General features: G+C 46.4%; 1 protein-coding gene across 1 annotated transcript; it reads left to right on the top strand.

Annotated features, from left to right (window-relative positions):
* The first annotated feature begins 30,756 nt into the window (after window positions 1-30,756).
* On the top strand, window positions 30,757-122,083 carry PDCL3 (phosducin like 3). Its single transcript, XM_086934720.1, has 6 exons — window positions 30,757-31,062; window positions 47,190-47,313; window positions 49,597-49,687; window positions 61,374-61,517; window positions 79,960-80,168; window positions 120,007-122,083. Exons 1-6 carry the CDS (start codon window positions 31,057-31,059, stop codon window positions 120,150-120,152), a joined length of 720 nt encoding a protein of 239 aa, XP_086790846.1. The 5' UTR covers window positions 30,757-31,056; the 3' UTR covers window positions 120,153-122,083.
* The last annotated feature ends 22,096 nt before the right edge of the window (window positions 122,084-144,179 follow it).

Below are 144,179 nucleotides of genomic sequence, written 5' to 3'. Positions count from 1 at the left end.
GTGCGCTACTGAGGTACTGCATCTTGGTGTTATTAAGGAGGGTATCCACAGAATGGGGAACCATCAGTTTCAAGGTGGAGTTCATGACGATCCCCGCACTCTGACGGACCATGAGTGCGGCCGCAACTGTTGCCCGTAGGCATCCTGGGAGAGCCCTCGCAACAGGATCTCTAAGATAGCTGAAAAATAGGCACATGGCTGATGGTGACCTCCAAATATCTGGGTCAAGAAAGCGCATGCACAGCCGTCTGTCTCATGTACAAAAAGAAAAAATTGTTTGTTATAATCAAGAGTACCTAGGACTGGAGCAGTACACAGAGCTCTTTTTAAATACTGGAAGGCCTGCGTATGCTTTCTAGTCCATGGAAAGGAACTGTCTGATATGTTTTTAGTGGTGAGGGCAAGAAGAGGTTTGACCATGGCCGAAAAATTGGAAATCCACTGTCTGCATTATAGGTTAGACCTATGGAGGCTCGAACCTGCTTTTGTGTCCGTGGGGCCGCCATAGCATTGATAGCGGCTACACGATCAGGGGTGAGCTGCCTTTCCTCCTTCGAGAGGAGAAGACCTAAATAGGTCACCTTCTCTTGATGAAACTGAAGCTTTTTTAAAGAGACCTTGTGGTTATGGAGGGCAAGGTGGCGTAACAAACAGAGAGTAGCCTCTTTACATGTCGGGGTGGAATTTGCAGTAATGATGAGGTCATCAACACACTGCAGCAGTGTGGAATTATCAGGGAGTTCCAAGGAATCTAGTTGACTTTTGAGAGCTTGACTTATAGATACTGGGGCTCTCGGTGAAGCCTTGAGGGTCGCGGCAAAATCTAAAGCTCCGCCCACCAAGGGAGAAACCAAAAAATGTCTGCTGTCAGGATGTATAGGAATACTGAAAAAGGCATTCTTCAGGTCTATGACAAAAAAGTGTGTGACGTCAGAAGGGACCATCGTCAAGAGGGCTGTAATGTCGGGGACAACAGGGTATTGGGAGATCGTTATTTTGTTAAGGGCTCTCAGTTCAATCATGAATCTGTATATTTTAGGGGAGAGAGCATCTCCATTGGTCTTTTTAAGAACCGGAATAATGGGACTGTTACAGATATTACCACGTGTCTCCTCCACTACGCCCTTGTCCATCAATTCAGATATTATTGTTAAAAGGGCCGCTACTCCTTCCGCGGGTAGTCAATACTATCAAAGGCGGGGAAGGATGGTGCCGGGCTGAGTACGTACCACATGAGGGGGTATATTGAGACAGCTGACATCGGTGTCTGATGATGCCAGAGGGAGGAAGGTAAAGACTGCAACTCTGGTGGGAGGGAACCGGACAGATACATATAGGAGGCTGTGGTGGGGGAAATTGTTAGGGATACACCTTGGAGACTACATAATAGGGTCGCATACAGAGCATTCAGTAAATCCAGGCCTAATACGTTTTCACTGCAACCTGTAGTGAGGTCCGAGTGAGCGTCAACATGTGTGGGGCCAATATCGAGAAGGAGGGGTTCAGAGACAGGGCTGGTCACGGGTGTTCTTGCAAAACCCACGGAGACATTCATGTTACCAGAAAGGGGTGCCTCCGGGACTGACAGACGTGCAATAGAAGACCTGGTGGCCTCAGTATCCAGAAAAATCTTTTGATTGTTCCCCACGAATGACATTTGAACATACAGGCCCCTTTGATCCACTGAAATTTGCACTCTAGTAATACACCTTCCCTGGCTGTCCTATGCTTGATAGAACCCTGTCTCATCAACTTCATAATACTCATCATTGTAATAAGTGTGTGTTGCTTGGTATCCATCAAACCTATTGGCCGCGCATTGCCGGACAGAGGCATCATCCCTGGATCTATGCTCTTTGTTGTGCGGACGGGGCGGGCTATGGTCCCTGGTTGGTAAGTGGGTATAAACGGTTCTCCTTATATAGAAAAAGGAGACACAGGAGCCTTCGTCTGCAGGAGGAACCAAGTTTTATTATAGCCCGGGCTATGGAACAGAGTCCCAAGCTCATCGGAGACAAGACAGAGGAGGCTGCTGCTTCACTCCGCAGCTTACAGGCCTTATATACACATTTCCCACCTTAAGAAACCAGTTCGGGTGGGGGCCTGCGCCCCCGAGTCAGAATGCAGTTACACCATTCTTTGTTCAGGCAGGACGGTGCTGCAACAGAGAGTATAAAAGATTACGGACAGGTCTTGCAAAACAGGATATGTTTGTGAGAGAACAGAGAGATCTTGAACAACAGGATATGTGAAAGAAACAAGTTCTGGGACAGTGGTGGGACCAAGTCTTGCAAAACAGGGTGGGTGTGTGCAGGAGTTCAGTCCAAGGGTGGTGAGACCAATTCTTTGTTCCCTTTTTCGAAATTGGCTCAACCAAAAGGAGCAGGAAGGGCAGGGTGGTTGTGACAGTTAGAGTTTCATCAGACATCAGCAGAAACGACCAGGAGGGTCGTGCAGAGGTGTTTGACACGAAATGGCAATGCAAAAATAATGGAGTCGTGACACGAAATAAATGCCGGCCAGAAGGACACTTTTCTTCATACTCATGTGATTAGGAAAAATGCCATCTTTCACACGGATTCTCGGTGATAGTTGGGGTGCTTTGGGTGCTGCAGCACCCCCAGAAATATTCATGCTGGAGTTCATAAGGTGAATGAGCAATTATGATGCCTTTACATTTTCTGTTTATCTTGTCACATGTGCTGCACATTTAAAGACAAAGGTCAAATGTCTGGCTCTGTCTTAAGACAAATTACTGCCTTTTTGGAAATTGGTGTGTACTTTTTTTCTCTGACTGCTTAATGGGAGAGTTTTGTAAAAGTGATCTAGGTGGGGTACAGGAAACAAATGGAAAGGTGTATGGTGTAAATTTTTTCTAACACACAACATTTAAATATCAATAAATGAACTATACACATATTTATAAATACAGCAGCACTTAGGAAAGCACAAATGAAGGATTTTTTTGTAATTATGAAGTGTGTTGGAAACAACGATTTTAGTAAGATCAAAACAAATCAAGACACTTTACTTGGTGATGCGCAAATGATAAATATTCACAGAAACTCGATTTCCACATATTATTATTGTTTTTACACTATACAGATTTACCGGTAAAACTGCATGTCTATGCAGATTTAGCAGCCATTTCAACAGAAAATGTACTATCTGTAAATCATAGTGCACTACCTAACCAGTGCTCCACAATGCACCAACCAGAGCCATACCACACCTTACCACTCTCCTGCTGAATGGGCATGGCAGATTTGCTACGCTTGTTTTTTCGGATAATGCTTGAATTTTTCACAATCCCTATGACTTCAGTGATATAACATTAATGGCAGCATCCCCCACTCTGAAAATTGTTTTACCAGTACGGTTCACATGGTGTTAGAAAGCCAATTACTGAGCTTGTCTGTCCCACTGCCCTGTGGTATATACCTCAGTGGCTTGAAGCAAAATATGAATGACAGCTGACCAGACCAAACTCAAATGCACTATGTATGTTTAGACATGTGTATTGCTTTGATGACATGAGTGTTGCATTTGGAGGACAGGCTCTTCACACAAGAGTTATTTAGGTATAAGTTCTTTATTTCTTGTTAGGGCCTGAGTTGGTAGCCCCAGATTGATGAGTCATGTTAGTGGTATATCCTCCCTCCAACTGTATTTAACTACCAGGCTTCACAAAGCACCCCAATATTCCATGAATCATCACATTCTTACAGCATCTCAACATCCACACACAACATTCTACAGCATGCCCACGCAGTCAACGCATATGCAAGCAACCTAAGATGCTACATTATCTATTTTCCTTACATGATGGACATGTCAGACATGTCACATCACTTTATCATACTCTTCACTAACACACCAGATACATGTGAAACCAAATGAAACAATTATTTGGGAACAATAAGACTTACACCTCTTCTCCCTATTTCACAAGCAGGGGGGTGGGGGGAGATAAAAAAAAGAAAACTTACCTCCTCACATCTCTCCGCATCGTCCCTCCACTCCAGCCGGAACAGGAAGCAGCCAGGCTCCCCTTACCAATCACAACGCTGCAATGCAGCGTTGTGATTGGTCTGAGCGCAGTGGTTCGGCACTCAGATGGGGAAAGGGGGCCTGGCTATCTTCTCCATGCAGGCTGTAATGCAGGAGGGCACTGTTGTTACTATCACAACATGCCACAGCAATACATAACTATCACTCCTCCCACCCCCTAGAACAAAGTAATTTGTAAAAATAAAAGCAACATTTGAGCTCTCCCAACATGGTAGCCACTCCCATTGTTGGCAAGAAACTAAGAAATATTCCCGCACATACTAGATATAGTCAAGTCGAGTCCAGTTTAAATTTGTATAGCGCACTGCTCATCCAGAGGGTCTCAAGGCGCTTGAGGGGGGCGGGAGAACTTTACTTATCAAATATCCAAGTTTTTAGTTGTTTTCTGAAGGAGAGGTGGTTCTGTGTAAGGCGGAGGTGGGTGGGGAGAGAATTCCAGGTCTTGGCCGCTAAGTAGGAGAAGGATCTTCCCCCCATGGTGGATCTTTGGATGCGTGGGATTGCGGCGAGGGCTTGATTGGACGATCGTACTTGGCGGGTGGGGGTGTAAAAGGACAGGCGCGTGTTGAGGTATTCGGGTCCTAGGTCGTAGAGGGCTTTGTGTGCGTGGGTGAGGAGACGGAACGTTATTCTCTTGTTGATGGGGAGCCTGTGGAGGTCTTTCAGGTGACCGGAAATGTGAGCTTGGCGGGGAATGTCTAGAATGAGTCTGGCTGAGGCGTTTTGGATGCGTTGGAGTTTTTCTGTAGTTTGGCTGTGGTTCCGGCGTAAAGGGTGTTTCCGTAGTCCAGTCGGCTTGTGACCAGTGCATGGGTGACCGTCTTTCTTGTTTCGGTGGGGATCCAACGGAAGATTTTTTTGAGCATAAGTAGGATGTTGAAGCATGATGATGAGACGGCGTTGACTTATCTGGTCATAGAGAGGGAGGAGTCCAGGATGAAGCCCAGGTTACGTGCATGGTCCGTTGGTATGGGTGCAGTTCCCAGGGCCGGTGGCCACCATGAGTCGTCCCAGGCGGAGGGGGATGATCCTAAGATGAGGACTTCCGTTTTGTCTGAGTTCAGTTTTAAACGGCTGTTCTTCATCCACTCGGCTACTTCTTTCATCCCTTCGTGTAGGTTGGTTTTGGCTGTGTTTGGGTCTTTGGTGAGGGAGAGGATCATCTGGGTGTCATCTGCGTAGGAGATAATGTTGAGGTTGTGTTGGCGCGCGATGGATGCGAGGGGACTCATGTATACGTTGAAGAGGGTGGGACTGAGTGAAGATCCTTGTGGTACGCCGCAAATGACTTCGGTGGCCTCTGATCTAAAAGGGGGGAGGCGGACTCTCTGGGTTCTTCCGGCGAGGAACGAGATGATCCAGTCCAATGCTTTTCCTTGTATTCCGATGTTGCTGAGGCGTTGTATAAGGGTGCTATGACAGACTGTGTCGAAGGCTGCGGAGAGGTCAAGTAGGATGAGGGCAGCTGTTTCTCCGTTGTCCAGTAGAGTACGAATGTCGTCTGTTGCTGCGATGAGGGCGGTCTCGGTGCTGTGTTTGGCTCGGAAGCCGGACTGTGAAGGGTCGAGGGATTTGTTGGATTAGAGGAAGGCGGCGAGTTGACTGTTGACGGCTTTCTCAATGACTTTGTCAGGGAAAGGGAGGAGCGAAATGGGGCGGTAGTTCTTGAGTTCAGTGGGGTCTGCTGTGGGTTTCTTCAGGAGGGCGCTGACTTCGGCATGTTTCCAGCTTTCCGGGAAGGTAGCGGAGTTGAGGGAGCAGTTGATGACGTCTCGGAGATGGGGTGCAATGATGGAGTCTGCTTTGCTGAAAATGTGGTGGGGACATGGGTCGGTTGGTGATCCTGAGTGGATGGTGTTCATCAGGCGGATGGTGTCTTAAATGGTGATTGGGTTCCAGGCGCGGAGGTTGTTGGAGGGGGGTTTTAGTTCGGAGGTGGGTGGGGTGGACTGGTCTCCAAAGCTGTTATGTATGTCAGCGATTTTGTTGTGGAAGAATGAGGCTAGAGAGTCACAGAGGTCTTGGGAGGGAGTGATGTCGTTGGTGCCGGCGGTGGGGTTGGTAAACTCTTTGACGATGTTGAAAAGTTCCTTGCTGTTGTGGGCGTTGTTCTCCAGTCGATCCTTGAATGCTGATTTCTTGGTGGATCGGGTCAGTTGGTGGTGTTTGCGGGTGGCGTTCTTGAAGGTGGCCAAGTTGTCAGTGGTTGGGTTTTTTCGCCAGGCTTTCTCGAGGGTGCGACAGATCTTCTTGGATTTCTTAAGGTCATCATTGAACCAGGGGGCTTTTTTGCTGCCTTGCTTGATTTGATGGTTTTTCAAGGGTGCTAATTCGTCAGCGCTGTGGGTGATCCATTGTGTGAGGTTGGTGGCTGCTTGGTTTGGGTCCGAAGATTTTGCAGGAGGGTTTTGGTGAAGCGATGTGAAGAGCTGGTCGGTGGTAATTTTGTTCCAGTTTCTCCGGGGAATTGGTTGTGGGTGGTTGTGGGTCGTAGTCATTTTGTAGTTGAAGTGAACGCAGCTGTGGTCCGTCCAATGGAGAGCTGCGGTGTGATTGAAGGAGATGTGCTTGCTGGAGGTGAAGATTGGGTCGAGCGTGGGCCCGGAATTGTGGGTGGGGGTGTCAACAAATTGTTTGAGTCCAAGATTGGCAAGGTTGTCCAGAAGGGTGGTGGTGTTGCTGTTGTTGTTCTTTTCCAGGTGGAAGTTGAGGTCTCCCAGTAGAATGTAGTCCTCGGAGGGGAGGGCGTGAGGGCTGATGAAGTCAGTGATGTCTTCGCTGAATTGTGTGCGGGGTCCGGGTGGTCTATAGATGAGGGTGCCTCTGAGTGTGGTCTTAGGGTCGGTGTGAATCTGGAAGTGAAGGTGTTCGGCGGTTGTGAGGTTGTCATCGGAACTGGTCGTGATGCGGATGGTGTTCTTATGGGCGATGCCTCCTCCTGTTTGGTTGATGCGGTCCTTTCGGATGATCTTGTAGCCGTCCGGGATTGCTATGGCGATGTCGGCGTTGATGAGGCGTTCATCCAGGTTTCAGTAAGAAAGACGACGTCCGGCGATGTGGTGTCGAATAGGTTCTAAAGTCCAATGGCGTGTCTGTGGACCGAGCGGGTGTTGAGCAGGATGCACTTCAGGTGGTTAGTGTCGGAGCTCTGTTTGGAGTCTGTGGATTTAGTGTGGGTCCTGATGCAGTCGAACTTGCAGGAGTGGCAGGTGAAGGGTCCATGGGTGTGACCTGGCGCGGCTTGGTTGCAGTTTGGGAGTCGGCCGGGGATAAGTGCTGAGAGGGTTGCGGCGTTGTACGTTATGCGGGTGGAGTGGATTTTGCGGGGGCCAGGGGGTATGGCGCTGGGCGCGGTCCAGGCGCGGACGGGCGTAGACGGGCTTACCTTTGGCGCACCTTCGACGTGCATGGGGCGCGTCCGCTGCGTGTGAACGCTGCCCGCAGATGCATCTGTCATAAGTGGATAGTGGAGGGGGGCGGAGCGAGGGAGGAGCAGCTGGGAGACGGGAGCGGGGTGGAGAGCTGGGCTAGGAGGCACAACAACAAACAACAAAATGGCAGCAGGCCAAAAGCCAAACAGGAAGAGATTGGGGCACAAGCTTAATAATGGCAATGAAATGGGCAGTGGCACCGGCACAATCAGGCACAAATAAATTAAGCAGGCAAAGGCAGCAATGCACAATAGAATATTAATTAATGCGCAGTTTAACAGTATAGCGCTACGATATAAATAGAATCAGGAATCAGGCACAAATTATTGCAGGAGGAATGCGAGCAATGCGCTATTGATTTCAAAGGCAAAGAGCTGTCTTGCACAATAGCGCTACGATACCAAATTCTGAGCAGGGAGCAGCGTGAGGAGCGGCCGCTTCTCTGTAAAGATAAACTTATGCATTTTGATCTTTATCATCAATATATGTCTAAAAAACCATAATATAAAAAAGCGTGGAACATTCTGGAAAATAAATTCCTTCACCATTCAAGGGAACATTATGAAGCTCTGCTGCTTATTACTCTCTTTAAAATGGCTGCTGTACATGCAAACACTCAAGAAATTACAAGGCTAGTGAAATTGATGTAGTCTTCTTTTCTTCTCCACCACATCATGATAACAGGATACTGATCCTTAGTCCCCTTTTCCTTCAATTGCATTTCTGGAGGTTCTACTACAGTGTCAGTTCCTTGGATGCAAAGGAACACTATTCTCCTGTGCTAGACAAACAACTGAGACATGCAGAGTCCAGTTATGTCATTCTTCAGAGGAGCCGCGTGCTGGCTTATTTGGTGATCTCGTGACATACCATCGACTCTGAAGCCATGTGCTCAGGTCAAGCACACCTCTTGTCACAACCTATTGCTAGCATTCACTGTTCTAAAAAGTAAACTGTCTCTCCAAGAAAAAATACCAGTCTTTATTAGCACGTCAAAGGGTACACTGACAGAAATCGATACATCTGAACCCAACACTGCCACACCTCTCTTGATAAACACAATTTGAGAAAAGCAGAACTTGTAACTGAAGTGCTGACTCCACTGAATACCATCAATGGTCTTCCTCTCGCTTCAGGCTGACGGGATGAAGCACTTCCTTCACTCTAGTTCTTTCTTAGCTGCCCTTTTCACCTCAATATCCTCCAACATTTCTTTCCACTACCTTATATTCTGGACACATTCTTGTGTTCAGCTGACTTCTGGGCCTTGCCCACCCTCCGCATTAAGCTCTTTCTACTTGGAAGTCTGTACTGACAGCATTTTGCAGGTGGATTTGAGGGTGCGCTGCCTCTGGCTACTCCTCCATGGTCACAGGGCCTCTCTCAATCTGTAGACAGACTTCTTTCCTCCTCTGTCAGATACAGGTCCCAACTTCTCCTACAGTCCTGCGGCAGCTTCACACAGATTTTTCAAACAACTCACAGCTGTTAGACCTGACATCCTTTGTCTGATCTTACCACAAACCTTATGCCTTCACCTTCCTGTTTTCTGAAGTATTTTTGTTGAGATTAGGAATTTGTGCACTTTACCACTGCTAAACAATGCTGAAGTATTTGTGCTCACTCCCTAAAACATGGTAAAAGTGGCCTGCACCTGATTGGCACATTTAATTTACTTATAAGAGGGACTCTGGCTTTTTATAAGGTCCAGCACACATAGTATTTGGTACTACATGTACTAAGGGCCTGTAAATTGAATGCTAATAGTGGGCCTGCAGCACTCATTGTTCCAACCACTAACGTAGCTCTTTAAAATATGTTGCAGGCCTGCCATTGTTACCTGTAGTAAAGTTGTAATCTGCCAATTCGACCTGACATAATACACCGTTTGACAAGCCTAAACCTTCCTCTTTATTACATATAAGACAACCTTAAAAAATGCCTTAAAAGTCTGTAGGGCACGGTGCATTGTATTTAAAACGTAAGCCATGTGGGTTTAAGTTTTACATATCCTGGTAGTGAAAAGCTCCTGAATTCATTTTTTTCACTATTGCAAGGCCTATCTCTCCTATTGGATAACATTGGGTTACATTATTCAATTTAATGAGTGATAATTAGACTTTTGATTTAGAGCAGGTAGAAGCGTTATGTTTAAAATCAAAAGAATTGTACTTTATAATCATCTTCATCTGTAAAGTCGGATTTTAAATCACAATTCTGAAAATGCCACTTTTAGAAAGTTAGTATTTTCTTTTTCTAACCACTTGTGCCTTCTGCCAAGTCTCCTGGGCCACATGACTGTTAATGTCTCTGCTGTTGGGCTTTGTGTACTTCTACTAGACAGTAAAACAAAAGGGGACTAGGTTTTGGCAAGACAGGCACATTTGTCAGGACGACTGGGGCTGAGCTGTTCCCTCTCTTACTTACATATCAAAGGGCTTGCCTTCAGCACACACAAAGGAACATGACATTAGTCTTTAGTCACCTCTGGCTTGGCAGGGGAAGGGAAGACCTTTCCAGAACCAGATGTGTTGGTAGAATAGGAAATCCTCCATTTCAAACACTGGCACCAGGTATAAATATTGGACCTCCAGGACAATTATTCCCTACACTCCTGTACTTGTGGAAGACTTCAAAAGGACTGCCTGGACCCCCGGAGGATTGCCCTGCTGCCACCAGAAGAATACCCTGAAACTTGAAGACCTGACGTGGTGCTTAAAGGAGAAGTAGGCCATCTCCTTGAACCCAGGACCACCAGAAGTACACAACTCAATCCAATAACACTAACCAATCCACCCATGATCAACACAACCCAAATCCACACCATTCTTAACTATATCTCATTGAGACACACACTCCGTGCGCTAATTAATCATAACATACCTCCATTTTGTGATTAACAAACCTATACTCAGCCTACCATAATTTCTTCGAACAACACCCTCCTCTCCTTTCTACCGCAATAACACAACCACAAAACACTTAAACTCCACTGCACCACACATATTACCTCTTGCAGCAATCAAGTCTTAGACAAACACTGTTAACTCTACTTCACGCCCTCTTACACATAACATACACTCTACTCACAAACACATCACCAGCCCCTTTACCTTACAACTTTCACTCACAAACAATACTATACAAACAAATCCATCTCATAAAACAAATACATCAGCACCTCATTTTACTATTCTTCAAAATCAAAACATAACACACACACCAGGACAACAAAACCTCTCATGCGCAGCACCTCATAATACTTTCCATCACGAAATACAAACATACACTTACCTTTTAGACTACACAAATGAACAAACTCCAATACCAATCTTTCTCTCTTCCTCTACTCCTAACAGATATACAGCAACACAGCAACACTCTTTTAACCACCTCTCATCCATTGGACAATTTAGAACCTTACTACATGACCCACATGCTGCACCACCACCCCTAACTCAAACACCTTCTGCCCTAAACAGACGCATACAAAATAAGCAACATGCCACACCTCACAACTTCGCTTCTCCATGTCTACTACATAACAAAGTTACACTACAAAAACTACATAGCGCACAAACTCACCCTCATTCACCGTCCCCACCACCTACACTTGCAGACCCATCAAAATGCCATCTTAGCCTGCTGGATGAGTAGCACGAAACAGAGCAACTACACGATTGCTATCCTCATACAGCTAATAACAACACGAAGGAAACACCTGCTGCAAGCCCACAAAATACTTCTCACTCTTTTACAAAATAAAGTCACACTATCACCAAAGCACTTTCTCTAAACTGTCTACTAATAAATGCTCAATCACTCTCTAAACACAAACATCACATCTACGACCTTCTCACTGACACAAAACCTGACATACTATTCATACCTGAGTCATGGCTGGGTGAAGATATGCTTCCAGTCCTGCATGAAGTTGTTCCTTTAGGCTATCAAACTATCACCCAAAATTGTATAGGCAAAACGGGAGATGGCTTAGCTGTTGTGTTCAGAAAATCATTACTTATCACTAAAGCTGACAACGTCTCCATAAAAGATTGTGAGGCCCTTTTCACCAGATACAATCCCACACCATCTTCCTCCTATAACTTCCTGCTCCTTTATAGCCCTCCACCTAGCAATGCAACATTCCCAGACACACTTCTAGACATGTATCAAACCTGATAACACTACACTCCAACCTATGCATTCAAGGTGACCTCAACATTTGGCTTGACAAACCCAATATGCCCGATCCAAAAACAATAATTGCTTGCGTAGATGCACTGAACATGCATCAGATCATCCACAAACCCGCACACATCACTGGGCACATCCTAGATGTCATTTTTGCTAATACAGAACTAGTTACCTTTCAAATGATTACTCCCATCACATGGTAAGACCCCCATTTGCTTGCTTTCCAACATAAAATAACACAATGCAACGCACCTACAACCACCTTACGTGCATCCACCTATCGACAAACTCAATTTGGAACACTTAGAAACACAACTAACATCCAGTATAGATCGAGACACAATAAATGATGTTCAGAAACTATATGAGTGGCTAAAGGAAGCTTTTGATATCCTAATACCACTAAAAATGACACAACGGAACAAAAGAAAACAGGCAACTTGGAGAAATGCACAGATAAAACAACAAATAAGAATGCTGCAACGTGCCTGGCTCAAAACAACCACCAATCAAGACAAACTTTGACTACAGAAACTTCACAGATTATACAAGTCAGCTTTCAAAAAATCTACTATTCAGACAGAAATCAAAATAATAAATTTGCAAATAAAGAATCTATAAAATTCTCAATGCATTTCGTAAACCAAATTGCCTAGAAGGAGCTCATCCTATTACTCAAGTTTTTACTGGCAAAGTGTCAAATCATTACACAGTTAAAGCAGACCGGATTTATTATTTAAAATACAAAGCACCAGCACCAACCCTTTTCCAAAACAACAATTCAAGAATACCCTAACCCAGCCTCTTTGTTTCTTCCAACACATTTCACATGATTAATTTATGGACCTGGTCAAACAAACAGGTGTGCCGGCAGCCCTTCGACCGGTGTCCACCGCAAACCTTGAAGACATTTCTTTTAATAACCTCTAATGCCACACCAGTAAGAATCATCAACAATTCCTTAACTACCTGAAAATTTCCAGAAGAACTCAAAAAGTCATACATATGCCCATTACTGAAGAAAACAAACTTGGACCAGCTGAACACTGACAACTACAGACCCATTACAAATTAACATTTCCTGGGCAAACTGATAGAAAGAGCAGCATTCACTCAGATGTCACAATTCATTGAAGATAAAGTCATACTTTTTAGACTTCCAAACGGGATTCTGCCTAGGAAGAGGCACAGAATCTGCCCTTGTTGCATCTGGGATGACTTGAAGAGCACAGATGACCGGAACAGGGTTGCTGCACTACTTCTCTTGGACCTCACAGCTGCCTTTGACACAGTTGACCATGACACTCTGATACAAAGACTCTACGGAGCAGGCATAGAGGGGACTGCTCTAGACTAGATCACATCCTACCTTTGGAACAGAGTTAATATCATCCATACCACCCTTTTCTGGTCCAAACCATACTTCACGAAAGCAGGGGTCCCTCAAGGCTCTATCATCTGGCCCATGCTTTTCAACATCTACATGAAGCCACTACCGGCACTGATCACTCAATTTCACTTCACGCGCCATGACTATGCAGATGACATGTAAATACTCCTTCAACTGGAATGCGCTGAAGACATTGGAAAGTCACCAATGTTCGGTTGTCTCAGAGGCATGGATCAATGGATGACGTGGAGCCATCTAAAATTGAATGCTTCCAAAACAGAAATATTCATGTGTGGCAATTGGAAAAATTATGAACCCCCTTGCCGCCTGGCCTGATGATCTGGGAACACTACCTAAAGTATTAAAGTAAGAAATCCCGGAATGACCATGGACTTCAAGCTATCAACGAATGCCCAAGTGGACAAACTAGCAAGATCAAGCTTTCTTACTATAAAACTCTGCAACAAGTCTTCCCCAATCTAGGATTTCCACACAAGGTCTAAGCTACCATCTCTCTTGTTCTGTCCAAACTTGATTATGCCACGGATTCAGTACTCGGCTGCCAGGCTACCCTTACATAAAAAGCCACATGACCACATCTATCCTGCCTTGAAAGCCCTGCAGTGGTTACCAGGTGCCAGAAGATCCAAGTTCAAGCTGCTTTGTATCACCCACAAAGCGATACATGGAACAGGACCTCTCTTCATCAGGAATAAAATCACCAAACACATTTAACAAAGGAACCTCTGCTCTAGAGTGGCACCTCACCTCAGAATCCCAACGTACCAGACAACAACTATTGGTGGCACATCCTTCTCTGTTCAAGCAACTAAACCATGGATCTCTTTACCCCCAACAGAAGATCCATGGATAACCACCTTATCTTCAGAAAACTACTCAAGATTGGCCTCTTCCCCACATCACCACCAAACGCAAATAGATATAAACAGCATATCCCTCTGTATATAAACATTTATTTGTACTATAGATATGAACCTATATATGTGTATTGATGTGTATAAACGTGTATAGTAATTATGTTTTTTTAAATATAGATATTCATTAGTTCTGCTTAACAAATGTACATATTACTGATAGTTAAATTATTCTGTTTTTAACATGTATATAAGTGACTGAATAAATAAGTACATATTTTATCATAACTATTTATATACAATTGCTTCACTGTTTAATTACTAAAAATAAAAAATAAATACATGCATTTAAAATACAACAACACTGGAAAGCTGTGGTTTATTAAATCCATATTTAACCTACATGTACCATCTTCCTTGTGCATATATATACCTTCCATGTACTTATGTATCTATATATTTATTACTTCTCTTCTAATTCAGCATATCCAATGTACTACCCTATTTCTCATCCTATACTGCTCTCAATATATCCTCTACCTTAACTCTCTGACTCATCTCTAACTTCATTCTACAACTCTTTCCAATGCACTACCCTATTTCTCACCCTATACCTCTATCAATATATCCTCTACCTCAATTCTCTTATTCACCCCATACCACTACTATGATCCCCAAAATAACCCGTTCAAGACTCATCCCTCCTCTACCCCTCCTTGCATCAGCTCATACCTATTTTACTATTCAGATCTCCCAAACAATCCTTTCTAAACCCTTGCCTCTATTTCTTCCTGCTCCACCTCACTTTTACTCATCTCAAATACCCTCCTACTGCTATTAACTAAAAAAAAGATTCTAGACTCTTCCTTCTTCTATCCCTTGTTCCCTCTTCTATCCCCCTCTATCTCTCCACTATTCCTTTTCTTTTTTTTAAAACTCTTTTTATTTGCAAAAATCAAGCTCAACTGAAAGCAAACATCAGGGTCACATCCAAGGCATGCACAGAATGTACAGACATCGTAGAGAATCATCCGGGTTACAGCGTCGTCAAAGTCACAGACAAAATTCAGGATAAATATAATTTACCACGGTTACAAATCGATCAGCTCTTCATCACGTGCAATACAGGGCGGTTCACAAATATTCCCTCTATATTCGTCCCATTTAGACCATGTTGCCACCCATTTCCTCGGGCACCCCCGAGCCACATACACTGTTTTCTCCTGGAGCATGCTCCAGTCCATGTCCTTTTTCCAGAAGCCAAGAGTAGGTGGTGCCTCCGCTGCCCAGAGTTGCGCAATATTCCGTTTAGCGATCGCCAAATCTAGTGTGACCCACAGTTTCCCTTTAGGTGAAAGGTCTGTGCGCTCCCATATATTGAGGAGACACATCTTCGCCTCAGATCGCAGCTCCATTCCCCACACCTCACTCATACAGTGCAACACCCGGGATCAATAGGCTTGTATCTCCCGGCATTCCCATATTATGTGCAGGAAGGTGCCAAGCTCCCCACACCCTCTGCGACAGAGCCCATCCTCGCTTCGGCCCATCAGTACCAACCTCGTACCAGACATATAAACTCGGTGCAGGGTTTTCAGTTGGATAAGGCGTAATTTGGCTGCTATTGCTATCTCTCTGGGGGATGCCAGTGCTGCACACCACTCCTCGTCATCAATTCCAAGTCCATTCGCCTCCCACTTCCCCTCAGGGCCCTCAGCAGATCTGATGTGTGGTTTATGAGTTTCTTATACATTAAGGAAATGGCTTTCTCTGGGAGGTGGCCATCTAGTAGCCTGTCCTCCAGGGGTGAGGACTCTGGGGGTTTGGTCCCTGGGGGGATATTAGTCTGGAGTGTGTGTCTGACTTGCAAGTAGCGAAAGTATTCTGTCTTGGCCAGGTCATATGTCTGCTGTAGCGTATCAAATGTTACTACCCCATTCGGGCCCCATAGATCTTTAACTTGCAAGATCCCAATCAGGTCCCAGTTCCGAAACCCTTTGGTTCGTCGAAGCGAGCCGAGTCGCTCTGAGGCCCAGAGCGGTGTTGCTAGAGTAAGTTTCCCTGCCCACCCCAGTTTCTTCTGCGCGATGTGCCAGAGTTGGACCGAGTGCTTGGTGGGACCCGTGAGATGATATCTACCCGGCCGTGAATAAAGAGCAACTTCGTAGTTGCCCCCCGGCAGGAGCCACCGATCCATCTCGTATCCCAGGTCATTTCCTGCACAGTACGTGCCCTGGTTGATGGCCGAAAGGTGTGCCGCCCAATAATATTTCCTAATATCGGGAAGTGCTGTACCCCCATCAAACCAGCCCAGTGTCCGTTTTTGCAGCGATATACGGGGCAGGCCATTCCAGAGGATGTCTCGCTGAGTTGTCTCAATAGCAGCAAAGTATCTCTGGAGCACCAAGTCTGGGTAATTTTGGAGGGCATATAGGAATCTTGGCAGTGCCATCATTAAGAACAGCGCTGCCCGCCCCATCAGGGACAAATAGAGGGTTTTCCATGTGGCCGAGTCCCTCTGGAGCCGCTGTAGGGGCAGCAGAAGGTTCCTCTCGTATCTGAGGGTCCGGTCCTGAGTGATAAAAACCCCCAAGTATGTGAAGCCCTCTTCAACTATTTGAATCGGGCGTCCTCCGAGAAGTGGGGGAGGGTCACCCTGAAGGACATACAGAAGGGATTTACCCCAGTTAATACTGTAACCGAAATATGTGCCAAATTCAGTAAAATTATCCAATGCCCGCACAATGGATTCCCCCGGTTTAGTAAGATAAAGGAGGATGTCATCCGTGTAGAGCAAAATTCTATCCTCCCTCCCCACTGCCCATCGTATTCCTGCCAGGGAGGAAGTTTGCCGAATCCAGGCCACGAGCGGCTCCAGGGAAAGGGCAAACAGCAAGGGCGAGAGGGGGCAACCCTGTCGAGTCCCCCGTTCCAACTCAAAGACATCCGAGACCTTATTGTTGACTACTACTTGCGCCCGCGGCTTCGTGTATAAAAGAAATACCCAGCTCACAAATTCCGGACCAAATCCTAGCGTTCGAAAAGCAGCACACATGTACTGCCACTCCATGGTATAGAATGCCATAGCCGCGTCCAACGACACTACTACCACGTCCTCACGCAGCCGATGGCAGCTATCCAGCACTCCATGCAGGCGGCGCAGGTTAAGTGCCGTGTTGCGGTGTGGCATGAAGCCCGATTGATCTGGGTGCACTAATGCATGCAGTATGGGTTTAAGTCTATTAGCCAGTACTTCTGCTAGGATTTTAGGCTCCGCGTTCAGCAACGAGATCGGCCTGTAAGAGGTGCAGACGTCTTTGGGTTTTCCTTCTTTTGGAATAGCCACGATTGTGGCCGTTCGTTGGTCTACCGGCAATACTACCTGTGCCCTGATGTCTTCAAAAATCCGCTGAAGGGGTGTTCCCAGGCTACCAGGTTTGAGCTTGTACAGTTCCACTGGCAGGCAGTTAGGTCCGAGGGCTTTCCCCGAGCATAGATCATGGATGGCTTGTGTCAACTCCTCTGTCTCTATCGGTGCCTCAAGAGTCTCCCGCTGTTCAGCTGTTAAGGTGGGGAGAGTAATGCTGCTCAGGAAAGCCATCGATTCTGTCAGGATCCTGCCTCGCCGCGCCTGCCCAATTGATAAGGAACTACATTTCCCATGAGCATCGGTTCCAGGAAGTATATGGGCGATGGGGACAGGAAGGAAGTTGCACGTAATTTTGAGTCTTTGCTTTGACTCTATCGGGATTGGAGAGGTTCCTGCATGCTGCGGCGCTTAGCTGTGGAATCCGGCTGGAACCAAGGACTCGACATCACTCGCTTTTGTGAGGTATTTGGGGCGGGCGTTACAGCCGCTGGGAGCCGCTCTGCTCGCGCGCTGTGATTCCGTTGTTGCAATTATCCCCATTTGTGTTGCCAGAGGATACGCGTCGGCTGACGCGTGCTGGTGCCGAAGGGGAAACTGATTTATCGGTTTTCCGCGGAACTGAGTGGCGGCCGCTGCCAGTTGCCGTGACACTCTTTGGTTCTTGGAAATTGCCGTTTATTTGGGGTCGATACTGAAGTGGACAAGGTAGTGTTCTGTTTAAGAACACCGAGGGTGTTTTCTGGTCACGTTTTTGCTGGGGTAGTGTGGTGGTCACAACTACCTACCGCCAGTGCTTTTGGATACTAGGTGATTGTTGCTTGCAGCGGAATGTAGTGGTGGTCGCAACCACACGTTACCGTTCAGCAACGTGGACGTGTTAAGGGTGAACATTATTCTTTTGTTTCTCCGTCTGTTGTTTCATTATTCCTCCTTGCCCATTTTCAGTTATATGACAATAACATTATTTGAGTGATTATAGAGCTTCCTCTCTTCAACTCTTTATGTTTTACGAACTACTGGGGAAGAGATCTCTACTGCATTGAATTAGTAGAGAACTACAAGTCTTTGGGGTCATATGAACAGTCCTATTCCTCATGATATGGTGTGTATGAGTATTGGAGGTAAAGAGATGGAATGGAGGTGTAGAGATTAGCGATTGGTGTAATAACAACTGTGTTCTGTTGCAGGAAGCTGGACTATATCTGTCTTATGATGGTTGGAGGAACGTGTACAGCCTCATAAGGTATTCGGGTTCAAGAGAGAATTTATAAGAGTAGACTTCAACATAGACTTGTACTATAATTCCTATGTTTTGTCATTTCAGATCCCTTGTCCCTGCTGACCCTTTCCCTTCCCCGGTCTCTTTTCATTATTTATCCCTCGCCTGATGGTTCGAACCCCCTGTGTTTTACATCCAGGGTGTTGGTAACATCGGGAAGTGGACCCCTTTGTTCATCGATCGTATCCTGCGGAGCGGGCCCTGACAGATTCCTCCTCCGATCGCTCTGACTTCTTAGTATAGACCCTGCGGTAGTGAGCTGCAAACTCTCTAACTATCTCACGCGGTTCGGTTGCAACGGTCCCTGCCTCTGTTTTTAATTCGGCAACCACCTTCGACGCTTGTTGTTTTTTGTCTAGCCATGCTATAAGTTTGCCCGCTTTGTCCCCTTGGTCATATAATCTGCCCTCCCTATTTCGCGCCACGGTTTTGGCCGCATCTGTGGCTAGGGCCTTATACTCCGCCGTTTTAAGTTTGAGACGGTGTATCGCATTTGGGTCTGCGCTCTGCTGTGCTGCTTCTTCAAGCGCTAAGAGTTCCGTCTCTACTGCTACAGTCTGGGCTTCTCGCTCCTTTCTGTTACCTGTTATGACCGACAGGGCCTCACCCCTCAGCACCGTCTTGAAAGCCTCCCACAGTACCGATGGCGATTCCACTGAGCCTTCATTTTCTTTGAAATAGTTGTCAATTACCTTGGACAGTGTCTTTTTTGTGTAATCTCCTTTAATGTACCAAGCATTGATTGGTGCCACACAACCAACCCTGTGGCCCCTACAGTCACGTGTGCCTACAGTGGAGAGTGGTCCGAGATACCTAGTGCCAAATGGTTGACCTCTTGGATTGTTACATCTTGATACAATGGTGCTAACAGGTAGTCCAGTCGGGAGAAAGTGTGGTGAGGGCCAGAGAAGAAGGAATATTGTCCCTGAGTTGGGTGTTTGAGGCACCAAAGATCGACTAGCCCACATGCGTCCATAAGGTTGGGGAGCCACCGTTGTCCTATACTAATGTCCCTGGCTGAGTGTCTGAACAGCTCCCCTGAGACCACCGCGTTAAAGTCGCCCCCAACCAAACACGCTGTTTGCGGTTTGCCTGCTCCTAGGACTATATTCCCTGAGATCATTCTTTCATCTCCTATCCATACACCCCCGGACTCTTCCGCCAAATCCTCTCCTCCCATCCCGGGACTAGGACCCAACCCTTCTTTATCTGTGATGTACCTTAACACCCGGTCTCTGGTCGGCCACCAATCTGACATCTTTTATCTTCTAGGATCGGAACAGCCTGATATCCTATTCCTGACCGAGACCTGGCTCACAGATGATTCCACTCCTGATATCCTGGTGGCTATTCCCCCCGGATATTACATTCTACAAGCTAACCGCCCCTCTGGTAAAGTGGGCGGTGGGGTTGCAGCCATCATTAGGCACCCAATCCGGTTTTCCATGGTGCCTACTACTAGTATTTCCATGGTCGACTGTCTGGCACTCAGGTTGGAGCAACCCGGCTCCTCTCTAGTATGTGTCCTAGTCTACCGTCCTCCCCAATCCATGCCAAATTTCTCCGTCCAGTTCGGCGAGCTTATCTCGCAGCTGACCATTAATAACACCAATGTTTTGGTCCTGGGCGACTTTAATTATTGGCCATCCGACCCTCACGAAACCTCTGATTCCCTCGCCTTTTCTGAGCTTATGCTGGGTTTTAATTGCACCCAGCATATACACACACCCACGCACACCAAAGGTCATATCCTGGATCAGGTATGGACCTCTTCTCTAGATATCTCCATCCCCCTTGTTCTTCCCTGTCTTTGGTCGGATCATTCACTCATCACCTTTTCCCTTGCTAAGCCTGCTCCGGTTAGTGTTGCCCGAGATTCCAACTTTCTGGCACGCAATTGGAACAAGGCTGACATCAACAAATTCACCTCCCTCCTGAGTTCATCTGCTCCCTCTATTATGGAACCCTTTATCTCTATTGACTCTCAGTCCGACAATCTTGTCCACTGGCTGGTCTCCGCCGCTGACTTGGTGGCACCTTTAAAACCTGTTAAAACGCGGCGAAATCATGACGCACATAGGTGGTTCACCGAGGAACTTAGGGCACTGAAACTTAGTCTTCGTCAGGCCGAAAGACGCTGGCGTCGAGACTATTCTTCACAGACTAAAGCGGTCTTCTCCTCTCAGCTGAGAGAATACAAGTCTGCCATAGCCAGGGCTAAATCTTGTTATTTCTCCAATAAGATCTTGAATTCCATCAACAAGTCCAAAGACATCTTTTCTATTGTTGAGGAATTATCGAATCCGGCGAGAGTCACCATCGCTCCTCTCCCCTCCCAGCTATTGTGTGATTCTCTGAATCAATTCTTTGTGGACAAAATTGTCAAAATTAAAACCAGCATTTCTGTCCACGTCTCTTCAGTTTCCCCTCCTCCCATTCCTTTCCTTTCCCATCGCACCGACACCCTCACCCAGCTCCCACTCATTTCTGAAGACAAATTCCTTTCCCTTCTGTTTAAAGTCTCCTCCGGATCTCCTAGCGATTGTTGCCCCCCGTCGGCCCTACGAGAAGCCTTCACTTCATGCCCGGACCCCCCTTTAGCTCTTCTAAATAACTCCTTGACTACGGGGGTGGTCCCAGGATCTTTTAAACGGGCAGAAGTGGTCGCTATCTTGAAAAAACCCACGGCTGACCAGTCCAACATGAGCAACTATCGCCCAATTTCTCTCCTCCCCTTCCTCAGTAAGGTTTTGGAGTCTCACGTTACCCAAACCCTTACCTCTTTTGTGGAAGACTCCTGTGTTTTGGACCCCCAGCAGGCTGGATTTAGACCAGCTCATTCCACAGAAGCAGTCATCCTCTCTGTGATGGACGAACTTCGCAGGGGCGCCGACACTAACATCTGTCAGGCCCTGGTCCTTTTGGATCTGTCAGCCGCCTTTGACACGGTCGACCATGACATCCTGGTCGACCGTGTCAGAGAGGCTGGCATCCAGGGCATTGCCCTGGACTGGGTGCGCTCTTTCCTGACCCACCGCCACCAGGCCGTCAGGCTGTCTCAGTTCTCCGCCTCTCAAGTCGAGCTGACCTGTGGTGTCCCTCAGGGCTCTTCCCTTTCCCCTCTTCTTTTTAATTTATATTTGGCCCCGTTAATCCGTTCCCTTCACCGTTTCAATGTCTCCGCATTTAACTATGCGGATGACATTCAATTGGTCTTCACCATTGACTCCGGGTCCGAATCCATCTCTACCTTTCAAAATACCCTTTGTTTCATCAGTGATTGGATGGGCGCAAACCACCTGAAACTCAACCCCGACAAGACCGAGCTGGTGCTTGTCGGGGGACCCTCCAATCCTTGGCATCCCTCCTTCTGGCCGGCCAGCCTGGGTACCCCGCCTTGTCCTGTCAATTCAGCAAAAAGTCTGGGTGTTGTCATCAGCAACGATCTATCGATGACACCCCAGATTAGTGCCGTAGTCTCCTCTAGTCATTTTCAGCTCAGGAAGATACGCAAGATCTCTCGCCTACTTACCACCGATGCCCTCACTTTGGCCTTACTTGCGTTAGTCATGTCTAGGCTTGACTACGCAAACGTATTATATGTAGGCATCCCTGTTTACCAACTTAGGAGACTCCAGCTGATTCAAAATCAGGCCGCCCGTCTGATTTATCATCAGCCGAGAGATCAACATGTCCAACCGCTTTTAAAGGATCTCCACTGGCTCCCGGTCTCTGCTCGTTGCAAATTCAAGCTGGGTTGTATCATCTTCAAATCCCTCTCTGGTCAGGGCCCCGTTTTAATTTCTTCTCTGCTTCATCCCTATGTCCCCCCCCGCACCCTCCGGTCCTCCCATATGGCCCTTTTATCTGTTCCCAGATTCAAGCGGAAGAAACACGGTGGCCTTAGGTTCTCCTTCCTAGCCCCGTCCTTTTGGAATTCTTTACCTCTCCCGCTCAGGCTATCCTCCCCCTATTCCAGTTTCAGATCCTCCCTCAAAACTCACCTCTTCACTGAAGCCTACAACTAAATTCTTATTTATTGTTATGTTAGCTCTGTCTCTCTCTGCTCTCTCCAAACAGCGCCAAGGAACCTAATGGTGTTAGTGCGCTCAACAAATTAATTTAACATAACATAACATAACATAACAACCAGGAGATGTCCCTCCGGCAGGGACAGGAGCAGTTTCCCCAAATCTTGATATGACTGCGTTTGGAGGCCCGGCGGAATATAGACTGCCACCAGAGTAAGCCGGCGGCCCTCCCATTTCCCTGAGATTGTGACAAAGCGGCCTAGGGGATCTATCTCTGTGTGATCAATAGTAATCGGGAAATTGCGTCGTAACAGGATACCCACTCCCCTTGATCCGGATGTGAAGCCTGCATGTGCCGCTAGGGCGTACCCCCACCTAATAAGAACGCAGCATGTATATCCCTTCAAATGCGTCTCCTGTAGGAGAACAACGTCAGGGGCATGTCGCTTCAAAAACTGTAACACTATGCTACGCTTCAGTTTGTCCCCCAGCCCGTTGATATTCCAGCTGATCAACTTCAAACTTTTATCCCACGGCATGGTAGTTCAGATCTGTGTGCTTCCCACCTTCCCCGTAAGTCTCTCGTTCATGTCTCATCCTCTCTGACATACCTCGGTGTGACCCCCCCAACAGCCTCTCCCCACCACTGGTCCCCCAACTGTGCCCCCAACCTCCTCCAGACTTCCACCCCTCACCCCCGTCCCACAGTTGAACTCCCAACTTCTTCCACCCCCAAAAAGGTTCTGCTGCCCCCCACCACCCCTCCTCTCTGCTTCCCTGCTCCGTAGGTTTCGAACTACCCATATCCCCCATTAGCAGAGCGCTTTTTGCCCAATCTCAACCCTGGAGTGAGGAGACCTCCCCCTCCCGCTAAAACTTGAAAACGGAAGAGTGCGCCGGCCCCAGCTCCAGCCGCCCTCTCATGCACACCCCCGCTGTTCCCAAGAGTACACTCCTGAAGAATCGTCACACACTCAGTACATTTCATGTCCCACCATTGGTACTGTTACCCAGTGGCCCCCAAGGGCCGACTCTATCTCTCAGTTCGAAAAGGCTGTGGGTTCCCTCCCTGCGCAGCCTCATACAGTAAGGTACATGCATTACTATATTTGTGAGAGTTCTCCCCCCATAGCCACCCGCTAATTAGGAGCAGCCCAATGCCCCAGTAGTGCAGCAATTTATACTTTACAGTTCGTCAGGGCCACGTCCGCATCTTCTTCCACTAGCGACCTTCCGAATCTCTGAGGGACCCCATTTAGGGTTGGCTGACCTCGACCGCCAGGAGCGCTGGCTCTGGGCATCGATCTCTGACCTCCCGGCTGTAGATCCCGGTGAGGCTGCCCGATTGTCTCTCCAGGTTTCGCCCTCTACCCGCAGCTACGCCTGCAACAACTCCCTCTCCAGCCAGTCCTGCACCGCTGACAGGGTTGTGAAAAACAGGGACTTGCCCCCGCGATGACTTTCAGTTTGGCCAGGACGAACATCATATACTTAAGTCCCCTGTCTCGAAGTGCTGCCTTCACGCCCGCAAAGGAGAGCCTTTCCCGCTGGACTGGAAGCGTGAAGTCCGGAAAGAAGCGGAGCGTGGTGTTCTCATATGGCAAGTCTCCCATCAGTCTAGCCGCTTGGAGGATAGCATCCCTATCCCTAAAGTTCAGGATGTTTGCAATTATCGTCCTAGGCGACGCTCCCGGCTTGGGTTTCGGGACCGGTGCACGGTGAAGATGTTAGAGAGTCGTTTAGGCTTCAGGTGGGTAAGGATGAGGTCCTCCAGGAAAAGTTCCACTCTGGACCCCTCCGTTCCTTCCGGAACCCCCACCACGCAGATGTTGCTTCTGCGGGCCCTACCTTCCTGGTCCTCGATCCTAAGGGCCATTTGCCGGTGCTGATGAACCAGGTCGCTCACCCATTTTTGCAGAGATCTGAAGCTCTCGTATGGCAGACTCATTTGCTTTGGCCTTGTCTGTGGTCTTGCTGAGGTCGGTTCTAAGAAGGTTCACTTCTATGGAGAGTTTGCCCATTTTTGTCTCTAGGGTGGTGGTTTGTATTGCCGCCATGATGGAGGTCAAAGACGGCTCTTTTTGGCCTGCTGGGCCTTCGGTCGCACTCCCTGATTTGCCTTGTCCCAGAGGGACTGCATATTTGTCCAACTTGTTGGTCTGTGTGGTTGAGTTTCCATTAGGTCTCATGGTGGCGATCTGTTCGGCCCGAGAAGTGTGTCACAGGCCCCACACCGTCCCGCACCAGATATGAGTGACCAACGCGGTCAGGCCCTTCCTCAGAGACAGTAACTCCCTTCCAGCCGGCAGGGATATGTTGCGGTGGTGGCCTCCTTCTTTACAGTGTCTGAAATAAGAGACGCGCTCCGCCTCCGCTGTGCATTTGGATCTCTCGCGGCCACCTTTAGGGATCCCCTGTCCCTGACGTTGCTCCGGTCAGCTCCAACTGCCCGCTGTCGCCTTTATTCACCTCCGATGCACTCCTTCGCAACCTGGGGTCTCTTGCCCACCACACCCGGGTCGTCCAGCCTGCGTGCGGTCCCGCCGTTCGCTGTCTCCCCGCTGTGCGTTACAGCGGTATCCCAAGGTGCAGGTGTATGGCATACGTTGTGGTGTGCCACCTCTACTTACTCGTCCATCTCTGGGGGGGGGGGTGCCCCTTCCCCAGTATCGTAGTTCCGGACACAGCCCCTGGGTGTCAACAATGGCTGCCCCCCGCTCGGCGCCTCGCACTGCAGTCGTCAGGCCGACCAGTCTCGCCCGGCCTGTCAGTGCCCCACGCCAGGAGTGTGAGGTCAGTTGGAGTTCCTCACTAAGTGTTGCTGTACCTCCCATGGCAGGGCACACTTCCCCACGATAATGGGGTTGTCCCCAGGGGGCCTCCACGTCGCTGTGTCCTCCTCCGCTTCCAGTGGCCCAAAAGCCTTACTCCGGACCATCGGCCTCACCCGGCCAGGCAAGGCGATGATGATTCTGTTCGGTGCAGCTGCACCTCCCCACGGGGCAGTGCTGTGCCCCCGAGGCCCAGGATTGTACTGCGGCTCTGAAGTTCTCAATGGGCTACTCGCCTCCGCGCTCCTCCTTGCTACCACTCTTCTTCCGGATCCCTTCAGGCCGCAGGTCGTGTTTGCATTTTGTAGGCCTCAGATCTTCGCAGCCTGGGTCCCTCTATGTAGGCCTCTCCTTCCGGACGAGTGGTGTTTCTGCACCTGGGGCCAGGATCATGCCCCCAATGTTTGACCGGAGGGCTCAGGGGACTTGCACCTCCCTGGGTCCTCCTCCGTAGTCGTTTCCCCTCCAGCGTCGCTTTGGGGAAAATCTCTTTGTACACCTCTTGATCGCGAGAGGGCCGCAAGCCGGGGCCTCGCGTGATCTTGAGATGCGGGTGCGGGGCTCCGATCCGGCTGCAGAGTGCCCGGTCCTTGCGACTTTGGTACGATTCTGCGGGCCGCCGGCAAGTCTCGCCTCCGGAATTGGCTCCGCTGAGTGCAGTCCGCCTTGTCAGGTGTGAGATCGCTCCAGGGTGCGCTCTGGTGCGGATTTGGGTCGGATATTAAAGGGGACAAACCTAGCTCCGGCGGAGCTCCCCTCTTCAGCGGCCATCTTCGCTAGCGCCTTCCCCCCCCCCACTATTTCCTTTTCAATCCAAAAAACAGAATAACATGTCCACCACTCAAATGAATTTCATATTTCCCTATACTAACTCCTCTACACCTTCCCTTTACTCACCCCAAACCCCCTCCTATGACTATAAAATCACCCCCCCCAAAAAAATCTACACCCTTCCCTCTTCCTTCTCAATCCAAGTAACTGACTAACATATCCACCACTCAAATTACTTTCATATTTCACTATACTAATTTGAGTGAAGAAAGGGAAGCTTACGTTAAAATGGAATGAAGAGTAAGGAATGGTAACGGAAAGGAGGGTATCAACACACTCGGGCAAAGAGATTGGCGCAGAGGAGAAACTGTTTGAGATAAATATACAGCTGTGGATATTTTTGCATGACTGATAAATGAATGAAGAATAATGTGCATTTTACACCATGTTTTACCTAAATGCGCGACTGTGCGGATTAACTAAATGAATTATGCAAGTTCTTGTTTGAAACAGTAATGGATAATTGTTGGTTTTTATTATTGTTTATACTCACCCCTGACGAAGGGCAAGTCAACGCCCGAAATGCATTGGGATTTTGACAAATAAAGCACTGTTTGTGATGAACCCTGCAACAGTCGTATCTTACATGAGGTCCGGATGGGCACTGTTTGAATATTAGAAATTTGTAAAAAAGGCATAAGGTTCTGTGTGTGGATTTGTGATTAAAGAAAGAAGAACATGAAGTTTAAAGTGGAAAATATGGCTTACATGGATTACATGAATGAAAATGGAAAGTACAAATGATCGCCTAATGTTGGCATACTGCAGTGCGTTTGGAGGGGGCAAGATGTTGTCCCTAACTTTGAAGTTCACTATACTAATTCACCACTAATCTTCATGGGTTCTGGAGTAGCGTGCTACTCGCTGAAAATGAGTTTCAACGCCTCGTCAGGGGTAGTAACCGCTATATAAATGCAATTAAAATACAATACAATGAGGCTGGGCAAACAATTCTATCTCCAGGCCAGACCTAAAATTAATTACATAGTCAAGTCAGTTTTTTGTTTTTGGCTGACTGACTTGAACGCCATAGTCCGAGACAGTTTTGCTACTTATCTTTATTTGACAATTTGTTACGGGCCAGAGACTGTAAAATTAATACATATATACATGCAGACAATAATCTTATTGTCATGGATTCTGCTCCTCCTCATGGATCTGCCATTTCTGTAGCTTATGCTCATTTACGGCACTATTGCCATTTACAAGTTTGCGTAGGAAAGCAACAGTAGTGCAACTGTTTCATCCGGCACAGGAGTACAAGTCTGGCACATTATTTTTAGGTCGAACCTGACCATATTTTTCTTTTGCTTGTGTCTTTGTCCTTCATAAATGCCAGCTTCTGCTTCCTAAATAGGCAAATTAGCCCCTACTTAGCACAGCCTTGTCTTGATTTGTAACCTCCCATGGCTACTGGCCCCTTTCCTTGGTTGTTACATGGTATATGTACTATTTTCTTTATTGAGTTTCTCCTATTTTAGGCACGACGACATGCTTTGCTTACATTCAGCAGGCCATGCCAGTTTTCTCTTTCAAAGCAGCCGGGACAACAGCGGCCGTTTGTTTGCAATGCCATAGGTCTCGCATTTAAATGAGAGACCTATGGCATTGCAAATATTTTCTTCTCTAGGCCCTCCATTCTCCAAGCCCCTCAACTCTTTCCCACTCCTCCCCAATTAGTCCTGACACGACCCACCCCTTCTGCCCTCCATTCTTTCCCTCCGTGGGTTATGGTGGCCATAGAGGTCTGATCACACGCCCCTCCCAGGACATTTGTACGTGCCCTCTCCGTCTAAGCTGCTCGTAGCGTGTCACTTCTAAATACAACTCAAGATCCTGTAGAGATGGGAGAGTGCCCAAAGCACATCAAATGCCAAAGTGTGACACATAAACAACTCATTATTGTTGTTTTTAGAACATGAGAAACATGCAGAACTGTTGTTTTGTGTTTCTTATGGGCAGACGGAGGATTGATGTGTATCTGTATGAGTGTGAAGGGGAGGGTACATGTTGCAAGCAAAGCTTACGGACATTCCAATATTAATAGCCACTGGTTTCATAAAATGTGTCACTTGCATAGTGCTCAGATGCCGCCGGTGAGACTTCGCAGCGTGTATCGCCATGTCCTGAGGCATTGCGAGCTATGCAGTTAGCTTATTGGTGTAGGGCATTGCCGCCATGTCAATGGATTTGTAGCTCTCCGTACTCATATGTTTGGCTGGCATGATGGATCGAAATGACCAAAAACGGGTGCGGTCCATAAAAAAACAAGTTGTGTACATTCACACACCATGGTGGGAAACTTCTAAACACACTAGTAGTGCCCGGGGTTGCGCACTTTCAGAGAAATGTATGCAAGGGGTGTATTTCAGAGCACTGTGATACAGTAACATTGCGAGTTTAATAATTTGATGTGAATGAGGGTGGCTTTCAGCCTCAATGGGAGCAGGAAGCGCTATGACACTAACTTTATGTTATGTTATGTTAAAAATACTTTTAAAGCGCGCTTACACCAAACGGTTTCATGGCGCGTCACCAGATGTCAAGGATTTGCAGGAGGTGGGCCTGTTTTCAATGTATCTCCCAGTACCACAAGTTTGAGTTGCTAAACAAGGGGGGCTAGCCACAGATGGAGGCGAAGCTTCGTCACCCCCTGCATGGTTAGTTGATAGAGCTCATCAACTGCCAAAGTACGTCACACTAAGACAGTCCCAAAGCTGCATTTCGTGTTCCAGTTTTTACCAAAAAAAGATTAATCTTCGGGCCTTAGAGCCCAGTGTCATTCGTTTTCGACATTAGTGAGCTTTCCCTTTTAAGTCATTCTGTTTCCTATGAACGATTCAAAACTGTTTTGTAAACAATAGGCCAGGATAACTGGGCCAGTCCGTTACATACCTAGTTAAAGCAGGGTGGAGCGCTGCAGTAGAAGATATAGCAATATGTTTGATAATCTACCAGTGCAGGCCTCTAACCCCAGAGTATAATTAGGATGTTTTGAATAATGTTGTGGAACACATGCACTTGTCAACCATTTCCTTTAAATGTAGTTCCATCATTTTATGGTCGAGCTCCGATCGACCCGTTATATCTCTTCTCTGGGATTTGGCAAACCCACCTTGACTAACGGTGAGAAACTGAAGGAATTGCCCAGGGCTTTAAGTGGGATGAAAAGACTGGGGGATCTCTTAAAAGGGTGTGGCCAATGTAATTATGGATGTGGCTTAAAAACACGTAAGTTAAAAATCTGTGCTTAGCATAGTGTGCGTCCTGACTTGTATTTTGCTGTTTCTATCATTGCATCCAGGTATATGATACAAGTAGCATCATACCTACAACAACTCAGAACTATTGGCTCTGTTAATGGTTGTTAGTTGCATAAGATAAATAAGCAGCAACAAGGGCTTGTATATAGTATTTAAAAAGCTTCCACTTAAAGCCCTAGTGACACCACGACAATGTTGGTTCTCCTGAGTTTCAAAAAGAGAAGGGAAAACCAGAGAGAAAATTGACTCTCTTTAAAGGATTTCCCTTCCCCTACAACGCTCACCTGGCATGATGTCATGCCGTAACTTCTCCATTAGTGAGAAACTAACAGTGCTAGCAGGCGCACCTTGATTTGCCTGCTGTCACTGCAGTCAGGAAAAAACAGACCGCCTGTGCCAGGGCACAAAACAGAGCCCGAGAGAGATCGGTTTCGAGGCCCCCTTTAAAAAACTGCTGGCGCTCAGCACCGGCCCACTTAATGCCCTGGGATTGCCCATCCTGTACAAGTTCGTAAAAACATACAGTGTGACTAGTGTGGGCAGTGATGACAGTCCTCAAGTGCAACCGGAAAACCTGAACACCTTGTGGCTTCCTCGCTTAATTTGTGTTATCAGGCAAATTATTTAATTCATAAATGTTGTCTTCCTTAGCGCTTATGAAAGTATTTCCAGATATAGGAGCTCAAACTACCAGCCATACAAAAATAACACTTTAAATTAAGTACTTTTCAATGCAGTGCTATAATGTGCCTATTGGAATCAAAGCTTACACGTTAAAGAACAGTAGATTTTGTAGCACCTAGAAAAATGTGCTGCATGGCTAATCACGTATAAGGTCCCAAAGGCGAGGCCAATTGGCTATGCCAATGCTTGTTTTGAGTTAGGTTGGAAATGCATTCTTTAGATCTCTGTGGCTGGCGCTACACCCCAAAGACCCGTATCGCGCACAAGTAAAAGTGACTGATTGAAACGCCAGACAAATAGACGTTGCTCAAAGGTACAGTATCCGATATTTAAGGTGTACATGCATTCATTTCTACGAACTTCAAGTGGTTGGGAAGCAGCTGCCCGTGAAACTACTTTAAAGATGGCCCCCATTGTATTGCGCGTTGTAGTGTTTTGGCCCCCAAGACACATGGACGTTCTCGCTCCTTATAGGGAAGCAGGCCGAGGCAGCAGGAAGCACTCGGTGTCTCCTCTACATAACTCGCCCGGAAACACGAGAAGGCGAAAGAAACGTTCCTGCTCGCACCTCCTTTTCCTTCAAAGTCTTGAATATACGGTGGGGTTTGATTGGGGTCCGGTTCATCTTTTCTAGTTTATTGGCTTGCATCCCAGGTGGATTCAGGTCGACGTGCATCGCAGTCTGTGAGTTTCTGACTGTACTCGGAAACAGAGCGCGCCTCTCAGTGTCGGTTGCTGCCCGGACCCTGAGCAGCGTGACTCCAACTGGGGCGGGGCAGCCGGTGACACATACTTCAGGCAGCATGCAGGTAAGAGTGTGAAAATACAATCTCAGGGAACAAATATGAATTATGTACGAGGCAAAGTGATGTAGACTAACATATGAGGTGTGCTGGCACTTAAAATCCTGTCTGACTCGCGGTCTTCTCCCAGCTTTGCCACTCGTTCATTAAAATTGTGTGATCGTGGGCATCCTCTGTTCAAAATACCTATTGACCCCTTTTATATAGCAATACAATAAGTACTGGTAGAGGTACTGCCACGGCCAAGCGTGTGGTCCTTCGCAGTGCTGAGTAAAATCTTTATCTTTAGAAAATCAAGTTCTTCCTACGCGTGTGCACAGTGCATTATTCTGGAAGTTGGCTGGCTAAGATTATCTTTTCTAGATCGTTTTATATTCTAAGGTACTTCTACTATCTTTTTAAGTTAAACTTGGAGTTAAACTGAACTCTGATGCGAGAAGTTGAATTCCTTGTTTGGTGATTGGTTGAATATCCCTGAACGGTACAGGGTTTTCATTGGTATGGAGGTCGATAGAAATCCAGTTTCCTCATAAATCATTATTAATGTGGAGCAATGCACTCCTTGAAGATGGTTCAGCAGTGTCTTGCTCTTCAATTCCCTGGGTTGTGTGGTTTTGAGTGGTATCAATTTGAGATGGCAAACATGTCATCCATTGATCCACGGCTCTGAGACAACAGAAAATTGGTGAGTTTCCATAGTCCTTGCAGCATTTCAGTTGAAGGAGTATTTGTGTGTCATCTGCAAAGTTATAGCATGTGAAGTGAAATTTATTGACCGGTGCCGGTGATGACTTCATGTGGATGTTGAAAAGCACGTATGAGATGATAGAGCCATGAGGGACCCTTACTTTTGGGAAGTACAGTTTGGAAGAGAAAGGGGGGGGGGGCTATGACATTAGTTCAGTTGTGAAGGTAAGATGTGATCCAGTCAAACAGTCCCCACTATGCCGACTTCATAGAGTCTTTGTATCAGAGTGACATGGCCAACTGTGTCAAAGGCAGCTAAGAGGTCCAAGAGAAGTAGTGCAGCAACCCTGTTCCGGTCAACTGCATTGTTAAGACCATCCTAGATGATTATTTTCTCCTAAATGACTTTTCTGTTCTCAAATGCTGGGATGTATGGGAATGTGACTCTTATTTGTATTTATATATGGAAGACCGAGCTGTGAAAAATATGATTACTTGGGTGCCCATCCTTTTCAGGAGTTTTGCTGCAGTTTCAAGATATTTTTAGAGTTTCTCTTAGTTCAGAAGTGTGCACTTTCTGATATTGGTCTATTTCTGTGCACTTCATTGCATTCGAGAGACAGTGTTACTCTTAAGTTTCAAACATTTGGTCAATAAATAGAAGTGAAGACCTTTTGTTCAGAATGCGAACACCGCAGGGGCAGAGGAAACTTTGAAGCTAGTGCCCTGAAAATAAATCAACTTAAAATTATGAAGAGGAAATGTTGTTTTTTGCCACCCGTCCAACCATAAAGAAGTGCCCGTTTTCCCATCCACCGAACTGTGCCTGCACAAAAATGAAATGCATGGTTTTCCCTATCCGTGTGGATACCACGTGCCCAGGGTCATTTGAACCCTCTCAGTTTAGCTCAGAGGGAGATCAAAAATCCAAAAAGGCTTCAAGAGCATCAGTAGACCATTTTTGTGAATTCTGAATTACCTGTATGCAATAATGCCTTAGAAATAATGCTGCAGCACCTTTTCCTAATTTTTTTTTCTCCACAGGTTTTATTATGAAATGTCAAGCGTGGAAAATCAAATGAGTTACATGCCAGACATTTTCAGATGCATTCACATGATTCTTACTCTCGAAAGAATATAGTTCTTGACGTAACAGGAGTAAATATCCATCTATTTCCTTGATAAGAATGGATCTTGAAATTTATGAATACCTACAAATTTTCCAGGACACCCCCGCCCTATATCTCTACGAAGGTGGTTCGTTACCCCATCTTCACTTCCATTGGTTTTTAGAATGGTACAGATCAACTTTCATGGGTTCCTGGGAGATGCGGTTTCATAAACAGCAGCAACATTTAATATTTTAAGTAGATAGCCATGTCATTTATGACATGGCAACATGTTCTGAGGAATGTTTTTTTAAGTATTGAAAACAAAAACATAGATAGGACCCAATTATCAAGTCACGCTATCCTCACCTGAAACCTATGCAATTTACTGTAATTTTCTCCTGTGCCTTTGATTTCTAGGTGTGTTGGGAAGGGCAACAGTGCCTGAAGCTAAATTCATACACCTGAAAATATTTAAAACAGGATAGAAAGTGTATTCTGTTTTATTTGCTGTTCAGTTCCAATATCTGGCTATCCTAGGGACCATTTGAACCCACACCAGAATTCTACAGAGTCCCTGTTCAAGGATAGGGCACTAAATGACCTGAGAATCTTTCCTAATGGGAGATGCTTTGCCCACACCTGTCTTTTCCGCATGACTGTGGGTGGCTTGCAAACAGCTGCCAGCTAAATTGCAAGGCCTTGCACCTGTTGTTTAACACCGGCCTCCACTCTTGAATGCATTTTTTTAAAATCACCATACGTAGAAAAAAGTACTCTATTTTGAAGACACTCTATCTTTCTTTTTTTTGTTGTTTTTTTTGTTTACAGTTACAAGAGCTAAGGTGGAACGGGTTAAAGTTATTTGGTCAGGATCATACAGTTGGGTCAAGTGGGTGAAGAAGGAATTGAAACCTGGGTACACGATTTACACAGCCTGCTGTTCAGTATATAGTGCAAGTGTAATATTTTCCATGGTGTTTGTCTAGAGATTAAACACATTTTGTGACGCGCTCCACCCCACAAAAAAATGTATTTGTGACTTTTATAAGGTATGGTCTCTTTTCCTGATAATCTGTGCTTGAACTGGAAAAAAACTTACTTTGGGAACCCAAGAATTGGGATTCAAAGATGTGGCAGAGGACTGGGGGTGAGAGGCACGAGGGGGCGGAGCTTGAAAAGCCGAGTCTGGCAGTGCATTTATTTTAAATACAATCAGCTGCAAAGGAATTGGCAACAAGGACAAATGTGACAGTAAATCTTTTCTGGCTTACTTCATTGTCATAAAAGTTTTAATTTTAAAACACCTTACATGGTTAAAACACCTGCTGCAGAGATCTTCTAGTGCCCCGCAATGTTGAGGCGATTATAGCAGGAGTAAGAGAACTCTAGTGGTTACTGCAGTTCTGGGATGGTGTTGTGTTTTGTCCAGTCATGGTTTTGACTCCTAAAGTAGAGGGTTTATGTGCCTGCTGCAAAACACATTGTGTAACATGTGGATCACAGATTAGTATATTATGTAGATAGGTAAGTGGGCTACAGCGTCTGATAATGAGATCATTGTGTTACGTCCCGTTCCTAAGTTGAGATCCTCACAAAGTATTACAGTGATCTATCAGCATCAAGAAACTGCATGCACATTATAAGCCAAAGGCTTGGTTTCTTTTTTTCTCAATCTGTTGTTGCTGTATTATTTCAAAGAAGCGTTCTTTGGGAAGTAGTACAGACAACCCCAAACACTGATGTGTTTTCTATCCCTATTTTGTCTTTCTCCCGGCCATTCACTCTTAATATATAATATCTACAAGTATGGACGATATGTGATTTCTACACTTTAGAACACTCATTGTCTTATGTAACACTAGCCTACCCGTCGCACGTTGCTGCGATCTCAGAAGAAAGGAAATCTAAGGAAACTTGTTATGATAACATTTAATTTACATTGTGTCATTTTTATTGAAACTTATTCTTTTTAATATGGAAAACATTTTAAAGTGTTGTTTTAATTCTGTTTATTTATTCGAGTGCTTGTGGATACACGTTATTTTTTGTTTTTCCGTCTGGTGCGTACACAAATAAATCAGAAGATTTTCCGACGCGTGAGCTGGCCACATACAGTTGTCCATGTGAGAAGCGCGGATTCTCCAAATCTAGTCCACACACTTGCAGCAATTGTCCTTGTGCTTTGTTGATGGTCATTGCAAAAGCGAGTCACACCGGAAACTGTAAACGTTCAGTATTGGAAAGATTATGAGGGCCGGGGGGGCGATATTCAACACTTTTTTTTTTTTGCCAGAAACCTTCGCAGGCGTGTACTAAACAACTTCCCAAAGTTTCTTGCCGATTGGATGAATGGTGTAGTAATGCATAAAGGACAAACAGACAGACATACTTTCGTTTTTATATATATATAGATAGATTTCAAGTGCATAGATTAACACACTTGTATGATTTATTGTGTTTGATGTAAAGCGTTCTGATACCCTACACTGGGATGAGTAGAACTATAAAAGAATTACATAAAAAAAATAGTAGGTTGTATTTAAATCATTATTTGTGTAATTGTAATTACTCATACACACACACCCATGTATCTGGCCATTTTACATGCAATCACTTCTCCTCTTACAAAGAGGGACTAAACAAAGTGAAACACGTGCTTCCAAGTCATAGTTTCTCTAACGTACTTGTAAAGTGAGGAGCTGTGTGCCTTTGTATTAATTTGCATTAGTAGTGTTAGGCTTGAGATGGCTCCTAGCCAGAATGATTCTTCAACAAAAGAAGGGCTGATGGCTCTTTTGATGAGACCCTTTTCTTTGGGTCATCTGTAAGTGAGAAGAAGAATGCCCCTTTGCAACCTGTAGGTTGCTGCACCGAACTAACGGAAAGGAGAAAACGTGTGGGTGCGGATGAATTGTGTCCTATTATTGGAAAATTACACCAGGAACAATTCAACCTATTTTCCTGGGTCGGACAGATTCGGCTCCGAAATGGATGCTAGAGCCAGGGTCTGGCAGGACCCCCTACTTTTCAGCACTGCCGATAATTTAATCAAAATGAATTTCTCTTCCTCACCCTAGTATATTCCACCTTGTGTTAATCAGAGAAAACAGGAGATTCTGAAGGACAAAGTCAGATAGACTGGGGGAGGGTGGGCTAGATAAGCTGATGCAGTGCTCCAAGGGAGGATGGACGGATGGGCGTTGGAGAGAAGTTAGAGGTCCCTGACACTGGGTGCAGTCCCAGCTCTGAGACTTTACTGTGCCAACATCTGAGCGGGAAAGAGATAGCAGTGGGCGTACTCTGGCTCTCGTCTTTCAATCTTGGAAAACCAATGGAGTGTATCACTCCATCTGGCAAACAATGGAGTGAGACAATGTGCTTAACATTGACAGACAGTTGAGTGATACAATGCAACAGCTTTCCGAGATTGAAAGAATCCTATAAGAGAACAGTCTTACAAACATATATTTTCCCACTGTCACATCATATACCGGACATGAATGAATTAACAAACTGTCGACAAGAAGTGTGGAGCATAAACAATCATGATATATATATATATATATATATATATATATATATATATATATATATATCAAAAAAAATAACTCCTACAACCAACAGTGAACATTAGTTTAGAATAATTAAGTACTATACATTACCACGCGTGGTAGATCTCAACAATGTGAAATACCAGTGGATTGAATGAAATAAAGTACCTGATCTATCCAAAGATACCAAACACAGGAGAATGTAGAGACAGATGCCATAGTCGTGATGAGATCCATACAGTTTATAGAGGGTTGATATGCCGCCACTATATCTGTTTGTGGTGTGATCAAGCCTACTTTGTTTTTAGCAACTTAGGAAGGATTCCTTTTCTGGAAGGCTGGATATACATCCTATGATGCTTATTTGATTTTATGGCAAAGTGTAAGCGCACCACCATGATCACTGCACCATCTGCACTTTAATTATTTGATTGAACTTATATCAAATGAATATAGCTAGGACCAAAGAGTGGCCTTATGTGCATTTATTGATTAATCCAATAGGGTTTATGGAATTGCACAATAAAGTGTAGGAGATTTATTCACACAGGCACAATCTATGTATACTTGCCTTTCAAGTGAATCCCATGGGGCAGCTGTCCACGTTTGTTCTTACCCCACTACTGAGCATTAGAACGTTGTTGGCATTTAAATGTCCCAAGCAACAATAAAGGAGAAGTCCCTGCTTTTGCTAAGTCATATCTCATTACAGGATTATGCGGAATCAACCAAAGGAGTAAACTTAATGTATGCATTGTTATTTAAATACTGTAAAAAAAAGTAGTCTTCATCTTCAATACATCGTCCTCCTGCTGTTTGTTAGATTTTAACTGCGAATGAATCTACCATCAGAAGATGTTCTTATGCACATTTCCAAGGACAAATGCCCAATTTTGGGTTCAGCCATTTTAGAGATGGGTTCAGAATAATACCACTCAAAAGTCTTGTGAAAAGCTTAAACTCTCAGAGTTGTGGATCAGTCCTTCAGGTGTTTCATCCTGTTTAGGGCCAGGTAGTGTGATATATCAGGCCTGCTTCTTCAGGGTGAATAGACTTGAGCGTGGGTTAATGCAGAGAATCCTAAATATTATGGCAAGTACCAAGCATTGGCAAACCCAAGGGAAATGCACTTGCGCACTTAGCTGTTTGTGTAATGGAGAATGAGCACTGACAAAAGACACTGGATTGCAGACTTATTGGATTTGCAATTACTGTTTCCCTAGTAGATAGCCTTTACACATGCATGATGGCCCTCTTGAATATTTTAGTTTTTTTTGGAAGCATAAGAAAACCCATTCCAGGATGTCCACTGCGTGTGCTTCATCCATCTTGAAATGGTTTCAAAAGCATTAAATTATATCCCTCCCTCGTAGTGCGGCTCCAGGACTCTGTTTCTGTCACCTTTGTGGCTTGAGTTTTGGTAAAATATGTAAAAGGGGTGTGGAGCCTGATATTACTGTACCCATACTAAGGGCAAAGATCATGTTTAATGACCAATCCTAACAATGATTGTTCAGGTTAGCAAGAAGTCGCCTCACAAATAAGAACTGGGATATAGAAGGGGGGGGGGGGTGTGGGGGTCAGTGTAATAGTGATTGCCAGTGTGTAACTGAGACATTCTATTCCAAACTTCGATGCTACTCAATGGAGAGAACAAATCCATTCAGTGGTTTCAGTTTTACCTGGTCTTGAATTGAATGTGCCTGCTTGTACAGAAGAATAAGCGACTTTCAAGTGTATCCGACGGTTCAGAAACAGTAACCAGCTTGCAGGTGTGATCTTGCCTTCCTTTTAATTGGTTACGCTCTCTGGGGTCTTTCTCACCCTGGAATTATCAAAAGCATGTGGTCGTCAGTCAGTGGATTGCAATAATGAATGTCAAAGGCACTTTGGCGTCTCACTGATGGCTGCTCCGCTTAACTGATGGATAGCGGTCATTAAATAAGACCCAGGCTTATAAATTACACGCCCACAGGAGCTACATCTTGATTCAAGTTGACTGCGGGGGTCTTTGTCAGTGCCTCTTCTGACCACTCATTATCCAGATTAAATTACAGCGGGTGGCTAGTAGGCTCAGTGTACAATAAAACACCCTGTCCTCCGTGCTGTGTGGTCTGCCGGAAAGGTCAAACTGTCTTGTGCTGCCATGGGCTCTCTTTTTGAGATTATGTAGTCTCACTAGATTGCCTTGCTTTAAGTCTGAATGCATAGTGTTTTAATGCTCTATTGTGTTGGTATTGAGTCAAAACACTAAGACTATGAACAAGAGGGCAATTCCACCCTTGCCAAATGTTGGTTGTACATCTCTCACCTGTAGCTTTCAAATCTCCTCGGGTGGACTCTCATCCACTGGGATCCTTGTAGAACCTATACAGGGTAGGCCGGTTGTATCTGTTTTAAGCATGAAGCAATGCACAGTGCAGAGCCATTCCACCACTGTACATTTCTCAACGCCCTCCTTTTTTAATCTAAAAAACATGCATAGGTTTTTCAAGTGATTCCTATTTGGATAAGGACCGGATATTACATCGAGGACCATTATCAGACTATAATTACATTATATCTCGACCTATGTTGGTATTTCTAGTTCATAGTACTGTTATTATACTGATTGGCTTGTCAAATTACTGCTGTGAAGCAAATTTGCAAGACAGTCCAAGTTGTTAGTTACAAATGTTTTTTTTTGACAGGCATTTAAGACCTGAATCTAACAGTTGAATAAATGATTGTTTAGGAAATCTTTATTTATTGCATATTGAGTATTTTGTGTTCTTCTATAATAACTGTGGATCATTCGACTTGGAAAAAGGTCACAAGTGAAGCCAATTGCTAAGACTTTTATGGCGTTGATAAAGGAATTAACAACATTTGGAGGTCCTGGAATTTGTTAGGACAATACCGCATATCCGGAGTAGCCCAGATTGCTTGGTGCACATTGTCTCGTGATCTGCAATAATCCATATATATCAGATCAACCATATACAAAAGCTGCAAGATGTTTGTGGTGTTGTATCTGGCGTTGATGCATTTTAACCCTCTGATGATTATATACAGCCTTCATCAAGGATGGTCACCTGGTACAGTCAACAGAAATCTTTTACTTGACCACTTTTGGTGAATTGTACTGTATACTTCTAAACTGCTTTCAAGGTGTAAGCCAGCGAGGGCTTATTTTCTGGTCTTTTATCATCGTGATTGTTTCCGATCTTGTATAAGAAATGTCCAATGTTGAACAAAAGGTAACAGATTTTTGTTTTTGGAGGGTGGCTGTTTTTGGTGATTCGGAGTCTCTGTGAGTGTCAAATCAAAACTCTGGCACCAGATGCTTGGTAGGTTAATAGCTTTCCATTTCATATATCATGAATTTTTAAATCATTTTTCTTCTAAATTTTGCTTTTTTACTCAATCGTGCAACAATTGGTGTATCCGTTTCTGCACTGAGCAAGATGCAGTTCATCTTTTTCTTCGCACTCATTATCCGAAGCCAAATGATTTGGATTTTAACAGCTATTGATAATTTTCCCACATCAGATGGATTGACGGGCGACTTGTAGGTGTTCTGAAGAAGTTGCTCTGAATGTTCACTTTGAAAGCAACTTTATCAAGTGCAAGGTTTCTCAAGTTTTTTATGGTCATCACTTTCCAAAAAACGCAATTCATAACGTTAGTATGACTACAGATTTGCCCTGATCATGTTTTTGTTTGGTGAAATGCAATCCTGTGATTTTCAAAATGCTTGCTATAACATTATCACCAAGGAAGTAGTTGGTAAGCCTTAGATAAAGCAGTAACAAAGTTCTCCCTGCCTGGGTCTTTTCAAATGCTCAGCTGTAGTTTATCCTCTTTTAAACTGCCTGCACTGCAACCCATAAGGAAACAAGCATGTGGATATTTTTTTATTTTCAACAAGCCTTTTCCTCCCTCCATATTTAGTTTAAATGAGCATGGTTTCAAGCCTTTAGTTAAGACTTTAACAGGTTAATACTTAATTTTGAAATGCTGCTTTAAAATCATTACATTTAAAATGCTTTGCCAATTTCGCTTGTGTTAACGACCAAAGTAAACTTCCCTAAACATGCTCCAGATCGAAGAGAAACATTCTGTCCTGTCCCTCCATTCCAAACCTCACTCCATCACGTTATTGTTCTTAATATAAGGGTCACATCTACACCCTACGCTCATCCGGGGCATTCGGGTATGCTCTCCAACAGCTGCTTTCCTACCATAATACCAAATCCCTTTTTGTATGACGTGAACCCTAAAAAAATGGCTTTTTTATCATTTATCTGGACTTGAATAACCATTCTCAAGTCACCTTTACCTGCGTTTTTGACATGGCTAAAGAAAATGTTTCACAATGTAGTCGGGGCTTAGTTCATTTTAAATATTATACTCCTCTAATAATATGTTTTCCAAGGGTGCTTTGAGGAGGTTCACAAAGGCCGTTTTACACACACACCGCAAAATTCTAATTGTAGATGTTTTCTTTATGGATAGGATAGGCAAACGCAGTGCCGACCTATCATTCCATGTAATTGAAATAAAAGACTCCAACCAACCATATGTGTTCGAAATGGGATTTCGGGTGGGCAAGGCTTGCGCCAAAGCCAGGCAAAAACCACCACTCTAGTCAGGGCAAGGGAGTTACACTCCGAAGATGACCCCTGCTTGGTACGAGCAGCCAGGCTTATCCTGGAGTCAATGTGTAAAGTGTGTGCGCAATACACACACACACACACAGCAACACCCTAGGCACACCACAAAAGGAACTCCACACACGGTTATATAAAAAATAGCCTTAGTATTGTCATAAATACATTAGAAACATAATCACATAATATACATTCTGCCAACTGGCACTAGGCAATATTCACAAGGGATTATATACAGGACCGGGCTAATCGGGCAACGGGCAGAACCATTGGATCAGGTAAGTACATGCAAAATACAACCAGTAACTACTGGTATATTAATGACCTGAGGCATCACATTAGCATAAACACAATGTGCACCAATCGGGGTCACAACCCACTAGAACTGGCCCCAGGTCAACTGGCCTCTTTCAGGGGCTCAAATTCCCTATGTCCACCAATGTCAGGGCTGACTGCAAAAACAGCAAAGCAAAGTGTGCAGATGCACAGCCTAAACATGGCAGCTGCCCACTAATTGCTGGGAAGCTATGAAAATGAGCCCGGGCACCAGCGGGCCTCCTGAGCCCTCTCTGGGACTCTAAAGGAAAGAAGTAATTGTGCCCAAAAGAAGAACCGTTGCAGTGGCCCGTAACTGTGGCTCCGCTGTGTAGCAAAAAGACACTGGCTTCTCACCACTGCAGCCCGGGAGAACACAACCAAAGAAGAAAAAGAAGAGAGGCTCAGCCCCACACACCACTCCTTGGGGCTGAGTGAAGTAGTCAGCAGCCGTCCGCTGAAGCCAGTGTCCAGGGATCTCTACTGCCAACGTGGAGCGGCCCACTGTCCTGCGGGGCCGCTCAGGACCCACCTACCCGAGTGCTCTGGCCTTGCGAGCACCAACACAGCGCCCTCATGAAGACCCCACTCACCAGGGGCTTCTTTTTACTTCACCGGCCACAGCTTCCTCTTCTCGTGTCCACATTGTCCGGGCAGCAGCGTCACGCTACCTCTCTCCTCTCTGTGTGGCACCCAGGGCTTCCCTCACTGATATGGGAGCCCCGCCTCGCATCACACACTGTGCCTGCCGGTTTTCCTCACCGGCTGCTGGCTTCCCTCCGGCCTAACTTTCGGCTCTTAGGCCCCGCCCTGAACCAGGCCTTCAATGCCTGACTTCCTCCTTCTCTGTATGGGCTGGGAGATGAGGGTACTGCTTCCTTCCGGGAGGGCGCGATGTCCCGCCCTTGCTGACGAGGTCACTGCGCCTCCTCTTTACTCGACACTGCCTCCATTAGGCTTCCTGTTTTCCCGGCAACCGGCAGTCCTGCTGAGAGCCTCGGGTGCGGCTCTCTGCAACTGAAAGATCGGAAGCACTTCTCCACGCGCTAGACACCTCCTTGAGCCGGGGCTGGCAGACATCGCCCTGATCAATGCTCCTCATGCGCTTCACAACACCCAGGGAAAATAAGGCCAATGCGAAGTGCCCAGTCTCTGCCACTTCTGTGCAGAGCATGGCCACACGCTGCTCCTCCGCACTGGCTGGCAGGGGCAATGCAGGTAGTGCGCACACGAACTGCTCATCAGCAGGAGCCCTCCCCCTGGGCTCAGGGAAAAGTGCTCACCACGCGCTTGCTGCTAAATCCCCATCTGGAAGTCTGGGCAAGAGTCCAAGGGGCTCCCTCCTGCAACCATTAGCGGGGAGCCCTCAGCACTCCCCCTAAGGAGTGCACAGGCAGGCCAGCGCAGTTGGGCTCCAAGGCAGACAGCATATCTCCCAGCTGCCGAGCAGGGCAGCAGGTCAATCCCCAGCGGTGGTCCCTCCTGGCAAACTGGCAGCCTGCCGGTCTCAAGTAGCACCAAGCACAACATTTTCATGGGGTCACAGCCCCTACATATATAGGTCATTTTCCTTTGTGTCGCATCACAGGGCTTGGGAAACCAGATGCAACTGGTTTTGGAGCACTCTGTTTACCAGGCTCCTCTTCCCTATTGTTAGGTGGGGGCTCAGTGATCAACCACACCACAGGGGGCGGAGCCAGCATTGTGGAGAGAAGGCACAGCCCTATTCAGGTCTCAGGTGCAACTCCTCCCTCCCATCTAGATGCAGATCTCTCTATTCACCACTGGGCAGAACCCTGTCTCCTGGAGCCACCCACACCATCCAGCTCGTGTCACTCACAATCCAGACATGCAATTCACATCAGGCAGGCAGACACATAGCACACAGAAATGCCAACTTCTAAAAGTGGCATTTCTCCACCAGTCACCATAAACCTGCGCACACCATTGCGCAGCATTTATTCTCACAAGTTCATACATACCAGACTTGACCACACTGCTCCTCTCATACCAGGAATTACCACTGACACACACTGACCAGGGATCCCCATGCATTCCTATGCGAGGGCAGGCCAACCTTACAAATGTAACACAGAGAGCGCACGCACTTTACACTGGACCACAGTGATAAAGTGCCTAGAGGCCTAAAACCATCAACACGACACAGGGAAAAGGCTAGGAGACAGACAAAAAGTTTAAGGCTGAACCCGCAAATGGGTCCAAGTTCAACAATGTGTGACACTAAAATTTGACAATCAATGCACATTCTGCAGCCAAACACTCGTGGAAGAGCCACTACATGGTATGGGTGCTGAAAAGATTCATCTGACAAGTGAAAGAGACCTGTTTTTTGTCTGATTATCCAACGTTGCTCAATGTCCTACACTTGGACAATTTAAAACTTCTTATAGAAACAAAAGCAGTGGAGAGGCAGTAATTTATTATCCATTTCCCCAAAGATTTAAAAAGCTAGCTACTCACTATGAGTTTAATACAACATGATTTTTTACATGCTCCTACTCCACCATTTCGTTAATGTGCGTTAAACACTGCTATAAACTTTCCTTTTTGGAAGAAATTGTCAGATCTGGCTCTCGTCATTCACCCAAAAAGTCAGTTACTGGGTGACTTTAGTGTCTGGGAAGACATCTCAAGTAAAAAGCATGGACCAGAAATCTCTGACAACCTAAATTGACTGTCCCCCCAACCCAAATAACAGGGCTCCCACAGGATTTTGCGTTTACTTATGGGCTGGTCAAGTCAGAGACTGTTGTTAAACCCACCATTTAGTTGCATCACTCTGTTCACATTAACTGTCGGTGTCTATTACAAACTCACCACGATCAAAAGTACTAATCCAGAAGAAAATGTCCCCAGCAGGTCCCAGATATCCCTCAGTACACTCTTGCCTCCTATGATGGGGTGCCATGTTGTCCTACAGAAATCAGTGTTCTGTGGTATTTCCCAGAAACCTGTAGGTAGGTGTCAAGGCATCTAACAAGTGGTTTAACTCAAGCTGTTAAGTCATAAAAAAAATAACGAGACCTTGTTGAAACCTGCAGTAACATAGAAGGAAAACCACGAGTACTTTAGTCTGATAACTGTAAAATTCTCCCAATGGCTTCCCACAAGGCAGACCACAGGACAACAAAAAGCATGATGCATTACCGATTAACCATGTCTTCAGTAAAACCGCAGAACCAAAACATTACCTTGTTTGTTTCTGAGCAACACTGCAAAAATGTCTTTGTTCAAGGATAATATTCTGAACATTCAGGTGAATATATTGGAGAATGCAGAAGTATCTCCGTTCTCTCCAATAAAACCACAGTTTGTTCCACCCTCTCTGCCTTCACCTATATGTGCACTGGACAAAGAACTTGGAAAACTAAAGCTTCCAATTTATATTTGAAGGTTGCTCTGTATCTGCACTTAAAGTCTGCATAGCTACATTAAGCCAAGACAACCAATATGGAGCTGGCACATTCTAAACTAATTTCATATCTCTCATTCATAAAAATCATGGAAGGAGCTCTCAGTTGTTGACACAAAGAATATGTTCAGTCAGGTAATATCTGTCAGATAATGTCTAATAAAGAACAAGGTGGGGAACAGAAATTCACCCTGCAATATTAGGGTAGCTCTGCTTTCCTTTCTTGACAGTGACACGCAGGAAACCATTATTTGATTTGTCTGCTGTCTGTAACCTAGTGGACAACAAAACTCTCTAGCAACATTTGTCAAAATGGTCAGGAGTCATTGGAACAGCCGTGCAACGGTGCCATTCATTGCTATCTAATTGAAGTCAACAGATTAGGATGTGCTTCTCAGTGTCACCAACAAAAATAATCTCCTGCGGTATCCCTCATTTATCCTGATTCTGTATCATATGCAAGAGGCTTCTGATATTACCTACCAGTATTGCATATTTTTCCAAATGTACACAGATGACATTCAATTCTTAATCCAATTCAAGTATGAGCTGAAATATAAATACTTCTGGATGAAAGTGGGTTACCTTCATCCCTGTGATCTGAATACTGACATCCTCGTAATTGGAGAACAGCTAACAGTCTGTATACCCTTTGTACCATAAAAGGAAATGGATGAATTACCCCCCATGTATATGTTACGCACCATGTAAATATAATTTTCAATAAAAAATTACTGAAATAAAAAATAAAAAAATTATCCTACCTCTCCTTCAGATAAAACACCACAGTGAATTTACTAGGACTGTGAATGCTGCCCAAACTCGATTGGACTACTGAATCGCTGCTGGAGAACTCAAACGACCCCAAAAGACTAATAAGATTACAAAACAAAGCAGCCGACCTATTTCTGGCATAACAGTTGTATAGCACTCTGGCTGTCACAGAGCTTCACTGGATACTCTATCACAAAGATTAAAGTTAAAACGTGACTGTTCAATCTTCAGTCAAGCAGGGCCTTCGCTTAATTCAGATGTGCATTACATATTACATACCCAGTCAGTTTCTGAGATCATGCAGAGCAACATTTATTACACAAACAACTTTAGTGCCAGAAAGCTCAAAGTGGCAAAACAGTTCAACCTTTCCTCATCCAATTCTTGAATCGAGCGTTAACAGAAGTGTATACATTAGATGAACTCCCTGTTATGCTTACATCGTACTATGAGCTGGATTCAGTATATGTCACCATTCTCTATTTCATTAAGTTTTCGATTCATATTTTCACCACTTGGGTCATGCTTCTTTACTTTTGGGCCAAGTGAGTACCATTAAGGGTTTTCTGTGCACCTGCTGTGCTGCCGCCTAAATATAGCCGATTATTTATTAATTGCAACTGTGTTGCTTTTTTGCAGCCAATCTTAAAATTACATAACTAAAAAGAAAGGACTGGTAACTAAACATTAGTCCTATAATTGCAATGCTATTCGCTCTAGGACTTTTTGTCTGTTTTTTTCAATCTGAGAAGATCCTCTAGCTTCAAAATCATTTTTAAGTGTCTGGGTAGCAAGATAAATCTTTTGCCAATTAAGGTTTCACAGACATAATTTTGCTTCCTTTCGTAAGCATCCGCTCCACCAGCTGAATTTCATTTTAGTACTTAAGTAGAAGTGGTGTTGTTTTTAGAAGTCTTAAGCCATACCACACATTGGCACAACCATTTTCAGTAGTTCCTTGAAGCCCTCCAGTTTTGCAGGAAAGATAACATTCTTGAACTGTAGTTGTCCTGTCGGGGGTATCTGGTTCCACTTGTAGCCTGAGGTGTGGGGATTGGTAGCCGCACCCAGGCCATTCTATCCGTCCCTTGATCTGATAAACACTAGTTTACAGTTTTTTTTGTTTTTAGTTTTATCTAGCTCGAACTCGACCCAAAGGTATTGAAGTGCTTAATGTGAGCACCAGTTGTGTTACAGATGGACACATTTATTTTGTTAGGCACAGGGAGATTAAGTGATTTGCCCAGAATCACTGGGTGTTGAGAGTCATTGCCGAGACGCTAACCCGGTTTCCCAGCTTTCAGGTCGACCGTTGTAGTGCAATGTGTGCCAGGTTGAGATGGAACTGTTGACAATAGATCCTTCAATAGCACTACAGCTTGAGCTAAATGGCAGTTCTCTCCAATAGCTACTTGTTAAGTAGGGTCTAAGTTATTCAACACCATCTTATCAAAAATGGAGTTGAGCTTTCTATGTCTCCTAAACAGCGAATGGAGTAATTGTAACACTTGACACTTGTGTTTAAGTACTTAGTCAAGTCTTCAACTGGCAAAATATTTCTACGACGATTGTTCTGATAGCTAGTCTGAAAACATTTTTCTGTTTCTAGGACCCCAATGCAGATACCGAGTGGAATGATATCCTCCGCAGAAAAGGGATCCTCCCTCCAAAGGAGAAGCTCAATGAGGAAGCAGAAGAAGAGGAAGAGCAGATACTGCAGCAGCAGTCAGTAGGTGAGCACACATGGAAGTCAGATTGTAGACTTGAGCCGCAACTTCAGTGTTTAATGGCTTACATTTGCAAATGTGCTTATGCGATTGCAAAAATTAGTTTTTTTTGCCTGCTGCCATAACATGCTTAATCATTTGCAACGACTGCCATTAGTATAATTAAAATTTATTTTTATTTTTATTTTTTTCTGAAAGTTAACTAAGTCAAATGTTTGCTTGATCAATGGAGAAGAACCCAACTCAAGTGAGATGGGATTTGTAAATTATTTGTTAAGTGTATTTTAGGTCGAAGCCTACCAGACTGCACAGCTGTCTGGTTTGTTAAAGACATCTTAGGGATATTCAGAAAGCTTCCCTGGGAATGCATTCCGCCTGTTGCTTACTATTGTCTTTTGGTTTGTAACTCATTTCCTGGCTTTCTCTTTGCTGGCATTATTTGTTTTAGGCTGTCCAAGGCTAGTTTGTCCCTTTCAAGGAGCAACAACCTCTCTTTGTATTTTTCCACAGTGCTCCTTTCTGTAAACAGGCCTGTTAATCTTTTTCTTATCTTGTCTCACTTGCTGTTTATTCAAGACAGAGGTCAAATGGCAGGCTCTGTCATCCAAGGGAGCTTGATGTTTACTTTCTTTCTCTAACTTCAAAGTGAGAGGACTTATGTGACAATCTTGCTGGATATTGAGGGTAGGAAAGTGTGTTTCCAGCACACAACAACATTTAAATGAACATTGATATGGACTGTGCAAGTATTTCAGAATAAATTGATACACTAGGTGATGCCATTTTTACACGCTATCATATGTGCACTGTAAAGTTTTATTAGTAATACTGTATATCTTTGCAAATGTACCGTTCATTTCAGTAAAACATGTATGGTCTGTAATGGCAGTTTGCTGCCACACATGCATACCCCACTCTACACTACTCCACTAAACTCTACACCACGCCACTGCACTCTATTCTGCACCTCTCAACATTACCACTCCACAGCTATCTGCGCAACTGCACTCCACTCCCCTCTGCAACACTCCACTCTACAGCACTTCACTCTATGCCTCTTCCCACTCTGCTCCTCTACTCTGCACCACTCGAAGCCAATGCAGTCTGCGTCCCTCTACTTTTCATCACTGCACTCTACACCAATCTGGTCTAGGCTACTCCACTCTGCTTTGCACAACTCCACTCTACACCACTCCACTCTAGCCCAACACACTCTACGCCAATGCACTTTGCACTGCTCTATGCCAGTGCACTCTACGCCATCCTACTCTGTATTACTGCACTCTATGCCACAGCAATCTGCACCACTTCACTCTGCACCACTCCATGCCTCTGTTCTGCACTACTCCACTCTGCATCACCGCATTCTATGCCACTGCACTTTACTGTACACCACTCTAATCTACGCCACTGCATTCTACGGTTCTTCATTGTACGCCACTGAATTCTATACTGCTGCACTCTACACCACTATACTCTGCAACACTCTACGCCAATGCGCTGTATACCACTCCACTCTACACCACTCCTCTACACTGTATGCTACTACACTCTACACCGCTACACACTACTCAGCGTCACTGCACTGTCCTCCACTCTACACCACATACTCTATGCCACTCTACCACACTCTACTCTGCAGGAATGTATTCTATACCACTGCACTCCACAGCAGGATACTTTACCATGCCGCACTCTCCACCGCTCTACTCTTCACCACCCTATGCCACTGTCCTCTTCACCACTGCACTCTGCTATGCAACATTCTAATCTACGCCATTGTGTTCTACGACAATGCATTGCACGCCTCTGAAATCTCTGCCGCTGCCCTTTACGTTACTGCAATCGACACCACTAAACTCTGAAACACTCTACACCAGTCTACTCTACTCCACTCTGTGCCACTCCACTGTACGCCACTCCACTCTATACCACTCCAATGCAAGACGCACTAATCCACTACAGTCTACGACACTCTCCTCCACCCTTCACCATTCCACTTTACGCCACTCTCCTCCACGCTACCAACTTTTAGCCATGGTGATCAGCAGCCAGGCTGGTGTACAACATGGCTAAAACACATTGGGAAAGCCAGTAGCTCCTGCATAGGGGAGACCTATTGGCTGTGCCAGTGCTCGTTTTTGTCTTCAATTCAGTCAAATAGAAAGCCAACGCTTTTAAATAATAGTGCAGCCAGTTGTCTCCTTTTTTTAAAATAAATAGAAAGTTAATACTTTTTTGAAGGACTGTTTGCTAAGTGATAATTTGCTGTGTTTTAATACATTGTAGTGAAAACCTATGAGGACATGACGTTGGAGGAGCTGGATGAGAATGAAGATGAGTTTGGCGAGGAAGATGAGCGAGCCATAGAACTTTACAGGTTGGAGCAACTTTTTCTTAATCAATCTCCGTTTCCTTAGTAGTATGATGGAATTATTTTTCATGACAAATTTAGATTTTAGCAATAAATCAAGGCCGGAATGGCCCACAAACCTATACAGGAGATTGTAATAAAACCCCTGTGACCAAATGCAACACAGAAACTTGCACAGTCTGTCCCAAACATCCTACCAACGTACTACATGGTACTAGTAGAGCCCTTGATCAGATTCAACATTAGACACACACCTCAGTCTCTTGTGCCATGGCACCATAGTTCTGTAATTCAGCATCAAGCAGGGAGTCGATAGAGAGAACTGAAACCAGAACTATACCCCTGTAGTCTGCCCATCTCTGCCAAATGTCTGGGTGCATCCCCTTGCCTGAAACCCCACTACCTCGAGAACCATACTATAGTCCATCCCCATTTTCCAGGCCCGACGGATTGAGGTGTGTCCACCTTCCACATTCTAGCTATCTATGTCTCTTTTCGTCAATGTGAGTCCCAGGAACAACTGCCTTTTTTTTCTTCTTTTTTATTTTAAGTACAAAAACCTTTATTGATGATTGCACAATGAACACAGCTTTGAGCCTACAACCTGGAGGCGGGCAGCAACTTACATCCATGCTTATTTAGTTTGTTATTACACAGCCACATTGCCGATAACACACTCGGTCCGGCGTCGGTTTAGAAAAGTTGCAATAGTTATATCAATGATTTGTGCGAAACACATACATACATACATAAAATAAGATTGATCCCATGCAATTCTGAAACAGTAACTACAACCCCAACCCCCCGAACTAGCCTACCTCGCCCCTAACCCATGTTACTAAGAATCATGATGAGCTGCCCAATATGACAAAAATACAACCTGCGAGCCCCACATCCTGCTTCACACATCTCTTACTTATACCACAACTTGTCCAGAACTTCCTCAAAGCCTACCACCGCCCCATACACAGCCACAACCCGCTCACCGCCCACACCCCTCACTCAGATTTGGACAAACACGTTATTACCGGTGAAGTGTTCTGCGTAATGCTATAAATACGCGTGATCAATTTACCTCTTTGGATAGTAGATCCTCCAGTGCCAGCAGCGTGGACGGTGCCAATGGAAAGTCTGGATATCGAGCCTTACATGCCGCTCTTAATTGATAATACAATAACAGGTCATAGGCCGAAGGGTCATCTGGCTCACACATCTTTTGCACTGTCAAGAATTTGTTGTCTGGGTAAAGGTTACCAGCAGTCTTTAGCCCCCGTTTGTGTGCTCTTACTGTCACCGCTCTGTCTGTTAGTGGTCCCAACAGTGGATTCCCTCCTAGCGGCATCGACGGTGCAACCAGCTCCACGAGTCCAGCTCTTTTAGCTAATTTCGACCATGCCCATCTCGTAGCTTCAACTGTGTTTATATCCGATGCGGATCATTTATATGGGTGATAAACAGTGACATTGAGCAGGGTGGGTGCAGCTACATCCATTTCAAGGTCCACATACGGCTGGAATGGGATTGGATGGTGCCAATAATGTAAATATTGAGCCTGTGCGCTATAGGCGTATAGCTCAAAGTCAGGAGCCGCTAATCCTCCTTGTCTACCAGCCCAGACCAATTCCAAGATTACAGTCCACAGACGTTTTAAAAATTGACCGGTTAGTGGCAAAGGGATGTTCACAAATAAATACAATAGGTTAGGCAAAATTACCATTTTTGTGATCGCTGTGTGGCCCGTCAACGAAAGCGGGTGTGTTTTCCATCTCTGTATTTTGACTTCCAGCCAGTCCATCACTTTACCATAATTTGCTAGCCATATTTCTTGTATGGACCTACTAAACCAAATACCCAGATATTTAACCTCGTACTCCGCCCATTCTATAGGAAATTCAGTAACGCATCTTTTGGTATCATCAGTTAGTGGCAACATCACTGATTTTGCCCAGTTGATCTGTATGCCTGTGAGGCCACTGTATCGTATAAACTCTCTCATAATCGGGTCAAAGTTTTCGTCAGGTTTGATCATATAAATGGTCATGTCTTCCGCGTACATAGGGACGATCAGACCTCTCGAGGTAAAGCCAATGCTGCGATGTGTGTGGTGTTGCCTCAGACGGGCCTCTAGAGGTTCAGTGCCAATGGCAAACCAAAGCGGCGATAGAGGGCAGCCCTGCCTCGTGCCTCTCGTAATGCTAATTGGTCCCGATATCTGACCATTTACCCTCACCCTTGCCCTAGGAGCAGTATACAAAAGCCGAATTTGTTGTGTAAATAAGGGGCTAAATCCCATACGAGTGAATAAAGCAAATAAAAACTTCCACTCGAGAGTATAACGCAGCGGTAGCCTGCACTCGTGGGTCTAAATAGTGCAATACGCCGAATAGCACTCTTAGATTGTGAGATGTGGACCTCCCCGGAACAAAACCAGATTGATCCGACAGCGCTATTTGTGGTAACATGGGCTTCAGTCTGTCTGCCAAGAGCTTCACATAAATTTTGGCATCTAAGTTAACTAACGACAGGGGGCGGTAAGATTTGGGACTAGTCAGATACTTATCGGGCTTCAGGAGGGTTATAATCATGGCCTCCCTAAGTGTGGGTGGCAATATTCCCATCTCCATAGCCTCTAAATATACCCGGTGCAGTCGAGGTGCAACTATATCAACGTACTCCTTATAAATAGCTGATGTTAATCTGTCCGATCCAGGGGCCTTATCAGCTGGCATGCCTGCTATGACACCCCTGACATCCTCCACTGTGATTGGAAGGTCCATATACTGCCTCGCACCATTATTAAACCATGCCAGGGCGATATTGTCTAAATAGTCAGTAATAGCCGCCTCCCCCAGGGTCGCGTGAGATGTGTAGAGTGACCTGTAAAAGTCAGTCATTGTGTGCAGTATGGCCTGTGGTGACCTGGCTAACTCTCCGTCCTTCCCTTGTAATCCAGTAATGTACTCCGCCCCTCTAGGTGCACACAATAATGACGCCAGTGTTTTCCCCGCTCAATTCCCCCTCCTCATACCATCTAGTCTGCGCGTATTTATTGAGATAGGCAGTCTCTCTCTCCGCTTCCTCCTGAAACAATGTGAGCTTTGCTCAGAACTTGGCCTGCGTGGAAGAAGAGGGAAGCTCAACATACGCACTCTCCAACCTTGCAAGTTCCCTCTCAAGTCTTTCTAGAGTGTCCCTTATTGTCCTAAGCACACCCGTTTTGAGAGCCATAGAGCTGCCCCTTGTCACTACTTTAAAGGCATCCCATAGTGTACCCGGCGAGTCCACTGATCCTTCATTTAACTCAAAGTACTCCACTAGTTTCTCCCGAAGTTCTTCTCTAAATACCTGATCAAGTAATGCCCGTGAGGGAAACCTCCAACTGAAGGGCTGCACATATTGCAGTGGGGTTTAATAGCTGTATCCGCACCGGCGCATGATCAGAGAACGACCGCGGGAAATGATCAGCGTCTACCACCTGGGAGTGATCTTTGGACAATAGCCAATAATCAATCCTCGACCACACATTTCTATGTGTTGTCACACACGTGCCCACCCGTGTCTCTGGATGTAGGGCCCTCCATGAATCTATCAAACCGCCTTCCGTCATGATATCTCCCAATAACTCCGCCACTTTGGGGTGATGATCACGAGTCGCTCCCTGCCTGTCAACCGATGGAGATAGGACTACGTTAAAGTCTCCACCCCACAACACCTCCGCCTGACCACTTGTTTGAACTTTATGCCACACATTCTGAAAAAAGGAAGGGCTGTCTGTATCTGGACCATAAGCATTCACAATCAACACCGGGGCGTTACATAATGTACCCAAAAACAATATATATCTTCCTTCCGTGTCTACAACCGAAGAGTGCGTTTTCCACTGCAATCCTCTCCGGATTAGTATAGCTACACCCCTAGCATAATTTGAGTATGGAGCTTCAATTACCACTCCCCATCCATTATGCTTAAGCATATTAGTATTTGCGGCTGCCAAATGTGTTTCCTGCAGCAAACATATATCCACCCCTTTACGCAACAAATATGAATGTACCAACCTTGCCTTCCTGCGGTCATTCACCCCTCTGATCGGAACAACTGCCTTTTATTTCTATTTCGTACAGTTCATTCAAAGCCTCGCACTTGAACATTTACCCTGGCCCATGCAGCCAAAGGCTCCATGGCCAGTATGAACAACAGTGGGGACAATGGGCTCTCCTGCCCTGTACCCCTGCAGATTGGGAAGGTGGTCTGGGACTTCACCCACGACTTGAACTGTGACAAACAAGTCGTTATACAAGAGAACATAGGAAAGGAATCTGGGGCCCAAGTTAAAGAACGGGTGGTAGCTCGTGTGCTTTGTGATCACTGCTCACTAGGCAGAGCTGTCAATAAACTTCCCCTTCATGTTTGTAAAAAAAAGGTGTCTGGGCAGCGCTGCTTATGGAAAATGGGTGCTGAAATTAAAAAGTAATGTTGAATGGGCAAAAAGTCTGCCTTCCCTCTAGCTTTCCTTGCTTACTTCCATTGCACAATCTATCCTTCATGCCTTCCTCTTTTGCAAAGCACCATCTCACTAAAAATACATTGAACTTCCAGTTTCTAAAATTGCTAATTGGTTTGCACAAGAATAAGCTGCTGTAAGAAAGTATGTAAAAGACATTTTAGAGAAATTAGAATTCAAAATGTGCCATTGAGGACAATGACTGTTGTCTACAGTACACCTAAAAATATATAGATGTGATTGAGTAATCAAAAACTTTTTTTACCACAAGAGCAAATGAAGTGGATAATTCATAGAAAGGCCCATTTAGAATTTCAGATGAAGCCCTCTGTCCTTTCCATTAGAATTATACATTAACGAGTCATGCAACACCCTAGCATCACAGCTTTATGTTCCATTCAGTACATTTCTTGTTGAAATGGAAGACAGCTAAATCTCACTCTGAGTCAAGTCAAGTCAAAACCACTTTATTCGATTAATTAAAATCATAAAAGTATACTAAACATTAAAAAAACTATTTAAAACATGGTTAAAAGTCAATTAATACAATTTCAGTTCTAATGACAATTAAAACCCATTATAAAAAAATAGTTACACAATTTCATTTCCATTCGAGCCCAACAATCCATTATTTAAATACATGATACAAAAATAGTTAGCTCTCAGCGTTAAAAGTCCAATCTTGATCTCCCAATTCTTACAGATGCAGCCAGAAAACTGGCGATACAGTACATAATTACGAGGCTTCCATCATTTGCAGAAATAGCAATGCGGGCTCATACTGTGTAAATCTCATCTCTTTCAATATAGGTTTTACAAATCGCTTCCGGGGTTCAGAATACAAGGGGCAAAAAAGCAGAAAGTGCGCAGTGTCCTGGGCGGACTGGTCATCACATTTACATGGAGTCGAATCCTCAATCCTACACCAACCTTTCTCATCCCAAAGAACCATATGGATTTGATTGAAACGGAATTTTGTCAGTAACCATCTATGGAAAAAGTTTGTCAACACTGACAAATAAGGAGCCAAGTCAAGGGATGTAGTTACCATTACATGTGCCCTCACAGAGGGTTTTCCTAGCTCATCCGCTTCACGTCGGCAACACAGAGCCTAGTGAAGTTAGTCTTCACCCATACTAGATCTGCTATACACAGGGATTCTGGTCTAGCAAAAAGCTCAGGGCGTCCTAGCTTCACAGCCAAGGACTCTACATAGGACAACCACTGAATATCCCTCATGTGATCTAGTTTAAGACAATCTTTTATGATCTTATGATTAAGACTAAGGTTCTGATTTAGCCAGAGCTTAATCCACAACAGGATCGGAGCTAGTTTTATCATGTCTGTGATGTATCCCAGACCTAACTCAAGGTATAGGGAGTAAGTTGCTGTTGACTGAGGTAGGCCCAGCAATGACCGCAGGAATTTGTTTTCCTCCGTTTGGATGCGGTCAGGTTTTACAAACCCCCAAATTGCAGCCCCATATCTTGCAATAGAGACTGTCTTGGCTTTGTAAATAGCCAAGATCGCCTCTGTGGGTTTCCCCCCTAGTCGTTTAGCAAACCCCAAAACTGCGGTGGCAGAACTTCTCACGGCATTCGCTTTGGATGTTAGCTGTGGTGTCCAAGTACCCCTCTGATCAAATACTACACCCAAGTAAGTGAAAACCTTTACGCTGGAGATAAATCCTTTTTTTGTGGCAGCGAGGTTATCTTTACTTTTAGAGCAGCCTACTGACATTATATGGGATTTGCCACTATTAATCACCAAATCTAGACTGGACATAAAGGTTCCAAAAGAATCAAGCAACTTTTGCAGGGCAATCGGGGTCCTGGCTATCAGCACTGCGTCGTCAGCATAGAGGAGCACCGGAATTGGCGTACCCCCCATGCACGGAATATCTTGAGTGACAGCTGTTAGGTTAGCCTCCAATGAATTCACGTATAACGTGAGTAACATGGGGGCCAAGATACAGCTTTGGCCCCCATGTCAAGGCCCATCTTCAAAAGCATAGTCCACAGCCTTGATCTATTACCTAGATCAAAGGCTGTGGATAGGTCCATGAAGCCTAGGAATATCGATCCCCTTTTTGCCCTCGTGTACTTGGATATTATGAGGTGAAGATTGAGGCATTGGTCCTCCGTGCTCCTCCCCGCTCTAAAGCCGTATTGTAAATCTGTCAGAATATTATTCCCTTTGGCCCAAGATGTTGTTCTAGCCAGGACAACCTTCCCTAGGATTTTAATAGAGGAGTCCAACAATGATATAGGCCTATAACATCTTGGGTCTCCCCTCTGACCTTTTTTAAACACTGGGATTATAGTAGCTCTGGACCAGGATTTAGGAAATCCCACAATGGCTGAGGCATTAAAGACTTTCGTTAAAATATCAGCCCAATACAAAGAATTTGCCTTAAACATATCAGAGGGAACCCCATCAGGGCCCGGGGCCTTTCGACCCGCAGTACCCTCGATCGCTTTAATGACTTCTGCTGTATCAAATCTAACAGGCGCCAAGGGGAGTTCGGACACAGGGACTTCAAAAGATTCCTGCTCCATTTTACTACCGTAGATTTTTTCAAAATGGCTAAGCCAGTCTTCCTCAGGGATGTTAAGTTCCAACACCGCGTTTTGGTCACGAGAGAACAATGGGGTATTAATAATTGACCAAAACGTGGCACTGTTTTTTAGGGTAGCTTTGTCCATGAGCTCAGCCCAGGCTTCACTCTTTAATTCATTTTTACGTACTTGGATTGCCCTGCAATAGTCCTTTCTGAGCTGCACCACTAAGGCTTTATCCCTCGGACGAGCATTAAGTGCTTTTTTAAGGAGGTTATGGGCCCAAACGGTGTAAAGGGACTCAATCCTCGGCTAGGGATGGGGGCTCCTGTAAGGTGATTATAAAAATATCCCAAAGGGCGCACACAGATGCTGTTGTCATCATTAGTCATCGAGGCTGCCCTTAACAAGACTGTGGCCACGTGTTGAGGATATTTAAAATTTACTATCACGCAATCCCCGCTACAGGTTTTGCGTGTGGGACCAATCCAATTTGCCCTCCTTGTTGTGATAATTTCTACTGCATATTTTGCAGGAAAACCACAATTTGAGCTCAACCAGGATACAACTTTATTTTTGAGGGAATCATGTGACTCCTCGGGTGACTCAACCGAAAGCGAGTTTTGAGGCGGGACATTTGTCAGTAGAATTACATAGGGGGCACAATCCAGGGGTAAATTAATACAATTGCTTCTGCTTGGGGCGGCAGTCGGATTGGTAACAGGCCCTGGATTTGGGTGTGCTACTGACATAACTGATGGAAGAGGGGGTGGAACCGAAGGACCGTGGGAATCTGGGTCAACTCTGATAGACTGTTGTGAGGCATGAGTTTGTTTATCCACCTTGGCTGCCTCCTTCCCACCGATCTCTGGGGGATCTAGTCTTGTTGAGGGGGTTGGGGGAGTAACCTTATCTATGTGGGCTAACTGTTTCGCTAACAATCCTCCTAGTCTTTTTACCTCTGCGGTAACAATATCCAGTTTGCACACTAGAGGTTGGAGAGATTCCGCAAGTTTTGATTCAAATTTGGCTTCTAAGGTACGAATTAACAAGCTAAACTGCTCTGGGCTCAGGATTATATTTGCCTCGTTCTTACCCTCCAGGGACGCAGTTGACTCAGGGGAGGTGTGGTTGTCTGGCAAGAGAGTAACTACCCTTCTTTTATGAGTGTGCCTTCCCCCTCTTACTTTGCTGCTTCCTGCAGGTTCTAACGGGTCTAGTGTTTATATTGGCAGATCCCACCTCCTCCTCCGAATCCGGGATAGACTTGTCAAGGACTTCTATATCTGGAGCCCGGTGAATCAGTGCCTCTACTGCGTTGACTACCTCGGGCCCGATATCGGGGACAATTTCGGTCTCTGGAGGAACCTCCAATGAAGAAGGACCCTCTATGGATTGATCTTGGTCTGATAGATTACCTCTACCCAAGGAAGCCCTTCTATCATTATTGATCTTATTTACAATTTTTACTAGAAAGTTGTCAATGGGTCCCGCCCCCACAGTAGCCTTGCCCTTCTTTGACCCCGACATGAGTACAAATATACTTTAATGTGAGCTAACCTATTCACAAACTAAGCCAATGAGCTCAACACCCAATGTTTATGGCACAGCAGTTACTATTAGTCCCTCAGCCCCTCCAGTCACTTTACCGGGAAGATGATGGTTGTCGGCTAATTTGCACAGGGTCTCTGCCCTGCCCTGCCTCTTCCTGCCCCTGACGGCCACAGACGGCCCGCCCTTTGCCCGGGCTTAGCCCCGGTCGCGGGGCGCGAGGCGTTCTGGGCTTTTCTCGCGCCTCCTGGCGCAGCGTTGCGTCACTGACGCGCCACAACCGCCGGGGCACCTGGGGATTGTGGTCCCTGCCCTCGCGGTACTGGCGCTCAAGCCTGCTCTCCCCGCAGCGCTCTGGTCCTCGATAATTACGTCGGCCGTTTCCCTCGCGGCAATGGATCTCCGCCGGTCAGCAATGCCCCTGCTACTCTGCTCGCCACTCTGGGCTTTTCACGCGCCTCCTGGCGCAGCGCCGGGGTCACTGACGCGCCACAACCGCCGGGGCACCTGGGGATTGTGGTCCCTGCCCTCGCGGTACTAGCGCTCAAGCCTGCTCTCCCTGCAGCGCTCTGGTCCTCGATAATTACTTCGGCCGTTTCCCTCACGGCAATGGATCTCCGCCGGTCAGCAATGCCCCCGCTATTCTGCTCGCCGCTCTGGGCTTTTCACACGCCTCCTGGCGCAGCGCTGGCGTCACTGACGCGCCACAACCGCCGGGGCACCTGGGGATTGTGGTCCCTGCCCTCGCGGTACTGGCGCTCAAGCCTGCTCTCCCCGCAGCGCTCTGGTCCTCGATAATTACGTCAGCCGTTTCCCTCACGGCAATGGATCTCCGCCGGTCAGCAATGCCCCCGCTACTCTGCTCGCCGCTCTGGGCTTTTCACGCGCCTCCTGGCGCAGTGCTGGCGTCACTGACGCGCCACAACAGCCGGGGTACCTGGGGATTGTGGTCCCTGCCCTTACGGTACTGGCGCTCAAGCCTGCTCTCCCCGCAGCGCTCTGGTCCTCGATAATTACGTCGGCCGTTTCCCTCGCGGCAATGGATCTCCGCCGGTCAGCAATGCCCTCTGTCCTTTCCATTAGAATTATACATTAATGAGTCATGCAACACCCTAGCATCACAGCTTTATGTTCCATTCAGTACATTTCTTGTTGAAATGGAAGACAGCTAAATCTCACTCTGAGTCTTCTAGGATTTTAAAGGCTATTCCAAGCTTAACTATATTTCAGCAGTTTACATCACTTACCTCTGCCAAGGTTCATCTTAGTAGAACACCTGTCTCGCCTAAGGATCCACTGCCCCATAAAAACATATTTAAACAATCTTCTATTGAATTTAGTCTCACTTTGTATCAATTACTCCCTTCAGGAATACTGCATTCCTTACTTCCTAAGAAACATTGCAGTGAAACTCGTTGTTGAAAAAACATTGTAAATCGGTAGATTTGAGAGTTATTGTTGCATTTCAGTTAACAGCTGTCTGGCTAAACGTGTGGAAAAAGTGTTAGTTCCACAATTTTGTAGCACGTAATTACTTTCCACCAGACAGTATTCTCCTCCCTCCAATATGTCCACCTTGTCACACAGATGAAGGGACCCTCAGGTCTTGGCACATTAATCTTTTGTATCATGTGTGTCTGCCCACCACTATTTTACTTTTGGCATGGCCTGTTATAACCATGAGGATAACATGCAGATTATTGTATAGTCCGTCTCACAGCTGCTACAACAAGCACACATTGCCTAACTGCACAATTGCTATAAAGCAATAGATGAATTAGAATCTCCTACAAATAAATGTGTCAAATAGGGTGAGAATGCCAACTTGGACCTGTGAAACTTCTTTTCAAGTGTGCTAGACCCAGGGTCTCCTCTTCAAAGATGTAAAAAAATAGAGGTTTGCACCTTGACTGAGAGCCCTCTGTGAACCCCCCAATGATGTTATTAAAGCAGGATTGGTTACACTTCCTAATGCTAAAAAGGTAATTTGCATGCATTGCACTTCTTACAGCATTGAAGCTGTTTTAATCCTAGGCACTCACAACGAGACTATGGCAACTATTGGATCTTGGCCTTCCCAAACATACATTTAATAAACTGCATAGTAAACAGTGCCGCCACTGAGGCCCTAGGATGACCAAATAGCTCCGGTTATTAGAAAACTAAATTGGCTCCCTGTTTATCTGAGAGCGACATTCAGGGTCTTCTGTTTCGTTAATAAACCCTTTTGTGGAAAAGGCATGGCCTTCTTAAATGATAAGTTGCAAATATAAATTCCAACAAAAAATGTGCACACCAGTGATTGCTTTTGACTCGCTATTACAAGCCAGAAAGGGAGGTTGGGGACAACCAGTCCAAGTGGCCTCTCTCGGGAACAGTACTTCAAATATGCATTGGTAGATTCAGAATTCAATCCTGCAGCAATTTGAAGACTTTACCATTTGCTTTTTCATAAGCAGCACTATTACTGGCTAGTTCAGAGTGCCAAGAGGATGTAGCGGTAGTTCACTTTACTCGAAAAATGCAACAAATATTTAGAGTTTGTCATGCGTAACTTCTTTCTCTAATTGCTTTCCTTGTCGCTATATCGACTGATGTGCTACATCTGTGGCTAAGGCAAGGCATCTGAATTATTTTATTTGTTTCTGTCTCAATGAAATTGATTCATGTTCTAACCATTTGTGACCTTTTCTCTTTATATTTGTTTGCACACATTACCATTTATTCCATTTCAAACTGTAGTGATGTTGCGACTGAATTATTTTAATGTTACTCAGCTGATTATTTCAGGAAAAGCCATCTTTATTTTGTACAAGCTTCAAATCACTGAATTTTTAGGGAGTGCATTGCTCTGACCATCAGTAAGGGAGCATGTAACATTGAGTCAACCTTTGTAGCTCCCAGAAAATGTTACTTTGATCTGAACCCTCACTGACCGATACAATTCCAAATATATGTAAAATATCATAATCTTGAATGATTATGTCATTGGCTGCTCACCCATATGTCACCTATATGTAATTCCTGGCTTGTGCACATTATTTATTTTAACTCGGTGTATTTGTGAATTACTTCTCAACAGACAACAGAGGATGGCACAATTTCAGGCATTACAGGTGAAGAACAAATTTGGAGACGTTATGGAGATTTCTGGCCAGGACTACATTCAAGAGGTGACGAAAGCTGGTGAAGGACTGTGGGTTATTTTACATCTTTACAAACAAGGGTAAGGAAACCTACCAAGTACATTTTTGAATCGTACGTTGTTTGTCATAGGTAAACATCCCAGTTTAAAAACAATGTGCCCAGCTGATTAGACCTTGATTTTGACTATTTATGATACCATCAATTGTGGATTAGAATAGATTGCTTTTCTGACATTGTTATGAATTGAAGTCTTTTTATTTTTTATTTGTCGCTCTGGGATTTTCCTTATCTACAGCCATCCTCAATATATTTTTTCACCTTTAAAATATTCAGATAGCATGCACAATGATCTTGATTTGTAGTGCATATTTTTTTATATATGTAAAAGGACCATCTCACAGTGGAGAGTGCTCTGCATTAAAATCCGCTATGCATTGGCCAAGAAGTTGTGAAGGCTTCCATGTTCATTACACCAGAGCCAAGGCAGCGACCACTGCATTAGCCTGCACAGTCCCTTTCCTGGACATACTCAGGATTCAAGATGGGCATCTCTGCACATGTTTATCAAACACTAATGCCTGGACAGTCCGGTTCGTCGTGACTGGCATTTCCTGGTCTACATTTGTTTGCAGACCCACCTCCAGAGAGATATCGCTTGGGTATCTATTTTTAGGTAAGGAATCTGCGGCCAAAAGACTCCATCAGATGAACAAGTTCAAGTTCAGGAATTTGTATAGCGCACTACTCACCCAGAGGGTCTCAAGGCGCTTGAGGGAGGGTGGGTGCGTTACTTATCGAATAGCCAGGTTTTGAGTTGCTTTCTGAAGGAGAGGTGGTTCTGTGTAAGTCGGAGGTGAGTGGGGAGAGAATTCCAGGTTTTGGCCGCTAAGTAGAAGGATCTTCCTCCCATGGTGGATCTGTGGATGCGCGGAATTGCGGCGAGGGCTTGATTGGATGATCGTAGTTGGCGGGTGGGTGTGTAGAAGGACAGTCTTGTGTTGAGGCATTCGGGTCGTAGATGGCCTTGTGTGCGTGGGTGAGGAGGCGGAACGTTATTCTCTTGTTGACAGGGAGCCAGTGGAGATCCTTCAGGTGGACGGAAATGTGAGCATGACGGGGAATGTCCAGTATGAGTCTGGCTGAGGCGTTTTGGATGCGTTGGAGTTTTTTCTGTAGTTTGGCTGTGGTCCCGGCGTACAGGGTATTTCCATAGTCCAGTCGGCTGGTGACCAGTGCGTGGGTGACTGTCTTTCTTGTTTCGGTCGGGATCCAGCGGAAGATTTTTTTGAGCATGCAGAGGATGTTGAAGCATGAAGATGATACGGCGTTGACTTGTCTGGTCATTGAGAGGGAGGAGTCTAGGATGAAGCCCAGGTTACGTGCATGATCAGTAGGTATGGGTGCTGTACCTAGGGCAGGTGGCCACCACGAGTCGTCCCAGGCAGAGGGGGATGATCCTAAGATTAAGACTTCCGTTTTGTCAGAGTTGAGTTTTAAGCGGCTGTTTTTCATCCATTCGGCAACTTCTTTCATTCCTTCGTGTAGACTGGTTTTGGCGGTGTTTGGGTCTTTGGTGAGGGAAAGGATCAGCTGGGTGTTGTCAGCGTAGGAGATGATGTTGAGGTTGTGTTGGCGCGCGATGGATGCGAGAGGACTCATGTATACGTTGAAGAGGGTGGGGCTGAGTGAAGATCCTTGTGGTACACCACAGATGACTTTGGTGGCCTCTGATTTGAAGGGGGGTAGGCAGACTCTTTGAGTTCTTCCAGCGAGGAATGAGATGATCCAATCCAAAGCTTTTCCTTGTATTCCGATGTTGTTAAGGCGTTGTATGAGTGTGCTATGACAGACTGTGTCGAAGGAGGCGGTAAGGTCAAGTAGGATGAGGGCAACTGTTTCTCCGTTGTCCAGTAGCGTTCGGATGTCGTCTGTAGCTGCGATGAGGGTGGTCTAGGTGCTGTGTTTGGCTCGGAAGCCGGACTGTGAGGGGTCGAGGGATTTGTTGGATTCAAGGAAGGCGGCGAGCTGACTGTTGACGGCTTTCTCAATGACTTTGGCCGGGAAGGGGAGGAGTGAGATGAGGCGGTAGTTCTTAAGTTCAGAGGGGCCCGCTGTGGGTTTCTTCAGAAGGGCCCTGAGTTCGGCATGTTTCCAGCTTTCCGGGAAGGTGGCGGAGTTGAAGGAGCAGTTGATGATATCACAGAGATGGGGTGCGATGATGGAGTCTGCTTTGTTGAAAATGTGGTGGGGACAAGGGTCAGTTGGCGATCCCGAGTGGATGGAGTTCATCAGGCGGATGGTGTCTTCAGTCGTGATTGGGTTCCAGGCGCAAAGGTTGTGAGAGCGTTGTTTTGGTTGGCAGTTGGGTGGGGTGGGTTGTTCTTCGGACAGGTTTACAAAGCTGTTATGAATGTCGGCTATTTTGTTGTGGAAGAAAGATGATAGGGAGTGGCAGAGGTCCTGGGAAGGAGTGATGTTGTTGTTGCCGGCGGTGGGGTTGGTAAATTCTTTGACGATGTTGAATAGTTCCTTGCTGTTGTGGGCATTGTTGTCGAGTCGATCCTTGAATGCTGATTTCTTGGTGGAACGTATCAATTGGTGGTGTTTGCGGATCGAGTCCTTGAAGGCGATCAGGTTGTCAGTGGTTGGGTTTTTTCTCCAAGTTTTCTTGAGGGTACGGTATAACTTCTTGGATTTCTTAAGGTCATCGTTGAACCAAGGGACCTTTTTGTTTCCTGGTTTGATCTGATGGTGTTTAAAGGGTTTTAATTCGTCAGCGCTGCGGGTGATCCATTGTGTGAGATTAGTGGCAGCTTGGTTTGGGCCCAATGGTATGGCGGGGGGCTTTTGGTTAAGCAATGTGAGGAGTTGGTCGGTGGTGATTTTGTTCCAGTTTCTTCGAGGGATAGGTTGTGGCGGGATGTGGGTCGTGGTCTTTTTGAAGTTGAAATGGACGCAGCTGTGGTCCGTCCAATGGAGAGCTGTGGTGCGATCGAAGGAGATGTGTTTGCTGGAGGTGAAAATAGGATAGAGCGTGTGTCCGGCTAAGTGGGTGGGGGTGTCAACAAGTTGATTGAGTCCGAGATTGGCAAGGTTGTCCAGAAGGGTGGTGGTATTGTCATTTTTGATTTCCAGGTGGAAGTTGAGGTCTCCCAGTAGAATGTAATTCTCGGAGGAGAGGGCATGTGGGCTGATTAAGTCGGTGATGTCTTCGTTGAATTGAGTGCGGGATCCTGGTGGTCTGTAGATGAGGGAGCCTCTAAGTGTGGTTCTGGGGTCGGTGTGGATCTGGAAGTGAAGGTGTTCGGCGGTAGCGAGGTTATCGTCAGAGCTGGTCGTGATTCGGATGGTGTTCTTATGAACGATAGCGATGCCTCCTCCTGTTTGGTTGATGCGGTCCTTTCGGATGATCCTGAAGGCGTCCGGGATAGCTATGGCGATGTCGGGTGCTGATGAGGCGTTCATCCAGGTTTCTGTAAGGAAGGCGACGTCCGGTGATGCAGTGTCGAGTAGGTCCCAGAGTTCAGTGGCGTGTTTGTGGACCTAGCGGGTGTTCAGCAGGATGCATTTCAGGTGGTTAGAGTCGGAGCTGTGCTTGGGGGGGATGGATTTGGCATGGGTCCTGATGCAGGCGAACTTGCATGAGTGGCAGGAGAAAGGACCTTGGGTGTATCCTGGGGTAGCTACGCAGCATTGTGGTTTGCGGCCGGGGTTGAGGGCAAGGAGAGTAGCGGCGGCATATGTTATGCGGGTGGAATGGCTTTTGCGGGGGCCAGGGGGTCTGGCGCTGGGCGCGGTCCAGGCGCGGACGGGCGTAGACGGGCTTACCTTTGGCGCACCTTCGGCGCGCATAGGGCGCGTCCGCTGCGCGCAATAGCATCTGTCATATGAGGATGGTGGAGGAGGTAGGGGCGAGGGAGGATCAGCTGGGAGGCGGGGCGGGCTGTAGAGGACGGGCTTCAAGGCACAACAACAACAAAATGGCAGCGAAAACGAAAGTACAGACAGGCACAAAGACAAATGAAATATTGAGGCAATGTGTGTTAAAGCGCAACAATGAACAATTTCCTGATCAAGTATAGCAATATCACACAAATAGCGTTGCAACAGCGTGAAATTAAAGTACAGTGCTAAAGTTGGCAAGAGCGCTGAAATTCAGTTCTAATCTTTGCAGTGCTAATCGGGCTACAGCGTTATGAGGGCAGGGGCCAGCAGATTTGAAAAGCAGCAGGTCTAGGTAATGAGCGCAGCACAACGATACCAAACCGAGCAAGGAGCGTGGGGAGCGACCGCTACCAACAGCGTCGGGACGGTTACTTGCCTTCAGCAATGCCTTATCTTGTACTCTGTCTAGCTGCAGATTCCTTACCGACCTTCCCATTCTGTGAATGGATCTCTCCATATAGGGTAACCCATATGAGGTTCTTAGTGTCTGCACACTGGTATATCAGCAACCATTGTAGCTCTGCACTACTGACGCTGAGAGTTTACGAAAAGTAACTGATGTAGGAGCACTGGGTTGGTGCCTGTATTGGCACTGCGCGTCACTTCCAGCATGGATGACATGTATAAGAACGAGGCCACCTACTGGTGCACAGAGGTTCTGCTCGGAAAGGTTCTGGAACTAATCTTATGCCTGGTATAATTCTAAGGTAATGAATCTGCAACTAGATAGAGTTTCTACCAGAAAATGCTTTACTGAATGTAAGTGACTTGTTTGATTATGCTAGGGCTTATGTTCTATCAAGGTTTGGATTCTGGCATAGCTCCAACTTTGTAAATGATAAAGTGGATAGCACTCCTCTTTTTTATAAGGAAAATATTGTTTTTGTACTCCTTCTTTTAACACATGCGTGCTGCAGAGGTGGCACGTTTGTCCACACACCGTGCCTACAATATTATCAACCTAACTTGAGTGAATGAACCACTCAACCCCTGCACACTGTTGCTACTGGTGGATTGATCACACCAGATACATCATCATTATAAATTGTAATCCTAATTTCAAGAAACTTAAATATTCACATATAACATTTCACCATTCTTATTCAGGAATATGATTTTTAATCATCAGTTCATTTTAAGTAAATCTCAACATATATTGAAAAATAATAACATTTCACTGCATCAACATAATCTTTCTTGACTGTATATAGTTGATGTAGCCCGATGCATTTCGAGTCCTTTATGGACTCTTCCTCAGGGGCCTGTGAATATGAACATTTCATATCAGAAACTTTGAAATTTCAACATTTGATATCAGATTCAAATTAGAAAAACATGGGGATGAACAAAGCAACAATGAATCAATTTACGTTTCATCAGAGAAAAATAATGACCTAACCATGCACTGGTAGAACACATAAAACTCCACCACCACACCTCGAAAGTGAAATATAGACCAATGTAATATACTCACAACAGAACCAAGAGTTCAACGTTCCTGTGAACAGAAAGTACCTAGCTGTAAACAACTGCTTGCACTCGTATACCGGCTTCCAATGACCATGAAAAACGCAAAACGAAGCATTCTCTTACCTCGATTCTCTAAAGTGGAAACCACCGCGTTTCCGTCTCTGTAAATATTTACCACCTATAAATATAATAAAAAACCGTCCTTAGCCTTGACTTTCTAATTTACAAATCCAAAATAATAGTTCCTAAAACGCCACTACCTACCACGAGGCTGATCACCAACTCCTCCGTCTACTTCCAGCCGATTCAATGTAAACACCGGACCTTCCGGGTTAAAAGCGTCCTACTCAGTACTCGGCTCACAACAGTAAAGACGGACTTAACAGAATCAATCGGTGACGCCATTTTGGATCGGTCGGAACATCATACTGACTCCCTCCTATCCTATCACTAAATGTGGAAAAGACCTCCGGACCAGTAAACAACCGGGCTAACGAAATATAGGAGAAAAAGTGACAAAGTAAAAAATAAACAGATAGTCCAGTGCTCAGAGCTAATCAAAACACGGAATGGACATAAAAAAGTTAATTCTGTGCACAATAAAATAAACAATAGCAGTGCATTATTACATTTCACGCAACTCTCTGAAATACATAGATCCTATATGGTGTATTTTATACTTGAAGTACTCATGCTAAAGAGAGGCTTGCCAAACCCTCTACATGTACCTTGCCTGGCATACAGTATACTGATTACAGAAAACATGTGTAATCTATTTTTTCATTTAAACCTTTTGGTTCCTGTGTCCCTAGGAACCTGATCCAAAATATCTCTCTTTGCAGGAGGGATCTGGTTGGATCCACTCCTTCATGGAATTCAGTCCATTCCGTGTTTTGATTAGCTCTGAGCACTGGACTATCTGTTTATTTTTTAATATATGTTGAGATTTACTTAAAATGAACTGATGATTAAAAATCATATTCCTGAATAAGAATGGTGAAATGTTATATGTGAATATTTAAGTTTCTTGAAATTAGGATTAAAATTTATAATGATGATGTATCTGGTGTGATCAATCCACCAGTAGCAACAGTGCGCAGGGGTTGAGTGGTTCATTCACTCAAGTTAGGTTGATAGCTCCAACTTTGCCACATTTCTGCAAATCTACAAACATGAGCTAGACATAGGCAGAAAGCAGTCCTTCCAAACCTAGAATACCTTTTGAGTCTGTGCATAGCCACCAACTTGTATCTTTAAGGGTATTCACCAATTTATCTCTCTCTCCCCTCACAGCTAAAAGTTGGAAATTAACTCTTGTCTAGGGTCGAGGTCAAAGTATTTTCAAGAGTGGGGCGGGGGGGGGGGATATAAATTGGATGTAGGGAAGTGATTTTGCAATTAGCAGGCAGATTTTCACATGAGCATATGTGCCCAGTGCAAAATTGAATTCACAAATGTTTGCTGGGATTGTAGTTTCGAGGCCTATTCCTGTAAACTCTTGTATTCCTGAAAGCTTTAAGTCTGCTCCAATGCTAGGGCATATATTGGCAGTTGCTCCATGTGCATTTATATAATAATTGGGCCCCACATTTATTTTAATGTTGCTGTTTATTATTTTATACTGCGTCTCCATTATTATTATTTTTTATGTCATACTAGTCCTGTTGAACCATCTTTATCAAGTAGCACTATCAGAATCATAACAGTATATCGTAGGCAACACAAAGAATTATATAAGATCACTAGCTTACCCATCGCACGTTGCTGCGATCTCAGAAGAAAGGAAATTCAAGGAACTCGTTATGATAACACTAAATTTACATTGTGTCATTGTTATTGAAACATATTTATTTTATTTTTGAAAACATTTCTAAGTGTGGCTTGAGCAGTACATCCTCGATTGGCTTCCAATCTTGATTCTGGTTGCTCTCCTGTTTTATTTGAGCGGGCTTGAGCTGTGCGTAATTGATCGTTTTCCAATCTTGATTCTGGCTGCTCTCGTGTTTAATTCGAGCGGGCTTGAGCAGTGTGTAATCGATCTGTTTCCAATCTTGATTCTCGTTGCTTGTTCGTTTGAGAAGAACGGGCTTGAGCAGTGCGTACTCAATCGCCTTCCAATATTGATTCTCGTTGCTCGTTCGTTTGAGAATTACGGGCTTGAGCAGTTTGTATTCAAACAGCTTCTAATCTTGCTTCCCGTTGCTCAACTGTTTCTGAAGCTCGTAATGCTTTTTTCTTTCGTGCTTCTAATGTAGATTGACCAATCGATTTCCGTTTGGGGGTCATAACTGTCGACGATGCTCGCAAATTTGCTGTCTATTTCAGTATTCAAAAGATTATGAGGGCCCTGGGGGGCCGAATTAAAAAAAATTGTTTTGACAGAAACCTTTGTGGCAGTGTACTCAACAACTTCCCAAAGTTTCATGGCGATCGGATGAATGGTGTAGTAATGCATAAAGGACAAACACACAGACAGACATACTTTCGTCTATATATATATATATATATATATATATATATATATATATATATATACCAGACTTTTTCTAAATGATGCCTCAGAGAATTAATATCTATATTTATAAAACAATTTCGCCAGATATTTTTCAGGTTGCAATTTTTTGGGTCAAATTTTATTTTTTTATTAAATGTATACTTTATTACACCTTCAAGTCACATACACAGCCAGCATCGCCTACAACCCGGATGCCGGCGGCATCAAAAAGGTCACCCTCCAATCCCTGGGTAAAGGTAAGTTACACAGCCGTAAAGACCAACAGCCCGAGGCCCTGGCGGCGAAACTGCAGGTGTGGAACAAGTGTGCAGAGGCAATAGTTCATAGCAGCTACATGTGGATGATCACAACATATAAGCAGGACGCACACCCTACAACGCCAACAAAATCCGATCCAGGTGCAGCTAGGCGTGCCAGATTGGCGGGATCGAAATAGCCACCCGGGAAGTACTGCGTGTATACCCAGAGTCGAGGGCATCACCAACGGGGACCCAGGGAAAGGTGTATAAAGGGGAGGAGACCCCCCAGACAGTAACAAACCCACCCACCCCGAAAGAAGAACAAGCCAGACTACCTAAATCCGTGTCCACCACCCACCTCCCACTCTGCACCACAACCCTGGACCCCTCAGCTGGGCTAAGGGAGATAAGCAAATGCCCACTAGGGCGGGATAACGCTCTGGGAAGGGGACAGCGGTCGCCACAAACCAGAACAGCCGTCACAAGCAACCCCCAACACAAAACACCACAAAAATCAGGCACGACTCACCACACTGTCACAACATTAAGGCCTTCAACTGACACACTCCTCATCCATAGCTGACGCAGCCCCCTCCTCCTGTAGCACATCCAGCTCCACACTCTCTGGATCCGACTCACCATCCTCTTTCGAACTTTGAAACGCCCTAAACAAACCCCAAAAGTTTTTGGGTCTACTCATCGGAGGTAGGAGGTCACTATACACCTCCGATTGCGTGCAACAGTAAAGCAAGTCTGTTTCCCATCGTTTTTTAGTAGGGACTGGCCCCCTCATCCAGCACAGAGCTATCAGCCGCTTTGCTGTCAGTAATGCCATGTCCGCAAGTCGCCGCATAGCCACAGGAAGAGGTTTTGAAAAACCGAGTAAGGCGAGCGCCGGGTTAGGCAAGATCGCCTCACCAAGGATAGCGCTGAGGTCCGCAAAGACCTCTACCCAGTACTTATGTATGGCAGGACAAGTCCAGGCCATATGGAGAAAGTCTGCTGTGTGAAAGTGGCATCGCTCACACTCCGCCGACTCCCTAAGGCCATACCTGTGCAACCTCTCGGGCGTGTAGTAGACACGCTGTAGGAATTTAAAATGCACCAGGCGGTGCCTACCGTTGAGCGAGATTTTCCTAGTATTAGTCGCACAATAACGCCACATGTCGTCTGAGATGGGAGATTGGAGGTCAGCCTGCCAGGCCAGGCGGGCCTTGGAGGGGGGATATTGCCGTTGTCTATCACCCAGTGACCTAAGAGCTGTGATCAGTTTGCGAGATGAGGGGGTTTTGATGACATAGGTGAGTTCCGGCATTTCCGGCGGTTCAGCTAGGTCCGGGCCTAAAACGGCGAGGGCCGCTCTACGAACCCTGTGGTATTGAAAACTATGAAGCAGCGTTGCCCCGGGACAGGATTGAAGGACCTGCTGCAACGTTTTCAGAGTGCCCTTTGAGAAGAGATCTCCCATGGTAACAATGCCTAGGTCACGTAGCGCCTTCAGGACGCCCTTCTCCGTCAGTGGAGCCAACCAGGCCGCCCATTCTACACGGAGCAAAGGTGAATATAGCAGCGTGCACTCACGGGAGCCAATCAGTGCGTGCCAAGCATGATTCGTGGCAGCTATGGAGTCCAGATTGCCGACCCTTCTATCAGGTGGATAACATACTGTCGCCGGAAGCGGGACGGGGTCTGCGAAGAGTCGCTCCAGTTTCACATGAGGGATACCTGGATCCCCATGAATCCACGTATGTAGATGTGCACCCTGAGCAAGCCTATAGTATCGCTCCAGGTCTGGAGCCCCAAGGCCTCCCTGTTCGTACGGAAGGGTGAGCGTCTGCCACTGCACCCGCGGCTGTTTGCCCCCCCACGCCAGGCGGACAAGTGTCTGGGTAAGTTGCCGGAAAAAGGCTTTGGAAAGGACTACTGGTATATTCACGAATAGGAAAAGGAACCTGGGGAGCACCATCATTTTCATGAGTGCAATCCTGCCCATAAGGGAAAGCGGGAGCCTGGACCATACTTCGACATCATCCACCAGTTTGGAGTAGGCAACTCCATAATTCTCGCGTATCAGGACCTCCGGGTCCGTATAAATGCGTATCCCTAAGTAGCGGATAGAGTCCGTGGTCCATTGCAGGGGGTACTCCGAGTCGAAAGGGAGCGTCACCGGCGTCAGGGGCAACGCCACTGACTTATTCCAGTTGACGCGGAGGCCCGAAAGAGCCCCGAACCTCACCACCTCCCGCAGAACCGCAGAGAGGTTAGTCTCCGGGTCCCGGACATATAGCAGAGTGTCATCCGCATATGTTGAGATACCGATCTGGTACGTCGGAAAGTTTATCCCTTCAAACCGATGGTACTCTCGTATAGCGCAGGCGAGAGGTTCCGCTACCATGGCATACAGCAACGGAGAGAGGGGGCAACCCTGACGCGTGCCCCTCCCAATCTCAATGGGAGCAGTGACCAGGTTACCTATCTTTAGCCTCGCAGTAGGTTTGTAGTATAGGGCTCCCAACATTTGTAGAAACGGTTCCCCTAGGCCGAACTTACGAAGGACCCTCAGCATGAACGACCACTCGACAGAATCGAAGGCCTTCTCCATGTCCAAGAAGATGGCCACAGCTTTGTTTTCGTGTTTGACATGCTGGATCGTGCCTAGGACCGTGCGGATATTATAAGTGAGATTGCGTGAGGGAACAAACCCAGCCTGCTCCGGAGCAACTAGGTCCGGGACCAGCAACGCCAAACGAGTCGCAAGCACCTTAGCATACAGTTTCGCGTCCACATTTATCAGCGACAGCGGTCGGTAGGAGCCACACTGATTAAGGGGTTTGCCAGGTTTCGGGATGGTAATAAGCAACGCCTCTCTCATGGATTTCGACATGCTGCCCTGTTGGCAAATGTCATCGAACAGGAGCATCAAGTACGGGACCAGTTGTTCCTGAAAGGCCTTGTAGAAGGACACCGTGAGACCATCCGCTCCAGGAGCGCTACCAGATCTCATGCCCCCCAGCGCTTCCGTTACCTCCTCCTTCTGAATGGGGGCCATAAGGAACTCCCTCTGCCAGTCGGCCAGGAAGGGCAGTTGAATGTAACTCAAATAGTCGTCGATTTCGTCCTCGAGGTGTGCATCCCTCGAGGAGTAGAGGGCAGTGTAGTAGGCATGAAATTCCGCCAAGATATCCTGCTCCTCCGTAACCACTGCCCCAGCAGCTGTCACCAACTCCTCGATAACCAATGGGGGCCTACTGTTGCGCATAAGTTTAGCTAGGAGTGCACCAGGCCGCTCCCGTTCCCCATACACGCGCGCCGTCGCGTATTTGCCCATGTGTTTAATTTCCCTGTCCGCTTCCTCCTGAAATTCGTCTAGCAAGGACTTAAGTTTGACCGTATCAGCTGCGTCCCCCGAGTTCACCGCCTGACTATCCAGATCAGCGAGCTGCGTCTCGAGCAACTGCAGGCGTCTCCTGATAGCTTTGAGCACCCCAGAATGCTTCGCCATAGTCATTCCTCTTATGTAAACCTTAAATGCGTCCCAGAGAACTTGTACGCTGTCCACGGAGCCCACATTGGTTGCGAAATAGGCCTCTATGTCTTCGGCGAGTTCCCCTCTGAAAACCTCATCCAAGAGGGAGTACGGGGGGAACCTCCACGTGAAGGGGGGAATCCTCCTGGGAGGAGCCACCAGCAACAAGAGCAAGGGCGAGTGATCAGACAGCGTGCGCGGGAGAACTGTGCAACCCTTAACCATATCTAGCAAAGAGCGGGAAACAAACCAATAATCTATGCGTGTATGAATGTTGTGATAGGCTGAGTAGTGAGTGTACCCACCCCGCCCGAGTGCCTATGCCGCCACACATCAAGTAAATCAAGTTTCACACATTCCGACAAAAGGAGGGACGCGGAAGCTGCAGGGGACCTAGGGGGGCCCGCAGATCTGTCAAGGTCCGGGTTCAGCACCAAGTTAAAATCCCCCCCCCCACAGCATTCTAGAGCCCACAAACTGCCTGCAGCTGTCAGCAAGCGAAGAATAGAACTCCGGGGTATCGTAGTTGGGGCCATACACATTCACCAGCAGGAGATCATGATCCTTTCCAACACAACGTGCAACCACAAACCTCCCTTCCGGGTCTACCGCCACCCGGGTCAGCGACAGTCGGGATTTGGGATTAGCCCATATGAGCACCCCCCTAGCATGTGTTGTGAACCCCGCAGCGACACAAGCGGGGCCAAGGCCCCTCACTTGCAACATAGGGCTGGAAAGCGGCAGATGTGTTTCCTGCAGTAAAGCAAGGTCAATGTGATGGCGTTGCAAATAGGCTAAGACCTTCCTGAGTTTGCGGAAATCGTTAAGCCCCCTCACGTTCCAGGACAGCAATCGCAGAGAGCCCAGGGAGCTCTCCGCACTCAGTGATTCAGCAGTCGACATGGCAGTTTAGAAAGTAAAATGTCGCAGAGCAGATAGTGTGGCAGACACAGTGCAGTAGTCGGCAAAAACAAACCCCCCACCCGACGAACCCTGAACCCCAAACAGCATGGTAGCAGCAATACACAAACACAGCTAACAACCACCCACCCACAGCCGACCAACCCCAACCCGGTCAGACAGAGCATAGCACTACCCACCCTGAGCCCACCCGAAACACCCCACTACAAACCCAGGACCCCCTAGAGGGTCGGAAAGCCGAAAGCGCAGGGGCAGAGGTTCTGGCCAGACCACAATACTCTCCAACAAGGGCCAGATACAGTCGTTGCTCCCAGCCCCACCCCCAGTGCGTTCGGCACCCCACGTAAGCCCCAGCAGCAGAACAAGCAGAGTGGTGAATAAACAGTCCCCACGTGCCACCGGGAGCACCCCCCCGATAACAGAAGGGAAGCAACAAAAGGTCGAGCCCCAAGTCGTGGCACCACCACGAGCCAGGCAGTTCAGGAGTCACAACCAAAATGTTATGGTGGCCAAGGAGAGACACATCGAGAACTGGAATGCAATACATACAGTCGCGGTGAAGTAGCCAAGCCAAGCTACACAGCCAGGGACAGGTCAGCCCTGACCCTCCAAAGATACAGCTTCCTCATCCTCCGTACGCTGATCCCTCGGGCTGTTGCGCTGTTCTTTGGCCCATTCCTTAAGCGATTTTTTTCAGATCAGCCGGGTCGGTGAAAAAATGCGAATGTCCTTGTTTATTGATCCAGAGTCTCGCCGGGTATAGCATGGCGTAGTCGAGCCCCATGTCTCTCATCTGTTTCTTGTAGGGGGCGAATCGCTTCCGCTCCTCCTGCACCCTAGCAGTGAAGTCAGGATAGAGGGAGATGTTCATTCCTTCAAACTGCAAGTCCCCCTTCTCCCTCGCCAGACGGAGGGCCAGGTCGCGGTCCCTGTAGTTCAAAAGTTTTGCAATGATTGGTCTCGGAGGGAGGCCAGGCTGCGGTTTGGGACCGAGGGTGCGATGGGCCCTCTCAACAATAAACATGGGGGAGAAGACGTCCTCCCCTAGGAGCTTGTGAAGCAACTTCTCGACGAACAGTTCCATCTTTCCGGTGTTGGTGGATTCCGCAACCCCCGTTATGCGGACGTTGGAGCACCGTGAACGCGCTTCCAGGTCCTCCGTCTTGTCCTGTATGACTTGGAGGAGGCGGCCGAATTGCTTACGGTCCTTATCCCACTCCGTTTGGGCCGCCTCCGTCAGCCTACGCTCCGCCATGTCCAAACGTTCCGCATGTTTGTCCACCCTCTCGGACATCCTGTCCATACGGAATGACAAGGCGTCGATTTTCGAGCCGATCGCTGACATGCTGTCCTGCAAGCCTTTCTCCATGGCGCCGAGCATTTCACGAATGTCCGCACAGAGCGAGCCTTCCGCCGCCTGTGATGATGTTTCCGGAGGAGCACCCTCCGCGCCCTTCGGCCTCCGTTGCTCAAACGTGAGCTTCGGCTGATTTCTGTCCCCTTTCCCCATGGCAGAGCTCACAGAATATGTGCCAAGCAAGGAGCAAGAGGCGGCTCGATGTAGGGGGAGAGCCGGGGGGAGCGAACTCCGCGAAGCAGTCCGGTGCGCCGCAAGGAATGGAGGTCAAAGATGGCGGCCGCGAGCCGCGTGGCACAGACTAGTCCAGGGGGAGAAATCCAAACTCCAGACTCGGTGCAGGTCACACCGCAGGGTGTCGAGAAACGCCAGTACACACCAAAGCACACAGCCCAACACCAGTGTCTCTCCAGTCCTCAGGCCGATCAGAGCAGCGGCGGAGCCCGCCAACCGGCAGCCGTAGGGCGCAACTTCCCGCGGTCCGGTCCGTAGGCCACTCCGGGGAGCCCCAGGTCTCCACCCAGGAGTTGCAGCAAACACACACGAGGCAGAGGGGTAACAGTGAGCCAGCACTGGCGAGGATTGGTCCAGAATCAGCACAGGGTAGAAGGCAGTCCGGCAGATCGGTGCCACACAGCAACCTCACGCCGCACGTAGTGTTACGTAGGGCGGGCAGCCCCCAAGGATAGTCCGCGGATTGCGGCCTGGTCCGCAACTCCAAACTCCGCCGATCCGCTGATCGATGCCACCACCGATTTCGATCAGGAAAGGTGCCCCCAGCAGCCCTAGGGGTCGTAGAAGCAAAATCCGCCCTCGCTGAGGACAGTGAGGCGCCAAAAAGGATCAATTTGACGAATATTAAAGGGGCTCAGGCGAGGAGCTCAGCTCTCACACGTCTTGCATGGACGCCAGCAAGCTCCGCCTTGGGTCAAATTTTATTTTGAAAGTAAACAATCACCAGTTATGATTTAAGGATTCTGCATGTGTTTGTATATAATTAAAGAGCATAATGGGAGCCTTTTTCGTGGTCTCAAAATATTATATTTTGTCCTCATCTACATGTAGTTTTTTATGTTGAGACACTATCAGTAATGCAAACTGAGCGCAAGTTTGAATAATTTGTACACCTAGCTAAAACGTTTGCCTTAGTGGCCTCTTGCTCAAATCCATGCTGTGGCATTTCACACTGCAAACAAAGGATTAGTGCTGCAGGGGGTTTGATGTCCTTGGTCCAAGTCCCTGGTGATAGGAGTTCCGTGCCCTGCACCCACATAGTTTATCCTCCGGCTGACAGGGTTGTGGTCAGAGACTTAGCAAAAGGTTCTTGATTTGCTTTTATGGGGAAGCTATTTGTTTGGACATCAGGTGGGAGAAGTGATTCAAAGAATGAAGGACCTTTGAATCAATTGAATTGGAGAGTAGACCGCATAAAAGCCAAACTTTAAGTGGAGACAAACCTCATTTTATTGACCTTAAAATTACAGAAAATAAAGTAGACCTGTAGACATACCCAAGCATGACTTGTAGTTGCTTCACCTTCTGAGTTAACCAGACATTCTTTGTGGGAAACTGTGATTGAAACACCCTGCAGTCTACATAGCAATTGGCCTTAACCCCTATGAAATATTTCCTTTCCTTTAAATCTCTACTTAGCTGTTTAAAAAACTCCTCTATTGAGGCTAAACTGTTGGCCAAGGCGTTGGCGAACCGTCTCCTCCCGTATGTAGCCGATCTAGTTCACCCAGATCAGGCGGGCTTTATGCCACGCAGAGCGACGCGACACAATATTCGCCGGGCGCAGACAGCCGTAGACGCGATGAGGGCCACGGGAGAGCGGGTGGCCCTGCTCTTGGCAGATATAGACAGGGCCTTCGACTCGGTGAGTTGGACCTACTTGTTCGCGCTCCTGCCTCATCTTAATTTAGGCCTGGTGTTTATCTCCTATATCAAACTTTTATATACTGACATCACGGCGTCTGTGCGTGTCTCTGGAGCGATCTCGCAGAGGTTTGCCATCGGCCAGGGGACCCGTCAGGGTTGCCCGCTGTCCCCATATTTATTTGCATTGATCATGAAGCCTCTCGCCTCTTGGGTGAGCATTGATGCGCAGCTGCGGGGTTTTGTATGGGAGGGGGGCCTTACCGATAGAATCGCCCTCTATGCGGACGACGTCCTCTTTTTCCTCACTGACCTAAATATATCGGGCCCCCGAGTGTTGGAGATAATGCGTATCTTTGGTGAAGTATCGGGCCTTTACCTTAACCCGCGTAAGTCCACCCTGTGGGTGCTGGGTGACGGGGCGGGAGCGGGCTCATGGGCGGCAGCCTTGCGAGCGGCGGCCGGGGGCATATTGTACCTTGGAGTGTTCTTGTCCGAGTCCGCGACGGTCTCGTGGGAGCGTAACGTGCTGCCGGTGTGGGAGAGGGTCCAAACGGACTTTAAAACATGGTCTCGAATGCCCCTTACCATCTATGGCAGGTCGGCGATCTTTAAAATGGTCGCCCTTCCGCACCTCCTCTATCAATTGCAGAACCATCCGCACCCAATCGCACCCCGATGGTTCCGGCAGGTCAATTCCGTCTTGGGCCGCTTCTTGTGGGCAGGGGGTGCCGCTAGAGTGGCGCTGCGCACGTGCTTTATATCCACGTATTGTGGTGGCCTAGCCACATCGGACATCCTCTCATACTACCAGGCCTCTCATCTGTTGGTCTTAAACGAATGGTGGTATGGAGATGGAGGTGACCCGGCATATGCTCTGGAGCGCTCACTGATGGGAAATAACACGGTACATACCATCCTGTACTCGGCTGGGCTCAGGAGGCGGCTGCCGTCAGCCACGCAAGTGGTATTTGCAGTTTGGAGACAAGCACTTCGTCAGATGGGCTGGTGGGGAAGGTTGATGGCAGAGACCCCATTGTGGCAGAATGGACGACTCCCCGCGCTGGCCTCGCTGACGGGGTTTGGCGGATGGGACTCTATAGGGATTTCCTCGCTTGGAGACGTTATGTCCGGTGTGATGCTTAAGTCATTTCAGGACCTGCGGGACGAGTTCCGCATGCTCAAAACTCAATTCTTCAGATATCTACAATTTCGTCACGCATTGGCGCCTAGCTTAATTGGGTTGGAGTCGCTGCCGGAGTTCAGCCCAGTGGAAGCTAAGGTTTTCATGGGCGATCTCGGGGGAAAAAAAGGTGTCCCGCATCTATCAGACGCTGGTCACTCACTGTTCCTCCTCCCTGCTCCCACTGAAGGACGCCTGGGAAAAGGACGTAGGGCCCCTGGATGAAGATGACTGGAGGGAGGCACTAGAGTCCCCACGTGGGGCGGCTATTGCAGTACGACTCAGACTAATCCAATTTAAATATTTACACAGGGCCTACTATACACGAGAGAGACTGTGGAGAGCGGGCCTGATCGGGTCCCCTGAGTGCCTGCGTTGTAGAGCTGAGATAGGTTCCCTGATACATAGTATGTGGTCGTGTGCTGGCTTGACAAGGTTCTGGAATGGTGTATGGAGTTATTTGTCGGAAGTGCTGGGCTGGGATCTCCCCCGCACTCATTGTCTGGGTCTCCTTCATGTGTTAGAGGGGGTAGGTGGAAACATTTACAAACGTCATCTCTTGCTTTTGGGCCTAGTGGTGGCCAAGCGGGACTTGGCACGAGCGTGGAAGAATGAGCGAGCCCCCCCACTGAGTGCGTGGAAGGCAGGACTGGATTATTTTATGGGGTTGGAGCGCCCAGTGTTCGAGGCCAGAGGTTGCCCCCAAAAACATTATAAAATCTGGAAACGGTGGGCAGATTACAGAGGTTTGAATCTAGATCCCCCAGCAGAACCTGACGACGATCTGGATTAGGGTGATGAACGCCAGGCCTAGAGTGACGCATGGCGCCTGGCATACGGATAGCACTTACAGGAGGCTTAGCATGTTCGCGTGTACAGGGCTAGGGAGGGATAAGGGGTGGGTAGTGAGGTTACTGGGTGGCTGTGGGAGGTGGGGGGGTTGGGCGAAATGTTTCTTTTATTGATTGGGCTACAATGATATATATGTGTTGATAAATTGCAGTGACCTCCTGATTGTGGAGAACGGTATACCTGCTTTTACCTGATCAATCATTAAAATTTGTTGTGAAAAAAAAACTCCTCTATCTACAACCCTACAAAACTGCTTTGCTGCAGGCAGCGGTTGCCAGTCTATGACTTTTACAGTTGGGTTAATGGAAAAGCCTTGTGGTTGTACAAGGTCCGAGCGTCAGCTAGAACCGCTGCTTTCATTTCACGGTGCTCTGTGGGGTGAGCCAAGTGTATTCTTGGGAAAGATTAGAATATATGAAGGAGGGATTGCATCTGGTGAGTCAGTTACTGAGGTAGTGGGGGTCGAAGAAACCAGCATGGCCCCTGATAGATGGAGAAGCATCAAAGAAAGCACAATTTTGTAATTGTAACAACATAACCAGCCTATTGCCATCCTATTCATAATGTTACGTGCATTGTGCACATTCGATTTTACCTGGGTGGTGTGTTTACCATTGCATTTTTGGTTCCATCAGAATCCCCCTCTGCGCCCTCATAAACCAGCATTTGAGCAGACTGGCGAGGAAGTTCCCAGCAGTCAAGTTCGTCAAAGCTATTTCTACCACCTGCATTCCCAATTACCCTGACCGGAACCTACCCACCATCTTCGTGTACCTTGAAGGCGCCATCCGGGCACAGTTTATCGGCCCCCTCGTGTTTGGCGGCATGAATTTGACATACGATGGTAAGGCGGTATTTACTTTCATTTTCTTCTCCGATAGGAGCTACACTTAATGAGCAGTTGATTTTTTCTGAGCTGAATCCCATGTTTGTTGCCCTGTGTTTTCACTAGGCCCAGACTTGAAGTATTCTATAGAAGTTAGAACAGGTTCAAATGCAGTCATCTCATTTCACCAATATCAGCAATCTTTCATCCTCATGCATGTTACAAGAAGTAACATCACATGGCCTTTGACCTCTAGTGACTAGCCAGTTTACGTTTTTAAAGCCATCTATTGACAACATTAGGTTCTAACATTGAAAGAAACAGTCACTGATACTAAGTACAAACCACCAGATACAATAATGTTCAACACACATACTTCTAAACGATGTGTAATATTAGGCCCTCAGTCCCAGGGTCATGACATTTCCGATGTGGTAGGACAGCACCTGCAGCTACTGATACTGCAAGGTGTAGAAATAGCCGGTTGCAACATTACCGTTCCATTACAAGCTGTCCCCTGATGAATATAAAATTACAGATGAAATCTGTACCAATGCATATGGTTCCCACATTCCTGGCTGTTTTCCAGAGCCAAATTCTGCCGGATTTACTTCTGATACGGAAATATCACATGAGGGATTAATGCACTTCGTGGAATCCTGATTCGGCTGGTGACTTAAGCCCGCCTTACAGTTCCGAAGTCACAGTTCTGCAAATGTATTTGTTTCTGTGATAAACTGCTTAATTGAAGACCAACCGCAAATTTCACTCTGTCAGTACCTGCAAACACTGAGTGACTCACTGATGCTTGCTTTACATTTGGACTCACTACACAAGATGTTGCTTAGATGCTTCATGTTGCTTAGACCCACCACTCACTTTTGAAAGTGCAAAATTAACCTCAACCTTCCAGAGGGTGCTTCAATAAGCGCTGCCATGGAGTTGTCTGCAACTTGACAAGGAACAGTGAACACGTGTTTCAGCATAAGTTAGAAACTTTTCTGATAGCCTTGCCTTTAAATGCCTCAAGACCCCTAATGTTAGTTGTAACTCTGCCAAAGGATTCAACATGTGGGCATTGGGGATTAATAGCTTTTATGGAACTTGCAGGGTAAATCGAGTCTATTTGTGGGCAAAATCTAATGAATCTTGTTCTACAGTGAGCCTACTGCTTTTCCTATAGCAGTCACAGTCCAAGTACTGCTAAAACTATTTGTTGGTATGCCGCTTTTATTATATATCCACTGTGATCAAAGTAGCACGTCAGAAAAAGCTGTGATCTTCACGCCTGTGTGCAGATTTTGGTAACAGATTTTTGGCAGAGAAAACCATACTCTTCAAAGTTAAAATTATTTTATCATCTCTGTTACCGATTGTATGTAGAGAAACCTTTCAGGCCTCTTTACTGACGCTTACCAAAAATGTGAGTAAAGGAAAAACAAAAGTACCTTGTTCTTGGGTAGGAAATAAGTACTTAATATCCCAAGCACCAGTCCAAACCTAGCCATGTAGTTAGTAACCAGACACTTCTAAAATCCAATGGTTTCTTAGTGGCTCATGTGAAATATGGGCTTAAGATATAGAGTTGTCCACAACTGAAACATTTTTGTAATACACCAAAGCCTTATGCTTTTCATTTTGTAATTTGTTTCAGAGTCTTTTGCATCTCTAAAACTTAACCAGAAATGGACACTAATTTAAAATCATGACCGACAACAAAGCAATCTTAAATCAAGGATCCAGATGAGATGTTAAATTGGAATGTTTTACCCCTCGCCCCTTACTTCTGCAAGTTGGAGTTAAATCTTGATGGGAGTAATTTTAATCATATACATCATTTACAATATTTTTTGTTTATAGACAATGGGTATCACTTTATGTAATATTTGCATTCTCTGAAGCTACAAAATCGCCTGCATGTACATATGTGTCACCTAAAACTACCTCTTTAGAGCAAGCGACAGCAGAGGTTTAGTCCCGTTTTGTGCATCTGACTGATGATCTCACTAATATGACCATATTATTACGACAGTGGTTGAAAACGTAGAGGTGTGAATCTGTTAATCCATGTACCAAATATTGGGAGCATATGGTCCATTTTGGGAAAAACACCTTTTTATATTTATCTTAAAGAGAAAGCAAACTTAAATATATTGTTCATTGTAAAAGCTTTGTAAATCTATATTCCATGTTCTTCTTTGTATAATCATTCTTCCCCACAACCATTATTGCAAGACTTGCAGAAAGCACTACATAAAACAAGTTAGTCTTTATGCAACAATTATTAGTCATATCTAATTTATTACCTGATAGCCTATAGTGACGTTTTACGCCTAGTGTCACCCTTTCGTGTTGTCACAAGCTCAAACTTCTTGTTTGACAATTCCAGGGTGTTTCCTATTGAGACCTTTTTCAGTGTCTTCAATGTGTGCCTGTGCCCTCATGAATCCAGAAATAACTAGCTGCTGGTGGCACAACTTTTATCCCCAGGCAGACTGGAGCCCTTGAGTATAGGAATATGCTTTCAGAGAGTGTACAGGCCTACATTATTCAGCAAAAATCGCAGGATCTACTCTGAAAAGTTTCTCCTGTGAGTCAGGACCTCTGCCTCGAAGCTTTGTGGTTCTGCATATGTTTCTGGGGCTTTACTTTAAAACTTGTAGATTGGTGTATTTGAGGCAGGTTGAACCCTTCCATTGCATTTTAGTAGACTGGGTCATGAAGGAGCCCTCTCCACCACCATCCACTCCATTTTTTTGTCCTATTCTGGAGCTAGTCGAGTCTGATGGTCATGAAATAGCAGTGCATTTTGGTCTTTGTGCCATGAGCCCTTCTTTTGAAGTGTAGCCACTACCATAATTTTCTGTTCTATTGGGGTTCTACCGCCAGTCCTCCACTCTGCCTGTAAACATCAGTGTCACATTGGAGTGTCAGACCAATTGAGAATACCCATCTGAATGCAGACCGTGTAAACAGAACCATGCCTCACAAACCTGGATGAGAAAACCTGAAAAACAGCCTAGTGAAAATAGAGGTAAAATAATGCATTGAAATCTACCATAATTATGCAAAAATACCAACTAATTGAAAAGGGCAAAAACCCAAAAGTTAAGAAGGATATATTTTCATGTCATGAAAAAAGCTGCTGAAAAAACAATGATTTGAAAAGCTTTAACAAAGGGAAGTCACTAAAATAGTATGTTAGTGCCTAGTGTTATGGATGCCACTGCAAAATGGTGTTAAACGTGTTTGTTTACAGGGCTCACGTCCTAATTTTTGTTCTGGAAATTTAGAATGTAAGCAAGAAAAGAGCAGTTTATGAATTTGAGGTATATTCTCTGCTGAAGAAATACATGTTTTCTTCTGTTAGGCGTGTTGTGAAAGTACAACTCAAATACTGTTTCAGGGAGAAATCTAACTTTGCCAAAAATGCGGGATCCCCCTAGCAAATTGTAGGAAATTAAACTAAAATGAAGTAGTCCACACTTGGAAGACTCACATTTCTGTAGATTTTTTTTGATCGTGTTTTTTAGTCAACTCTCTTACTTCAAAGTTCCTAAAACACAGAAACTCATCATCATAAACTTTATTTCGATCACCAGGTTTAAAAGTACAACATTCATAAATGTGTTACAGAAAAATACATACAACATTAAAATGGGAATAAATCCCACATAAAATACAACAAAGTGAGCTGGCAGGCAATCCCATGAAAGATTGAAATAACATTCATTGTAGCAGCAAGTTCTACCAGAAGGACCACATCTGAAAAAGGAACAGACAATTCATTCTTGCAAGCTGTAGAGGGATCAGTAAAGTGCAACAGCAGTTTAAATAAAATGGTCTCTGTGCTAAAAAAAAGTAGACTTGCTATTATTCCAGCATATCTTCATCAGTGTCAATCGGAAAATAAAGCAATACCCAGATCATTATCTCTGTTCTATTTAGCCACTGGGGAGCTGGATTACAGGGGCAACTCAACTTTATACTCCAGTGCAGCAGTTAATCAATTACCTTGAATACACTTACATCGCCTGATCCAAACTGGCATCAAGTATTTAGTTACAGAGAAGACCATTACTCTACTACTATCATCAATAAGGATCCTAAAGGCTTGAAGATCACGCCCAATACCCATGTTCCAGCATACGGGAATTATCCACTTGCACATAGGCTGTAGTAAAGTGGACAAAACAAATAAGATGTGGATCAGTAATTCTGGCCCTCCTTAACTTATGAGACAAAGATCACCATCTAAACCATCCACTGCCCATTTCTGCAAAACCTTTATTGGAAGGGTGCTATACCTGAGGGCAAGGTTTAATATCTTTAAATTCCATTGCAAGTGATCCCTCGCACCCAGTCAGTTTCTGCAGCTGTGAACTCTCAATAAATTCCTTTTAGCCTAGCTACTCTGGGGATACCCAATGGTTCTCCAACCTCAATCTCCCTAGTAATGCCCCAAAAGAATCTGAGGAACTTGTGTTCAATCTTTAACAAAGTACTGATACTAGCACCCCCACCCCCAACATCTCTGCCCTGTAGATGACAGCACCCAAAGGCCTTAATAATATAGGTTTCTATGGCTGGTGCCACCCTCCTGGATATTGGCTGTCTATGAATCTTGACAATGTTTGCTGTCTGCTGGATTAATAATGTGTGTGTTTTTTTATCAAGTTGAGGGGCCCTATTTAGGTTAGAGGATAGTCTTACACCTAAATAGTCAAAGTTGTAATCCAGATCAGTGGAACTGTTACCCACATACATGTTTCTCTTGTTGGTCTTAGGTTTAGCATGACAGAAAATCATAAACTTGGTCATGGAGCTTTTTAGCTCAAACCCCGCTCAACACAAAAAGCATTGAAGGTATTTAACAGCTGTTGTAGCTCCTGGGGTGACTTTGAAACCTAGAAGGTGTCGTCTGCATATAGGAGGGCAGGTACCCTCCTGCCTTCAACTTTTGGCGCATCACAACCGTCCATGTTAAGGTAATCCACCACCTTGTTAAAGTACTGTGAAATTAGGTTGGAGCAAGAACACATCCCTCCTGCCTGACTTCATAGTTGACCCAAATGGGCTCAGTTAGTTGCCCATTTTCTCCCCATCTAACTTGGGCAACATTTTCTGAGTGTAACCGCACTAGAATATCTAATAGGTTTGCAGGAATGCCCAGTACTTCAAGGACTCTCTAAAGTTCACCCCTAGCAACCAAATCAAAGGCGGTACGTAAATCAACAAAGGCAACATACAGTTTGCCCCTTTGATTACTGCAGCTTTCCAAAAGATCCAGATCAACTGCAAGACCTGGTCGTTAGTGCTGACATTACTTCGGCAACCCTTTTGGAAGTCTGACAACACTTCATTCTTCTGGATCCAATCCTGTAGGTGAACAAGCACCTGTTTATAGAATATCCTTTGAAGAGAGTCGATCAAACTAATGGGCCTGTTATACCTGTGGTTACTCTGATGCCCCTTGTTAAAGATTGGGATAATCTATTTTCCAGGATCAGGGGATCTCCATACCATAAAGAATTGCATTATATAAAAGGTTGATGTATTGCACCCACCTTTCTGGGTTAGCCTAATACAGGTTGCTAGGCAGCCTATCAGACCCGGGCCCTAGACACAAGAAAAGAATTGATGACTACTAGGGTTCCACCAAGTCCAAATTCTAGATAATCTTGTGTGGGCATTTTGAACTTTTATCTCCCTACGGGTTCTGGCCGATTCTTGGGCCAATATCCTTGGGTCCCGGGCTGTAGGAAGCTGCGGCGGCCATTTTGGGTAGGGCTAGTCGCCACTACATAAACAGAGGTCACAGGGCAGTCCCTTGATTGCTGATTCATTACCCCCGAGGCTTTAGCCGGGTGGTTGCTTACTCTTACTCTCCTGCAGTTATTTCTGTGATTTTCCCTTTGTGTCCGCTCCCCCCCTCACCACATTAATGCTAGGACTCCAGCCGAGCATTTTGCTCGCAATTTCGTTTTTTTTTTGGTTCTGGACTCAATTACATTTTTAAATACCTGTCACTGCACTCTGCCTTGTGTGGACATTTTTAACTTTTATCTCCCTACGTGTGCTGGCCGATTCTTGGGCCAATATCCTCGGGTCCCGGGCTGTGGGAAGCTGCGGCGGCCATTTTGGGTAGGGCTAGTTGCCACTATATAAACATTCGGCTATGACTCCACGCAGCGGATGCGCTCAGCGGATACGCCTTCTGCGCGCCGGAGTCAAGCCAGAGTCCAGCCCGTCTGCGCCCGTCCGTGACCGGACGAGGCTCGGGGCTGGACCCCTTGCCCTCCCTGATAGTGACTGTATAAATAGGGGTAGTATTCTCTACACCAAACAACAACTACTATCTCTGTGTCCCACATTCAATGATAGCTGCCGCCACAACCTACGAGCGGACACTCCTTCTCTACAGTGTGAGATCTGTGCCTTTACTGCACACCCCCCGAACATCGAAAAACAAGAAACAGCCAAAATAAAGCTGACATTGCTCAACTGCAGATCTATGAAAAAGCATAAACAGGAGATACATGATCTGCTCACAGAGGAGGGCCCTGACGTCCTTTTTCTGACTGAAACATGGTTAGATGACACATCGGCGCCCGAAACCCTTGAAGCTATTCCCCCAGGCTACAGTCTGCTCAGAATTGACAGAATTCGCCAGAGAGGTGGGGGGTTAGCGCTGATATATAAAGGGCACTTACAATGTACTTTAGAGAAAGCCACCCTATCTAACAGTGAGTGTGGTTTTTTCACGATAAAAGTTTGCCCTAAAAATACCATCAATGGATTCCTCATATATCGTCTTCCCGGGGGGGGGGCACACAGTTCTGTGACCATCTGACAGAACTGATAACTCAACCTGCACTCCGTTATAAAAAATTACTCGTTTTGGGTGACTTAAACCTCCATTTTGAAGACCATGACTGTGGGGAGGCACAGGCGGTGGTTGAAGCTCTGAAATCTCTAATGCTCAACTTACAATCATTGTCCCCATCGCATCAATTAGGGCATCTCTTGGACCCTGTTTTTGCTAATTGGGATGGTATTAAGGTCTCCACTCAGATTAGAATCACTTGGTCTGACCATTACATTATTCCCTTTGTGGTAAATGGTACTCCTCAGGAAATCAGGAATACTAAGCCCAACTCCCACAAACGTAGAAATTGGAAAAACTTTAGCCTAGATTCTTTTAATCTTGCCCTGCTAAAGGAACCCCCTCCCCGTGGTGACTCCCTTCTGAAAGCATGGCATGACTATGAGAGTTGGATGTCTAAAGCTCTGGATACAGTAGCGCCTTGGACACTGAAACCCCCCGTAAGAAATACTAAAACCGCTCCTTGGTTCTCCAAGGAGGTCAAAGCGAAATGTAAAAAGCTTGAACGCTCCTGAAGAAAAAACTATGATTCAGAAAGCAAGCTTAATTACATAGCAGAACAAAAAAAATATCATAAACTCCTGAGAGCTACTAAAGGCAATTATCTCAGGGAAAGAATAGAACTGGCAGACAACCTCACCAAAGAACTCTTCTCGGTATATAAAGAACTTACGGTAACCACTAGACTAGAGGCCCAGGACATCTACTCCAATGAGGTATGTGACTCTATTGCAGACTACTTTGTAAGCAAAGTTGAAAAAATACACACCACCTTTACGAGTGGCACTGATCCACCGTTTGATCATGGTGCGACAGTGGATATTTCAGACAATAAACCTTGCCTGTCGTGTTTTAAAGTCCCTGACAGACAAGACCTGCTTAGCATCGCTAATAGCATTCAGTCCGGCTCACCCATGGACGTCATCCCTCCGAAACGTTGTAAGGGAATTTTAGAAAGCACTATTGATCATATTGGTCATATGATAACTTTATCCTTCCAAGAGTGCCATGTGCTGGATGCATGGAAAATGGCCCAAGTCATTCCATTAAAAAAGAAACCCAATGTGCAAATTTCCCAGTTTCAGAATCTCTGCCCTATCTCCCTCCTCCCCTTCTGTATGAAAGTGGTGGAGAAGATAGCCAACATTCAACTCATGAAACATCTTGAAGATGAGTCTCTCCTTCACTCCACACAGTCAGGGTTCAGAGCCTGTTACTCTACTGAGTCAGCCCTTCTCTTCTCTACAGAATGTCTGAGGCAAATGGCGGATGAGGGGCAGACAGCAGCGTTGGTACTTCTAGATCTTAGTGCAGCTTTTGACACCGTGCTGCACACAACGCTGCTGTCTCGCCTCTCGGATATGAGAGTGGTAGGATCTGCCTTTGAATGGATTAAATATTTTCTTGAAAACAGGAGTTTTCAAATGCATTGTCCTCCATTCAAATCCTCCCCCAGGAAGCTGAGACATGGGGTTACACAGGGCTCCAGTTTGAGCCCTACTTTGTTCAATCTCTATATGGAACCCCTGGCCCACATTGTGAAATCTTTCGGAGTGGATATTGTCACGTATGCTGACGATACCCAACTCATGATTAAACTCACGCACAATCAGGAAGATGCCACCAATTTCTCCAACTGCCTTCTGTCAGTAGCAGGTTGGATGAATAACAACTGCCTACGCCTTAATGGCGACAAGACGGAGCTTTTAGTCATCGTTAAATCCTTTTGTGACTGGTAACCTGAGTGGTGGCCAACTGAACTGGGCGCAATTCCTTCTCCATCGGAATCAGTCAGGAACCTCGGAGTTATGCGTGATGCTGATCTCTCTTTTAAACACCAGGTCAGCAAAGTCACGGGTAGATGCTACAGCATACTCAAAACTCTTCGCAAAATCCTCTACCTTCTTCCCATCAACGCTAGGAGAAGCCTCATCCACGCATTAATCACACCTCATCTTGACTACGGTAATGCCCTGCTCTTAGGTTTAAGTAAGAAAGGCTTACACCAACTGCAGTGTGTACAAAACGCTGCTGCATGCCTGGTTCTCAATCTGCCCCGCAGAGCATCTGGGAAGTTGGCTCTGTCAAGACTTCACTGGCTCCCCATCAGGGAGCATATTAAGTTCAAAGCGCTTTGCTTTGCCCACCGCATTGCCCAAGGAAAGGGCCCAAGATACCTGCAAAAGCTCCTTACCGTCCATCGCCCCATCCGGAACCTGAGATCGGCCGGAGCAATGCTGTTTAAACTCACTCGCATTCGCAAGGCCAGGATGGGAGGCCGTTCCTTTAGGTTTTTGGCAAGTAAACACTGGAACAAACTGCCCATAGATCTTCGTATGGAGCCCTCAGAAACAAGATTCCGTTCAAAACTTAAAACCTATCTTTTCCCTGTCAACTACAGTGTTTCTAGCTTAATTTTCCCCCTCCTTCCGGTCTTCTGCCTTCTAGGGTCTTACAGCAATTTATAGCGCGGGGACACAATGTTTTAGTGTAACCAGGCGCTCTAGAAATGGCTATATCATTATTATTATTATTATTATTATTATTATTATTATTATTTAATTCGGACACAATCAATGGAGCTTTGCCATCCTGCCCCAAGGAACTATTACATAAATATAGCCTACTAAAATGGGCTACCCACTGCTGTGGTTGGACACAGTATTCCAGTTTCGTCTTGGGACCATTGACTCCTACAGAGGCTATTCTCCAAAAGGATTTATTGACCTTGGCTATCAATGCTTCGTGCATATTGTCTCACAAAGTGCTCTCCCAGACCTGTTTTGCCTGGGTCAGTTCCCTCCTATAACGTGTCCTACACCTCACAAATTGAGACCATGACCAAACATAGTATCATGCAAAATGCCTCTAGAAAGTATTTTGGATCCACCCTAAAGACTTGTCTCACAAAAAACTTCTTGATAAACTATTAGTTGTCTAGACTCTGCTTCATCAACATTGTTTCCTCACCAATCCCAACAATTCCCACCACTTCTGCTCTTCTCATACTTTGTAGTCTACAACATCATACTCTCTGGCTGTCCACCCCGTCCATAAATGATGGGGCGGGCTGGACTGTGGGACCTGTTTCTTGTCCTCTGCCAAACAAAGAACACTGATTGTGCAACAGTTCTTCCATCAGCTTTGTTGTTCCACCTGAGTGTCTGTCTTTTTTTCTGGGTAAGAGTCTTTTTATTTCAGTGGTGCCGTTGTGCCACCCCAATGACTTGTTTGTGCTATAGAAATACATTTGATAATATAACAGTTCATCGATAAGGTTAGGGTCTTTTTTGTGTGACCATCAACAAATGTTCTCTAACTAGAAGAATTCAATTGGCTTTTTGAATTGCTGTATATTGACATATATGTAGAACTATCCACTTGAGATTCTCACTTGAATCAATTGGCAACTCTCCGGAGATCATCATTGAAGGAACTGAGAGTGGTTTCCGAAACTCTACAGGAGATCGATCCAGCTTCAAGGGGTATACAGTTGTCATTTTTGGCCTTCTTACACCAGTCTAAAGTACTTTTAATGTTCTGTTCCCTTTGACAAGCTATAATTTTAGGCATGGTATACTTTACAGAAAAGTGCACATTTTCAAGTGAATTTGTCTTAAAAAGCAATAGGGATGAATTACAGTTCCTTTTTCCCCCATTGAAGAACTGCTGCTATTCCGGCGCGGTGTTCAATTAACTTGAAATTACACCAGCGAGCAGTAATAGCGTCCTGCTCACCTGGCCTCCATTTTGACATTTGAAGAATCTGATTTGCAGTTACCTGTGGTGGGTCTTGGGCACTTCATGCCTGTTTGTGGTAGTTTTGACATCTGGCGCCCACTTAGCTATTATACACCTTGTACTTTTGTATCCATTATTTTAAGTATAGAATGGCGACAGTTATCCCAGAATAGTATGTGCTCTTATTACTTTTCACAGCCTGACCAGAATTAGATTTAGCACAGAGGAAGGAGGTTTTTATGCAGCCATCATTTGTGCAGTAGATTTCTCTTCAGAAGTGTTCAGCTTGGCATGGTTTCAGAAATAATAAGTCTCCATGCTGGCCTTTCAATTTCGTCTTGCCTTTGTTTTTACTAGAAAAATGATTGCGTTGTCAAGTGAAGTACGTTTTTTTATCTCCATAGGTTATTTTTTTTTTTATTAAGAAGTACTCTTGTCCATAAATTGTTTGTCTGTAAATTCAGCACTTAGCCTTCTTGCTGTATACGCCTCCTCTTGGTCGTGGTGAATGGTCAATGTGTGTATGGTATTTCCACCTTGGGGCTTGGCGAATGTTTAATGTCCTCCATATCCGTGTAAATAAGGATGATTTGTTCATGTCAGAAAATCTCCCCCTATAATGTTCATTGCTCTAGAGCTCTGTTTTACTCCATTTCTTGCCGATCCTGTATACTTGGTAGTGACCCACAGTAGATGTCGTCTCTCTAATTGTCCCTCTGATCTCAACGGGAGACTTGTTGTAGTTTGTCATTTCTTCCATGTGTCTGGGAGCCTGTTCCTTTTAAGCATGCTTGGTCACGTAGATGTGCGCAGACCAGACTCTGAGTCTCCCTGGTGCAATTTAGCTCAATGAAGGGTCTGAAGCACTTCGGCCTTACAAATGATAGAAACACCAATGCTGGTAACTCATCATAATATATATATATATATATATATATATATATATATATATATATATATATATAATCAAAAAGACTGAAGGCCAGTCACACATGATCTTCTGATATCTCATTAGCATGCCACGCGCACTGATGCATTTAGAGGCAATGCCAGTGGTGCTATAAGGAGTCTTATGATTTTAGTTACTAAAGGTTGGAACAAAAGCATAGACACAAATAAAAGGTGAATATTTTGTATTACGCCAGTCTCCCAGCAAACTCATTCTCTTAATTCTCCACCTTACCATTCTTAGTGGGCTACAGCACATAGTTTTACACGCCACACTTCCACATTCTGATTTGCATCAACGTTGAGGCTCCCTCCAACTGCACCAGAGAGCATTCATTATTAGAAGGTAGATATACCCTTGAGTCTGAATTTATTTTACATAGTCATGAGTGTGGTTGTGAGGGAACTGAGATGTGAAGATCGAACTCTGTTTTAATTAGACATCTGGCTAAAAGGAGTTGAATACAGAATGCCCTCTAAAGCTTTCACCTGGCACTTGATTTTGGTCTCCAACTACAAGCATGTAAATGGGATTTACCCTATGTTGTCTACTAATTTCTTGAAATCCTGCTTAATTTAAATTCTGAGATTGTGCTATTGCCAATACAACCTAATTTTGTGTTGCAGAATTAGTCCGGAAGCTCCCAGGCCCTAGGTACCCAGAGTACCACTTACTAGGGACTTTCAGGGGGTAGAAGTAACAATTGGGGATATGTTTTAGGAAAGAAGCACTGGCTCCGGGGGCCTGGTTTGCAGGGACCCTGTGCACTACAATCGAAACCACATCAAATACCAGGCATAAAATGGGGGCTAACCATGTCAAAAGAGGCGCTTAATGAACAGCGTAGATCATGTCTGGTTTCAAGGTCCTGAACACATCTCATTTCAGATGCAGGTTTAGAGTTGTAATTGTTAATTTGTGGGTAACCCTGGTGTTATTTTATGGTCACACTCCCAGTTTGCTTGCAGTTCAGTTGTGGACATGCCTTTGGTTGACAAAGGAGTTTTCAAAAGAAGAGCGGTCAATAACAAACCACTATCAGCACATCAATTCAATATCCACAATGGTTACATCATTTTCCATCTATGATTCAAAAAGTAGTGACTTGGCTTGTCTGGGATGCAAATCATTCTATTTCTGATGTCTTACTTTGTGGAACACCACCTTCACTGCTGAAACACAAAACAATGATGCACAAAGCATTCAGATATCCCATCCTGCATTCATTTACTTAAAGCCTGCTAGGTGCATTGCGAAAGGGTAGATGTCCTCCTCCAACTTTCCTTGTAACTGGCTTATGACGACGTTAGCCCTATTTAAGTGACTGCTGGTGTGCATAGGGTGTTTATGATCTCCTTGGTGTATGAGTTCTGGTTGGTTGTAATACTGCATGGAGATATAGTCCAGTACACCAATATATTAGTGTTGCGGTTACGACAAGGTTTAAACCATCAGGTCTGTGTGTACTCATCCTTTGTTAGTTTTGGTCAACATGCTACAGTGCTGTGCTCCCTCTAATCCTTTACTTAGAATTGGTGATTTATAAGCAACTTAACCTGAACATTATTGGGAAAACCTAAAAGGAATGGTGCCAAAATGGAAGTGGTACATCTAAAAAATACATTTTTGATATGTATGCCCATGTGTGGGCAATTGTTTGAAGAACCCATATTAAGAGGAAGCATCAACAGCCACCTTAAAGTATTCTGATGTAATCTTCACCTGTCTGTCAACAAGAAGAGATTCAGTGAATCCGTTGCAGAGTTTTCTTGGGTGCACAGTTCTTAACTGCTGTACCAAATGTAACCCTTTTTGGAGGTTCAAGATTGAACACTGTGTAAGCTGGCCAGTATGGGAGGGGCGGAATAGAGGTGGCGTTCTCATCCGATTCACCCCACTGAAAGGAGGGTAACTCGCACTAGCTCCAGGAATGTTTTTGTATTCACCTCTGTTCCCATCAGTGTTGGTCAGCCTTTCCCCTTCTTTATGGGAGAGGATAGTTCAGCCGGGTAACCCCCGAGAGCTGCACTTGTCTTTCCAGGGAAAGCCCACTTGACCCCATGAATTGAAAGTAGGACCCCCTGCTTAGTGCCGGACTCCCAAAATACTGCAGGATGCAACAACCTTTCCCAGCTTCAACACGTAGGTTGGAGTGTGGGGAAAGCCCACTATCACCAGGGATGTTATAATGGGGAAGTGAGCCCCCAACACAGTGCTCGACCCATCCCATGATGCCCCAGAGTGAAGGAATATCCCACTAGACCCCTACAATTGTAAATGATTAAGTGGGTACCAATGCATAGGCCCTGGTTTGTCCTGTAACATAGTAGGTTCCAACAGCCTTTCACAAACCTATAGGCAATAGATTGAGGTATGTCACAGACCGGACCAAAAGAACTCTCTCTGGGGAGCGGTAAGAGGCAGAGTGGTTGGGGGGGCAGGAGGCCCACGGCGAACCAAAAATTGGGATTTGGGGAGAGGTCCTCTCCTGGAACAGGCTCAGCTCCAATCTGCCTTTCTCGTTCAGCCTTCCTCTCACTTAAGGGAACCAATTGGTTCATTACTCACAGTTTGCCACATCCAGGGATGAGAGATTATTTTCTTTGTTATTTTTTTTTTGTGCATCATGGAAAAGGACCTCAATTATTTTGGGAGGGGCAGGAAAGTCGTCCTGGCATTGTCTTAAGGGACAGCAGCACCCAGCATGAACTATTTGGGGAATCGAGAAGCCATCTTGAAGAGTCTCCTTCTTCCTCTAACTTCAATACAATGTGTCTTTACAAGTTGTTTTTGGTGCAAACTAGCCAAAACCTCTCCAGATAACTATTTAGCCATTTTTCTCAAATTAAAATGAACTATTACAGATTTGCAAGGGTGGTTGGTGGTGTATTAACCTGGCTATTTCTTCTTTTTTTTAACTCTTTTTATTAAACAAGTTAAGTAGACAATACAATAATGGACATCATAGCATGCACCATAGGTTTCAAAATACATTGCATAGGAAAATACAGGAATGGAAAAAGCTGAGAACAATATGCATTTGATGAAGACGTATAGTTACAGGGGGCACCCCTCTACCGTTGGCCATGGCCTCTTCGGTTGGTTCATGGGTTTCCCATGACCCACTGTACTCACGCCATGGCACCCATACCTTCTCCCATTTCTTAACACACCCTATGCTTTTATACACCGTATCCTCTGTCCTCTGACACCAGTCGAAATCTTTCTCCCATTCCGACACTGAGGGGGGAGGGGCGCTCTCCATCCCTTGGCAATATTGCGTTTCGCAATTCCAGTCACTAGCGCGAGCCAGATGGTTTGCTATTTGGGCCAGACTATCTCTCCCTTGATTCTAAGCAAGAGCCATTTTGCGTCTAATGGAACTTCAGTTTCCACTACCCTGGTCATTATCGCCGTACCATTACGCCAGAACTGCGCAATCCTGGGGCATTCCCACAGGATGTGGCGGAAAGTCCCCTGTCCTGACAGCCTCTAATGCACAGCAGCGATGGTGCCCTTCCCATCTTATGTAGGAGCTTAGAGGGATAATAGGAGTGATGCAGTATCCTGAGCTGGACCAGCCAGAACCCTACTCATATTGCTATCTCCCTTGTGCTCTAGAGAGCCTCCTGCCACTCTTCATCGTCTATGTTGCTCAGGTTGTCCGTCCAAACAGCCCTTAAAGTTGTTAGCGGGGCAAGTTGGTTATTCATTAACTTTCGATATATAGTTAAGGTTTCTTTTTCGGGGATAGGAATCAATGAGTAATCTGTCTTTGAGGGGGGATTGTTGGGGAAGGGAGGAGCCTCCCTGCACATGTATCCGTAGGGCATGCATGAGTCTTAGTTGAATCTCTGTGCCTCAGCCAGGTCAAATTCTTGCTGCAACTACTCAAACAAGAGTGCCCCCCTCCACACACGTCCCCAAGTCGCTTTATTCCTGTGTTTTTCCATCCTGTGTAGCCCCATAGGGACGCCAGTACGCCACCTCTTTCAGACCAGCGCTTGACCAAAGCGGCGTTCTGCTGGTCAGTTTATGTTGCCACCCCAGTGCCCGATTTGCCTCCCTCCAGCATGCCACCACCATCGCTGTGTGAGGCGGCCATTTAGGGTTGTGCTTTCGCGCATAGAGCAGCGGCTCACTATTGCCTGCTGGCATGGCATCCCAATCTACCCTATACGTGGTTCGTTTCTATCCGCGTACACCCAATCATTTACTACTAACAGCTGTGATGCCCAGTAATAGAGCCGCACATTCGGCATAGCCAGGCCATCATCATATACCCCTCTTCGCAACTTATCGAGTGCTATTTTGGATGTGCCCACCTGTCTAACAGTTCTCGTGTATCTTGAGCAATCTTTTTTAAAATCGGGATGGGATAGAGGGTATTTTGTAGTATGTATAATAGGCGTGGTATGGCCAACTTCTTAAAAAGAGCGGCTCTCCCAAGGGACAGTGGCAGGGTTTGCCAGTGCTGTACATCCATGTGGAGTCTCTCTTACAGGGGGTGGGGGGGTGGGGGGGGGGTGAGATTCCTCTCTAGAAATAGCTGCTGATTCTGAACAATCTGAATGCCCAAGTATATTGAAGCCCTCCGTGGCTATGGCGCTGCTCACTGCGCTTGCAAACTCCAGGGGGGGGGGCGCCAGCGGGAACACCACCGACTTGGCCCAATTTATGGTATACCCCCTATAGCTCCCAAAAAGGTCAAATAAATGGAGTACTCTGGCAATTGAGTAATAGGGTCTCGCGAGATACAATAATATATAATCCGCATATAGCAATATGCGGTCTTCCCAGCACCCCAGTGCCTCAATGTCTCAATATCATAGGGTCCCTCCTGATCCAGTGCGCCAACGGCTCCAGGGCCAAGGCAAAAGGCAAGGGAGACAGGGGGCATGCCTGTCTCGTACCTCTCTGCAAATGGATTTGTCGCGACGACACCCCATTGACCCTTACCTGAGCCAGTGGATCTTGATAGAGCAGTCTCACCAATTTGCAAAAATTTGGGCCAAAGCCCAACTTGGCCAATTCTGCAAACAAGTAGGGCCATCCAATATTGTTGAAGGCCAAGGACCAGTTGAGTGCCATGAGTGCTTTTTGCTGACTGGCGGGGTCCAGAGTTGTGTGTAGCACTCCATACAGCCTACGCAGATTCTTTCTCCGTGATTTTCGCTTCTAAAGCTTCACTGGCCTCCACGACACCACTGGCAAGGAGAAGAACCCCAGAAACTCTGCGCAGTCACTTTCTGATCTTGTACTTACTGGAGCATAGACACTCTCATAATAGGAAGCGAACACTTCCACAATGTCTACACCGGAGGCTTGGAGAGTGCCGTTTTTGTCCTGAATACCTGCCACCCAGGACCTCTCCCTGTCGCACTTTTCCAGCCAAGCCAGTAGTCTGGATGCTTTGTCCTCTACATCGCCAGCTCCGCACCTTCAGCCTCTGCTCTGTTGACGCAGCGCCAAGGCATAACACAATGCTGCATCTTTCCGTGCCATCGCCTCCTCTATCCTGCATATTTCACCCTCCAGGGACCTCATGTGTCTCGCCTCTTCCTTTTTTTGACCCCCTATTAGTGACTGAGCTCGACCCCTCACTAACGTTTTGTAAGCCTACTAAATTGATTGGTGAGAGTCTACTGTTCCAGCATTCTCTTAGTATTTATCTGTATCCTCCTAGAGTTATTCCCTCAACGCTGGGTCCCGCAGTCGCCATAAATCTATCTTCGGGAATGCCCCTTTGTTTACGTGTGGCCCCTGGAGTACGACTCCCACCGGGGAGTGGTCAGAAATGCCCCTGGCAAAGTGTGAAGGTGCCAGATAGTCTCCAACCCTGTCACTCTGGGTAAATAAATGATCTATCCTGGAAAGTGAGCAGTGGCGTGTGGGTTTTGCGCTCACCAGATGTCTTCCAACCCGCCCCCCCCAACTGGGAGTACTACAACGGTCCAGCTCAGGATCCAAGACTCCATTTTTGTTCCCTCCAACTAGGAGAATGCCCATCGTGAGCCCTATGAGGAGTTTGCTAATTGTTGGGAAGGCTACCTTCTGAAACCTCTGGGGTATATAAAACGAACAGAGGTTTACACTTCTCCCCTCCCATCTCCCTGCGACAGCCACACAGCAGACCGCTTTGTTGGACGATACCCATCTACGATAAATGGGCATGTAGTTCGCAGCAGGATCCCCACTCCTCTGGCATCAGAGGTATATCCCGAATGGGCAACCAATCTATATCCAAAGCGATCTAGCGCCTTGTATTTGTTCTCTCTGAGGTGCGTCTCCTGCATCATTATGACGTCCGGGGCATGTCTTTTGATATACTGCAGGACAAGGGTGCGCTTGACTGTATTACCCAGACCATTAACATTTCAGGACCAGGCCCGGGGATGGGCTGGGCTCTCTACTGACCTAGCCATGGCCTCCAGGATGCGCTACTTGCCTTTCCCACCCGCTCTCCCTTCCCCCACCCGTGCATGAGTAAGGCACCTCTCTTGGTCCTGAGCTACGAACATCAATACAAACAACAAAAAGTAAACAATATCCCAACCCCACTCCCCTCCCTGCAACACTGCTCGGTGAGTATGAAACCCCCACCTCCCCAACATGCAGAGTGCCTGTCGCCCAAACTGTGTAATGGCAACAAGTGTTATGGGGTGCGTGCCAGACTACAGCCACATGGTATCACTTATGTAAAATGGATAGATGATGCCCCAGTTCTCTTCATATGTGCACCCTCGCGTATATGATTCTAGTCCAGCATCGCTGGCGTTTCCCAGTGCCATAGTCTCTATGACTGCTCTCTGGAGCCTCAGTTTCGATCAGAATTCACTCCACACCCACCCCCACGGACCAAAAGTCGTTAATGACAGTACTGGTGCCCCCAGAGTGTTCACTTGTCTGGTCGTTGCAGCTGTGCCAGGTTCTCGAGGTCTTGGCCATCCACTCCCCTGTCTCCATCTCGCTCCTTGGGGATATGCCGCTGGGTTCTGACTCCTTTTCGCTCAACCGTTCTCCAGCCTTCAAGCCAGTCATCTCCTCTTACGGTGTGTTAAAGAAGAAGGACTTCCCGTCTGCAATCATTTTCAGCTGGGCTAGGAGGAGCATCATGTACTTGATGTTTTGTTCTCGCAGGACCCTCTTCACTGCCTCCAAGGTACGTCGCTGCACTTGGAGTGTGAAGTCGGGGAAGAATCGGATTGTGGCGTGCTCATATTGCAAATCCCCTTGCTGGCGCGCTGTTTGCGAGATTGCATCCATGTGTCTATAGTTGAGCAGGCGTGCTATAATCGATGCGACCTCTCGACCGGCGAAGAATTTTGAGAGAAGTTTTGGTTTCAGCTTGTTCAGGATCAAGTCCTCTAAGAAGAGGTCCACTGGCGGTCCCTCCATGCCCTCCAGCACCCCGACCATGCAAATATTGTTGCATCGGGCCCTGCCCTCCTGCTCATCTAGTCGGGCCAGGATATCGGCCTGGTTCTTGGTCAGTTTCACAACCTCCTCTTCTAGACGTTTAGTCTTAGATTTTAGTCTGTCAATACTGGACTCCGCTGAGGTCATCTTGTCCGCCATCTTTCTAAAGTCTGCTCTCAGCAGGTTGCCCTCCTCCGTGACTGAGTCCAACTTTGGTTCCAGAGTCCCTTGTAGCTCCATTATTGCACGCATTATATTTTTCAGTGAGGGGTCCGGAGCATGGTCTTCCCCCGTATGTCCCAGCATTCTCCCCGCAGCGCCCTCTTCACGATTCATACTGATAGTATATATTTCAATTTGATTGATTTGGCCCGCTCCTGTTTCCTTCGTGCGCCCCATCTGAATGTTTTTTAGCGACGCCACTTGACCGTTTTTCTCTCTCAGGCTCCTTGTGCCAAGTCGCAACCACCATACGAGGTCTGGCGGTCCCGTTTGCCCCTGTACATCCTTGGGGCATGAGTCAATTAGCAGCACCTCACAGGGAGACAGACACGATTGTTCTCCAAGGCTTCCTCACAGTATATTCGTCCCGCACAGGGCGTCTCAGGATAACCCAGTAATAGTGCCTCTTAGGGTAGGCTCAGTGTCCCTCCACCTGAGCCCCCTCCGTACCTCCGCAGCCGTGGCCCAGACAACGCGTGGCGCCGGTGCTTGTTCCCTCCACGCTTCACCCGTGTATTCCTCAGGCCTCTCATCCCTCACCAGGGCCCAGGGATGGAGACTGACGGACCTCTATCCCTTGCCGTCGAGCACCCACAACTTCTATGACGCCTCACACTCCCTCGGGGATCAAGGTCGCTTAGCTGACGCTCTCCGCCTCTTGCCTGTGCATAGGGGCCTCACTCCTCCAGTGGGCGTGCACCTGCTTGTCCCTCACCTGCGGCCTCTTGTCTTCAGGTCAATATCCGCTGGGGAAGGGAAAGAATGCAATAGGGCTGCCCTCTATTCTCGGCTGCACCGGTCCCGCAGGGTCAGTCTTCTTCCTGCCTCCCGCTGAAGCAGCCCCCTGGCGGGGTTTCAGTGCATCTGCACCGGACCTGCAGGGTCCGTCTTCAACTTACCTCCAGCTGAAAGCGGGCTCCTTGCGGAGTTTCAGTACTTCCGCCTCGTCGTTACCGTAAGGGTCCCGCTCCTCCGCCGTTGTGCGTTTCTCGTCTTGCCGCCCTGGATAGGGCAGGTTGGGGGCTCTTTCACTGCAGCTTAGCTCGCAGTCTCCCTCGCTGTCAATGCTATCTCGAGCCGCCGCACACCCTCTAGTCCGCGTTAACAGCTATGCTGTCTTCAGGCCCAACGGGACGTCGCCATTTTGTCTGCACCGGGTCCTGCTGCCGACGCTTCTGGTGCCGGATTGCGGTCTTCCAGTCCGCGGATCGCAAAAACGGTCACCGCAGTCCCAGGACCGCTTCTCCTTTGAGGATGCACTTGAGACTACCGGATTATATCTGACTTAACGGGGCATGCACTAGGTGGCTAGCACAGCTCTGCTAGATTGCGGACATCTTATCCGGCTGCTGGCCACGCCCCCGAACCTGGCTATTTCGTGCTTTTTTATTTTAGTGCAGCAGCTGGTTACAGAAAAGCTGAAAGACACGGGTGCTGGTAAGGTCATGTACACATAACAAGTGCTGCTGCTGCCACCTCTCCAGCCCTGTGCTTCCGATATGAACGATCACTGGTATCCAGGTTCATCAGGTCCGGTCAGGCCATATAAGCTCCCATAAATTTCACACGCCTATTTTTATAGTCTGGCTTGGCAGCATAGCTGTCACCAGACAATTATGTGAGCATCACTAGAGAGGGGCTTTGACTCCGTCCTGGCAGCAGCACAGATGGGAGGTGGGCAGTCATTAACCTACATGGATGTTAAGGTGTGGCTTGACAGCGCAAATGTTACCTGACCTTTTAACATACATCAATATTATTTTATAGTTCTAAAATTCCATATCAATACATATCCATTCCCATGCTACTTATTTGAATGCTTCACATTACCAGAGAACATTAGTTTAAAGCCAGACCTATTGGCATTGCCAATGCTTTTTGAAGTTGTCTTGTTTCTAGTCACTTTTTCGATTTTTTTTACTTTATTTCCGCGGAGCTCGTGGAGTGCAGAAAACTCTGCTTTGCGTAGTGCAGTGGAGTTTTTTCTACACTCGTGACCGGTAACTTCGCAAGCATGAGTTGTAGCTCGAGTACAATTTCTACTCGAGCGGCAGGAAGACCAGCGCGAACAGCAGTTTGCACTACACTCCACCACTTGCGGAATTTCAATGATTTTTTTTTTTTTTAACTTTGCGGAGTTCCGCGTTGCAAAACTCCGCTAACTTCGCCTAGGCTTACCTATATCCTTTAAATGGTGGACATGTTTACTTCCTTACTTGCTTGAAATAGCAATATAAAGTGTAGGCACTCCGTATCCTGCAGAACCTGTTTATTGCTTAGAGGTGTCGGTACTCTCCTATTAAAAGTATTGGACCTCTGCGGAGAAGTGTAGGTGCTCTTCTTTTAAAATTGAATAAGTGTAAGTACTCAGTACCTGACAGTCCCTGCCCATTTAAAGCACTGTTTACCAGATAAATAAGACTTAACCTATGGCTTCCACGTTGCCAGACGTTTTCTCCTTAGTTGCACTTTTCTGTTCCTACAATCCTCTCCACTATACAGTGATTCCATTTTAAGAGGGAGGCTGTCTTTCGATGCAGCGCGTGATCAAGACATGAGGAACAGCTACATGCAAGAACGGTCCAGGGGAAAGCTCTGCATTTTCTTTATGTCTGTCTTCTTTCTCCCTATGGTGGGATGGTCTGAAAATCTTCTCAAGTCACCCTTCAACCACAACGATCATGGTGTAAAATTATCACTTCCCCGCATCCCCCAAGATGCAGCACTTGTTTGGAACGTATGCTGGACTCTGGAACTTTAGCCACGCACCTCCATCTCACGTGCCAACTGATCCAGCGCAAACCCTGCTTCTCCTCACAACTTTTCAATCAATCTATCAGAATTTGTAGGTCACAGCTACTTCACCTGTGAGCGTCTTGAGGTGCTTTTGTCTCGCTGTGTAGGGTTCTGGTTCCCTAGCAGCCCTTGGCAGGCTGTGTATGCTGTTTTCAAGTGCTGGCTCCCTAGGCTCAGCACATTCTACAAGTCCTGTGAAGAACCTAATCCCACTGACCCAGAAGAAACTGAAATTAAACAGTTTTTTAAAAAAAAAATCTAACCCAAGCATTATCATACTAAGTCACTTGCCTTCCACTATCACTTTTAAGGTGCTTATAATGTTCTTTTATTAGCACAACAAAAATGCCCACTTACAATAAATGTGCATTGAAAAATTAATTAAACTTATAATCTACTTATATTTTACTCCATTAATGTAGAATGCCTTTAACAATGATTACGGGATGATGGGGACAAACTTAGCATGCACACTTGTCAGCAATCTTTGCATACTTGTGCCTTCTCCAGTGAGGGCGGGGGGGGGGGGGGGTAGGAGTTATTTTTTGAGTGTCCTGCAGCATTAAGGTCTTTGCTTTAGACCCTACTGTGGGCTTTGAGCTTTTTGGCTTATCAATTCAGGCCCACTCCGGGACTACTGTCACTGGGGTAGTATGCTATCACCCGCCAGGGGCGTTCAGCCTTCAGCAGCAACAAGCGTTACTGGCTACCCTGACTAATATCGCCTTTTCTCATCACAAGCTGATTATCCTTGGTGATTTTAATCTCTGGCGCAATGGCGCCCTTGACTTGGGTCTCTGCAACTTACTCCAAGCCTGCGAAAGTTTCGGGCTTTCCCAGCTGGTTACTGGGGCTACCCACAAAGCGGGACACCTTCTAGATCTGGTTTTCGCGGCTCCTTATTTGGTGGCTATGGGGGAATCCTTACCTATGGAGTGGACAGACCACTCACTTGTTAAATTTTTATACACATGAACGGTGGTCTTCACAAGGTTCCTGCGACGAATAGGGAATTTAAGTGCAGAGACTGGAGGGCTTTGCACGTCTGCATTCCCTTGGTGAGGTGTTCCACATGGAGCAGCTCTTTAATGGGAAAAGCAAATAGAGGAAAATTATACCTCTCTTTGCACTGGAATCACAGCTGTTCTTGGGGCTCATGCCCCTCTAAAAACACGTAGCTGTAAGGGTAAGGACTCTGCCCCCTGGTTTAATGACAATCTAAAAAACCTAAAACAGGGATGCAAACAAGCTGAGAGAAGGTGGAGACGTGACTATAAAGAAACCTTTAAGGAGGTGTGGAAAAATAAAGTCCTAGCATATAAGAACCTGATTAAAAAATCTAAGGCAGAATACTATTCCTCTCTGATCTGTAACTCTACCAACAATTCCAGAAGCATTTTTAACATTCTAAATAGTGTCACTAACCCTGAGTGTTCCAGGAACGCTATCGTCCCGTCCCAAGATCTGTGCGATAACCTTGCTGTATTTTCCAAGGAAAAAATTGAACTCATCCTTAGGGACTTGGAAACTCCCCCGGATTTTGTCCCTCCCTCCGACTTTAGACTTTGTTCTCCTCGGGACCGGATGACTGGCCCAGCCATGGCTACGAAAGAAATGTTACTTGAGTTCCCACCCCTTGCGTACGAGGCCTTCACAAAGCTAGCAAGAGGGATTTCATCTGGGTCTCCTCTGGATCCTGTGCCCCCTAAAATTTGGAAGGAATTTGAGGACGAATTATTCCCCTCACTCCACCTAATATGTAACCAATCACTAGTGACTGGTACCGTTCCATCTCAATGGAAACGGGCGTTAGTATCTCCTCTGCTAAAAAAGCCTTCTCTAGACCCAGACTGCTCAAAAAACTATAGGCCCATCTCCCTGCTGCCATTTCCTGCCAAGATTGTCGAGCGTTTGGTTAGCAACACTCTCTCCAACCATCTGGAATGTCATCAATTATTAGATGGGGATCAATTTGGCTTCCGGCCTGCCCATGGAACAGAAACAGCTCTAATCACCGCTATGGACGAGCTTCAAAGGCGTGCAGACAGAAGACAGGCAGCGTTCCTGATCCTGCTTGATATGTCTGCCGCCTTTGATACGGTGAACCATAAGATTCTGTTGAGGCGGCTGTTTGAGGCGGGAGTGAGAGGTACAGCGCTGCAGTTGTTCCAATCATTCTTGCAGTATAGGCAACAGGCAGTGTCCATGCCACCTTTTCAGTCAGCTTTTACTCTGATATCGCATGGGGTTCCCCAGGGCTCAGCAATCAGCCCAATCCTTTTCAATCTATACCTCAGACCTCTGATTTCACTCATCAAAAGCTTTAACATCAGGATTGTCAACTATGCTGACGACACGCAGATGATCCTCTCCTTGGAAGGTGAGGACTCAACATTTGTAGAGGTTCTCCACAACTGTCTGCGTGATACATCTCGGTGGCTAAAGGACAACTCCCTCCAGTTTAACGCAGGGAAGACTGAGGTGCTCTTTAGCACCGGAACTAAGATTTCCCGGCTGTTTCCAAACAACTTTTTGCCCCCGGAAACAGGGACCAAAGTACGGCCGGTGGAATCAGTCCGCAATCATGGGGTCATGCTGGATCAAAGGCTCAGTATGGAGACGCATGTACAAAAGACGTCTGCCTGCTGTTTTGCCATCCTTCGCTCCCTGAGGAAAGTCCTGCCTCTCCTACCAACCCATGCTCACGCCCAAGTGGTAAGGTGTACCATCCTCAGTAGGTTAGACTATTGTAACGTCCTTCTGCTTGGGTCCCCTGGGTTCCTGTTGGACAGGCTCCAAAGGGTTCAATCAGCAGCTGCTAAGCTTGCCTTGGGGCTTCCGAGAAGATCTCATGGGCCGTCCGCTCTGGGCAAACTGCACTGGTTGCCGGTGAGACAGAGGATTCAATTCAAGGCCCTTTGCATAGTCTTTAGGGCTCTCCATGGAACTGGCCCAGCCCCCTTACAATCGAAATTTGCCTGGTATACTCCAACCAGACAGCTTCGATCTTCTGAGGCCAAGCTGGTAGTGATATCCAGATTCAGGAAAGTCAGAGCCGGAGGCAGATCCTTTGAGGTGGCAGCTGCCAAACTCTGGAATGCTCTCCCTGTCGAGATTAGGCACATTACTGAACTCCTCCCATTCAGAAGAAGGATCAAAACCTGGCTATTCCCCAGGGTAACCGCCTGAAAGCTCACACTCCCCGTGATCACTTCCGCTTATTCCGATCTTATCAGCGCCAGGATGCCTGCAATGGTGACAGCTGCGCTTTACAAATTCTTAAAATAAATAAATAAATAATAAATATCGGCATAATGTTGACATAATGCAAACATACACACATACACTCATTCACCCTGTAATCCAATCTTGCAATTACCTATTGTGAGGAAATGGGGTGTATTATATAGTGTGGTTGGGCGTCCTCACAATGTAATACATTTACCAACCCCATTTAGGACCTTTTAGGTATTGTTTGTCAAACCTTTAGCTCAACCTTGGGTAGCTGTGGCTCTGAGCAGCAAGGCTTACACAAAGGAACAAGTGTAAAGCATTTAATCAGCAACAAAACAATTGAAGAATACATCAACAAGACACCAAAGAAATACAACATCTATTTAAAACACTAGATTGTATTTTCAGACACCACAATGAAAAAGATTCAACAGAGAGTTCAGAGATCTGGAATTTACAAGGTACAGTAAATCAAAGAAGGTATAGTAAATCAAAGCACTTCACTCAACCGCAAACGAGCACTGGCAAATACAAAAACATTGCCACTTAGAAACCTGTTCACTAAAATCTTTGGCTAGTTGTAAGGCTGTCACTTTCGGTGACCAACTCATGTACGGAGCCAGGTGGACAACAAGGTTCTCAGAAACAGTTACTGCATCAGGTGAAGAAGTCTTTGTGCAATTCCAGGGACTTTTATCCTTTTCAGGGCTTTCCTATGGAAAGGGTATTGATGCAAGGGACCAAGGATGCTGAAGATGCTCAGAGGACTCTGAGGAAGCGATATGGTAGACTGGGGTCTTCCTACGACTAATCGATGGTCCACGAAGGGGGTGAAGCGGTCCTGGTCACAGGGACATCTCTCGAAGTCCTCTTGATGCTGGCAGAAGTCCAGTTGCCACTAGACTACCAGTCGTCCAGTATCGCGCGGACACAGGCCAATCTTTCCTGGGTTGGTAACTCGTCCTCTGGAGGTCCCAGCTGTACTTAGATCACATTCCTAGGCTCAGCGAACTTGGGTACAACTCGACACGTCAGGTCCAGATCCCTGGTACTGTATGGCGGCTCGTTGATGACTTTGGGTTGCCAACTTGCCCCAGCTGTCTTTTTAGCTGTTGTATTCCTGTGCTGTGAACAGGAGGGCAACTCACTGATCTTTGGAGTCTCTTGGCTGGGCTGTTGAAATGACTTCTTGAGCAGGACACAGCTGGAACAGTCCAGTCCCTCTCCTCTGCTAGCCCCAGGTTCAGAAGGTGCAGGGCATGCCATTGCAACTTTTTTGCCAGTTCCACAGTGCTCGAGCACAGTCCTTCCTCGGTCTGCATTCCAGTCCAGTCAAGATCTGACTTCAGGATGGGAAGCGTGCCCTACTTGTGCTAAGAAAATGCCCACAGGGCAGGATGCGGATGGTTTGTTTGGGAGTTTTATATAGTTAGCTAGACCCGAGAGTATCGGAACACTTCAAGACCTGTGGCAGGTTCCAAACATTGATAAGAGGGTTTGTACGGGTTGACTTAGTATAACCAGCGGGACTAAGAACAATACAGTGTTATATGTCAATCAAAGAGTAAAGGACAACACAACAATATAGATCAGTGGTGTTAGCGAAGAATTAGGCTGCTGAGTGTGTCAAGTAACCATAAAGAATGATCCTGTCTACGTGGTGGGAGCATGGGTATGATGAATCAGTCAATTTGCCAATGGGCTATCAGGTTCTCACCTGTTGACCACTTCCTGCGAAGTGTGGCATCTGGGAAATCCAGAATGCACCATTATGCCCACTTCCAATATGGCAGGACCCCTCTCCCGGGGAGTGGAGCTCTCTAACCCACCCCAGAGGTGTGGCTACCATGGGGGCTACACACCCCTGGGATACAGGTTTGGCAACTAGTTTCCCCTTCCCTGTCCCAAGTGCCAGCCTGTCTGCCTGAACAATGGAGCAGCCCCCGCTGCCAAGTGTTGCCCAATTTATTCTTCAAAGACGGCTTCCCCTTTGAAGCTCGCCTTTTGGGCCAACACCAGTGGGGCTTCCTGCAGGAGGAAGGTGACACCTCCTCCCAGGGCAGGCCCTTATTGGATCTGTTCCTGAGAGTCAGCACATTTCCCCTGAAGGACAGAACCCAGAGTGCAACCAGTGAGGACACAGGGGACTAAAGGCAGCAAAGTGATAACTTTACTAAAGTTGCGCACTGCAACTTGTTACATTAATTTTGTCCTGAAATTCAAGTCTTTCTTATTGTAATGAGTTGTTTGGTACCTTGGATGACCCACTTCGATCACACCGTTCCCGAGTTAGCACATTTGAGGGGTCAGTGTGTAACTCTGAGCTCGCAAATTGGGCAACCAAGCTTTTCCACAGTAAAAACGACCATTTCACATTTTTACTGTCAAAACATGTAAAGTTGCATGTCCTACCTGTGAAATATGTTGCACTCCGCCTTAGGACTCGATGGATTTCTGTAAGGGCGACTTAAACATACCTGGGAGAAGTCTGGCTTTGCCATTGCTTTAAAGTCCAAAGTCGGGCCAGCAGCTAAATCTGCTCTTCCAAACTGCAAATGACGGTCTGGAAGTCTCATTTTATTTGTGTTTCACCCATGGTGGCACAACCAGTGCTGCAATCCCTGCGGGGTTCACTTTAATTTACATGCCCTGGGTACCTTGGGCACCATTTACTAAGGACTTAAAGGTGTTAGCTCAGCAAATTGTGTCAAAGCCAGTTTGACCTATTAATTTCAGGGTTAGGGTGCAGGCACGGATGTCTGGTTATTAGACCTATGTGCACTTTCGGAGTCAAAAAAACAGCAGCATCAGTCCAAAAACTTGGGGTGACCATACAAAAAGAGGTGATTCCTTACACCTATGCATCCTTTTAGTCATCTATAGCCAAATATGTTGACTTTGACAGTGGTGTTTACTCTTGCATCACTTTTTGTCAAAAGCGGAGGTGCGTCCCTTATCTGTAGGAATTCAGCTGCTCCCATTTCTTGTTATTAGAGTAGGTTACTCGCACATGCCCATGCTTACGTTTCACAAAGAATTTGGATTTAATTTTTAACTTTTTTACAAAGTAAGGTGTTTACCATTTACCAATTGTTTGGGTAAAGGGAGATGTATATCCCATGTTTTTCTTTTTTGTGTGTGTGTACTGAAATCTTTCACGGGGCAAGCAAACACGCCTAGTTTAAAAAAAAAAGCCAGCAGAAATGGAAATGCTTGAATCATTCTAAACCATTGGTAATTACTTTTGACCCGTCCCACATTCGTTTAATCTGTGGAGTCACATATGAGGACCAAACTTATGGAAATCTCTCTCGCCTCTACTACTGCAGCAGCCAATTCCTAAGCCCCTCCAGCTGTTATTGAAAACCAACGAGAAGGCCCCAGATTTTGTCATCTTTACACAGCGCGTCAGTTATCAGATTGCAAAAGAAAGTGATCAAATTATGTTCAAAAGGTTCTACAAGTGATTTAATTTTTGGTACGTCCAAATAATTACACATCTACAATTTAAGAAGAAAAGTTATTTTGTGACAAAACGATGAAGTGAATAATTAGGTGAGGTTGTTTTCTGTTTGACTATCTTTATTGTGTTTTATACCAAGCAGTTGTACTAATAACTGGTAGTTGGTTATATGTACTCTTTTAGTATATGGTATACTCTCCATGGCTGTTGGGAAGAAAAAGTTAAACTCAAACATTAAAGTAGGAGGACAAAGAAAGAAAGAGAAATATAGTAGTATATGCTAATGGTAACACACAAGTCTGCATGTGTGTTTAGGCCCCTACATATAGCTCAGTCCATGCTAAACTCACTGCTAGCATCCTTTTCCATGTTGACACCGAGTGACCAGGACACATATCAAGAAACCTCTCTTGACCTACCTATTGGCATCTGGCCGGTATGGAAGTATCTGGCTTGGCCAGTGTCAGTAAAATATTGTCTACATAAAGCATTGTTTCAGGTTCATCACCGTTGGGCGCAGTCCAGTAATTGAGTTGATACTCTAATAGCTATTGCCAGAGGTTTCTGTATTAGTATGAGGAGTAGTTATGATAGAGGATCCCCTTGTGTGGGCCTTCTGTTGATTTTGATAAAGTCCGAAATGAAGCCATTACAATTTATCTTTGCCGTACATTTCTGATAGTCCGCTGACCATATGTAGAATCTTGCATCCTCAGCCAAAGTGTTCAAGAGTATAGACCCGGTACCCGACCAGTTTCTAGTTATAACTATTTGCTAGTGGTCTCCTGCCTGGCTTTCATAGAGTCTTTCATTAGCATTCCCCTCCAGTAGGATTTTGTTGCCACTTAGACGAGCTGCAGCAAGGTCACTAAATGTTCAGTAAGAACCAAATACTCTCTCAGCATATGTTGCAGTTTTCTTTTCTCTTCTGCCAATTTATATTTTGTTGATCTCATCCTCCATGTATGTTTCTTAGGGCTCATTGGATGGAGATCTAAAATCCAATGCTGACGTTTATACCGCTTTTACATACCCTGGGTAGCATGCTATTATTCATTAGGAGGAAGTCCAGTCTTGTGCCAGAGAAAGAGTAATTTATTCCCAGGCAATGAAGTCCTGGACTAGCCATGGATACAGTGTTTTCTTTTTATAACAAACTTTATTGGATGTCAAGCCCGCAAAGTCGGCCAGGATGAGCAAAGTTGAACATAAGGCAAATAGCACAGAGCAAAGTGTATACGCCACGCAAGGCAGAAATATCCTGCAAGACAGTCACAGCACACATGGAGAATGACCACAAGCACAGATTCATAACCAATTATCAAGCTGACCCAGCCACTTTCCCCTCACCATGGTCCTTAGGGTAATAATATAAAGGAACAAGCATTGGAAATGCAATAGGGCTCGCATTAGGAAAGTTTGAGCTATTGGTGTTATAAATGAATTATTTTTATTTATGTGTTTTTTTTAAAATAGCTAAATTAATAGCTTTATCATTTACAATGCCAATAGTTATAACTTTCGCAAATGTGACACCTATAGCATTTGCAATGCAACATGTTTCGTATTTACGTGACTTAGATGTATTGATATTACAAATAACAATGGCTTTTAATTTTTTTAAATAATTAATACTTAATTATTTATTTAATTTGTAATGGCAATAGCTTAAACTTTTGTAAATAACATTTGTGAAGATTATGTTCAGTGTTTTTTATTGTGACGAAAATCCAAGAACAGAAGTGAAATATTAACATCTTTTTGTGATTTGTAATAAAGCCTGAAAGCTTGAAAAATTGAAAGAACATATTTGAACCAGTGATGCTGTGGTTGCGCTGAGTGGTGTGTGCATCCGTGTAGCTGTTTGGTGGGTGCATTGGTGGAGCTTAGTTGGAGCATCGGTGGAGCTGTATGGTGGGTGCCACGGCGGAGCTGTGTGGTGGGTGCCACGGCGGAGCTGTGTGGTGGGTGCCACGGCGGAGCTGTGTGGTGGGTGCCACGGCGGAGCTGTGTGGTGGGTGCCACGGCTGAGCTGTGTGGTGGGTGCCTCGGCGGAGCTGTGTGGTGGGTGCCTCGGCGGAGCTGTGTGGTGGGTGCCTCGGCGGAGCTGTGTGGTGGGTGCCTCGGCGGAGCTGTGTGGTGGGTGCCTCGGCGGTGCTGTGTGGTGGGTGCATCGGCGGAGCTGTGTGGTGGGTGCATCAGTGGAGCTGTGTCGGTGGAGCTGTGTGGTGGCTGCATCGCTGGAGCTGTGTGATGGGTGCATCGCTGGAGCTGTGTAGGTGGAGCTGTGTGGTGGGTGTATCAGTGGAGCTGTGTCGGTGGAGCTGTGTGGTGGGTGCATCAGTGGAGCTGTGTGGTGGGTGCATCAGTGGAGCTGTGTAGGTGGAGCTGTGTGGTGGGTGCATCGGTGGAGCTGTGTCGGTGGAGCTGTGTGGTGGGTGCATCGGTGGAGTTGGGTGGAGGGTGCATCGGTGGAGCTGTGTGGTGGGTGCATCGCTGGAGCTGTGTAGGTGGAGCTGTGTGGTGGGTGCACCGGTGGAGCTGTGTCGGTGGAGCTGTGTAGTTGGAGCTTTATGGTGGGTGCATCGGTGGAGCTGTGTGGTGCGTGCATCGGTGGAGCTGTGTAGGTGGAGCTGTGTGGAGGGTGCATCGGTGGAGCTGTGTGGTGGGTGCATCGGTGGAGCTGTGTGGTGGGTGCATCGGTGGAGCTGTGTGGTGGGTGCATCGGTGGAGCTGTGTGGTGGGTGCAATGGTGGAGCTGTGTGGTGGGTGCATCGGTGGAGCTGTGTGGTGGGTGCATCGGTGGAGCTGTGTGGTGGGTGCATCGGTGGAGCTGTGTGGTGGGGCATCTGTGGAGCTGTGTGGTTGGGGCATGTGTGGTGGGGGCATGTGTGGTGGGTGCATCGGTGGAGGTGTGTGGTGGGTGCATCGGTGGAGGTGTGTTGTGGGTGCATCGGTGGAGGTGTGTGGTGGGTGCATCGGTGGAGGTGTGTGGTGGGTGCATCGGTGGAGGTGTGTGGTGGGTGCATCGGTGGAGCTGTGTGGTGGGTGCATCTGTGGAGCTGTGTGGTGGGCGCATCTGTGGAGCTGTGTGGTGGGCGCATCTGTGGAGCTGTGTGGTGGGCGCATCTGTGGAGCTGTGTGGTGGGTGCATCGGTGGAGCTGTGTGGTGGGTGCAGCTGTGCGGTGGGTGCATCTGTGGAGCTGTGTAGTGGGTGCCTCGGTAGAGCTGTGTGGTGGGTGCCTCGGTGGAGCTGTGTGGTGGTTGCATCAGTGGAGCTGTGTGGTGGTTGCATCGGTGGAGCTGTGTGGTGGTTGCATCGGTGGAGCTGTGTGGTGGTTGCATCGGTGGAGCTGTGTGGTGGTTGCATCGGTGGAGCTGTGTGGTGGTTGCATCAGTGGAGCTGTGTCGGTGGAGCTGTGTGGTGGGTGCATCGGTGGAGTTGGGTGGTGGGTGCATCGGTGGAGCTGTGTAGGTGGAGCTGTGTGGTGGGTGCATCGGTGGAGCTGTGTCGGTGGAGCTGTGTGGTGGGTGCATCAGTGGAGCTGTGTGGTGGGTGCCTCGGTGGAGCTGTGTAGGTGATGCTGTGTGGTGGGTGCATCGGTGGAGCTGTGTCGGTGGAGCTGTGTGGTGGGTGCATCGGTGGAGTTGGGTGGTGGGTGCATCGGTGGAGCTGTGTGGTGGCTGCATCGGTGGAGCTGTGTGGTGGCTGCATCGGTGGAGCTGTGTGGTGGCTGCATCGGTGGAGCTGTGTGGTGGCTGCATCGGTGGAGCTGTGTGGTGGCTGAATCGGTGGAGCTGTGTGGTGGCTGAATCGGTGGAGCTGTGTGGTGGCTGAATCGGTGGAGCTGTGTGGTGGCTGCATCGGTGGAGCTGTGTGGTGGGTGCATCGGTGGAGCTGTGTCGGTGGAACTGTGTGGTGGCTGCATCGCTGGAGCTGTGTGATGGGTGCATAGCTGGAGCTGTGTAGGTGGAGCTGTGTGGTGGGTGCATCGGTGGAACTGTGTGGTGGGTGCATAGGTGGAACTGTGTGGTGGGTGCATAGGTGGAGCTGTGTGGTGGGTGCATCGGTGGAGCTGTGTAGGTGGAGCTGTGTGGTGGGTGCGTCGGTGGAGCTGGGTCGGTGGAGCTGTGTGGTGGGTGCATCGGTGGAGCTGTGTGGTGGATGCATCGGTGGAGCTGTGTGGTGGGTGCATCGGTGGAGCTGTGTGGTGGGTGCATCGGTGGAGCTGTGTGGTGGGTGCATCGTTGGAGCTGTGTGGTGGGTGCATCGGTGGAGCTGTGTGGTGGGTGCATCGGTGGAGCTGTGTGGTGGGTGCATCGGTGGAGCTCTGTCGGTGGAGCTGTGTGGTGTCTGCATCGCTGGAGCTGTGTGATGGGTGCATCGCTGCAGCTGTGTAGGTGGAGCTGTGTGGTGGGTGCATCGGTGGAGCTGTGTGGTGGGTGCATCGGTGGAGTTGTTTGGTGGGTGTATCGGTGGATCTGTGTCGGTGGAGCTGTGTGGTGGGTGCGTCGGTGGAGCTGTGTTGGTGGAGCTGTGTGGTGGGTGCATCAGTGGAGTTGGGTGGTGGGTGCATCGGTGAAGCTGTGTCGGTGGAGCTGTGTGTTGGGTGCATCAGTGGAGCTGTGTGGTGGGTGCATCAGTGGAGCTCTGTGGTGGGTGCATCGGTGGAGCTGTGTAGGTGGAGATGTGTGGTGGGTGCGTCGGTGGAGCTGTGTCGGTGGAGCTGTGTGGTGGGTGCATCGGTGGAGTTGGGTGGTGGGTGCATCGGTGGAGCTGTGTGGTGGATGCATCGGTGGAGCTGTGTGGTGGATGCATCGGTGGAGCTGTGTGGTGGGTGCATCGGTGGAGTTGGGTGGTGGGTGCATCGGCGGAGCTGTGTGGTGGATGCATCGGCGGAGCTGTGTGGTGGATGCATCGGTGGAGCTGTGTGGTGGATGCATCGGTGGAGCTGTGTGGTGGATGCATCGGTGGAGCTGTGTGGTGGATGCATCGGTGGAGCTGTGTGGTGGGTGCATCGGTGGAGCTGTGTGGTGAGTGCATCGGTGAAGCTGTGTGGTGGGTGCATCGGTGAAGCTTAGTGGATGCATCGGTGGAGCTTAGTTGGAGCATCGATGGAGCTGGGTGGTGGGTGCATCTGTGGAGCTGGGTGGTGGGTGCATCTGTGGAGCTGGGTGGTGGGTGCATCTGTGAAGCTGGGTGGTGGGTGCATCTGTGGTGGTGGGTGCATCGGTGGAGCTGTGTGGTGGGTGCATCGGTGGAGCTGTGTGGTGGGTGCATCGGTGGACCTGTGTGGTGGGTGCATCGGCGGAGCTGTGTGGTGGGTGCATCGGCGGAGCTGTGTGGTGGGTGCCTCGGCGAAGCTGTGTGGTGGGTGCCTCGGCAAAGCTGTGTGGTGGGTGCCTCGGCGGAGCTGTGTGGTGGGTGCCTCGGCGGAGCTGTGTGGTGGTTGCCTCGGCGGAGCTGTGTGGTGGGTGCATCGGTGGAGCTGTATGGTGGGTGCAACTTTGGAGCTGTATGGTGGGTGCAACGGTGGAGCTGTATGGTGGGTGCATCGGTGTGGAGCTGTGTCGGTGGAGCTGTGTGGTGGCTGCATCGCTGGAGCTGTGTGATGGGTGCATCGCTGCAGCTGTGTAGGTGGATCTGTGTGGTGGGTGCATCGGTGGAGCTGTGTGGTGGGTGCATCGGTGGAGCTGTGTGGTGGGTGCATCGGTGGAGCTGTGTCGGTGGAGCTGTGTGGTGGGTGCATCAGTGGAGCTGTGTGGTGGGTGCATCGGTGGAGCTGTATAGGTGGAGCTGTGTGGTGGGTGCATCGGTGGAGCTGTGTGGTGGGTGCATCGGTGGAGCTGTGTGGTTGGGGCATGTGTAGTGGGGGCATGTGTGGTGGGTGCATCGGTGGAGGTGTGTGGTGGGTGCATCGGTGGAGGTGTGTGGTGGAGGTGTGTGGTGGGTGCATCGGTGGAGGTGTGTGGGGGGTGCATCGGTGGAGCTGTGAGGTGGGTGCATCGGTGGAGCTGTGTGGTGGGTGCATCTGTGGAGCTGTGTGGTGGGTGCATCTGTGGAGCTGTGTGGTGGGTGCCTCGGTGGAGCTGTGTGGTGGGTGCCTCGGTGGAGCTGTGTGGTGGGTGCCTCGGTGGAGCTGTGTGGTGGGTGCATCGGTGGAGCTGTGTAGGTGGAGTTGGGTGGTGGGTGCATCGGTGGAGCTGTGTCGGTGGAGCTGTGTGGTGGGTGCATCAGTGGAGCTGTGTGGTGGGTGCCTCGGTGGAGCTGTGTGGTGGGTGCCTTGGTGGAGCTGTGTAGGTGAAGCTGTGTGGTGGGAGCCTTAACGGAAATTACAACTCTCAAAACAAAAAAAATCTATCCTTTAACGATGCTGGATAAATTATGACAAGTGCTTGCTACTGTTCCAACAGATACATGCAGAAAAATATGTAGGACGTTATTCTGGAAGGAAAACTAAATCACAGAAAAGAAAAGAGTACGAACCGTAAATGAGAGAGGTTTGTTTGTTAACATCTGCATTGGGAGAAGGTTTTGTTAAACCTGTCGGTGTTTAATTAATACCGAAGCTACACTATATTTTAAGGAATGACGAATTTTAAAGGTCTGCTTAGAAAATGATAAGTAGCAGGGCAAAATAAATCGCAACAATGTGTGCAGAAAGAAAAGAAAATATATATGAATGTTGTCTGGGCACGGCAACAGCACATGGCAACATAACTGCGCCTTAGCTAGCTACTACACAGTGCACTCAGTACTTAAACCAAAACTCTGAAAAGCCCTCTTAAGAAGCATGGAATTCGTGGTCCTGGATACAGCATGCATTCCATGTTTCTTTTCAAGCAGAGCATAAACAGTTGTTGCAGCAAGGGGCGGGAAGATTAGGAGACGAAACTGGAAATACGGCCGGCAGGTAGTGAATAATTAGGAGGTGACAAATGACCTGGGACGGCTGCCTTTGATGTGGTAATGCGAGGCAGGCAGGCAGATGGCTGGTGGCATTGTGCACGCGCTTTTTAGGGCTTGCGCTTGCGCAATGACCTAAAAAGCACATGCACTCAAAGGAATCGCCAGTGGAATCGCCAGTGGTGGTTAAACACTGGATAAGCCCCTATAGAGCTTCCATCTGTGCGCATGCGAGCCCTAAAAATAAGATATTGACCTGAATGGGTACTATATATGTCCTGTGTCCAGCCGGACAAGGACATTTTTAATAAGACCATGTATTAAGAGGTAGCAAGAAATATACAAGAAAACGGGACGCAATCCTGCACCCGATATCGGGGAAAGGGAGAAAACTAAACAGACAATGAAGGGATAAACAAAACAAGTTACAGGCAACAAAGCGAGAGCTATGGAAGCTTGTAATAACCATATAATATAACAAGCTAAACCAAATAGTGACCACAATAATTATACACTTTGGAACATGTGGTACTTATTTGAATTGTCTAGACAATGCAAAGGTGCAGGATTGCGTCCCGTTTTCTTGTATATTTCTTGCTACCTCTTAATACATTGTCTTATTAAAAATGTCCTTGTCCGGCTGGACACAGGACATATATAGTACCCATTCAGTCTATATCTAATTTTTCCTTAATATTATTACCCTAAGGACCATTGTTTATGAAAATAATTGATACTCGGGGTCCTTAGTTACTCATCGGGGCCCCTTGTTTGTCTATAAGAAACTTTCCCCACACATGCATATTTTTCCAGGGGCAGCTGCGAGCTTCACAACCACGCGCTGTTGCTGTGCACACAAGTCGACGTCATGTCGCCAGCTCGACTAGGTAGGAGGTCTGGGAACAACCATTGTGCTGCGATATATTGTTTTGCCACCAGGAGGGCCGTGCCCAAAAAAGCCCCAGATCCCTCAAACACCCCAAGGAGAATCAACCGAGGGGAGAGAGGAACTTCCCATCCCAGCACCTCTGACAGTTCACGGGTCACCTTGGTCCAGTACTGAATTATCAGCCCCTATGACCATACCATATGATAAAAGTCTGCTGTGTCAAGTCCACATCAAGGTCATGCTGATGCCCGCCCGGTCCAAGCAAATTGGGGAGAGATAAGTAAAGTACAGGTAATGGAATTGAACAAGCCGTAACCGGGAGGAGGTGGTGAGCTCGCGAGAGGGCATCAGTGCATCTCGCCAATCTTTGTCCTTAAAAGGTCCTCCCAGCTCTTCCAACGGGCTCTGAGGTGATCAAGTGAACCAGGGGAGTTGATGGCAAGTGTGCAATAGATCTGAGATATTCCGCCGCGACCAAGGCTTCCCATGTAATTAAGTGGTCAGACATTAAGAGCCTGGTTTAGATCTTGGAGGATGGGTTACTCTGTCACAACAACGACAGATATCCCATCTGCCGAAATTTAAATCCCATAAGATATAATGGGATTTATATTTTGGTGGACGGACTATCCGTCACTGTTGTGCCTGAGTAAGCTGTTTGCCAAGATTTAAATGTGACCCCAAGTCTCTCAGTATGCCTCTGTCATGTTGGGAAGGGGGGGGGGCTGTTCTGTCTATAATGGCATTCAACGCAGTAACGCAGTATTCCAGCCACCTCCCACTCCCACCAGGAGTTATACCGGACCAAATTCTGTGAGTCAACAAGATAAAAAGGTCCTTTCTGGTACTATAGTATCCGCACAGGAAGATTGCTACGAATGGTAGCATCGGTTTTGTTTTTGGTGTTTTTTAGGTAATTGATGTTGTTGTGGGTATGTCACGTTCATTATGTGGTTGAAACAGCAAGTCGTTTTCTGGTTTAGTCGCTCTGGGCATATGATCGCTCCTCTTTGTGAATGTCTGTCGTGTGATTGTGTTGTCTTCTGCGTGTGGACCAGAGACCATTCTGGAATCAGACTGTGTACCCAGTTGTCTTTAAGCAACATGCTGTCTTGGTCTTTGTGTAAGTTTAGGTTCTAGCTGTGTCTGTGCTTCTCAGCATAACGTGTACTAGTGAAAGCACAAATGAAAAGTACTTAGTTCGATTGAACGTTAAAAGCATGGCCTCCGAAAATGTAGATTTAACATTTATTGAAATTAATTGGTGAATTAATATAGCGTCCAAAAATAAAGTATTAATATCTTTTTATAATATTTCCACAATATTCATAAATGTAAAAAAGATTCCTTTTGAAGTGCTTAAAAATATTTACCATCCCGTTCTTAGGTGTAATTGAAAGGAGGAGGAAATGGGGAATCCTATTTGAAATACATTAATAAAACTAGTGCAATACATTTGAAATCTTATACAACGGAGAGTCAACACGCATACAATAAAAAAATGTATATTCCACTTAAACCTATAAAACAGGAGAAATTCGGTTCCGCCCAGGCCTTAAAATAGATAAAAAATCGAAATGAGTTGTGTAAATTAGCTTTGCCTGATTGTACTTTCCAGACAGTATGTCCAGATTCCACAAGAGGACAGTGTTGATCCACGAGCTACCATTTTGTTTAAAATTTCAGCAAGTGTGATACAATGTAACACCCGATCAGCCGTTTTACAATGCAGGAAACATTTTCAATCACGATACATTTTCCATTGCAAATCCTAAACGTTATCCTAAAAGTCTTCAATTTTTCAACATTCCTGACTCTACTTAAGTGTTTAACGATATTTCCAGCACTTCATTTTTCCTAAAATCTTTTTCTGTATATAGTTGGAAGGTGGGCTGATGTTAATACGTTTCTTTTGCTTGGTTTTCTAAAATGATTGGCTGTGAGTGTCTTGGGTTTGGACAACGGTTTCGGCTCTAGCGTAATTTGGCCTTCGGTCCGTCTAGGTAGTACAAAGGGTTGGCATTTCCGCTTCCCTTCGAGAGCAGCCAGGCGGTTGCAGTGTGCCTTCTTAACAGATGAATCTGACTTCCTGTTGCAATTATTGCAGGCAGTGGCTCCGAATCACAGCCAACAACAGTTTTTAAGATTTAAACACGGATCCTACCAAAAGGTTGCCAAGAATATTTTAGTAGATAGATAGATAGATAGATCGTTGTCTATCTGTCTATCTGTCTATCTGTCTATCTGTCTGTCTATCTGTCCATCTACTGTGTACCTACCAAAACGTGCAGCAGAGCGCTTCGCAAAATTGTCGTTGCATCCTTCTCAGATTTGCAATAATGACATTACACTAATAAAGTATATAAGTATATATAGTTAGAAAACTTGGCCAAGGTGACAGGGGAGTGGGTTTGGGCGACAGTTGCTGTTAATCCAGGATCTGCCAACTCCAAAAGAGTATGGGAATAAAGGGATTAACCTAATAGGGTTAGGTAAAATATAATTTGGGGGCCATTTGAGAACACTCATTAAGGGAGTTGGTTCTAAACTCGACATGGGACCGGAATTTCCCAAAGAAAGGGGGATCTGTGCTTGGACTACTGGCTCGCAAGAGGTGTTCGATTGAGAGCACTGGAACCTGTGATCCATTTCATAATCCAATCTTCTCCCTGTTTGGAATTCTGAACACGTAGTGTATTTTACTAGTATCTATTGGGAGGGCGTGGGCATAATGATCTGCTTGGGAAATCTATATGTTTTTACCATTAAATGATAAATAATAGGAGGAAGGGACGCAAGAGGCCCCATATGTTTACTACCATAATGTCTTTATATTATCTTTAGGGTCAATAATAGCTTTCAGGTTGATAACAGATGTTTAATTTCGGACTCCTATATTTTAAAGTAGTTAAAAAAAAGTATAGGTAATTTGTTAGGAAATTCGAAAGGATACAGATATATATTTTTTCAACCTTACTCTTGTTCTTTACACTTAAACCTTCGCCTCACTTTTCCTTAACTCTTGCCACTATCCTCCAATAAAAAAAAAAATGGGTAACCGCGGAGTCAATTACATTCCACCCTTTTCATTTTTTAACAAATCCCTAAATTTGCACTATATTTTACCTTTAACGTTACTCTTCCACCAAGCCCTAACATTTATCTGTATCATTCCCAACTTTTGCTTTGGGTACGAGATTTTTGTGACCTGAAAAGAAACTTCGCCATCAAAATGTGTTTCATTAAGAAAAATATTTAAACGAAAATTCAGTATGCATGGATTGTGCTTGTTTTCGTGGTGTTTTCTGGGCCTTGCTGATTTTTTTGGTTTCTTTTCCGCCTCCCTTAGAACTGGAGTGGAAACTTGCAGAGTCCGGTGCGATCAAGACAGACCTGGAGGAGAACCCAAGGAAGCAGATTCAGGACCAACTCATGACTGCGATCCGATGCTCTGCTCCCACGAGGAGAGGCAGCGACTCTGAAGATGAGGATTGAACATCAACTTGTGTTCACATTCATCCTCTGTCCTTTGCTCGTTATGTGTTTTTTTTTAAACTGTGGAACACTGTTGCAATTTCTGAAAATACATTGACTGCAATGGTCCATACGTTTTGCAATGCAAAACCGAGATTGACATGGACACCGCTCTACTGTACATACCTCTTTATATATCACTTAATAATTGGGAAAAATATAAATGAGCGAAAAATATTCTTTCCCTTAAATGCTCAATTATAATCTGACTAGCATTTGCTTCTATGACATCTTCAGGCCCTTGGCAAATTTCCAATCCATTTACTAAGAGTTTGACTCTTAGAATTGTTTGTTGCATCCCTCAGTAGCCACAGAGTGATGGAATTTAACTGAATGATTTTATTTATTTCACAGTGTATGTTGCATCAATCAATCGTATATGCGCTCCTAGTGTAAAATTGAAAAAGTGAAATACAGATAAATTAGCTGATCACACTTCGCGTTGGTCATGCTTGAATCTTAAATCGTGAGTACTGCCTTGACGGCATCTTCTGAATGTTGATTGTGAATAGTGCGATCCCGATGATCTACCTTGAAAACATGCTTGAGCAATGCAACAAGTTTGGAGGTTCCCGGGGAGGGAATCGGGTGATAAATCTTGCAGGAGCACAGAAATTGAATACTGCTGTTTCGTTGTCAAATGTAAGATGCTGGAACATTAAACACCAGTGTCGCCGCTTCATGCTCCACAGCCAGAAGCAAGCAGTGAAGGCTCAAGGCCTCTGTAACAGTGTCCACTGTGAACATGATGGGTTCAATAGTCTCTTTTAAGGAGTCGGCCTTTGTGTACATGGTGACTAGAAGAAGCTGCAGTCCAGAAGGTGCTCTGCACAGCTACAAAACTGCCTTGTTACATTGAGATATGCTTATAAGGGAAAGTGTGATCACCTGCAGTGAAGCCGCATTATATCAGCGGGAAACCATACCCAAACCGTTGGGGGTAGCAAGCCAACTGAGCATTAGCCAGATTGAGTTAATGGCATGCTCTCTACTTATTATGTCTATACCTCTCCTAATAAATTCATATGACCTTTAGAAACCCAATAAAATGGAGATTTTTTAATTCCACAATGATGGCTAAAATCTTTATGTGTAAACCATATTAAATCATGTTTGTGTCATGAACCTTTGCTGTTTGCATAGTATATAAGTTATGATTTTTTTCAGCATTGTGTACCCTTGTAGTTCCATTCAAGTCACACTTGTTTTATTTAAATCTACTTTTAAAATTCACTAAAACAGAAACCAGTTCTTGATGCTAATGTTGTTCAACTCTTGTTGGTGCAGCATATCTTGGGTTCAATAATTTAACTACCATTGTCAAGTCACCCAATTACTTAGTCCTTCTCCAGCCATTTCAAGAATATTTTTCAGAGCATCCCATATTTAATTTCTTTCCTACAGGGTTCTTCAGTCCAACTCATTGGGGTCTGTCTGGATTACATTCACCCAAGAAGATCCTTTCAAGAATATTACTGCCATATTAGGTACCATAAGGAGACATTCTGCGGGCAGCAATGATCAGATTGTACCAGCAGATTTATTATGTCGTCTGTGTTTAGTAAGACAGAGGAATTCACACACATTGTGTGCGCATGACACATGCCTTTGTACTCTGTACAGAAATGGCCTGGTATTGTACAATTGTCACCCGTCTTTTGCATAAATAAAAAAATAAGTATGCAAAATGTAAATTATTTATTTTCATTTACTTTTTAAATAAACATGTAGCTGTAATTTCATAGGCATGCTATTCCATAGTCTGTCCAAATCAGAACTGCACTTGAAAGTTGGTAGTAAATGTCGAGAGTTACTATAAATATGCACACGCCTAATCTTGTACAACTTTCGTGTGTTCACTTGAATAAAGCTGGTTACATTTTGTACAGAGATTTAGTCCGCTTTAGTGTATTAATTTTGACTCCTTTTTTTAAATTTGAGCAATTTGCATTCTCCTAAGTGTACCATAAGTTAACCCCTACTAAGTTGAAACTGCTGAAACAAAGTGGGATCAAGTGAGAAGAAGACTGCCTTGGTCATTACTGCAATCTGTGCTCTAGCAGTAGATATATATGTAATAGGAAAACTCAGCCAGTTGTACTATGCACAGAATGAAATTAATAGTCTCTGGGTGCATCCAAGCATGTATCCTCTGTATTCTGTTCGTTAGTAAAACATTGTTGTATCTAACAGGGCCTTAAAGTGGATGTTTTGAGGTAAGTACTACATTTTGACTAGTGCCAGGTGATCTTAAATCTACTGCGAGTGTTAGTTTTTGAATAGGGAAGGGGTGAATCATTTGGAGTTGCATGTCATGCTGTTGGCATTGGGCAATGGGAGGTAGTGTCCACATAAGACGAGAAAGACCCAAGAAGGTAGTAAACTTGGGTGCCCCATCTATCTTATATTAACAAAATGGATATCGACAGATATTAGGTATAGTATATATCTCCAACCTAATTACATATTACAAAATAATGTTATACCATTAAACTTTAGAAGCTAATTTAGTGGAGGGGCTCTTATTGTGCAAAAAATGATGGACTAACTCCTTTGTCAAAATATACATTTTTAATTGGGAATCGCCGTGTCCACTGCTTTTGTAGGTAGTTAAGGTGGAGTGTGTCTACGTCACAGAAGGGCAACTTGCTCGGCTAAGGTGTTTCAAGGGGGATTCTAGTTGCTGGAGATATTTGACAGTGGATCTGAATGTGGTGCATGTTGTATTGCCCTTGGCTGAAGGAGAGGTGGTTCTCAAAATAAGGAGGGTGTGGTACTCGTCGTTGTCATGGAAGTTAATTCATTGGGTCCTCGATTGTTATTCCTGTAGGTGACGCTGTTAAGGAGGTTTCCCTAGTAATAGAGAGCCTAGGGAACAGAAGAGACTAGCTCCATGAAGGGATGGGGTCAAAAAATGTATTGGACTGAAACATTACACATATTCAGGAAGACGTGGTGATACCCCGCTGGGATGTACCACAGGTTTGTTTTAACTGAGGTAATGTATGTAAGGTGGGTGTTGAATATTTGTGCATTTCCCTTAGTGAAGCAAGTGACCAATGAGTTAGTTGATGACTGAAGACGATTCATATTTGTGTTTGCTGGAGTTTGATCTGTTAATGCTTCTTATGCTATGTTTAATTGTCATCATATGAGGGAGCATCAGATTGCATTGGTTCAATGTTGTGGGCCAGTCCACAGGAATAGGATTGTAAAGTGCCATTATATATTGTGTAGTGCTTCATAGGCTTTTCTGTTCTCAGTTTGTAATATTTTGTGAATCCTGGTGGGTTTTTCAGTGTTCTCTAGTGTTTTCAAATTTTTTAAACTCCGTGATAATTAGTGTTTCTCTTTTTTGCTATATGTTATAGTCCTGGAGCTAGGATTTGTTTCCATTTCTTAAGAATTTGGCTTTTATTTCCTTCCTTCCCTTATTTATTCCTATTCCATTCTTCCTTCCTTCTTTCCTCCTGTCAATTCCTCGAATGTGCTCTTACAAGTCACTTTTCATTATTTTCCCCACCTTTCTGCTAATCTTATTTCCCAGCACTAAAGCTCCTAATTCCTGGCATCCAGTCACAATCCATGACCAGGATGTGCATGTATGGGATATGTTTGCACCCCAATAGGATTTGATTACAGCACATAAAAGGTAAATGGAAAGCATCCAATTACCTTCTTGCTGGACTATTTATCAGACAGTGAATTTCAACTGAATCAAGATTTTCAATGTAGGACATGAGATATGTATTGTGGTTGCTTGTTGCTCTGTTATTACAAAGCTGTATCAACCGAACATTTTTTATCTCAAAACTTCAAGGAACAGCTTCGCTAATAAATGTGGTATTAGTTCCTATTCTGTGCCTATACTTGATCTACCTGGTAGAAGTCTGCTAAGGAATTAATATGCATACTTGTAGGAAAGTAGGATATGCTATTATGGTTACCCCCCACTTTTTGCTTGATATAATACTGTTTCTGACTGGGATCCTGCTAGTCATGACCCCAGTCTCTGATTTCTCCCCTAAATTGGTTTGGCAAGTACTTAGAAACATCTTACTTTGGACACTGGTGCAACCTTATCAGTTCCTAGTATATGGGAATAAGGTACCCAGGGAATAGGTACACCAGGGGTCCCCCATGGGCTGAAGAATGTATTATGCCACCCATGGGGGACCACTCAATTTATAACTACAGGCCTGCCATTGCAGCCTGTGTAAGTTGGTGCTAGCACCACTTACGAAAGATATAGGTTGCCCTCTATCTAAGGTCACTGCACTTAAAACCTATAAGTCAACCCTACAGCAGGCCTTTCCAATCTTGAAGGCAGGGTTCTAAGTGTGTGGGTGCCCCTGCATGAGCAGGACACCCCTATGATCTACGGAGTCCATTCTCCTGGGTTGTAAGTGAGGCAGCCATATGACCTATAGAGGGGCACCACGTCATTACGCGGTGACAATCCCAAAACTGGCTGCAATGAATCCTATTATGCTTTGTATCAAACAAGTTTGAATCATACCTCCACACAGTAAACAGTGTGGGAGGTAGGATTCCATGCACCCTAAAGCTCCTCTGGGAGGCCCTTAGTGCTCCTGGTACCAGTCTTTTCATACCAGGACAGCAAGCTAGGGCTGCTGCCGGCCAGAGACACGTTTCTGCTTTCCTGCTGCTGAGCCAAGCTCGGGCAGAGGAAGGCAGAACAATAGGGAGGTGTGACCACCTCCCAGCAAGGATTTAGTGTATTGGGTCAGGGTGGGAGTGCTTGCCAGCAACACATAATCTGCATGCAGGTGCCCTCCATGCATAGTCCACGTCAAACCAGTTCAGGGAGCTGTTGGCTCCCACTCCGGCTCGACCCTGGACAAAAGACAGGGTAGTGTCCGCCTCCTTGCCCAGCCCCTCTTTAGGGAGGGACCCCTGCATCATCCCAACCCCTTTCCTTAAGGTATTTAATGGCCCACCTGTGGGTGGGTACCTAGGTTTGCCATGGAACAAGATACATTTCCGACACTACTTCATCTTCAACCGTCTGTGCACTCTGGACTTCGCTGTGGGCATCAAGGCTGCAACTAGGAGGACTCCTGCTGCTCCTCATCTCCTCGCCATGCTCGTCTTCTGCAACGTCCATTCCTGTGCACCATACAGGAACCTTCCAAGGCCTGTGGGCATCCAAGACACCTGAAGGAACCTCCCTTGAAGGAAAGGAGTCACTTCCCTGCATCTGCAGGCACCGCAACTAAGCTGGCCGGTCTGCTGATCTTGGGCTCCCACCGACTCCAAAAGGCTTAGCAGCACAGGAAGTGGTTTTCGAGGCCTGCCCTGTCCTCTCACCAAGTTTGAGGCCGGTATCCCTCGTCGGCGCCGCCGGAACCAAACCCCTGTGCACTGCGTCAAGCTTTGCAGTTGCAAAGGCTTGTTGGTTTCCTTCCACCAAGATCTTCGGGCTCCAAGTAGACCCAACCTTAAGCATCTCCAGTGGCCAAGATCTTCACCCTCACCGCATCGCTTGCGTGCGGTGAGGGTGTTAGACCTGGCACCATTGTCGTTGGGCTCCCTTCCACTTTTTGCTGTTGCCTCTTATTTTTTTGCTGGTTAGATGCTTTTGGTTACTGTGCCACTGCCTTTCAGTGCCACAGTGAAAGTGCTCCCTATGGTAAATTGATGTATGGATTAGTGACTCCATGATTGGCTTGATTGGTTAACTTATCAGACCCTAGTGCAGTGCACGGCTTGTGCCCAGGGCTTGTAAATCCAATGCTGCTGGTGGGCTGCAGCACTGATTGTGCCACCCACCGGAGCAGCTTGTAAAGTGTGTCTCAGGTCTGCCATTGCATAGCCTGTGTGCAGTCTGGTACTGCCATGTTGACTGGGCAAGTGCACCCACTTGCCAGTTCCCAAACTATCCCTTTTATACATACTAGTCACCCCTATGGTAGGCCCAAGGGCAGGGTGCATCGTAGGTAAAAGGTAGGACATGCCCTGATGTGTGTGGCATGTCCTAATAGTGGATTAAAACCATTTTCGTTTTTCACTATAGCAAGGCTACCTATTCCCCATAGGCCAGAATGAGCAGTTAGATTATTACATCTTATTATCCTAACTGACTCAGAGAAACAGGTAGAAATTCGAGTTTAGTATGCCTGAACACAGAATGATAAAATACATATTTTAATGAAGTTGTTTTAACATTGTGTTTGAAAATACCACTTTTAGAAAGTAGGTATTTTCTTGCCTAACTATCCAAGCTTGCTTCTGCTAGGTTGTGTATTCCTTGTCTGCAGTTTGAGTGACATGCGCTGGGGGATTCCAGGAGACCGGGTGAGTCAGCACAGGGCTGAACAGAGAGATCTGCATGCAGATCGGAGGGAGGAGTTGCATCTGGGACCGGAATAGGGCTGTGCCTTCCCTCCACAATGCTGGCTCCACCTCCTGTGGTGTGTCTGATGTCCCTGGCCTACACACTGAAAGGAAAGCAGGAGTCTTGTCAACAATGTGCTCCAGGACTGACAAGAACTGGTTTGGACTAGGCAAAGGCTTCTCTGCCTTCAGAGAACAAAGATAAAAGTAGTATAAATATTGGGACCCAGACCCAAGAACTTTAGATCACTTCTGGGAATCAAGATGAACCTTTGCTGAGTAGAAGCTGAAGGAGGAGACTACCCCTGTGCTGTGTGTTTGGGGGTTGGCCTGCAGTGGTTGCTAAAGAGAAGAGAAAAGGTCTGAGTGTGCTTTCTATCAACTTGAAGAAGAATCTCCAAGGGCTTGAACTAGAGCTTGCCTCCTGTCTGAAGTCTCAGGGATACAAGACTTCACCAACCAGCTCCCCCTGAATTCCCTTGCGGGGAATTGTACTGCCTGCTGTTGTGCTTGGCCTTCTGAGAGACTGTGTGTCGCTGGGAGCTGGAAACGCGATGCAACAACGAGAAGCTTGTCGCAACTGCTGTCATCGCATCGCTGAAGAAGCGAGCCGCCGCTGCCATCATCACATCGCCGGAGAAGTGGGACGCTGCCACAGAGGACATCGTCGCATCACCGGAGAGGTGTGTCGCAGGGCTGTCGCGGCTCCAAAGATCGAGTTGCCGCACAGCCGTCGGGCGTGCACGCATCACACCAACGTTATCGCTTCTCAACCGAGACGCCATTTTGTCACATCCCACCGGAGAAGAGTATCGCATCGAGGTGCCATCTAGGCGCATTGCACCGGAGAGCAGTAAGAAACCGCCACATCCACTCACCACAGAGTAAGGAAGCAAGCATCAACTCCCTTGCGCAGCAGTAAGGAACTGACGCAACCACTCCCCTGCTTGTAAGGAACCAACGCATCAACTTCACTGTGACCCTTTTGTTTTCCTTGCGTTACGCATTTAAGGTAAATTGAGAGTAAAGTGTTGCATTTACAACTTGAAGGAACTGAGCTATTTTATTACCTTTTAGAGACTATTTTTGAGTACAGTATTGTGGATTTTTGTAGTTTAGTCTTGTGTTAAGTCTATATAAAAATACTTATTTTTATAATACAACCTGTGTGGTGTGCATTTGTAGTGTTGTCACTGTTTTACTGTATGTGTTCACAAATGCTTTACACACTGCCTCTGAGATAACCCTGCCTGCTTGTGCCAAGCTACCAAGGGGGTGAGCAGGGGTTATTTTAGGAGTGTAGCCCCTTACCCTGACTAGACGCACGGGTCCCTATTTGTCACAGGTACCTACCTATGCCAGCTAGAGACCCCCAAATCTAACATTGGTGGTCAGCGGTGAGGATTTGGACTTGCATTTGTGATTCATATACAGTGATTGGTCTACACTACTAGTGAGTGCAGACCATAACGCAACCACATACTTTTTGAGAGAATTTTTCTTTGGAACTTCTTTTCTATTTTTGATTCTTAAGAACTGCCAGTCTTTTTACTACCATGAGCAAGTCAGCATCCATAGCATCTGTAGACATTTAATTGGAAGAAGAAATAATTGATACCTACACTGTGGCTCATCTCAAAGCTTTGTGCAAGAAATTTAAGATCTCTGTGAAAGGCCTCACCAGGAAAGAGGAATACCAAAAGGCGCTGAGGGCCTGGGTAGAATCTAGGAATGCCAGTAAGCCTCCTGAGGAGCCAGCAATGGAGGCAGAGAATTTGAATGAGCAGTTTGAGGGGCCAGTGGATCTAACTGGGGGGGGGGGAAGCACCTTCAGGGGCGGGTAGCAGTGTTTCTTCCAAGGGATTATCCCCAGGCGAGCTGGAGGACAGAGCAAAGGAGAGGATGCATAAGTTGGAACTAGCTAGGCTCAAAATGAATGGTCAGAAAGACACAGAGAGCAAGAAAATAGAGCTTGGAATGGAATTAGAAATGAAGAAGTTAGCCTTAGAGGAAAAGAGAATGCATTTTGAGCATGAGAGAGGATTGAGGGAATTGGAACTCAAGGCCAAGAAGTTAGAGGTTCCTCACTCCGGTGGCAGCATACCACCAGTGCATGTAGAAGCAAAAGCTTACATCCCCAAAGATGTAGTTAAAGATTTCCACAAGAACAAGGATATTGGTCAATGGTTTAGGGCTTATCAAGCTGAAATGTTGGCCCACCAGGTCCCTGAGAAGAATTGGGGAGCGGGGTTGTGGGGCTGTTTTGTTAGTGATGGGATGGACACTTTGTTGGATTTACCTATAGAGGAGCAGATGTCCTACACCCACATTAAGGAAGCCCTAATGTCCAAATTTGGTTTGACCCCAGAGTTATACAGACAAAGGTTTAGAAATTGCAGAAAACTGAAGTCTACCACTTAAGTGGAATATATGTCTTTCTTTTGCAGAGCATTGGATGGTTACGTGAAGGGTAGCAAAGTGGATAACTTTGAGGCGCTCTATGATTTGTTAGCATAGGAGCACTTGTCAAATAACTGTTTCCCAGAGCTACGCCAGCGTCTTATTGACAGCAAGCTGACTAACCCTAGGAAGCTTGCTGAGGAGGTGGACCGCTTAGTGGGCACCCGGGTCCAGAAGGGTCATGTGGGAGACTTCACCAAAGGTAGGCAGGGTCCCCAGCAGAAGAGTTGGGGGGGACCAGGGTAAACAGGGAGTTCCAGAAAGGGCCCCAAAGTAATCCCCAAGGGAAAGGTTTTCAGCCTCCCCCTGAGAAGAAGGGAGTGGCCCGACAGATAAGCCTGTTCACAAGGGGCCCAAGACCTGTTTTAAGTGTGGTCTAGTAGGCCACTATTCTTATGATGCTAGATGTCCCTTGCATGGGAAGACACCACCCACTGGTGCACCACCCCGGCAGTTGGCTAGTGTAGCCCTGGGGGAAGAGATGGGTGCCCAAGGTGGGTGGGGTCCTGCAGAGATGTCCCTTGTCTCTTTAGGAGACTGTGAGGTGGTGCCCAGGACCCAGCAGCCTGATGACACTAAACAATACAGGCAATGGGTGACCATCAATGGCAAGAGTGTAGAAGCTCTTAGAAACACCGGAACCAGTTTGACAGCTGTCAGTTTGTCGGCTGGTGTCTGAACAGCAGGTAGTCCTCAATGCATTTTACCCAGTTGTTGCCGCTGACAACACAGAGAGCCACTTCAAGGTGGCACAGGTTCCCTTTGAGTTGGGGGGGGGGGTCTCAGGGACTCTTCAAGTAGCTGTGAGGCCAGCCATGCCTGTTGAATGTCTGTTAGGTAATGATTTGGAAAGCTCCCCTTGGGTTAAGGTGGAGCAAAGAGCTCATTTAGAGATGTTGGGTTTTCCTGACTGGGCCTGCGTGACCACTCGGTTTATGGCAGCCAGTAAGGGTATTCAAGAGGACCTGGAGCCTAAGAAAATGGCCCAGGTGCCTGCCTTAAAGAGAAGAGGTAGGGGGCACGGGAAACCGACCACTGAGATTCCCATGGCCCAGGAGGAGGCAGGCCCTGAGGGGGATGCCCTGGAGCCTACCCTGGAAGAGATTGCTGAACTGGGAGACCTGCCTGAGCCGACCCATTGGCAGCAGGAAGGAGGTCCCTCCAGGGAGGAGTTCTCTGAGGAGCAGAACAAGCGCCCTTCTCCTGTGCGTTTGCGGCAGCAGGCTGCAAACCAGGCAGCAGGTGATCAGTCTGGATCACATTGGATCTACTGGAAGAATGGTCTCCTGTATAGTGAGCCTAAGGTTGCTGAGCCTGGGTCAGCCCTTGTGCTGGTGGTACCCCAGCGCTTCAGAGCCTTTCTGCTGCGGCTGGCTCATGATGTGCCTTTAGAAGGACATTTAGAGCAGGATAAGACCTTTGAAAGGCTTGTCACCCATTTTTATTGGCACCAAATGTGCAGGAGTTCAGATACTCATTGCAGGACCTGTCAGACTTGCCAGGCTAGTGGAAAGAGTGGGAGGAAGCGCAAGGCTCCTCTCCAGCCATTACCTGCGTCCAGGACCCCTTTGAAAGGGTAGACATTGACATTGTGGGGCCACTGGACCCCAAGACAGCCATGGGCAACAGGTTCATCCTGGTCTTGGTGGACCATGTCACCCGTTACCCCGAAGCCATACCTCTGAGGACACTGACGGCCCCCATGGTGGGACGGGCACTGATGGGAATTTTCTCTCTAGCAGGATTCCCTAGAGAGGTGGTGTCTGACCGAGGTACCAACTTAATTTCTAAGTATATGAAGTCCCTGTGGCATGAGTGTGGTGTAACCTACAAGTTCACCACTCCTTACCACCCCCAAAGTAATGGGCTGGCCAAGAGATTCAACCGGACCCTCAAAGGCATGATTATGGGCTTGAGGAACCCATGAGGCGTAACTGGGATGTCCTCCTACCATGCATTCTCTTTGCATACCGTGAGGTGCCACAGAAATCTCTAGGGTTCAATCCCTTTGAGCTGCTCTATGGTCATCCAGTGAGAGGACCTTGGAGTTTGGTCAAGGAAGGCTGGGAGCAATCTCCCAGGAAACCTCCCCAGGATGTATATGGCTACATGCTGACCTTCAGGATCCAAACTAGGCGATTCGGAAAACTCGCGGAGGCAAATCTGGAAGCCAGCCAGGAGGAGATGAAGTGGTGGTACAACCAGAATGTCACTCTGGTAGAGCTTCAGCCTGGTCAGAAAGTGTGGGTCATGGCCCCAGTGGAGCCCTGTGTGCTCCAGGAAAAGTGGACCAGACCATTTGAGGTGGTGAAGCGCAAAAGTACAGTTACCTACTTGGTGGACTTGCGGTCTCCCAGGAACCCCTTGTGGGTCCTGCATGTCAACCATCTGAAGCCCCACTTAGAGAGGTCCAAGTGGGCATGCTCCTAGCAACAGATTCTGAAATGGAGGAGGAGACTGAGCCTCTTCCTGACCGCCTGTCTGCAACAGAGCGAGATGGGTCAGTGGATGGTGTGAACTTATCTTCCACCCTGACCCCTGAGCAACAGAATGACTGTCACCAGTTGCTGGTACAGTTTTCTGACCTGTTCGCCCTGATTCCTAGTGTCTTTGATTGGTGTGTCCATGAATAAAAGGAATGAAATTAAATAAGCACTTGTATAGCGCATGGCTACCCGGAAGCATCCCAGCGCTGAGCAAAAACTAGAGACAGGTAGCAGAATCTAAGGAAAGAGAATGGTCTTTAATTGTTTACGAAAAGCCAGGTGGTTAGATTCCTTTCGCAAGTACAAAGGCAGAGAGTTCCAAAGTTTAGCCGCGTTTTACGAAAAAAAACAGCCTCCACTTCTGGCCTTCTTAATCCTAGGGACATCCACTAACTGGAGCTCGTCAGATCTCAATTTCCTTTTGTCTTTATATGGGCAGATCATCGATGAGTTTATTGGAGGCCCAGTGCCTTGCAGGGCTCTGTGGACCACGCAAAGGGCCTTAAAACTGATTCTCTCCTGCACTGGGAGTCAATGGAGGGACTATTGGAAACTCCCATTAAAAGTCTGGCTGCACAGTATTGTACTGATTGGAGCTTTGCTACTACTGCCATAGGAGCACCCAAATATAGGGCATTAGCATAGTCCATTCTAGACAGTATAAGCGATTGAACTAAAACTTTTTTTGCCTGAGAGGGAAGAAGGGGCAGCATTTTGCGGGCCATTCTAAGAAAGCCATACCGCGGTCTTTCTGGCCTGCCCCTTGAAACTTAGATCCTGATCTAACCAAATGCCTAGGCCTTTTATCTCGGTCTTAGGGACAGAGCTGGGCCCATGCAAACTGGCCACATTGTGCTAGAATTAAAATGTAGGGGGTTGCCCAGGACCATAAGTTTGGATTTCTCACCCTTGAGCTTGAGATGTGACGTGCTCATCCACTTAGAAACTTCTTCAAGGCATAAGTGGAGGCCATTAGCTCTTTAATCTGCTTGTTCCAGGGCTACGACCAGTTGGGTGTTGTCAGCGTATGATACCATATGGATCCCAAATGGGGAAACAATGTCTGCCAGCGGGGCCTTATAGACATTACGCTGAAATATCAACACTGATCTCCCCCCTAAAACCCTCAGCTTCTGAGAAGAAGCTTCTAGACACCAGTTCTCTCTCCAGCAAGGGCTCTCTTGGGATAAAGCACAAGTGGTCTACTAAGACTTCTTCATAACACTGACCCCTTCTGCCTTATGTGCTCCTAAGGCAGTAGCAGGAACCCAAACACCTGACCAATAGAAAGCAGTTACCGTTTCTCAGTGACATCCTGTGTCAGTAATCCTTCAGTCAGATAGAATCTTCTTTCTACTTGATGTCTTCTCAGGCCCAACAATGTTCTGAGAAGGAGGTGGTGAGGTGCCTGTACACTTGCCAGTAATTGGAAAATTCCTTACAGTCATTTCTGGCTATTTTCACAGCACTTCCTGTGGCCGCCAGTTCTTGCTTGCCTGGTTTTCCCGCCTGGGGTTCCCTGCTCACCGTTCTACCCACCAACCGAAGTCCCGTCCACCCCAGGACCTACTTAATACAGGCAGGAGCCTGAACGCATCAAGATGCACCTGGACACCTAGCCTGCCACTTGCCTGTGGCCTTCAGTTCCTGCTTATTCCAACCTGATCCAGTGAACTGCCGCTGGCCGGGTTTACCCGCTCACCGATCTTCCCACCAACAGAATGATCCCGCTACCGGATGTATGACGGTACAACGCGTGGTATTACCACGCGTATCGTTACCACGCAGGTTTTACAACGCAAGTTGTTACAACGACTTGCGTTGAGGGGCGCTGGATAGTGGAATAGTTTAATTTACTATTCAAACTCCAGTCCCCGTCGATAGTAGGGAAGGTTTTGGAGAGTAAATTAAACTATTCCCTATCCTACAGCGCCCTCCAGCGCAAGTCGTTGTTACGACTTTTGTTGTAAAACCTGCGTGGTAACAGTACCACGTTGTAAAAGTTCAGTTGTAAAGGATGTTCCCCCGCTACCACTACAGACATCCGACTAACTGAATCGAGCAGGCTCACCGCACATGACATGGCCTCCATTGTGAACTGCATCCACCCAGGGGCCCCAGACAACTCATGTCCTCACCACATCTTCAACCCAGGCACAGCCACAATAAGCTATATGCTCATCGTCTCAATTGCTATGGCGACGTGCCAGAGAACTGGAAACATACAGAAGTCAAAGCCCTACTAAAGAAACCATCAGGAGACCTCAGAGAACTCAACAACTACCGACCGATCTTCCTGCTCCCATTCCCAGCCAAAGTATTAGAAAAAGCCATCAACCAACAAGTATCCTCACATCTGGAATGGAACCTCCAACTTGACTCCTTCCAATCTGGATTCCACAGCAACAACAGCACAGAGACAGTCCTCATTGGGGCTACCAACGACATCTGAGCCCTACTCGACAAAGGAGAGACTGTGGCTCTAATCCACCTAGACCTCTCGGCAGCCTTCGATATGGTCTCCCACCACACACTCATCACAAGTCTACCTAACATAGGCGTCCAAGGAACTACTGTCAGATGGATAACCGCTTTCCTCCCCGGAAGAACGCAAAAAGTGTGCCTTCCCTCTTCACCTCTGAACCCAAGGAAACCATCTGTATAGTACCCCAAGGATCCTCACTCAGCCCCCCAAGCCTTCGGGCGTATGTGCGCTTTATAAATTTTTAATAACATAACATAACATAACACTCTCTTCTACACTTATATCACACCTCTAGCAAGCATCACAAAACCCCAAGTACTCAATTCAATTAAACAAATATACTCAATCATAATAAATATAGACCATAAAAGTGTAGTACATATATAAAAGAAACAAATTAATAATAAAACAAGTTAAACACAGCACAATTTCATAATAATACCCTTAAGAAATGGTAAAAAGCAGGACAAATATCAAATGGGACCCACAACAAAATTTTTAAAAATCAAGATAAAAATCCCCCCCTCAACAAATTGTGCAGCCAATTAAACCCACAAATTACGGAATACACAACCAGATATAATCATAGACTGCAAAGTCCTACTCAAGAGATTTTGGAACCTTGATCAGGAGCCTCAAAAAGGTATACACAATTGATATAATTTAATCTGAGGACAAGGATTGCAGAAAGTATAGTACTTCTGTGCAATGATACAAGGAATATCTAATCAAAAGGTGTTTAATGGTACAAGATCTGGACTTGGAGTAAAAAGGGCAAATCAATAGTATATGTAAAGTGTTTTGGGAGAGGTGTGGCGCAGCAGCCAGAGCACCTGACTCCGGAGCTTGGGGCTCACTGTTCGATCCCTGGCCCCAATTCAGCTCAGCATCATGTGACTCTGGGTAATAGCACACTTAATCTACCTGAAGGCTCCCCAGTGCCTGGATACCCTTAGGGGTGATAGGTTCATGCTTTACAAATGTGGAATTTGGGAGGGTGTATTTCTGTGCTGACTTCTGGTCACATGGGCATGGTATTAGGTTGGGTATCCAGTCATTGCACTGGGTAAAATTGTCTGACCTATGAAATAGGTTGAGCCAAAACCTAAGTAGGAAAAAGCGCTAGTAGTGCTGTGCCTCTTGTAACAAGAATGACTGGGTCCCCCCAGTAGGTTCAAAGTGCTTACATCAAATGACGGATGGTAGCTTGATAGCTTTGTAGTTTACCATAATTTATAACACATATCCCTGTGTACCTTCTTGCCCACAAAAATCAGGGAGGAAGATAGATCTTAAAAGAATTCCCATCTACAAAAGCCCACCCTCATGTCCCTAACTCCCCTCAACCAGGGAATCTCTAATCATGAGGCCAATAACAGACAGTTGTCAATTATCAATATGTTCAATGATGTGGCCTTGTTAGTCCGAACCCTTTGCCAGAGCATAAGGGGGGCGTCTTTATAATATTCTCAAAGTAGGATAATCCTAGCTCCCTGTGACAGATAAAGATGGAAGTACTCTGGGGAAAGACAAAAAAGAGCAAACAAATCTATTTTTAGTCGCTTAGCCACACTGGTGTATTTTGACCAATGGATTGCACATACTATTTAGTAGAGTGCAAGTTTTCTACATGTGATTTAAACAGACCTTATTCTGACTACTATTATAAGCATAGATTCTAAACGAGAGTAAAATTTATCACACTAAGTAAATCAACAGTTCAATAATATCCTACAGGTAAGGGAAAAATGGAACATAGCTAATAAAACAGTTTGCATGTAAGTCTTTTGAAGAAATCAAAGGAAAACGACATAGGCAAGGATGCTTTATTAAAAGGAAAAAAGGAAAAGAGAATAGATAGACGGACACCCACAGTTCTATTTACCTAGGACGGGAATGAGGACTAACCCAGGCCACGGGTCAGTTTGGGAAAAGGCGAGGACAAAGACCCTCAAGGACTTTGGATGCCAGTAGGCGAGTTGGGCTCAGCGATGAACCTTGCGGGACACCACATTGTAATGGGCGTGGCTTGGAAGCCGTGTCACCCTCAATTACTTGGAGGAATCTCTCCTCCAAAAAGGAGCGCAGCCATAGAAGCGCAGTACCATTCACTCCTACTCTCTCAAGACGGTTAACCAAGATACAGTGATTCACCTTATCAAAGGTCGCACTTAGATCCAGGAATATCTAAGATCTTTCTGCCTTCTTCCACCACAGCTAACAGAGCAGTTTCGGTGCCCTGTCACGGGCGGATTCCAGTTTGGGAGGGGTGAAGCAAGTCATATTACTCAAGAAAGCTGGACAGAGTCTGGTTTATATATTTCTCAGCGATCTTGCTGATCCCTGGGAGTAGAGAAATGGGGCGATAGTTACCCAAATCTGCAGGATCAAGATTGGGGTTTTTAAGTAGTGTCTTCACCATGGCCCTTTTCCAATTGTTGAAGACTATTCCTGTAGAGAGTGAAGCATTATTCAAGACAGTAATAGTGGGGTCCAATTGTAGGTGCTACCAATCTCAAAAACTTTGGTGGTGCCGAGTCCCTAGGTTACCCACTTTTGACCGAAGAAAGTAGGGTGAGAACTGATTCCTCGAGAAGAGGAGGAAAAACCTCCAAAGAATGTTTAATTGCATAAGTGCTCTGGTCCGTGAACAACCTGGTGGAAAGGTGTTCACCATCGGTCTGGGGAAGGCATTTAAGGATATTCTGTACTTTGGCAATAAAATAATCTGCCTGATCATTACAGTGCTGACCCGAGATGTCAGGTGCCACAGGAGGAGTAAGGGCTTGGAGCAGGTTTTTATAATGAGAAAGGTTTCTCTAGGAGAATTGGCAGCAGACAGAATTTTTTCCTCGTAACAGGAGGCCTGGGCCTTTTTTATTTCTGCCTTATAGATGCCAATTGCCATCCTGTATTTCGACTTCTTGTGGAGTGAGAAATCTTTCCTCCAGTTTCTTTCCAATTCACAATTTATTTATTTTGTTTTGGAACTCCTACCGAGGTCCACAAAAACACACTGACAAATTAAAATAAAAAGGCATTGCATACAGTACAAAATTCCTTCATTATACATTACTATAACATGATATCAAACGTAATATGAAATGTGCAAATAGTGCTATAATACGAAAAACAATCACAAAACCGGCCAATAAAATTCTTATATACATACTAAGTAATGTGCAAACGATGCAATGAATACATGGAACAATTAAATAGCCGACCAGTTGATATTAAATCGAAACCAGAGTACTACGTTTAGACAAGATTCTAATAAATAGGCAAGAATGTTCTAAAAAATTGGTATATCTTAAAACAAGTAGTAAACAAGAAAAGAGTGTCAAATGGTTATACCAGACCACAGTCAGGAGCAGCTAAGAAAGGGGTTAACGGCCTCACTCAGGACGTTAAGGAAAGCCCTCACTCACCACCTGGTGATGACATGTTTCATCATCGGGCCCCACCAAAGAGACCGAGTGCCTCTTTGGTGTGCTACAACGCCAGATCTACTACGCAAGGTGGTACCGAGTTGATGATAATGTCTGAGCTCACACAATGTTCACTTGATCACGGAATTCCAGAGGATGTCATCATTTAATCCAATGACATGGGTCCCAAGTCTATATACCCATCGTTGTTCTTTCTCAAAGAGGCGATTGCAGATGTTGTTGCCACTGTTCAGATGTTCAATGACCGTCCATTGTATATCATTGGTTGTATGGTTGGTTTCCAGAAAATGTCTGCTCATTTTTGTCGTCGTTTTTTTGCACCTGATATTGGAACGGTGCTCACAAATTCTTTGTTTGACCTTCCTGCTGCTCATGCCCACATAGCGTAGGTCACATGGGCACGTGATAAGATATATCACGTTTTGTGTGTTGCAGTTAGTGTGATCTCTTTGAGTCCACGTTTTGTCTGGCTCGAGCTCAAGTGTTTTAGAGTGTGTAGTGAGATGGCAAACACTACAATTTGAGCAGGGAAAATGGCCAACCACTTTTGGCAGGCCCCATGAATCAGTGACTGATCTTACTGTGTCAGGGGCAGCAGGTTTTGGTCGTGTATGGACCAACTCATCTCTTAAGCTGCGCGCTTTCTTAAAGGAGAAAAGGGGTTTTTCCCAAGTTTTGTTTTTACTGGACAGAATTCTCCAGTTTTTGTTGATCGATTTCTTCATGTAGTTAGACAAAGTGCTGTATGTAGTTACACATGTTAGTGGTATGTCTTTGGGGCCATTGACCTTATCCTCAAGGAGTGCCTCCCTTGGCTGGTTACGCGCTCTTTTGTAACCTTTGTCTACTATTGCTGCTGGGTAGCCTCTTGACTTCAGTTTGACTTAAAGGTCTGCAGATTGAGCCTTGAAATCCTGCAGGTCAGAGCAGTTGCGTCTTAACCGCAGGTACTGGCCATATGGGAGATTTTCTTTCAGTGGGCGGGGGTGTAAACTGGTAAATTCTAGGAGATTGTTTTTAGTGGTCGGTTTATGGAACGTTTTTGTTATAAGACTTGTTCCAGTGACACTGATCGTTACATCCAGAAAGGTCGCCTCTGTCTTGCTAGTTGCATGTGTGAATTTCAAATTTGGGTCAAGGGTGTTGATCCAGTTAAGAAAAGCCTGTAGCTGCTCATCATTGCCGGTCCATATTACCAGGATGTTGTCAATGTAGCGCCTCCAGACTTGGATGGACTCAGTGAAGGGGCTATTTGGTTGTAGGATGTATTTTGATTCAAAATCTGCCACGTACAGGCCCGCCACACTAGGGGCAAATGTACTGCCCATTGAAGTTCCAGTGAATTGTAGGAAAAGGTTGCCTTTGTAAGAGAAAACATTCTCTTTGAGTGCCAGTGTTGCACAATCCAGAATCAACTTCTTGGACGCATGGAAATTCCATGGGGCGAATGGAGGAACCTATGGACTGAGTTTGAGATAGGGCAACCAGGGGCTCCAGTGGAAAGGAATAAGATAATGATCGGACCACGGGAGAGGAATAGGATCTTCTCCTTTTAGGTCCTCTAAGTTGGAAAACACCGGCTCAAGAAGACGCCCTCTAACATGAGTTGCTTGCATAACCTTCTGAGATAATTGAAAGGCTGTGAGGTCTCGTGCTAATTCTCGAGCATTCAATGCGTCTGGATCGTCAAAATTAAAATTAAAATCTCAGAGAAGAGAAAAATTGGCGGCAGAGCTAGCCTGATTAATAACTGCTTCTATCAGAGATTTACAAAAAGTGCCTGAAACCCCGGGGCGGTAAATAAGAATTCCTGTGAGGGAAAAAGAGGGTGTGAACTCTATCGAAAAAAGAACATTCTCACAATCTGAAAGAGGGCTTCCAAGCAGACAACAGATAAGGTGATCTTTATATATGATAGCAATGCCACCACCCTTACCTGTCATTCTGTCTACCCTCTGCATCAAAAACCCCTCGGGTTTGAACGATATCCGGTTCTGAACTAGGGGTAAGCCAAGTTTCAGTAAGGAACATGACTGGTCAGAATCTTTTACAAGTATCAAGAACTCAGTTATGTGCTTAGGTAGAGATCTACAATTCAACAGGAGTAGCTTGTAAGAGTTCCTAGCCAAAATCGGTGTAGTAGAAAGAGAAGAGAATTTAAGCTTACAATGTGGACACCTTTCCAGAAACCTTTTGGGCAGGACAGAGTGGGTACATGATGTTCTCAAGGTATGGTTAAGCTGTTTGAGCTGTAAGCTTGAATAACAATAAGGCTCAGGGGAAGGAGATGCAGGGGTTCTGGCCCCTGGGCGTGGACGGGCACAGGCGGGCTTGCCTTAGACGCGCTAGTGGCACACCCGCTGCACGCGTCATTGGCGCTTTTTATGTGTCAGGGTCCAGCGTCTAGATCAGCAGCTAGAGCGCTGGCACGGCGTCACAAATGGCAGCAATCTAATTAAAAACAATTTTGCCGGTAGAACCACTCTCTGACATCGAGTGTTCTGCCTCAAGTCTCTGTAAGCCCAGCGAGGTCGCATCAATGGTGCCTTTATGCATCAGTGTCCGGCGTTGGAATCAGCAGCTAGAGCGCTGACCCGGTGTCACAAAGTGCAAGTGCGGAAATAGTAAAAATACCCTTGATGTGGACACTGGGGACAGTCCTCCTGTCAAGCACAAAACTTACAGAGTGACTGACAGGGTGAGAGCTTGCATTGAGGAGGAGGTCACCAAGATGCTTGCGTTAGGGGTGATTGAGTCCTCTAACAGGCCTTGGGCCAGCCCAGTGGTCTTGGTCCCAAAGGCTGCCGCACCGGGTGTCACACCAGAGCTGAGGTTTTGTCTGGACTACCGAGGGCTCGAATCAGTCACCAAGACTGACTCCCACCCCATCCCCAGAGCTGATGAGCTCATTGATCGGTTAGGGACTGCCCGGTACCTCAGCACGTTTGACTTAACATCTGGGTACTGGCAGATCGCCTTGACTGATGGGGCGAGAGAGAGGTCAGCATTCTCCACACCAGATGGGCACTACCAATTCCGGGTTATGCCTTTTGGGATGAAGAAGGCCCCTGCCACCTTTCAGAGGTTGGTCAACCAGGTATTGGCTGGACTGGAAGAGTTCAGTGCCGCCTATCTAGATGACATTGCATTGTTCAGCGCCAGTTGGGAAGAACATCTGCGCAACCTCTGGGAAGTGTTGATGGCACTACGGAGAGCAGGCCTCACGATCAAGGCGAGTAAGTGCCAGACCGAGCAGGGTTCCGTGGTGTACTTGGGACACCAGGTTGGGAGCAGCCAGGTGGCGTGCCTACAGCCCAAGATTGAGACCATCCTAGCTTGGGAACCCCCCAAGACCCAGACAGAGGTGAGAGCCCTTTTAGGACTCACCGGGAATTACAGGAGGTTTGTTAATGGGTATGGCAGCATTGTTGCACCCTTGACAGAGCTGACTTCCAGGAAGCAGCCCAAGAGAGTGATTTGGGCTGACACCTGTCGGAGAGCTTTTGATGCCCTGAAGAATGCCATGTGCACGGTGCCGGGGCTCCTGGCACCCTACTTCTCAAAAGAGTTTATTGTTCAAACAGACGCTTCAGAGCCTTTGTGTGGGGGCTGTTTTATCACAGATTAATGAAGAGGGCCTAGAGCAACCTGTAGCCTTCATCAGTAGGAGGTTACTTCCACGGGAACAGAGTTGGAGTGCAATTGAGCTTGAGGCATTTGCTGTAGTCTGGGCACTGAAGAAGTTGAGACCATACTTTTTTGGGACTCACTTCCTCGTTCAGACAGACCTCAGGCCCCTCAGATGGTGGATGCGGATGAGGGGTGAGAATCCAAAGCTGTTGAGGTGGTCCATATCCCTACAGGTGATGGACTTCACGGTGGAACACCGCCCTGGTACAGAACATGCCAATGCTGATGGTTAGTCCAGATTTTTCCGCCTTAGTGATGAGAACTCCCAAGAAATAGGCTAGTTCTCCCCACATTTCAGCTGGAGGGGACACGTGTTAGACCTAGCACCAATGGCTTGGGTCTCCCTTCCACCTTTTGCTGTTGCCTCTTATGTTTTGCTGGTTAGATGCTTTCGGGCACTGTGCCACTGCTGTTCAGCACTGCAGTGCAAGTGCTCCCTATGGTAAATTGATGTATGGATTAGTAACTCCATGATTAACTTGATTGGTTTACTTGTCAGACCCTAGTGCAATGCACTGTGTGTGCCCAGGGCTTGTAAATCTAATGCTGCTGGTGGGCTGCAGCACTGATTGTGCAACCCACTGGAGCAGCTTGTAAAGTGTGTCTCAGGTTTGCCATTGCAGAGCCTGTGTGTAGTCTGGTACTGCCATGTTGACTGGGCAAGTGCACCCACTTGGCAGTCCCTAAAACCTCCCTTTTATACATATTAGTCACCCCTATGGTAGGCCCAAGAGCCGGGTGCATTGTAGGTGAAAGGTAGGACATGCCCTGATGTGTTTGGGATGTCCTAATAGTGAAATACAGCCATTTTAGTTTTTCACTATTGCAAGGCTACCTTTTCCCCATAGGCCAGAATGAGCAGATAGATTATTACATCTTATAATCCTAACTGAATCAGGGAACTAGGTAGAAATTTGAGTTTAGTATGCCTGAACTCAGAACGGGAAGTTGGTTTTAACATTCTGTGTTTGAAAATTCCACTTTTAGAAAGTAGGTATTTTCTTGCATAACTATCCGAGCCTGCCTCTGCTTGGTTGTGTATTCCTTGTCTGGAGTTTGAGTGACAGGGGCTGGGGATTCCAGGAAATAGGGTGAGTCAGCACAGGGCTGAACAGAGCGATCTGCATGTAGATGGGAGGGAGGAGTTGTACCTCGGACCTGAATAGGGCTGTGCCTTCCCTCCACAGTGCTGGCTCCACCTTCTGTAGTGTGTCTGATGTCCCTGGCCTACACACTGAAAGGAAAGCAGGAGTCTTGTCAACAATGTGCTTATGGACTGACAAGAACTGGTTTGGACTAGGCAAAGGCCTCTCTGCCTTCAGAGAAGAAAGAGAAAAGTAATATAAATATTGGGACCCAGACCTAAGAACTTTAGATCACTTCTGGGAATCAAGATGAACCTTTGCTGATGAGAAGAACCAGGAAGCTGTAGGAGGTGACTACCCCTGTACTGTGTGTTTGGGGGTTGGCCTGCAGTGGTTGCTTCATTGACAAAGAGAGGAGAAAAGAACGGAGTGTGCTTTCTATCAACTTGAAGAAGAATCTCCAAGGGCTTGAACACGAGCTTGCCTCCTGCCTGAAGTCTCAGGGATACAAGACTTCACCAACCAGCTCCCCCCTGAATTCCCTTGCTGGGAATTAAAGTGCCTGCTGTTGTGCTTGGCCTTCTGAGAGACTGTGTGCCGCTGGGAGCTAGAAGCGCAACGAAACAACGAGAAGCATGTCGCAGCCGCAGCCGCTGTCATCGCATTGCAGAGGAAGTAAGCCGCCGCTGCCACTGTCCTCATCGCATTGCCGAAGCGCAGCGCATCGCTGGAGAAGCGGGACACTGCCACAGAGGACATCGTTGCATCATCGGAGAGGCACGTCGCAGGGCCTGTCGCGGTTCCAAAGGTCATCGAGTCGCCATACGACCGTCGGGCGTGCATGCATCACACCAACGCCAGGGTTCCTATTTGTCACAGGTACCTACCTAAGCCAACTAGAGACCCCCAAATCTAACAGTGGGCTTGCCTCTTTGGTAAGCTGCTCAAGGTCCTCTCGCGACTCCAGTGCCTCCGGCCTGTGGGTCTTCTTGAGGGTCATCTTCATATTCTTTTGGCTCCCCTTATTGCTTGGGCCTGCCCTGATTCCCTTGCTTGTGATGAGTCTTCTGAACCTTGCTGGTACTGACACTGCACCTTTTTCTACTACCACGTTGGTTGCAGTTGCCATGGCTTGAAGGTGCTCCTACCGGACACCAACCCCTCAACGCTCGACATCCGATGTGGGACAGCTCGTGAACCGCTCCTGGTCTTCCACTGTGTCGCCTGGTTCTCACAGCTGCAGCTCCAAGGATACCTTCAACTCTCCTGCAGCACCCGTCATAGGTGGGCATTCGTCTTCCGTACCTCCTGGTCACTTCCATGTGGCATAGACTCTGTTCCCTCTGCTTTCAGGTACTTCTTGACTTGAATCAACCCTTGGGTTCCACCGACACTTTTTCCTTCTCCAGCATCGGCATCTTCCTGAAGTTCTCCATTGGGTTTGAATGCAGTTTCCGACGCCATTTCACACCTATGCACCTGGCACCCCTGGGGCAGGTATCCTGGTTCCTAAGGTAGCCACGGGTGGAATGGCTTTCCAATCTTCTGTCCTACACAGGGCTTCTTCAGGGTCCACTAGGAAGGGTCCTTCTTCTTTAAAATTACAACTGCGACTTCCCCATTGACTTGCATTTATCACTCAGTCGTGCTCCCACTCTCCACACGGCCTCCGTGGGGCTCCTAGTTACTTACCTTGGGTCCCCAACACTTCTCCGTCTTCTGGGTATAGTCTTGACTCGAGTCATGGTTTGCATTCCTCTATTTTAGTAAATGGTTTGGTCCCCGCCTGGTGGCCACCGTGTATTATGTGCTACTTACCTGTTTTTATTGACAAGTTTTGTGTGTATCTCCAGCTAGGAGATACCTGTATGTGTTAGTGATTGTTATATAATAAATACATATTTTTATAAATACACTGTGTGGTTCTTTTTCACTTAATCTATATCAAGAAGATTATGTTATGTTAACAAGCTGCT

The sequence above is a fragment of the Lissotriton vulgaris genome, chromosome 8 (assembly GCF_964263255.1).
Source record: "Lissotriton vulgaris chromosome 8, aLisVul1.2, whole genome shotgun sequence".
Taxonomy (NCBI): Eukaryota; Metazoa; Chordata; class Amphibia; order Caudata; family Salamandridae; genus Lissotriton; species Lissotriton vulgaris.
This window is presented reverse-complemented; position numbering and strand designations above follow the sequence as displayed.

Excerpts from the sequence above, each read along its gene's own strand:
- PDCL3 (XM_086934720.1), top strand. Across the intron at positions 47,314-49,596 it reads ACTGCAGCAGCAGTCAGTAG|TGAAAACCTATGAGGACATG; the intron begins GTGAGCACACAT and ends AATACATTGTAG. Across the intron at positions 49,688-61,373 it reads CGAGCCATAGAACTTTACAG|ACAACAGAGGATGGCACAAT; the intron begins GTTGGAGCAACT and ends ACTTCTCAACAG.